The following is a 144,179-nucleotide window of genomic DNA, read 5'->3' as shown; positions in this document are numbered from 1 at the left end:
TTCCGTTGTGCATCTCGATGAGCCTTTGCACTTTCTTCTAAACGGATGTGGTGCATGCAAAGATCCAGACTTATTCCCACCAAATCTGAGAGAGTCCATCCTATTGCCTTCTTGTTCCTTTTGATGACCTCTAACAACTCCTTCTCTTGTTCCTTGGTCAAGTTACTGTTGACTATTACTGGAAATGTCTCGTCCTCCTCCAAGTAAGCGTACTTAAGGCCCGGTGGAAGTGTTTTCAGCTCTTTTTTCGTTCCATTCGTCTCCTGGGGCAAGGGATTTTTTTCTGAAATTTCCGGTAAAGTCTCTTTCCCCGACCCAGGAGATTTTTCCAAGCTGACCACATAAGCTGATCCCTTGGACCTAGCTGATTCCGGACTTCTGCAGAATTCCATAATGGCCTCTGTGAGCTCTTCATCTGTCAATTCTTCTGTGTTCACTGCTGCACACCATCCCACAACTTCCTTGTCAATCGAATGGCTCAACTCCGAGTTGTCGATTTGTTCCTGTATCAATTCTGTCTCAAGATATTCTTGGACTAAGGGGTTAATAACATCAATAGCGTAGAGATTCTCAACATCTAAAGGTCTTTTCATCCCCTCATCTATGCTAAAGGTATATTTTTCCCCATTATAGTCCAAGCAAATTGTTCCATCAAACACATCGATAATGGTCTTAGCCGTGCGCAAAAATGGACTCCCCAAAAGTACCCCACTAGACTCAGCAGACTCATTATCATTGATCTTGATCGCGTAAAAATCAGCAGGATATAGAAATTCATGCACTTTGACTATAATATTTTCCAACACTCCTTCAGGGCAAATGCAAGTTCTATCTGCTAGCTGGATCACTACCTTGGTAGCAACCATTCTTACCCTAGTCAACTTCTTATAGATCGAAAGTGGTAAAACATTTATTGACGCCCCTAGATCACACATGGCATGCTCAACTTTGATATCCCCTAAAGAGATGGGTAATGTGAACATACCTGGGTCGGTGCTTTTCGAGGGCATCCTTCTTTTCTGTATCACAACAGACACAGTTTCTCCAATCACAATCTTCCCATGTTGCTTGGTTTTCCCTGCAATAAACTCCTTGATGAACTTACTGAAGGTGGGCATTTTCAAGGCTTGCAAGAATGGCAAGTTGATTTCCAACTTGCTGAAAATGTCCATGAGATCCTCTGTATCATCCTTTTTCTTCTTCGCCTCCCCTCGATATAGAAATGGTTTTGCTCGCTTTACTGCATTTGTGGAAGTCCCAGCCTGGGTTTCATCAACTGCTTTGTTTCCTTTCCTACTTACTTCCTCAGGTTCGGGGTCTAGGAAGAACGGGTCCCTTGATCGAGGTAGAGATCCCCCTAAATATTCCTTCTGGAGGTCTCTCTGAACAATGATCTCCCTCGGTCCAGCGCCTTCCTCTTGCTGTTTCTGATTCTGTTTCCCTTCTTTAGATTGCATAGACACTTCCTCATCAGTTTCCAACGTCGGCCCTTCGTAACCCCGCCCAGATCTCAAGGTGATTTGACTAATGTTTGCTCGGTCTGGCGGTTTGACGGTAGCAGGAAGTTTGCCTTCATTCCCTCGCATCTCATTCAAGAAAACTGCGATCTGGGAAAGTTGTTTTGCCATCATGTCCATGGCAGCTTTTTGTTCCGACTGAGCATCTTGCAACTTGTGCACCATGTCATTGTTGGAATGTAGGTTACCTTGCATGAACTGCTGTGAATTTACCAGATCATGGACCATGTCATCCAAACTCCGTTGTGGTCTGAAATTGGATTGACCAAAATTTTGTCCTTGACCTTGGTTCTGTCAAAAATTTCCTTGATGATTATTGTATTGGTTATTCGACCCTTGATTATTGTACTGGCCACCAGACCCTTGATTTCCTTGGTGGTTCGGTTGGGAGTTCTGGTAGTTTCCTTGATTGTTTCTCTGATGAGGTGGCACATAGGAGCTTCCTGGGTTGTTCTGATTTTTGTTTCCCCAATTAGCTTGGTCCTGATTCCTATACCCCAGCTGTAATTGTCCTTCTTGACCTTTCCCTGACCAGTTGGACTGCCTCTCCGGAGGGTGTGTAAAATTCATGAGCTGCAAAGGAGGTGGCTGGCTTTGATCATGGTCAGTACATCTAAAGTTTGGGTGAGTCCTCCATGGAGCGTCCCTCTGTCTTCCTTGATTCCAACTTCCATCGGGATTCCAACTACCCATCGAATTTGCTTGAGCTTGGCACTCCCCTTCGCAGGGCTGACTGTAGTATGGTTGCAGTTGCCTTTCCTCTTGACCAGGGGATTTCTCAATTTCTACTGGAGCATGCGGATTGTATTTCTCGATTGCATTCAGCAAGGCCTTTTCCAGTTTATCGATCCTATCTTCCACCTTCTTGTCTTCTTGATCCATTACTGCATTAGCTGATCCTCTCCTCAATATGCTTCGCGGGTTATCATAGGCCTTCTTTGCCTCGATCAGTCTCCCTAAGGTTTCCCGAGCTTCACTTGCCTTATTTTTGGTAAAATATCCCCCGCTCGAGGAGTTCATCAAGTCCTTCGATTCAGGGTTTGCACCTTCGTAGAACAGATAGTACGTCTCCGCTTCTATCATCCTGTGGTTTGGACAAGCATCCAGCAATCCTTTGAAACGGGACCGATAAGAACTCAGAGACTCATCGTATTCTTGTTTGCACTCCTGAATCTCCTTCTTCAAGGCATTCGTCTTGTTGGATGGAAAAAAGTAATCCAGAAATTCCAGTTTAAAATCTTTCCACGTGTTGATCGAGTCCGGTGGAAGCCTCAGCAGCCAAGTGTTCACCTTCCCTGTGAGAGCAAACAGAATTGCTCGAAGACGGTAGTCCTCTTCTGTTGCCTCGTTGGGTCGCTTCTGAATGTTACATAGTTTACTGAACTCGTTCAAAAATTCATAGAGGCATTCGTTCTTACGCCCAGAGAAAGTAGGTAGAACTCCAAGTACATTCGTCTTGATGTCGAGCGACCTCCGTCGTGGGTTCGAGACTATAGCATGAGTGGGTTCACCATCAAGATGTGCGGTGAGTGACCCTATTTCCGGATCGGGGTCTAGTAGATGAGCCATATCTGGGTCCTTCTCCTCCTCGGTCTCGGAATGCTCTGGTTCGGTTGATGTCCCTGGGTTCTCCTCTGTCGATGAATTCCACTCCTTTTCACTCTCTGACTCGAACGGGAATGGATCTTCCGTTCTCAATCCTGATCTAGTGGTGATGGTAGATGTAGATTCCTTGACTCGCCACTTGTATTGGCCACTCCCTGATCCAGATAAGCTTGCCCAACTTCCAGATTGGAAGCCCGCTTTCATAAACTGTCAGGGAGAAAGAAAATAACAGAAATTAAAATATTTACACCAAATCCTTAAATGAAATAACAACAAACGCCATCCATCCCTGGCAACGGCGCCACTTGAAAGGCTTTGGCTTTGTGCTGTGTGTGTTCAAATAGGAAAATAGCAGGTTCCCTAGATCCAGCAAGTCCACCAGATCACTCGGTCTAGGAACTCGTGGGTCGCGAGGAATCCCGGTCGTCGGACACACAGAGCACTTTTTTTTTCTTTCAAAGAAAACCCTCAACCACTTTACTAAACCTAGTATAGGGAAGTAGGGATCGATCCCACAGAGAAGGATGCGTAATACTCATGTTCAAGGATTTAGGAGTGTTTTTGGTGTTGGCTGCTGCCACGCATTTTCTTGGGTTGAGGAAAATTAAAATTAACTTGACTTGGGAACCTTTAAAAATTCTTAAACTAACAGCTAGACCTAGGAAATAAATCTACGGTGGGGACCATGTCTAAAAAAGCAAGGTATGACTGAAAAGTTGGCAGAATAACTAACTCTCGTACTAACTGACAGTGACATCGTCTTTTACAACCAAATTTGCGTAAAACTTCTTAAGAAAAAGCATGAGCAAAACAAAAAAAACAGAGCTACTGACTTGAAATCAAAATTATGCATAATAAACGAAGAACTTAGCAGATCTGCATACCCTAGACGAAGTAAAATAGAAACCAAGAGGAAATGAAACAAATCTATCGAACTACTGTCTTTCCACACGCCAAATCCAACCTCAGACGCTAAATCCACTCTGGATCCAAGCGTCCGACATGAACTCCAAACATAAGAAACTCTCCATCACGTCAGATTTTAAAGGTAAGAACTCCGAATACTCAAACAACCACAGATCTGTCACCAAATTCCACATCAAACACCTCAACATCAAAATAAACAGAGATCGACATAGCAATTGAAGGAATAAACTAACAACAGAGAGATCTATGCAAAATGACTTGAAATTAAACAGCTAAACGCAAATCCACGAACGATAAACAATTAAACATCATCAACATCAAGGTCGACTCCCAAAAGTGAAGTTCGACGGTGAAAACTAGCAAAAACAACTGAAATTAAAGGTGATTGTATCTTCGCCCTCACTAGGACGGTGTTGCCAAGCACGAAATCTTCTAGAAAGTACCCTCCCGATCACGATTACCCCAGATCCATTCCCAAGTGTGTGTTTAAAGTGTGTGAGCTAAGAAGAGTGAAAAACTATGTATCCCCTTTTGCGTTGCATGCTCTTCTCTATATATAGGCGTTTGAGTGGGCCCAGCGAGGTATAGATAATGACTTTGTTGCCCTCAGCTGTAAACTCCTCTGTCACGCCAATTTTCCTTGGAAATCCTGCTCATTCCGTTCCTTTCTCTCGCTAGACCATCTCCTTCATTACTTCCTTGATCTAGCGATTTTCTTCACACACCTGGCTTAGGAAGCGTGTTAGACCCAGCAAATTATAACATTTTTCGCACATTACCGATGCATGAAATTAGCCTTATCAATTACCCCTTCAATTTGCGTGCGCAAGTATCCATCTCCCTTAGGGTTGATCAAGATTGTATCAACCAAAATCAGGAATATCTTCATGAACTTTTCCCCTCCATGGACATCACTTAACATCTTTTCTATAAGCATATCTGCACCCATTGTAGACCTCTTTCGACCTCCAGATTCTGCTATCTCTTTTATGAACTTGTTGGTCGTTTGACGTCCATTATGCTCTAACCTCAAACTACCATTTTGCAACCCCAAGGTAGCCCGCACATCATCATGCCCAATATATAGTATACCACGTTGGTATACTACATCGCATGTATCTTGATCAAAATGATCAAGAATCTCAAATGTGAGCTTCGCTGGGATATAGTTCAAGTTGAAGTGCAAAAGACTTCCAAACCCCATATCTTCTACAACATCTCTTTGATCATCATTAAGCGATTCAATCGCTTCAACAAATTTCCTAGGTCCTCTCTTAAGACATAGAACTCTCTGGACAGAAGGTCTACTTGCATCTTCTTTAGCATCATTACGAGCAAACTTTTTACCTTTTTCTTGTCCTTTTTTAGCATCATTCCCTTCTATATTTTCCGATTCTGCAACTTTGTTAACAATCTTCTTTCTTCGCTTCTCCTTATCCTTATCTGTCTGTATCCCACCAGGTAAAGCACCTTCTGTTTCCCGAATTCTCTTTGTGCCTAACATATGCAAGTAAAATTATTTAGTTCATCAGTTAACTTATTTAGGTCATTGCAACTTAAATTTATTTTAAAACGAACCTTGGTTCTCTGTATTTGGCAGCTTATCATGCTTATTTTTTGTCCTCCTTTCATCATTAAAGTCATTACCACCACATGCTTGCTTCAGATTCATCATTTTTGAAAAAAATGGACTATTTTAGTCAATGAATTAAATTACATGTTGTATTAAATCAAACCATAATGGAAGTTTTGGAATTTAACCTTGAAGCTCTCAATGGGCGTAATGGTTTGCTCTATAGCCTTCAATTTCTTGTCCCCTGCATCAGCATCATCATTAATAAATACAATTAATAGTACTAGTTAACTACACCATGTCAATTTATTATTTCAAAATAAAAATAACTTAGATTTCACTTTTTACCTTCCAGGGCAGAATTTTTGAGGCCTTTAGCTGCATCCAATTTCTTTACAGATGAACCTTTGGCTATATAAAAAGTACACAACACATTAAAGATTAGATAATGATCAAGATCTTACTTAATCATATGAATTCAATACTTCATTCATCTATATTTTAATTTCATTTTTTACTTTTGGTAGCAGGGATTTCAGAACTACTTGCATTCTTGCTAGTTGCAGAGGAATTTTTATCTATACATAACAAACACAGAATTAATATAGAACATATCACCCACAATTAGATAATTCACTTGGAATACTATATTACCTCATTTATTATGATTTTCACTTTATATTACTTCTTTTTTAGAGTCTGATACTTCATTATAATGTTATATTACTTCATTTTAGTAATAAACCCTATTGTGTAAACATAGCATTTATATTACTTCAATACAGTAAATAGGTAGTTCATAGTTAGAGTCTGTTACTTCATTATAATGTTCTATTACTTCATTAGAGTCTGTAACAGGGAACATGAATAAAGTAATAAAGTGTATGAATGAAGTACTTGCCTAAGTAATTTGAGAAAGAAATCCTCGAATTCATCTTCTTTCTAGAGGAATTTTCACCTATACATGAGAATACTGAATAAATTTACAACATATCATATACAATTATAGATAGTTCACTTAGAATAAAGTGTGTGAATACATAAGACACAACTAACTTCATTATATCAATTTACTACTTCATATATAATTATAGATAGTTCACTTGGAATACTCTGTTACCTCATTTAATATGATTATAGTTAGTTTAATATGATACTTCATTATCATAACTTATTACTTCATTATATGAATTCAATACTTCACAACAACTAGATTATAGTTAATAGGAAAACAGATCAGTTGCATTACCTCATCACATAAAATATGTAGTTCATTTGAATATGCAAACAATGCAGCAGTTAATTTTAATTCTAAATCCTAAACTCATTGATAAGGCTATGTTGATCTCTGTTTATTTCGTTGTTAAGATGTTTGATGTGGAATTTGGTGACAGATCTGTGGTTGTTTGAGTATTCGGAGTTCTTATTTGTAAAATCTGACGTGATGGAGAGTTTCTTCTGTTTGGAGTTCATGTCGGACGCTTGGATCCGGAGTGGATTTAGCGTCTGAGGTTGGATTTGGCGTGTGGAAAGACAGTAGTTCGTTAGATTTGTTTTATTTCTTCTTGGTTTCTATTTCACTTCGTCTAGGGTATGCAGATCTGCTAAGTTCTTCGTTTATTATGCATAAATTTGATTTCAAGTCAGTAGCTCTGTTTTGTTTTGCTCATGCTGTTTTCCTTAAAGAAGTTTTACGCAAATTTGGTTGTAGAAGACGATGTCACTGTCAGTTAGTACGAGAGTTAGTTATTCTGCCAACTTTTCAGTCGTACCTTGCTTTTTAGACATGGTCCCCACTGCGGATTTATTTCCTAGGTCTAGCTGTTAGCTTAAGTTTTTTTTTAGGTTCCCAAGTCAAGTTAATTATAATTTTCCTCAACCCATGAAAATGCGTGGCAGCAGCCAACACCAAAAACACTCCCAAATCCTTGATTATGAGTCTAATGCATCCTTCTCTGTGGGATCGATCCCTACTTCCCTATACTACGTTTAGTAAAGTGGTTGAGGGTTTTTGAAAGGAAAAGTGCTTTGTGTGTCCGACGACCGGGATTCCTCGCGACCCATGAGTTCCTAGACCGAGTGATCTAGTGGACTTGCTGGATCTAGGGAACCTGTTATTTTCTTATTTGAACAGCCTTAGCACAATTTAAAACCCTTTCAAGTGGCGCCGTTGCCGGGGATGGATGACGTTTGTTGTTATTAAGGATTTGGTGTAAATATTTTAATTTCTGTTATTTTCTTTCTCCCTGACAGTTTATGAAAGCGGGCTTCCAATCTGGAAGATGGGCAAGCTCATCTGGATCAGGGAGTGGCCAGTACGAGTGGCGAATCAAGGAATCTACATCTACCATCACTACTAGATCAGGATTGAGAACGGAAGATCCATTCCCGTTCGAGTCAGAAAGTGAAAAGGAGTGGAATTCATCGACAGAGGAGAACCCAGGGACATCAACCGAACCAGAGCATTCCGAGACCGAGGAGGAGAAGGACCCAGATATGGCTCATCTACTTGACCCCGATCCGGAAATAGGGTCGCTCACCGCACATCTTGATGGTGAACCCGCTCATGCTATAGTCTCGAACCCACGACGGAGGTCGATTGACATCAAGACAAATGTACTTGGAGTTCTACCTACCTTCTCTGGGCGTAGGAACGAATGCCCTTATGAATTTCTGAACGAGTTCAGTAAACTATGCAGCATTCAGAAGCGACCCAACGAGACAACAGAAGAGGACTACCGTCTTCGAGCTATTCCGTTTGCTCTCAAAGGGGAGGCGAACACTTGGCTGCTGAGGCTTCCACCGGACTCGATCAACACGTGGAAGGATTTTAAACTGGAATTTTTGGATTACTTTTTTCCATCTAACAAGACGAATGCCTTGAAGAAGGAGATTCAGGAGTGCAAACAAGAATACGATGAGTCTCTAAGTTCTTATTGGTCCCGCTTCAAGGGGCTGTTGGATGCTTGTCCTAATCATCGGATGATCGAGGCAGAAACTTATTATCTGTTCTATGAGGGTGCAAACCCTGAATCAAAAGACTTGATGAACTCCTCGAGCGGGGGAAATTTTACCAAGAATAAGGCAAGTGAAGCTCGGGAAACCTTAGGGAGACTAATTGAGGTAAAAAAGGCCTATGATAACCCGCGAAGCATATTGAGGAGAGGATCAGCTAATGCAGTGATGGATCAAGAAGACAAGAAGGTGGAAGATAGGATCGATAAACTGGAAAAGGCCTTGCTAAATGCGATCGAGAAATGCAATCCGCATGCTCCAGTGGAAAATGAGAAATCCCCTGGTCAAGAGGAAAGGCAACTGCAACCATACTACAGTCAGCCCTGCGAAGGGGAGTGCCAAGCTCAAGCAAATTCGATGGAAAGTTGGAATCCCGATGGAAGTTGGAATCAAGGAAGACTGAGGGACGCTCCATGGAGGACTCACCCAAACTTCAGATGGACTGACCATGATCAAAGCCAGCCAACTCCCTTGCAGCTCACGAATTTTGCACACCCTCCGGAGAGGCAGTCCAATTGGTCAGGGAAGGGCCAAGAAGGACAATTGCAGCTGGGATACAGGAATCGGGACCAAGCTAATTGGGGGAACAAAAATCAAAACAACCCAGGAAACTCCTATGTGCCACCTCACCAAAGGAATAACCAAGGCAATTTTCAGAATTCCCAACAGAACCACCAAAGGAATCAAGGGTCTGGTGGCCAGTACAACAATCAAGGGTCGAATAACCAATACAATAATCATCAAGGAAATTTTCGACGGAACCAAGGTCAAGGACAAAATTTTGGTCAATTCAACTTCAGACCACAACGGAGTTTGGATGACATGGTCCATGATTTGGTAAATTCACAGCAGTTCATGCAAGGTAACCTACATTCCAACAATGACATGGTGCACAAGTTACAAGATGCTCAGTCAGAGCACAAAGCCGCCATGGACATGATGGCAAAACAACTTTCCCAGATCGCAGTTTCCTTGAACGAGATGCGAGGGAATGAAGGCAAACTTCCTGCTACCGTCAAACTGCCAGACCGAGCAAACATTAGTCAAATCACTTTGAGATCTGGGCGGGGTTATGAAGGGCCGACATTGGGAACTGATGAGGAAGCGCCTATGCAAGCTAAAGAAGGGAAACAAAGTCAGAAACAGCAAGAGGGAGGCACTAAACCGAGGGAGATCATTGTTCAGAGAGACCTCCAGAAGGAGGATTTAGGGGGATCTCTATCTCGACCAAGGGACCCGTTTTTCCTAGACCCCGAACCTGAGGAAGGAAGTAGGGAAGGAAACAAAGCAGTTGATGAAACCCAGGCTGGTACTTCCACAAATGCAGTAAAGCGAGCAAAACCATTTCCATATCGAGGGGAGGCGAAGAAGAAAAAGGATGACACAGAGGATCTCATGGAGATTTTCAGCAAGTTGGAAATCAACTTGCCATTCTTGCAAGCCTTAAAAATGCCCACCTTCAGTAAGTTCATCAAGGAGTTTATTGCAGGGAAAACCAAGCTAGATGAGAAGGATGCCCTCAAAATGCACCGACCTAGGTATGTTTACATTACCCATTTCTTTAGGGGATATCACGGTTGAGCATGCCATGTGTGATCTAGGGGCGTCAATAAATGTTTTAACATTATCGTTGGTTATGGAAAGTCCATGATTCTCTCCCTCACAAAATCTTGCAGCGGTTTTTTTCATCGTCTCCCAGAATTGTTTCTTCTCTTTCATCGTTCTCCATTCTCTTTCATCTTGCAGCTATTAATCTTTTTTCGTTATTCATTCTTAAAAATTCTTGTTTTAACAAATCGTGCGATCGTGTGAAACGTGCGTTGGTTGTAATTATCGCCTGCAGAGTTTTTTTTGGGAGAGTTTCGGGAAGATTATCTTTACTACAATGGAAGAAGGTGGTTCTTCAACAATGGACGAAGCTTATGCTTCAAATATGGACAAAGGTAAATTTTTTCGAAAAGTAATAGATTATTGTATCCACGTTTCATTAATTCCCAAATCACACATATTAACGCAACCCTCTTCGATTTTCTGTATCTGTTAATTCAAACTAGTTCCATAACTGACGTTAATAAGGAGCATGGGTTTGCTTAAGGGGTCGGCTAGGGTTTAGAATTGAGTTTGCATGGGCTAGGGTTTAGAAACGTGGTGGCTGGCATGTTGTATTATTTGCTAATCTTAATGTTCATTCATTAATAGATAATGTACAGTTGTGAATAAATAATCCAAGTTTTATTTTATCTTGGTTATGGTTTAGACACGTGGTGGCTAGGGTGTTGTTTTATTAGATACAAATAATGTAGATTTAGTACTGAATAATGTAAATTATTTGATAGATAATGCACGTTTTATTGTTCATAATGTTTATGTTAGCTGAGATTTTGTTTTTGTGATTGTGTGCAGTGGTTGTTGTACCTGACTGTTCGAAAGATTTGAAGCCTGTGGTTGGGCAGAAGTTCAAATCACTAGATTTTGGATTCGCGTTCTACAATGTGTATGCCCGTGCTGTTGGTTTTGATACGCGCAAATCACAAATGAGGAAAACCGATGGTATAATTACTTGGTATAACGTGGTATGCAACAGGGAAGGAAGCAAGAAGTCGAGCGAGGATGACCAAGCAAATGCACAGTCTGGTTTTTGATAAAACGTCGACGTTTATCCATGCGGTGTGGTTGTAAAGCCAGTATCTCATTCAAGTTCTTCTCCGACGGAGGAGTTCAACGAGGTTCATAACCATTATATGGTTGGGACAGAGCACCAACAGTTTATGTCAATCAATCGAAAGTTGGACGACGTACATCACCAATTTATACTTGATTGTTCAAAGGCTAATATAGGCCCCACGCTCACGTTTAATGTGCTGAAGGAAATTCTCGGTGGTTTTCAGCTCGTTGGCTGCAATGTTGGGGATATAAGGAATGCTTCACGAGACATCAAAGCATACGCTCATGGTATTGACGTACAAATGGTTTTTGATGATATGGCTAGGAAGAAGGAGATGTCCGAGGCAGTCACATATGAGTACGAGGTTAATGCTAGCAACCAGGTAACATGAAAGTAGAGATAGAATATAATTGTAATGCAAAACGTAATAATGTTTAGGAACCGTATAATAATGCATAAATTAAACCTATCCACATAGTCCTGACATCATTATTCCAATGAAACACATGTCAATCTCAATAAAAAGAACAATGTTGATATCCAAACAAATAATGAAGAAAATGAATTGAATAATGTAAAAAAAAGGAAAACCACTTGTAGCAACATTAAAGCAGAGATAGAATATAGTTGTAATGCAAAAAAACAAGATCACAATTCACCAAAAATGTTAATTAATGTATAAAACTTCTCTGTAGCCGCACTTTAGAACAATAATGATGAAATCCAAACAAATAATTCAGAAAATGAACTGAATAATGTAACAAAAAGGTAAACCACTACTAGCAACATTTAAAAAGAGATGGAATATAGTTGTAATGCAAAAAAAAAGGAAAAAAAATGCACCAAAAATGTTAAATAATGTATAAAACTTGCTTACAGCCGCAATGTAGAACAATAATGATGAAATCCAAATAAATAATTCAAAAAATCATAATAACAATTGTTAAAGGTCACTAAGCAGCAATGTAGAATTCCAACCAAATAAGGACTACAACTATACACCTTCATCACTAATTCTGAAAACAAACACAAATAATGTAGAAAATGAACTGAATAATGTAACAAAAAGGTACACCACTTCTAGCAACGTTAAAGCAGAGATGTAATAGAATTTTAATGCAAAAAAATAGGAACAAAATGCACAAAAAATGTTAAATAATGTATAAAACTTCTCTCTAGCAGCACTGTACAACAATAATGTTGAAATCCAGGCAAATAATGCATAAAATGTAATGAATACTGTTTAAAAATGGAAACCACTTCAAGTAACAACTACACAACAATGTAAAAGAGATGTAATGAAAATAAATAAGCATAAAATGCACAACAAACGTTAAATAATTCATTAAACAATGGTAAAATACACTATCGATTTCGTAAAATGGCGCAGCTTTCTCACCTTCAGTCTGCGTGGGCTGGCTCTTGTAGGGGCGGCCTCTTTTCGACATCGCAAAACTAACAGATACAACAACAACAACAGAAACCGGTTTAGATAATACACCAGAACCACAAAAAACGAACATTTAAAGCAAAATCGACAATAATCGTCAAATTGAGGACGAATACAACCCAAAAACCTAACATAAAACCTAATTCAACTCTGAAACCAACAATAAAATTCCAAATTTTGATAACCCATCATATAATGCTCACAATTTCACATTTGTCAAAGAAATCTCACTAAAAATCGAGACTTAATACTCTTACCGTATATGAAGAACGGAGATGAAAAGTCGACCGACGGCTCGCCCGCTCTTAAATCTGAACTTTGCGAGTCGGAATCGTCGTCCCACGTCGCTTTATCACAGTGAGAATCGAAGTCACGGCCGGTTCCAAGCTTCTTCAGCGGCGGCGGCTAGGGTTGGAAGGGTTTTGAAAATTGAGAGAAATGGTTTTGATCGTGGGTTGATTTGATAGAATGAGAGAGAGAGAGAGAGTAAGAAGTTGGAAGGTGAATGAAAATCCCGCTTAATTATCGGAACTTCAGTTTTGAAACGTGTTCCAGACATGGTATTTTTACTTTTATAACCTTATAATGCAAAGAAAGCTACTCATAATGCAACACGGGATTAATTTCATAAATCTAATCTTAACCGTCCAATACTATAATCTAATGGATGTGATTAAGAAGGAAATAGTATCTTAAGGGGTAAAAGGAGTTTAATGCTCCCATATATATATATATATATATATATATATATATAGGTTTGTGTTAAAATGACAACCACCCTTAAAATGACAACGTGACAACGCTTATACAGCAATATTATAAACGCTACACAGCAATATCCAACACATTAGACAGCAATCTATAGATTGCTGTCTAATGTGTTGGATATTGCTGTTCAAGAAAAATTGCTGTTTAAAGACCACAAAATTGCTGCCCGTCTTTTTTGGTTTTTTTTTTTTTTTGCCACGTGGCAGCTTATTATTCGTCCACGTGTACAAATGATTGGCTAGAAATGGTGGTATGGTGTTATTTTAAGGGGTGGTGGCACCCTAACATGCCCCTATATATATATATATATATATATATATATATATATATATACTATATAGGGATGTATTCATATCCTATTTATAAATATTGTTCTTTTTTCTTCTAAATCCTAGCCCCACGATTTTGATGATCTAATGGATGAAAATTAAGCAGATTATGATTATTTAAATTATTAAAAATAATAGGAAAAGGTTAATTTCGGTATAGGAATAATTTTCAGTTATGGTATCTTCCATGATTTCCTCCCTCAATCTTTTTCCAAAATCCGTTGAAACTTTTCTGCATATTCTTCAAAGATTACACGTCAATGTTAATGTCTCTCTCCCACGATTTCACGCACGAAATTTTCTTCTCATGCCCCAATCTTTCTTCTCCCTTTCTTCTCTCCCTCAATTATTCTCGGTTTTTCTCCATTGAAGGCATCTGATGTTTAGGGTTTTCGTCACAAAACTAAATTATTGGAGTATTCATTCACGACGCCTGAAGAGAGGAGGATTGAGAGAGGGAGGAGAGTGGTGGAGAGAAGAAATCACGACGCCGATTTCCAATTCCTCCACAATTTCATTTCTGATCTCTTCGCGCAGCGGTTGAGATCAGATATGGAGATGTTGAAATTGAAGGAATTGAACAATCTTTCTTCTCTCCCTCATCGTTTTTTCTCCATTGAAATTCTCAATAAATTGTTGTCGTCTTTTTTCAATTGAAGACGTCTGTTTTTTTTATTATTATTACTGACAAATTTTGGTAGAAAGTTATTGTATTAGTTGTGTAATTGACATCTATGGTTTTATATATTTGTTTGTGATTAGTTCGTTCTTGTATTTAGTTTTATTTTGCATCAATTGTCATTTTTTTGCATGAAATCAGTCATTGCTTACAGATTTCCGCGTTTTCTTTTCGTAGGTTACAGCTTGTAAACATAATGTACATATATTACTGTGTAATGGTTTTTATCAACTCTATAATGGACGATATCTGATTTGTAATGTATATGTTCGCTGATTGATTGTTCGGCGCACGTTTCATTTATTCCCAAGGGTTTAGCAATCCTTGGGGCTAGGGTGTAGTACGTAGTAAGTACCATAACTGTTGCCAAAGTGAACGAGTTTTTGTCATTCCTCTAGGATTTAGATATCGTCTCGGCTAGGGAGTAGTTTTAATTGATAAACATAATGTACATATAGTACTGTGTAATGGTTATTATTGACTCATTAATGGACTATTATGTTGTATGCAATAGGGAAGGCAGCAAGAAATTGTATAATGGATGAAATTAGATGAATATGTAAAGAATGTGCTTATTAATGAACTGCCCCAGAAATGTAATGTACACCAAGTTAAGTCATTGCGTACAATAATGTACATCTTCATGAATAATAATGTACGTTAACAGTTTAATAATGCAATGATATTATGTGTAATGTACAAAATGTGTCTAATAATGAGCTCTAGTCCAATAATTACGTACAGAAAGTTAAGTGCTTGTAGACAATAATGTACAATTTCGTTACTAATAATGTACATTAACAGAATAAAAATGTAAAATTATTATGCATAAATTGTTGACAATGGTAGGATTAATAACACTCAGACAACGAAATGATAACTACGACTAAACCGAAAACCAAAACTAATAATGTTTTTAGGTACAAGATACATCAAGATTTCCTGTAACAGCCCGACATATCTAGGGTATAATAAATACGACAACTGTTAACTAGGCGAACTTAAGGCGACAAGAATGTAGACTAGGGTTTCACTTAAAGAGATTTGACCAAGTGTTTAATGAAGATCAATGCAATAAGTCAACGGCTTTAAATACGAAAAACAAGATGTAATAGTTAACATAGGCTAAACTCAAAAGTCAAGGGTTTATCGTAGCTCCAACAAAACGCAATATTTCCCAATATTCCCAATCAACGAAATAAGTTCAAAACAACCAAAGATAATAAGTTTCAAATATTCAGCAGAAGCATTCCAAGAGAAAGCGAAGCCATGTATGAAGACACGACTACACTCAAAATCCCAACCATCCATATTATTCGATTCAACCATCTCAACACCACCGACCGCCCATCGCCGCTCAACCTGCACATAGGGAAAACACATGCAGGCTGAGTATTTTAAACATACTCAGTGGACTCATGCCAAAACATTTTATAGTTATGCCACCCTTACCATAGTGAACTCGAGTTTTGCATTTATTTAAAAGATAAGCATCGAGTATCACAAAATATTTCATGGACTGGCCAGTCAAATAATACCTCCCATTTTCTCATCAATCAACATTTCATATGGTGCGACGAAGTGTGGCCACACTTTCGCCCACGAGACCGGCCGACTAGCAAGGACGGCTCCCGATCTCCCGTGTACACTAGCCTGATAGGGTTTGTGGCCCTACTCAGACCCGAATTCGTTTTTATAGCCCTATAGCCTAATGGAGCGCACTCACAATCTAGGCATCACACACACATAATATCCAAAATAATTATAGGCATGTCATAACAGTTTAATCCACCCTTATTGCTCCACTTTCATATATTTGCAACATAAGAGAGAGTTTAGAATAAAGCCCACCTCGATTTCCTTCGATTTCAAATACGAACTTCTTCTTGTTATCACACCGGGAACGCGAGCTATCACCTTTAGTTCATGTATTTCAAATAAGTCTCAATCATGGATCAAAATCATGCATGTTCTCACGTTTCCCTTTCCCATCGATTATTTTCAATATTCCCATTCAAAAATCAAAGTACGATTATCATATCGTTTTTATTCACGCCACAACTCTAGATTTAACATCAAATCGTGTCACGCATGAGTGTTTTCCACACACAACACACGCACACACACACCACACATGTGCACGCCTACCGAGGCGTGCAACACACACACACACACGGTCACACACCCACACACGCATCCAAATTCATCGATTAATTTCCCCATTCACTCGATCTAAATGCATGTGGACTCAAGAACACCGATTGATCGGTAGAAGAAGAGAAGATCAAAATAAAAGTACCTTTTCAATAGAACAATCGGTAGGAAACAAGTAGGATCTTGATTCTTCAACAAATCCTTGAATTGCAACTTCAATTCTTCTCCAAAAGATGAAGAATTAATGGAGAAAGTAGAAGAAAAATTTGGGAGAGAGTGGGAGAGAGAGAGAGAGTGACGTGAAGTAGAGGGGGCGCTATTTTTCTGTAGTGCTAGGGTTTAGGATTTCTCTCCTATTTATAGAGTGCAAGATATAATCCAATAATTAATTAAATAAAGATTTGGAGAAGATATGGTGGTTAAGTGGCGTGAATTAGGTTGAGAGAAAAGGGGATTTCGAATTTCTAGGCTATTTAATTAGCCTATGATTTAATTTGAATATTTCACGGAGTAGAATAAAATATCACGGAGCAAGAAAATAATAATAATCTCCCCAATTAAAATAGGAATAGGCGTGATTTTCAATTCCTACTCCAAGGAATTAATTAAAATCCTAATTTAAATAGGATATGGCAAGATCTTCTTAGATTTGACAAGATATGCTAGGATATTTGAATTTATTTATCGAAGAGAATAAACAAGGGATCAAATAATATAATAAAAATAATCCCTTCTCCCATAATAAGAGATTTTCGAAAATCTCCAAGAAATAATAAGGGTTTCGAATTTTTCATCACTCAAATAAGGAATAATCGGACTTTGGATTTAATTTGGATAATTATCCTAAACAATAATTAAATCCAAGAAAAATAGGATTTCTTTCCAATAAATAGGAGGGGTCAAAAATTCCACATAATTATATAATGCTCCTATTTAATTCTCACTCATCCCTTAGGAAAACAATTCACCACAATTATTCTTTCTCCCCATGTTAAAATATCCACATATTCGAATTTCACCTCCACTTCACATTTTCCAACGACTTTGACCATTCCACGGCCACGTCATATTTTCCACAATATTGACTATTCAATAGCCACGTCACATATTCAACGAGTTTGACTATTCAACTCAATCTCAACTCCATATCGCAATTAGGTCACAAAGAATATTGCAACAAATCACTCATCATTTAATTCCACATAATCATAGCATTAAAAGCATTTAATGCAAAAATTTTATATCTTGAAAATTAGGGTTCGAAAAAGCGGGATGTTACATCCTACCACCCTTAAAGAAATTTCGTCCCGAAATTTGGTACTTCATGGAAAAAGTTCCGGGTACAGTTCCATCATCTTATCCTCGAGATCCCACGTGGCTTCCTCATATTTGTAGTTTCTCCAAAGTACTTTTACACTGGCAATAGATTTGCTCCTCAAGATTTGAACTTTACGGTCCAAGATCATCTGAGGTCGCTCCTCATAACTCAAATCCGGGTTCAAAGCAACTTCTTCATAATGAATCACGTGTTTCGGGTCGAACACGTACTTCCGCAACTGTGACACATGGAAAACATTGTGTACGTTCCCAAGGTTTGGCGGTAGCGCTAATCGATAGGCTACGGGTCCTACTCCTTCGAGAATTTCATAAGGTCCGATAAAACGTGGTTTCAACTTTCCTTTGACACCAAAACGCATTATCCCTTTCAACGGTGATACCTTGAGAAAAACTTTATCACCGACTTGAAATTGTAAGTCGGTCCGTCGGACGTCAGCGTAAGACTTTTGTCTATCTTGGGCTTCCTTCATTCTCACACGGATTTGTCGAACAATTTCAATCATCTCCTCGACTGCGTCGGGTCCAAGTACCCTTCGTTCGCAAACTTCATCCTAGTAGAGCGGTGATCTACACCTTCTTCCATATAAGGCTTCATACGGCGCCATGTTAATCGTTGCTTGGAAACTGTTGTTGTAAGCGAATTCGATCAACGGTAGTGCGGTCTCCCAACTTCCGCCTCGGTCAAGCACCACGGCTCTCAACATATCCTCGAGAGTTTGTATCGTCCTCTTGGATTGTCCATCGGACTGCGGGTGAAATGCCGTGCTAAAGTTCAATCGTGTTCCAAGCTCGCGCTGTAGACTAATCCAAAATTTTGATGTGAACTTCGGGTCACGATCAGACGTAATCGTCACTGGGACTCCATGCAATCGCACGATTTCTCGTATGTAGATTCGAGCTAGTCCGTCCGATCCATGAGTTATAGGAATCGGTATGAGAGTCGGTCTACAACCACCCAAATGGCGGTGTTTCCTTTAAGAGTCTTTGTAACATCCCGGATTTTAGAACCCTAATTTTTAGAGCCCTAGAATTTATTTGTGGATGACGTGGAATCGAGAATGCATTTATTTCATGAGATGTTATGGTCGAATTGAGTTTAGGGTTTGTGTTGAAAGTTTGAAAAGTCAAACTATGTGATTTCATGATGTGGCATGTGATTTATTTATTTGGTGAGATTATGTGGCAATTATTTGTTTAAGGGTGAGTGAGAATATTAGAGAAAATTTTCATAAATACTTGTCACCCTAATTCTTGTAATTTTCGAACCCTAGACCCCTTGGAGAAAGAATTTCTATTTTTTCCAGAATTTATTTAATCCTTGGGATATTTAACCCTAGACCCCTTGTCTAATAGTGATTTTCGAAAATCACTATGTGGAAAGGAAATATTATTTTGCTTATTTAATTGATTCCTTACTTGATTTCCTTCCATACCTAGAATTTAAATATTCTACCAAATCTTTCCATACTTCAAGAGATCTTGCCTTACTTTATTTTAGTCAATATTCAAAAATCCATGCCTTATTTAAAAGGCATAGAAATCGCCCCTTACCTTGCTTCATGGAGGATTTTCCTTATTTTTATTTTGCTCCATGATATTTTATTCTATATGGAAAAATACCAAAACAAAATCTTGGCTTTGTGGAAGGCCATATTTTCGAAAATCTCATGCCTAGTACCCTAATCTATTTTTGTTAATTCTTCTTCCCTACTTCACTATATTTATTTATTTATTTAATTGTGGAGAATGAGATCTTACCAAATATTCTATTCTAATTACCTAAAGATCTTGTTGAACTCTATAAATAAGAACCAAAACCCCTAACCCTAGCCCCATATTTTCGCCCTCCCCCCCCCCCCATCCCATACACTCTCTCAATTTTCTTCTTCTACACTCCAATATTTTGCTATGTTTTGGAGAACAATTGAAGTTTAATCCAAGAACTTTGAAGAATCAAGGCTAATACTTGTTTCCTACCGATCGTTTTTCTCAAAAAGGTATTTTTGTTTAAGAGTTATGTTTGTTCTTCTTCTACTTCTTCTTTTTCTTCTTCTAACCGATTAATCGGTCTTCTTGAACCCTCATGCATCTTGGTTGAGTGAAAGAGGGATAAAAAGGGATGTGAGAACGTGTATGTGTGTGTGTGTCGTGTGTGTGTGTGTGGCGTGTGTATGTGTGTGTCGTGTGTGTGTGTTGTGTTGTGTAGTGTGTGTTTGATGGCTAAATAATCTTATGTGATAAACATGATCTTGGTTAATTAGTAATGATAAGATGAATCATTGGGAAGAGGGAAAAGTAATGAGACATGCATGAGTAAGAGTAGTATTGAACCTAATTTGTGATATGTGCCTATGTGATTAAAAGGTGAAACTTTGGTTGCGAAGCCGGATAACGGAAAAGCGAAACTACTTGAAAACTAAGCAATCGAGGTGGGCTTTACTCTAAAATCTCTCTTTTATTTTATCAAATGTTGTTCGGTGTTATAAGGGTGGTTTAACTGTTATGCCATGCTTATGCTTGTTTAAATCTGATTGTTGGATATGCTTATACGAATTCGGGTTTGAGTATGGGCCGCAAGCCCTACCAGGCTGTGTACACAATGGGATCGAGAGCCGTCCTTGCTAGTCGGCCGGTCTCGTGGGCAAAAAGTGTGGCCACACTTTCGTCGCACCATTGAATGTTTGTGATTGTTAATTTGATGAGAAAATGGGAGGTTATTTTGACTGGCCAGTCTATGAAAATATATTTTGTGATACTCGTGATATTCTTTTTAACTACTTAAAACTCGAGTTCACTTGGTAAGGGTGGCATAACTTATAAAATGTTTTGGCAACGAGCTCACTGAGTATTTCAAAATACTCAGCCCTGCATGTGTTTTCCTTATGTGCAGGTTGAATGATGACGAGCGGTGGCGGGTGTTGAGCAGCTTAATTAATTAATATGGATGTGTTGAACTCTAAGTCTAGTTGTGTCACCATACATAGCTATGCTTTTCTCTTGGCCGTTTTCCGCTGAATTTTTGATACTCTTTTGAACTTCTTTTTGGAATATTTGCATCTTACTTTCGGTTGTGGCCTTAGCCCTTTTCTCGTGATTTTGTCTCGGATACTATGTCGTACTCTTAAGGTTTTGACCATCGTTTATGATATCTATCTTCCTTTGAACTTCTAGGTTAAGTTGTTGCATTAAATACTCTGATATTTCTTCCAATTCTTTTGGTCAGTACTCCTTAAATGAAACCCTAGTCTGTGTTTACTTCTTTGGAGTCGGTTTCGGGTAGCAGCCGCCGCATTTATTGTACCCTAGGAGGGCGGGCTGTTACAGTTGGTATCAGAGCCTCAGTTCTTTCCGCTCTGGACCCAAGAGTCTTTTCAAAATTTAGGTTGTCCTCGTAATCTTTTGTTAATGAACTGAATATGGAAGGCTCAACACCGCAACTCGTCTCGTTCAACCGCAAAGAAAGAGGTACTAGATATTTTGTGACTTGTGCTTGAAACTTGATGCTTTTGGAAACATTGTGAATGAGAACGCTTTCTGAATGATGATTTTTTTGAATATGAGAACTTGTGAAAAGCATGCTTTATATGCTAGAAATATTATGAATGCGAAGCGATGCTTCTTGAATGATTTGTTGAATGTTGTATGAGAACTTGTGAAAATTGTGAGATGTGAAATGTGATTACTTGGCTGCTACGAAGCAACTCCTATGTGAAATATGAAGTAAATACTATGGCTTTTGGAAAAAAAAAAGAGTGGTGAAGTTATGAAACGGGAGACACTATGAAAATGTATGATTGCTTTTGTTTAATAATGAGGCATGATGTATCACATATTGAGGTATGATTGTGAACACGTGTTGCTTAATGTTGAGACTTGTCATTACATATTCAAACTGCAAATTTAACTTGAAGGACGTACATGTTGATTACTTGGAAGACGAAAATTTTAATGCATATTTGGTTGAAAATATATGATTTTGAAATTGTGAAGACGAAGTATGACACATGTGTAGTTGCAATTATGTGATTGTGAAATAGATGGACATGAACCGCATGAAGTTGGAAATGCGATTTTGTAGATGATGCATCGACTATGTGCTAATCTTTACATATATTAATATACGATGCTTGATATGCTATGGAACATCAAATGATTATGTGGTGAAATATGCTATTCAAATAAACTTGTTAATTGTGCAATATATGGATGAAGTTTGTGTGGTAATGGGGAACTTTGGAACTTTGTTGCGAATGTGATTACGTGAGATATATGTTGAAATGTTGAGGTGCTTAGATCTGGACTACTTGGAACCTAGCATGACTTAGTTATACGATCACAGCGCTTATATCAACAGTAGAAACACGGGATGACTAGTATAAGACTCCAAGCTATGCTTGAAATTATAGAGTGCCTAAGAAGTAGGCCAGACTGAACGTGCTAGAACTTAGTTGTAGGTTGACAACTGCTATATCACTTTCCTGAGTGATAGAACCAACAAAAAATAAGGATACTTCGAGCCTTGGTGTACCCTTACAATGGCGAGATCATATCCAAGATCTAACAAAACTATGCAGTCTTGCATACAATGCCAAAATGGCGACGCGACACAAATACGATGACGTTTACGACACATTAGGACCACGTGTATAATGGCAATCGAAAGGACTATGTGGCACGGCAAGAAGAAGACTTTGAAGATGCGACCATCAAATTTAGTTATTTACGACGATACGATGAATCTCGACTTGGAATCCACGGTTTCATAGAACGACGTTACCATGATTAGGCTCGGGAGAAATGTGCGAGGAAGTGCGACCATCGTAGTTAGAATGACCGATTTTAAAATCAACAGTACTTACTTGGTTCCTAAGTTCTTTCGGGAAGTTTTGAATAACCATGAGCCCTTATCTATTTAAACACCTCGTTTGACTCACAATTTGCAAGTGATAACCATTATTTCTTTTCCTATATCGAGTCATGACTCACTTGGCGTGAAATTTGTGTTTGCCCTTTTTAACTTTGGACCTCACGTTTGAGTAGTATTCTTCAAATTCATAAGAACGATATTTGGTTTTGTGAGCTTCCGTCATTGAACTTCATTCCTAAAGTTGTCTGTAGTTATGACCTTCAGTGTGATCAAATCTCCAAACCTGCTTTTCTTCGAAGGATGGAATATTCTTCCTGGAACTTTGGTTCACCCCTTTATCTTATAACCATGTTTGTTGCAAGCTCTCTTTGGTAGAAGTGAAATTCTTTTAGCTCGGTTTCACTACATATATTGTTTCACCCTCAATGACTTTTCTTTCTTCAGCACCAAGTTAAGGCTATCATGTTCTCTTCTTCCTTAACGGTTCTGAAAAGTTCCAATCACTTCGAGTTGCCCTCAACAAAACCGTTGAACCATTATCGGTGCTACTTCATGACATTTGTCTATATTTCTAAATTTTGACGCGACTAATCATTTTAGGCCTTGACATGTTTCGATCAAAAACCGCTGTCCGAAATTTTTGCAAATTTTATCGGGCAGTCTGGTATGGGATTTAAGATTTCTAAAACTTTTATTCACCTTACCATTTTACTTTCGCATTTGCATTACTCCTTTTCGTTCGTTGTACTGAGACCCCTTCGAGACCACATTTTGAGATTTCTATGGGGAATTCGCACCTTCTTAATATCTTATCTTGCAATGAGTTGTTTCTACTCTTTTCTACCTCGTTGCGCGAAATTGAAATTCGCACTTTTCTACTACCTTATCTTGCAATGAGTGGTTTCCACTCTTTACTACCTTATTTCGTGAATGTACTTGCCCATTTTGTTTTCTTCCAAGTATCTTTCATCTATAGGGAGAATGTCTTTTCTTGCGCAACTGCCTTCTTTCAATATTACTGCGTGATCATTCCTTGAACCCTACTTATAGGGAGAATCATAATTTTCCCAGTACATCAAAATAGGTTTCACCCTGTTTTTCGTGACCCATCCCATGTTCTTTCGAGCTCCCATCAGAACTAAATTCTCAAGCTCTATGGGTTTTCTTGATACCTCTAAACTTTTTAATTCTCAGAATGGACGAGTTATGTTCAATGGAACTTAGTCCTCGCTCAGTTTCAAACCAATTGTCAATGATGAGATTTGAAAGTGTCAAGCTAGAGATGTTATTCTTGTTTCCTTGATAAAGTTTGGAGCCTTTCCGATGAAAGATATTTTGTGGTGCTTCTTCGAATTGAAATCGGTACATATCCAAGTTAAAACTGTTTGATTAAAAGTTGAGTTCTTAATACATACTCTGAGTTCTTGATGCGACACGGCAAGGGAAGGCGAAAGCTTAAATCTTTTAAGATACACGTGGGAAATAAGTTCTACAGACAGACACGCGCTGAAATGATACACCAACAAGAGGTGCAGGCATGACCAATAGAACTAGACGAGAAATATTTTGCATTTACGAACTGCTTATATCGAGCCGCTAGGAAATCAAATGTCGTGTTATAGAATTTTCCCGAACTTGCTCGAACGTAGGAATCGTACTAGGAGAACCTAGGTTAGTTGCTCACGATCTGCGAGTTATGGTGATGAGAGATGTCGACGTAATCTTAGGAATGGACTGGTTGACCGCTAACTTTGCGACGAATTACTGTGACGAGAGGCGAATATCCCTACACGCCCCGAATATGGAACCCATCGTATACCACAGAATCTCGATGAACCGGCGAACCGCTATAATCTCTACGCTACAAGCCACCGCGATGATAAAGAAAGGACGCCCCGCCTACCTTGTCTATCTCAACGGAGAGGAGAAGGAGGAAAGAAGGATCGAAGACGTCGCTGCCGTACGAGATTCTTCCCGACATTTTCCCCGAAGCGTTACCAGGACCGCCACCAGATCGACAACTGGAGTTCACGACCGACCTCGAACCAGGAGCCGCACCTGTGTCCTTAGGCGCCATTGAACAAATCAACCTTTAAGAACAACTACCCACTGCCGAGGAAAGACGACCTGTTGATCAACTCCGAGGAGCCGTCGTGTTTTCAAAGATGGATTTAAAATCCGGATACCACCAGCTGAAGGTTCGCAATGAGGAGATACCAAAGACCGCTTTTCGCACGAGATATGGTCACTATGAGTTCGTCGTGATGCTGTTTGGACTGACCAACACCCCAGCCGTATTTATGGACCTGATGAACTGAGTTTTTGCACCCGTACCTAGGTACGTTCATCTTAGTGTTCATAGATGACATCTTAGTCTACTCGAAGGACGAGAAGGAGCACGCGGAGCACCTACGAATCGCACTGGAGACGCTAAGGAAGGAAAAGCTGACCACCGCCGCAGTGTTAGCCGTGCCAGAGCTTGGAGTGAACTATGTAGCTTACACCGACGCCTCGAAGGTCGGATTAGGATGCGTATTGATGCAGAACAACAAGGTGATCGCTTACGCGTCGTGACAGTTGAAGCCGCACGAGTCGAACTACCCTACCCACGATTTAGAGTTAGCCGCAGTAGTGCACGCCCTAAAGATTTGGAGGCACCATCTCTACGGAGTTAGGTGTGAAATCTTTACGGACCATAAGAGTTTGAAGTACTTCTTCGAGCAGAAGGACCTGAACATGCGACAACGGAGATGGCTCGAGCTAGTGAAGGATTACGATTGTGGTATCAACTACAACCCCGGCAAGGCAAACGTAGTAGCAGACGCTTTAAGCCGTAGAGACCATTCGCAACTCGCTGTTTTTGTAACAGAAGAGGAAAGTTTAGTGCGAGAGTTGAGTAGGTTGCGGATAGAGGTAGTTAGAACACCCGATACCGTGGAAGGTCGAATCGCCGCGTTAGTAGTAGAACCCAATCTAAGGACGAGGATCGTTGCAGCTCAATGGCTAGATGAGAAATTGGAGGAGATTCGAGTCGAAGTGAGGACCGGTGAGTCCGGACAGTTTAGCGAGGCTTCCGATAACGCTCTTACCTTTAAAGGGAGACTGTGTGTGCCGAACGACGAGGGTCTTAGGAACGAAATCTTGAGCGAAGCGCACGAAACCCCATACACTGCTCACCCCGGGAGCACAAAGATGTACCAAGATCTGAAAAAGTCCTTTTGGTGGAACGGCATGAAGAGAGATGTCGTAGCTTTCGTGGAGCGTTGCTTAGCCTGCCAACAGGTGGAAGCCTTACACCAACGACCGTATGGGAAGCTACAACCGCTTGAGATACCCGAGTGGAAGTGGGAGCACATCGCTATGGATTTCGTAACTGCGTTGCTGAAAACCCTCAAAGGGAACACCGCGATCTGGGTGATCATCGATTGACTTACCAAGAGTGCGCATTTCATACCAATCCCCATAACCCATGGATCAGATAGGTTAGCTCGGATCTACATTCAAGAGATCGTGCGACTACATGGAGTCCCAGTGACGATTACGTCTGATCGTGAACCGAAGTTTACCTTGAAATTTTGGATTAGTCTACAACGCGAGCTTGGAACACGCTTAAACTTCAGCACCGCTTTTCACCCACAATCCGATGGACAATCCGAGAGGACGATACTAACTCTCGAGGATATGTTAAGAGCCGTGGTGCTCGACCGAGGCGGAAGTTGGGAGACCGCACTCCCATTGATCGAGTTTGCCTACAACAACAGCTTTCAAGCAACGATCGGCATGGCGCCTTATGAAGCACTTTATGGGAGAAAGTGTAGATCTCCGCTCTACTGGGATGAAGTTGGCGAACGAAGAGCGCTTGGACTCGATGCAGTCGAAGAAATAGTCGAAATCGTTCGACAAATCCGCGCGCAAATGAACGAAGCTCAGGACAGACAGAAGTCGTACGCCGACGTTCGACGGACAGACCTACAGTTCCACGCTGGTGATAAAGTTTTCCTCAAAGTATCCCCGTCGAAAGGGATTGCGCGTTTTGGAGTCAAGGGCAAGCTGAAGCCACGTTTTATAGGGCCGTACGAGATTCTATAAGGAGTAGGACCCGTAGCTTATCGTTTAGCGCTGCCGCCCAGCCTTGGGAATGTGCACAACGTTTTTCATGTGTCGCAGTTGCGAAAATACGTGTTCGATCCGAAGCATGTGATTCGTTACGAGGATATTGCTGTAAGCCCGGATCTGAGCTACGAGGAGCAACCCCGGTTAAACTTAGATCGAAAGGTTCAAACCTTGAGAAATAAAACCACTACCTTCGTGAAAATTCAATAGAGAAACCACGGGCCCGAGGAAGCCACGTGGGAGCGTGAGGACAAGATGACAGAACTATACCCGGAACTCTTTCCATAAAGGTACCAAATATCGGGACAAAATTTTTTCTAAGTGTGGTAGGATGTAACATCCCGGATTTTAGAACCCTAATTTTTAGAGCCCTAGAATTTATTTGTGGATGACGTGGAATCGAGAATGCATTTATTTCATGAGATGTTATGGTCGAATTGAGTTTAGGGTTTGTGTTGAAAGTTTGAAAAGTCAAACTATGTGATTTAATGATGTGGCATGTGATTTATTTATTTGGTGAGATTATGTGGCAATTATTTGTTTAAGGGTGAGTGAGAATATTAGAGAAAATTTTCATAAATACTTGTCACCCTAATTCTTGTAATTTTCGAACCCTAGACCCCTTGGAGAAAGAATTTCTATTTTTTCCGGAATTTATTTAATCCTTGGGATATTTATCCAAATTAAATTCCAAGAACCAATTATTTCCTTATTTTGAAGATTGAAAAATCGAGCCCTTGTCTAATAGTGATTTTCGAAAATCACTATGTGGAAAGGAAATATTATTTTGCTTATTTAATTGATTCCTTACTTGATTTCCTTCCATACCTAGAATTTAAATATTCTACCAAATCTTTCTATACTTCAAGAGATCTTGCCTTACTTTATTTTAGTCAATATTCAAAAATCCATGCCTTATTTAAAAGGCATAGAAATCGCCCCTTACCTTGCTTCATGGAGGATTTTCCTTATTTTTATTTTGCTCCATGATATTTTATTCTATATGGAAAAATACCAAAACAAAATCTTGGCTTTTTGGAAGGCCATATTTTCGAAAATCTCATGCCTAGTACCCTAATCTATTTTTGTTAATTCTTCTTCCCTACTTCACTATATTTATTTATTTATTTAATTGTGGAGAATGAGATCTTACCAAATATTCTATTCTAATTACCTAAAGATCTTGTTGAACTCTATAAATAAGAACCAAAACCCCTAACCCTAGCCCCATATTTTCGCCCCCCCCCCCCCCCCCATCCCATACACTCTCTCAATTTTCTTCTTCTACACTCCAATATTTTGCTATCTTATGGAGAAGAATTGAAGTTTAATCCAAGAACTTTGAAGAATCAAGGCTAATACTTGTTTCCTACCGATCGTTTTTCTCAAAAAGGTATTTTTGTTTAAGAGTTATGTTTGTTCTTCTTCTACTTCTTCTTTTTCTTCTTCTAACCGATTAATCGGTCTTCTTGAACCCTCATGCATCTTGGTTGAGTGAAAGAGGGATAAAAAGGGATGTGAGAACGTGTATGTGTGTGTGTGCTGTGAGTGTGTGTGTGGCGTGTGTATGTGTGTGCCGTGTGTGTGTGTTGTGTTGTGTAGTGTGTGTTTGATGGCTAAATAATCTTGTGTGATAAACATGATCTTGGTTAATTAGTAATGATAAGATGAATCATTGGGAAGAGGGAAAAGTAATGAGACATGCATGAGTAAGAGTAGTATTGAACCTAATTTGTGATATGTGCCTATGTGATTAAAAGGTGAAACTTTGGTTGCGAAGCCGGATAACATAAAAGCGAAACTACTTGAAAACTAAGCAATCGAGGTGGGCTTTACTCTAAAATCTCTCTTTTATTTTATCAAATGTTGTTTGGTGTTATAAGGGTGGTTTAACTGTTATGCCATGCCTATGCTTGTTTAAATGTGATTGTTGGATATGCTTATACGAATTCGGGTCTGAGTATGGGCCGCAAGCCCTACCAAGCTGTGTACACAATGGGATCGAGAGCCGTCCTTGCTAGTCGGCCGGTCTCGTGGGCGAAAAGTGTGGCCACACTTTCGTCGCACCATGGAATGTTTGTGATTGTTAATTTGATGAGAAAATGGGAGGTTATTTTGACTGGCCAGTCTATGAAAATATATTTTGTGATACTCGTGATATTCTTTTTAACTGCTTAAAACTCGAGTTCACTTGGTAAGGGTGGCACAACTTATAAAATGTTTTGGCAACGAGCTCACTGAGTATTTCAAAATACTCAGCCCTGCATGTGTTTTCCTTATGTGCAGGTTGAATGATGACGAGCGGTGGCGGGTGTTGAGCAGCTTAATTAATTAATATGGATGTGTTGAACTCTAAGTGTAGTTGTGTCACCATACATAGCTATGCTTTTCTCTTGGTCGTTTTTCGCTGAATTTTTGATACTCTTTAGAATCCTTCTTGGAATATTTGCATCTTACTTTCGGTTGTGGCCTTAGCCCTTTTCTCGTGATTTTGTCTCGGATACTATGTCGTACTCTTAAGGTTTTGACCATCATTTATGATATCTATCTTCCTTTGAACTTCTAGGTTAAGTTGTTGCATTAAATACTCTGATATTTCTTCCAATTCTTTTGGTCAGTACTCCTTAAATGAAACCCTAGTCTGTGTTTACTTCTTTGGAGTCGGTTTCGGGTAGCAGCCGCCGTATTTATTGTACCCTAGGAGGGCGGGCTGTTACAGTCTTTGGCAAGGCCCTCACGAAATCCATGGTGATGTGCTCCCACTTCCACTCGGGTATCTCCAACGGTTGTAATTTTCCATATGGTTGTTGGTGTAAAACCTTCACCTGTTGGCAGGCTAAGCAACGCTCCACAAATGCTGCGATATCCCTCTTCATGCCATTCCACCAAAATGACTTCTTCAAGTCTTGGTACATCTTCGTACTTCCAGGGTGAGCAGTGTATGGAGTCTCATGAGCTTCACTCATGATCTCGTTCTTGAGTTCCTCGTTGTCGGGCACGCATTGTCTACCTTCAAAGATGAGAGCATTATCGGATTCCTCACTAAAATTTCCCGATTTGCCCGTTCTCACTTTCACTCGAATCTCTTCGAGTTTCGCATCCATTCGTTGCGCTGCAACGATTCTCATTTTCAAATCTGGTTCCACCACTAAGGTGGCGATTCGTCCTTCCACCATTTCAGGTGCCCTTATCACTTCCAATCGCAATTTACTAAACTCTCGTATCAAACTTTCTTCTTCCGTCAGGAAAGCTAGTTGCGAATGGTCCTTTCGGCTCAAAGCATCTGCCACCACATTTGCTTTGCCGGGGTGGTAATTGATACCATAATCGTATTCCTTCACTAGTTCGAGCCATCTTCGTTGTCTCATGTTTAAGTCCTTCTGCTCGAAGAAGTATTTCAAGCTCTTGTGGTCCGTAAAGATTTTGCATCGAACTCCGTAGAGATGATGCCTCCAAATCTTTAGGGCATGAACCGCTGCTGCTAACTCCAAATCGTGTGTTGGGTAATTCAACTCGTGTGGTCTCAACTGTCGTGACGCGTAGGCGTTCACCTTGTTGTTTTGCATCAACACGCATCCAAGTCCAACCTTCGAAGCATCGGTGTAGACTACGTAGTTCACTCCAGACTCTGGCACAGTTAAAACTGGCGCGGAGGTCAACTTCTCCTTTAGGAGCTGAAAGCTTGCTTCACACTCCGGGGTCCAATTCACCTTGACTCCCTTCTTAAGTTGTTGCGTCATTGGTCTCGCTATCTTGGAGAACCATTCTATAAACCTTCGGTAGTATCCTGCCAAGCCTAGGAAACTCCGAATCTCGTTTGGGGTTGATGGTGACTTCCATTGTTGCACGGCTTCAACTTCGGCGGGGTCCACTCTGATTCCTTCCGCTGATACAATGTGTCCAAGAAAGTTTACTTCTTTCAGCCAAAATTCACACTTGCTGAATTTGGCGTATAGCTTCTCGGTCCTCAATGTCTCCAAAGCGATTCGCAGATGCTCCTCGTGCTCCTTCTCGTTCCTCGAGTAGACTAGAACGTCATCGATAAATATTAGGACGAATTTATCCAAGTACGGGTGGAATATTCGATTCATCAAATCCATGAATGCCGCTGGGGCATTCGTTAGTCCGAACGACATCACAACAAATTCGTAGTGCCCATATCTTGTGCGAAATGCAGTCTTCGGTATGTCCTCCCTTCGAACTCTTAGCTGATGATATCCGGACCTCAAGTCCATTTTCGAAAACACTCCGGCTCCTCGAAGTTGATCGAACAAGTCATCTATTCTCGGCAGTGGATACTTGTTCTTAAGGGTCAACTTGTTTAGCTCCCTGTAGTCGATGCACATCCTCATCGATCCATCCTTCTTCTTTACGAATAGTACTGGTGCGCCCCACGGCGAGACACTAGGCCTAACAAAACCTAGGTCCATGAGCTCTTGGAGTTGTATCTTGAGTTCCTCCAATTCCTTAGGCGCCATTCGATATGGTACTTTAGATACGGGTGCAGCTCCTGGTTCGAGGTCGATTGTGAACTCCAATTGTCGATCTGGCGGCGGTCCAGGTAACACTTCAGAAAAAAAAACGTCTGGAAATTCTCGCACGACAGCGACGTCTTTCACTCTCCTTTCCTCCTTCTCCTCTTCGTGGAGATAGACGAGATATGCGGGACGTCCTTTCTTCATCATCGCGATAGCTTGCAGCGCAAAGATTATAGCGGTTCGTCGGCTCATCGAGATTCAATGGTATACGGTGAGTTCCAATGGTATACGGTGAGTTCCTTTCCTGGAGCTTATAGAGATATTTTTCTCTCCTTACAACGAATCGTCGCAAAATTTGTAGTCAACCATTCTATCCCTAAGATTATATCTATATCCTCCATCGTCATAACTTGCATATCGTGAGCGACTAACTTAAGTTCTCTCATAACAATTTCTACGTTCGAGCATGTTCGAGAGATTTCTATTATCTATGTACATAACACGACATTCAATTTCTCTGCAGCTCGTTATAAGCAGTTCGTAAATGCGAAATATTTCTTGTCTCGTTCTATTGGTCATGTCTACACCTCTTGTTGGTGTATCATTTCCACGCGTGATTGGCCATAGGAACTTATTCCTTGAGTGTATCCGAAAAGCACAACTCTAACATTTCCTTGAGTCTAGTATCAATAATTCGAAAATTGATCAAACAGTCTTACTTGGATAGAAACTGATTTCAACTTGAAGATGCATAACAAAAATGTCTTTCATCGGAAAGGCTCCAAACTTAATCAAGGAAACAAGAAGAACACTTCTAGCTCGACACTTTCAAATCTCATCATTGACAATTGGTTTGAAACAAAGCAAGGACTAAGTTCCATTGAACTTAACCTGTCCATTCTGATATTTTTTTTTTATTTTTTTTTTTAACACCTGTGCGGTGGAGGGTTCGTGGGTCCCTCATCCCTCCATATCATCAATGGTCTCCTTACAAAAGTCATGCCCAAAAGTGACATGTACAACCATTCAAAGAGTAAGTCAATGTCCAATCCACACACATGGGACGGACACTAATCTACTCTCTACCTATGCAAACAAACGGGGTCAGTCAAACAAACCAAGACTAGACAATCATTTCCATCATCCGAATTGAAAATTCGGCATTCCCATTTGATCCATCCGAACCATTGCTTTAGTCCTTGCCGACGCCGTGTTGTGGTTAAAATCAAACCTGTGACTTTCCTTGCTTCCTTGCTCAGCTAACCAAATTTCCACCTTGTTGCCTTCCTTTGGAATAAAGGAGATCCTAAGCGTCATGTACTTCAGTTTGTTGCGGATCTCTGTGACTCTATGGCGCGTGTTGGCTGACCCGTATTTCTCGGCTATGAGCATCGCCACAACTTCTTGATCTCCAAGCTCGATCCAGAGTCTCTGATCTCTTTGTCTAACCAATTCAAGCCCGAGAGACAAGGCCTGCAGTTCCGCGTCAAGATGTGAGGATGCAGATATTCTCGTTTTAAACCCTCGGATCAAGTTCCCTTCTTCGTCCCTAAGGAGACCTCCAGCCCCCATCCCCGCGTCATTCAGCTGTCCAACAGAGTGTATCCGAAAAGCACAACTCTAACATTTCCTTGAGTCTAGTATCAATAATTCGAAAATTGATCAAACAGTCTTACTTGGATAGAAACTGATTTCAACTTGAAGATGCATAACAAAAATGTCTTTCATCGGAAAGGCTCCAAACTTAATCAAGGAAACAAGAAGAACACTTCTAGCTCGACACTTTCAAATCTCATCATTGACAATTGGTTTGAAACAAAGCAAGGACTAAGTTCCATTGAACTTAACCTGTCCATTCTGATATTTTTTTTTTATTTTTTTTTTTAACACCTGTGCGGTGGAGGGTTCGTGGGTCCCTCATCCCTCCATATCATCAATGGTCTCCTTACAAAAGTCATGCCCAAAAGTGACATGTACAACCATTCAAAGAGTAAGTCAATGTCCAATCCACACACATGGGACGGACACTAATCTACCTATGCAAACAAACGGGGTCAGTCAAACAAACCAAGACTAGACAATCATTTCCATCATCCGAATTGAAAATTCGGCATTCCCATTTGATCCATCCGAACCATTGCTTTAGTCCTTGCCGACGCCGTGTTGTGGTTAAAATCAAACCTGTGACTTTCCTTGCTTCCTTGCTCAGCTAACCAAATTGCCACCTTGTTGCCTTCCTTTGGAATAAAGGAGATCCTAAGCGTCATGTACTTCAGTTTGTTGCGGATCTCTGTGACTCTATGGCGCGTCTTGGCTGACCCGTATTTCTCGGCTTTGAGCATCGCCACAACTTCTTGATCTCCAAGCTCGATCCAGAATCTCTGATCTCTTTGTCTAACCAATTCAAGCCCGAGAGACAAGGCCTGCAGTTCCGCGTCAAGATGTGAGGATGCAGATATTCTCGTTTTAAACCCTCGGATCAAGTTCCCTTCTTCGTCCCTAAGGAGACCTCCAGCCCCCATCCCCGCGTCATTCAGCTGTCCAACAGAGTGTATCCGAAAAGCACAACTCTAACATTTCCTTGAGTCTAGTATCAATAATTCGAAAATTGATCAAACAGTCTTACTTGGATAGAAACTGATTTCAACTTGAAGATGCATAACAAAAATGTCTTTCATCGGAAAGGCTCCAAACTTAATCAAGGAAACAAGAAGAACACTTCTAGCTCGACACTTTCAAATCTCATCATTGACAATTGGTTTGAAACAAAGCAAGGACTAAGTTCCATTGAACTTAACCTGTCCATTCTGATAATTAAATGGTTTAGAGGTATCAAATAGAACCCATAGAGCTTGAGAATTTACTTCTGACGAGAACTCGAAAGAACATAAGGTAGGTGATGAAAACAGGATGAAACTGCAATAAATCTCAAATTCCATAGTAGACTGCCCGATCAAAATTTACAAAAATTCCAGACAGCAATGAATGATATCGTTCAAACATGTCAAGGCCTAAAACAATCAGTCGCGGCAGAATTCAGAAACATAGACAAATGTCATGAATTAGCACTAATAATGGTTTAACGACATTATGTTATTGAAAAATGAAATCACATCAATGGATTCACGGGTTTGTTGAGGGCAACTCAAAGTGATTGGAACTTTTCAGAAAATTAACACGATCAAACCAGTTAACAAAGAAGAGAATATCATAGCCTCAACTTGGTGTTTCCGAAAGAAAAATCACTGTGCTAAAAAGAATTTCACTTCTGCAAGAAAGAACTGGCGAAATGAAGAGGTGAACAAAATTCCAAGAAGAATATTCTATCATTTGAATAAAACAGGTCTGGAGATGTGATCATACTAAAGGTCATAACTGTAAACAACTTTAGGATCAAAGTTCAATGACGGAGGCTCTTAAAATCAAATATCGTCCTTATGAATGACGAATTAAAGAAGACTACTCAATCAGGATGTCCAAAGTTACAAGGGAAAACACCAAATTTTCAAGCCAAGTGAGTCATGACTCGTTATAGGAAAAGAAATAATGGATATCACTTGCAAATTGTGAACCAACCAAGGCGTTTAAATAGACAAGGGCTCACGGTTATTCAAAACGTCCCGAAAAGAACTTAGGATCCAAGTAAGTACTGTTAATTTTAAAAAAAATCGGTCATTCCAGCTACAAAGGTCGCACTCTCTCGCGCACATTTTTCGCGAGCATGAACATGGTAACATCATTCTATGAAACCGTGGATTCCAAATTGAGATTCATCTTGTCGTCGAAATTAATAACTATGTTTGATGGTCGCATCTTCAAAGTTTCCTGGCCATGTCACATGGTCATTTTCGAAAAATATTGCCATTAGACACGTGGTCTTAATGTGTCATAAACGTCGTCGTATGTGTGTCGCATCGCCACTTTCGCATGGTATGCAAGATTGCATAGTTTTATAAGATCTTAGGTATGATCTCGTCATTGTAAGGATACACCAAAGTTCGAAACATAGATATTTTTGTTGGTTTTATCACTCAGGAAAGTGATATTGCAGTTGTCAACTTACAACTAAGTTCTAGCACGTTCAGTTTGGCCTACTTCTTAGGCACTCTATAATTTCAAGCATAGCTTGAAGTCTCGTACTTCAACAACTCAAGCTCCATATGGCTTCTACGTTCGCAACAAATTTGAAAAGTTCCACATTTCATTTTCTTAGTGGTCCTAACGATACCTCGTACTCCATCGGTCATGAATTTTCACCACATCAAACGTCATCCATATATTGCACAATCAAACATGTTTATCATATAACCCATTTGGAGTTTCATAGCAAGCATCGTAAATCGATATATGCGAATAGCAACACTCAGTCAATCAATCATTCATGGAATCGCATTTCATAAATCATGCAGTTCATGCGCATCTACATCACAATCACAACTCGCAACCACACGCCTATCATGCTTTGCCTTTCACAGTTTCATAGTCATGAAATTTCAACCACATAGGCACAAAGTTTTGTCGTTCATGGAAGCAACATGTATTTCCTTCAGGTTAAATTTGCAGTTTGAACATGTAATAACAAATCTCAACATCAAGCAACACGCGTTCACAATCATACCTCAATATGTGATACATCATGCCTCATTATTAAACAAAAGCAATTACACATTTGCATAGTGTCTCCCGTTTCATAACTTCACCACATTTTCCAAAAGCCATAGTATTTACTTCATATTTCCCATAGGAGTTGCTTCGTAGCAGCCAAGTAATCATAATCATATGGGATTTCATTCATCCGAGCACATAAAGTCTAACACATATTTGCCGATTTTCTTTATCGAGTAAAATACAAGTTCACTTGCACAACATCATTCATCATTCTTGGCATAGTCGCATTTAGCAATTTCATATCCATGCATATTCATCATTTAACACCTTAAGCAACAATTTCAAAGACGTCATATTAACTTCGATTCCCATTGACATATTTCCATTTTCACCAGAGTATAATATTCTCATCGCAATTTCCAACATTTCACAAACTCATATCAATATTCATCGAGATACTTGTTACCTCATTCTTCGTGGTTGAGCGGAGACGAGTCGTGGTGTTGAGCTTTCGACGATTATTATTTAATCAATTCCCACAAATTTCAGATTTTAAGACAACAAGACTCTTGGGTCCAGAGCGGAAAGAACTGAGGCTCTGATACCAATTATAACAGCCCGGCATTTCTAGGGTATAATAAATACGGTGACTGTTAACTAGGCGAACTTAAGGCGACAAGAATGTAGACTAGGGTTTCACTTAAAGAGATTTGACCAAGTGTTTAATGAAGATCAATGCAATAATTCAACGGCTTTAAATACGAAAAACAAGATGTAATAGCTAACATAGGCTAAGCTCAAAAGTCAAGGGTTTATCGTAGCTCCAACAAAATGCAATATTTCCCAATATTCCCAATCAACGAAATAAGTTCAAAACAACCAAAGATAATAAGTTTCAAATATTCAGCGGAAGCATTCCAAGAGAAAGCGAAGCCATGTATGAAGACATGACTACACTCAAAATCCCAACCATCCATATTATTCGATTCAACCATCTCAACACCACCGACCGCCCATCGCCGCACAACCTGCACATAGGGAAAACACATGCAGGGCTGAGTATTTTAAACATACTCAGTGGACTCATGCCAAAACATTTTATAGTTATGCCACCCTTACCATAGTGAACTCGAGTTTTGCATTTATTTAAAAGATAAGCATCGAGTATCACAAAATATTTCATGGACTGGCCAGTCAAATAATACCTCCCATTTTCTCATCAATCAACATTTCATATGGTGTGACGAAGTGTGGCCACACTTTCGCCCACGAGACCGGCCGACTAGCAAGGACTGCTCCCGATCTCCCGTGTACACTAGCCTGATAGGGTTTGCGGCCCTACTCAGACCCGAATTCATTTTTATAGCCCTATAGCCTAATTGAGCGCACTCACAATCTAGGCATCAGACACACACAATATCCAAAATAATTATAGGCATGTCATAACAGTTTAATCCACCCTTATTGCTCCACTTTCATATATTTGCAACATAAGAGAGAGTTTAGAATAAAGCTCACCTCGATTTCCTTCGATTTCAAATACGAACTTCTTCTTGTTATCACACCGGGAACGCGAGCTATCACCTTTAGTTCATGTATTTCAAATAAGTCTCAATCATGGATCAAAATCAAGCATGTTCTCACGTTTCCCTTTCCCATCGATTATTTTCAATATTCCCATTCAAAAATCAAAGTACGATTATCATATCGTTTTTATTCACACCACAACTCTAGATTTAACATCAAATCGTGTCACGCATGAGTGTTTTCCACACACAACACACGCACACACACACCACACATGTGCACGCCTACCGAGGCGTGCACACACACACACACACGGTCTCACTTCCACTCGAATCTCTTCGAGTTTCGCATCCATTCGTTGCGCTGCAACGATTCTCGTTTTCAAATCTGGTTCCACCACTAAGGTGGCGATTCGTCCTTCCACCGTTTTTAAATAATGCACGAATGAATATAAAGGCAAATGCAAGACAAACCAAAAATCAACTCGGATACGATTTTATCTACCAAATCGCCCAATACACAATTGGAAACCAGTCATTCACTACAAACAAAACCGTATCAAAATTGAACACGATTTTACGATTTACGAAAATCTTGACCAAAACAAGTGTGAAAAACGTGATGTCGTTTGGGAGAAAACATTGAATCGACGATTAGGTGGTGTGTCGGTGATAAGTCGTATTCTAAGCCTTGGTTACTGATCAACATGTCATGAAATGCATGTATTATCTGCAAAACGGTTGCTTAAGTGTGCAGGGTTAAAGGATCCAAGTCAGTAGGAGACGATTCAGGTGACCCAAGTGAAAAGAGCGCTAGAAAGGGTGCAATACTGACCAGGATGCATGCCAGAGAAAATGCTCGAGATGGAGAAGAATGATAGCTGGGATGATCACTTACAAGGGGCAGAAAAGTCAAATCGTGAAAGAAGTCTACCCTAAAAACAAGGGCAAGTCTCCCTATAAAAAGAGCCACTTGGAGAGAGAGAAGAGAGGTTCGGAGTTCACAAGCTCTCGGTTCTCATACACACTTAGTAGAATTCTCTCTAGAAGATCAATCCTTCAGCATTATCCAATCTCTCGTTCCTCGCCACAGCTATGGTCACTTGACGTCCAAGAGTCCGCCGGAGAAATCATCGTGTTACAGTTCCAGCCAGTTTATCGCAGTAGTATAGCAGTATCACCGCCCAGAGTGGCAAAACAATCGTTATTTGCTTTTTAGTTTAATCTTTACCTGATTTCTTCGTTGGATCTGTTGCAAACATTTATCTTTGTTGTCTTTTGAAGTACTTAGTGAAGATCCAAACGTTGAAGTTATGAAATTTCTATTCCGAATGTCTCTTTGGTTTGAGTTCGCTTCATTCTGCCTAGGAAAGTTAGATTTAGTTATCGCTTTTAATTTTTAAGTGCGTGCATGTATTTTATTTTGAGTAAGTTAGATCTGTGGTTGTTGATCGAATTTTATGGTTATGTTTCAGTCTGAGTTTTCGTCCATGAATCTTCTGTTCTGCGATGTGATCACCACCTTGCATGTTAGTCAGTAGGGGCAGTTTACAATTTCAGCTGTTCATCTTAAGTTAAACATTTTAATCGATGGATCTTGAGTTTGAAGTTATGAATCTGAGTTTAGTCATGGAGTTTGTGTTCATATGATTTCTGTTAATACTTGGTGAAGAAGAAAACGTCAAAATCAACTTTTTCCTTGGACCACTTTTACTTTTTAGGTTACTTTTGCTTTTGTCCCCTACTTTTTCAGTTGTACCTTCCAGACCTGTCAGAAAGCCAACCAGCCACCATATATGCTTGTTGTCTAAATTTCCTCTTTTAGTAACTGTCTACTTTTCGTATACCTTTGAGATACCTTGTCCCCTAATTTCACGAACACAACCACATGCCTGTTACTTTCACGCCTACTAGTCAGTAGAGTACCATCTTTATTTCTCGCCTAGGTAAAATCTCAACCCAAGCGTGGTAGCTAACCAAAAACACCCAGGAATGTCACCGCAGTTATCCGAACGTGTCCATCCTTGTGGGATTCGACCCTTACCTCCATTATACTAACCAGTAGAAGTAGGTTGAGGAAATATATTTGATACCAAGTTCCGATTGTCGTGCCAACGACTCAGCTAGGTCGGGAATCCCATCCCGATCAGTTGGATACACCCTTACAACCACACACTCGACCGAAAATCTGCACTTTCAAAATGGCGCCGCTGCAGGGGATGGATGGCGTTCATACCTGTTATTGTGTGTGATCTTTTTGGTGTACATACTGTTTATAATTTTCCTTTCCTTTTTATTTTCAGTTTATGAGAAGTAGCTCGGCTCCTGGCCAGTGGAGACCAAGGATACTTCCCCGAGGAACGATACTCGTTACCACTTGTTCTGGCCTATCGACAGCACTGTCCGACCTAGGCACGAGTAGCGACGAGGAGAAAGAAGAGCTAGAGTACCAACTCCCAGAGCTTCCACTCTAACCAGTAAGAGCACTAGTGAGAATGGCTGACCAAGGTGAGGACGACCCCGAGCTTGCAACACTTACTGCGCATGCTGACGGAGATCCCCCAGAAGCCATAGTGGTCACCCCAGGCCAGACCGCCTGTGATGTGAAACCCCATGTTATTGCAATCCTGCCAACGTACTGTGGGAAGAGTTACGAGGGACCCTACGAATTCTTAAATGAGTTCTGCAAAATCTGTAAGGCGCAGAGGCGGCCAGCAGGAGCAAGCGAAGATGATTACAGACTGAAAGCCCTACCTTTTGTCCTAAAGGGAGAGGCCAACATCTGGTTCATGCGCCTGCCAGCCGACTCCATCAATACATGGGCCGATTTCAAGTCAGCTTTCTTAGCTGAGTTCTTCCCGTCTTCAAAGACAAGTGCATTGAAGAGGAAGATATCATGTATAAGGCAAGAATACGATGAGACCCTGAGTGAGTACTGGGAGAAATACATGAGTCTTCTGGAGTCATGCCCCAACCATCGCATGAAGGAGATAGAGGTGCACCACACCTTTTATGAGGGGATGAACAAAGAAACGAAGGATTTGGCGAACTCATCATCCGGAGGCGATTTCACACAGTTGAGAGTCAGTGAAGCCAAGAAGGTCTTATGCAAGCTGTTGAATGCGAAAAAGAAGTACGACAATGCAAGGGATGGGTACAGCAGAGAAAGGGTAGCAAGTGCTTCGGCTACTGACCAGGAGGAAAGGATGGATTTGAAGATGGAGGAATTAAAGAAGGAATTGCTGACTGCAATCAAGCAGAATACTCCACCACCTTCTCCGACTGGAGGAAAAGAGGCCCCAGAACTACCATATGATCAGCCGGACAACTCACCAGATGTGGAGCAAGCAAGTGCCGCAGGATACTACAATTCTAATGGCAATTGGATTCCGGGAAAGCAGAGGGATGCACCATGGAGGGACCACCAAAACTTCTGATGGGGAGATGGAAATCAGAATCAGAACAAACCAGGGTCAGAATCAAACCAACCCCCACCCGAACCAAAACTTCAACCGTGGCCCAACGAACCCTGACCACCACTCTAGCTGGGCAGGAAGGAACCAGCAACCTTAGAACCAAAACCCTCAAAACCAGAACCCGAACCCTGCCTATGTGCCACCCCATCAGCGGAACTACCAGAACCAGAACCAGAGCCAGAACCAGAACCAATATAACCAAGGGCCTCAACATAACACCCACAACCAAAACCAAAATCAGTACCAGCACAACGACGACCAGTACAACCCTCCTGCCCAGTATAACCAGTACCCACAGAACCAAAACCAGCAAAATTTCTCAGGCTACCAGTCAAACCCACCACCCCAGTATAACCAGCACCAAAGCTCTGACCAATTCCATCACCCAAACAGGTCGAGGAGGTTTATGGAGGATATGATGGGAGAGATGCTTGCTTCGCAGCAGAGCATTAAAAGCGACCTGCAGTCCAGTAATGAAATAATGCAAGGAATGCAAAGTGCCCAGAAGGAGCATAGGGCAAATATGGATACGATGAACAGGCAGTTAGCCCAGCTCGCTAACTCGGTGGGCGAAATGAAAGGGAACTCAGGGAAACTCCCATCCACAATCCATGTACCTGAAAAGGAAAATGTGAGTAAGTTTACACTGCATTCCGGAACAGCCTATAATGGACCTCAACTCAAGAACCCTATTGGGGAATCTAGTGGAGCAAGGGTGTTGAGCGACACCGTCTCAGCGGAAGAGCTCAAGAGGCCTCTGCCTCAGATGGAGGATCCGTTTTTTCTGAACGATGAGCCTACTGGGGAAGGAAAGGAGGAAGAAACACAACCTAGAAAAGAACAACCTGAAGGAACAATACCTACATCGGGACCTCAAACCTAGGATGCACCAAAGGAATGTCCACAAGGGCTAACTGAAGAGGCTAAAGGGGAAAAACCGTTTCCATATCGGTTTGTTACGAAGAGGAAGAAAGAAAACCATGTGGATTTCATGTCGATCTTCCGAAAGCTGGATGTCACCATACTATTCCTCCAAGCCGTGAGACTGCCCCCTCTGGGGAAGTTTATAAAGGAGTTCATAGTCGGAAAAGCCCAGGAGGATGGAAAAATCATGGTGGAAGGGATAGCATCAGCTATTGTGCAGGAGAAACTACCACCCAAGAGAGCCGACCCAGGTATGTTTACTTTACCCATAACAATTGGAGATGTAAAAATCGAGCATGCAATGTGTGATTTAGGAGCATCTATCAATGTTATGCCGTTATCCATTTATAATCGGTTGAAGGGGGTAAAGTTGTCAAACACTAGGGTGTTGATCCAACTGGCTGATAGGTCATGTATAAATCCTGAGGGTGTGTTAGAAAATGTGTTGGTCAGGATACAAGACTTTACTTATCCCGCTGATTTTTATGTAATTAAAATGAGTGAACCAGAAGCTAGGGAATCTAGCGGGATATTGTTAGGAAGACCATTTTTAAGAACGGCTAAGACAATTGTAGATATGGCTGAGGGGACAATCTGCATTGACTTTAATGGTGAGAAATTTATTTTTGACATCAATAAAGCCATGAAAAAGCCAATAGATTCTGAAAATCTATGCTATGTTGATGTTATTGACCCCTTAGTCCAAGAATTTCTTGAGACTGAATTATTGCAGGAAAAACTCCAAGCCTTGGATGTGTATGCCCAAGCTGATGTGGAAGCAGCTGCATGGTGTGATCTGATCAGTAGCCGAGGGTTAACTGACGAGGAGATCGAAGGAGCAATTACGGAATTCTGTCAGAAGTCGGAACTAGCGGGATCCGCAGGGGCTTTACTACCGGCCAGTATGGAGGAGAAATCAGATGGTGAACATGAGCAAGAGGAGGATTCTAAAAAGAACCCTCTACCTACAGAAACACTACCCCCACAGGTGGAGTTGAAGAAGTTGCCAGCGAATCTTAAGTATGCCTACCTCGGGGAGGAAGACTCGTTCCCTATAATCATCAATAGCGGGCTGACTGAAGAGCAAGAGGCAAGGCTACTAACTGTGCTGAGCAAAAACAAGAAGGCTATTGGATGGAGCCTTACGGACCTGGTGGGGATAAGCCCGGATGTCTACATGCACCACATTAGGCTAGAGGAGGGAGCCAAGGCACATAGAGATTCGCAAAGGAAAGTGAACCCAAACATGCGGGAAGAGATACTGAAGGAAATCTTGAAGTTGCTATCGCTGGGCATTATATACTCGGTACCCGATAGTGAATGGGTCAGTCCAATCCATATGGTCCCCAAGAAATCAGGGATCCAGGTGGTTAAGAATGAGAGGAATGAGCTAGTGCCCACCAGACTAGTCACTGGATGACGAATGTGTATAGATTACCGAAAGCTGAACACTGCAACCAGGAAGGACCATTTCCCCCTGCCATTCATCAATCAAATGCTGGAGCGACTGGCTGGGAGGAAGTACTTCTGTTTTTTGGATGGTACAGTGGCTACTTCCAAATTTACGTGAACCCCGAGGACCAGGATAAGACCATGTTTACCTGTCCCTTTGGAACCTATGCGTATAGGCGTATGCCATTCGGCCTATGCAACGCCCAGGTACTTTCCAACGATGTATGATGAGCATATTCTCGGATCTGATTGAAGATTGCATAGAGTTCTTCATGGATGATTTCACTATCTACAGAGACTCTTTTGACTCCTGCTTGCAACATTTAGATGTGGTGCTGGAAAGGTGTCAAGCAAAGAGTCTGGTTTTGAATTTTGAGAAATGCCATTTTATGGTTACAGAAGGAATCGTCTTAGGACACGTGGTATCAGAAAAAGGAATCCAGGTGGATCAAGCCAAGATGGATGTCATATCCAAACTGCCTTTCCCTACTGATCAGAAGGGAATAAGAGGTTTTCTGGGCCATGCCGGATTTTACCGAATATTTATCAAGGATTTCGCCAAGATCGCCCAACCTCTTACCAGACTTCTCCAGAACGAGGTGGAGTTCGTTTTCGACGAGCATTGCAAGGCTGCTTTTAACCTTCTTAAGGAAAAATTGATCTCTGCACCGATCATTCAAGCTCCTAACTGGGATCATCCCTTCGAGGTGATGTGCGATGCTAGTGACTATGTCGTGGGTGCCGTACTGGGTCAGAAGATCGATGGGAAGAGGTATGTGATATTCTATGCATCTAAGACCTTGAATCAAGCCCAACAGAACTATGACACCAACGAGAATGAGATGTTGGTTGTTGTCTATTCGTTCGAAAAGTTCAGGCAGTACCTATTAGGATCCAGTGTCATCGTCTATACTGATCATGCGGCCATTAAGTATCTCATTGCGAGGAAGGAGTCAAAACCCCGACTGATCAGATGGGTGCTGCTTTTACAAGAATTTGATTGGGAAGTAGAAGACAAAAAGGGGGTTGAAAACAAAGTAGCGGACCACTTGAGCAGAATAGTACAAGAAGGAAACAGTGAGGATGTGAGAGATCGATTCCCGAAAGAGCATTTGTGTGAAGTGATTTTCTCCGCAAGGAAGATCTACTGGGAAGAAATAATGAGGCTTACTGGGCAGGACGCAACAACCAAGGGCAAGGAGAAAGTAGGACAGGAACCCTGGTATGCGGACTTGGCTAACTACCTAGTGACGGGAGAGCTACCAATGGTGCCAAACGTGACAAAGGCTCAGAGGATGAAGATCAAGAGTGAAGCAAAGTATTATTTCTGGGACAACCCATACTTGTGGAAGGCAGGAACCGACCAAGTTATAAGGAGATGTGTTCCTGACTGGGAGCAATGGGATGTACTAACACACTGTCACTCCTTGGCATGTGGAGGACATTTCGGGCCAAGGAAGACTGCAAGAAAGGTGCTGGATAGCGGATTCTACTGGCCGACTCTGAACAGAGATGCATACGAGTTCTGCAAGGGCTACGACCATTGCCAACTGACCGGTGGGATCTCCGCAAGGGATGAAATGCCGCAAGTTCCAGTGATTGTTTGTGAAGTGTTCGACATCTGGGGCATGGACTTCATGGGTCCTTTTCCCTCATCTTATGGGAATTCCTACATCCTGGTGGCGGTTGACTATTTATCAAAGTGGATAGAAGCCAAAGCCACGAGCACTTGTGAATCTAAAGAAGTCACCAAGTTCCTCAAGAGTCATATATTTAGCCGATTTGGGATACCAAGGGCAATCATCTCCGATCAAGGGACTCACTTCTGCAACCGAACGGTCGAAGCATTGATGAAGAAGTACGGGGTTCATCACCGCCTATCTAGTCCTTACCACCCTCAAGCTAACGGGCAAGCGGAGATCTCAAATAGAGAAATAAAGAGCATCTTGGAGAAGACAGAGCACAAGGATGGAAGATGCTCTGTGGGCATATCGAACAGCCTACAAAACGCCTATAGGGATGTCCCCATATCGCATCGTCTTTGGGAAGATGTGCCACTTGCCAGTGGGAATTGAGCATCGAGCGTACTGGGCAGTTCAGCAAGTTAACATGGATGCTAAGGCCTGTGAAGAAGAAAGGAAGCTGCAGCTACAAGAGCTGGAAGAACTCAGATTGGAGTCATTTGACTCAGCCATGTGGTACAAGGAGAAAACAAAGATGTGGCACGACAAAAATCTGAGAACCAAGAATCTCCAAGTTGGTCAGAAAGTACTACTCTTCCAGTCGAGACTGAAGCTAATGCCTGGGAAACTCAAGTCAAGATGGGCAGGACCTTACATTATCACCGCACTACGCGCTAATGGAGCGGTCAAGATTTCAGGGAGTACCCCTAACTCTGAACCTTTTGTCGTAAATGGGCATAGGTTGAAAATATATAGGGAAAATGAAGAGGTGTGTGTAGTGGAAGAAATTTCACTACACTTTAATAACGTCTAAATGGCCAGTAGAAAGGGGGTTTGGAGTTCCACCTGGTCAACTTCATATAATTTGTGCTTATTGACCAGATAGAATTTCAAACACTTGTGAATATTTAGTAATTTAACTTAAATGAAAATATTAAAAATACCAAAAAGATTTTCGGATCTTAAATATAAATTTGGAGTCTGTACTGACCACGAGGATACAACTTTTGTGAAACTCTGAATTGTATTTAAGAGTCCTTTTATTGCTTTATTCTATTTTTAGCTAATTGAGAGGGAAGTATAGAGTGAAATTTGAATTTTGGTGTGTGGTGCAGCTTTGCAGGCGAGTGTAGTGGCTGGGAGGGCGCGTGGAGCAGAGACGTGACAGGAGACGTCCAATCAGCTGCGAGAAGGCTCAACCGCCTCCCACCCGAAGCGTCACGACCTGGTAACCGCCTGCAACCGGTCAAAACCCTCAACTGCCCACCCCACTATAAGATACCCCATCGCCTGCTCCCCTTCACTTTACAAACCCTTACCTGCATTCTCTCACACACACACACCACCCCACTCCGAAAACCACCGTGAACCACTAACGAAAACAGAGAACCACACCTGATATAACCCATGGCAAAGAAAAAAGCAACCAGTAACCCGGCATCTACCACCGGCGACAACCCCACAGAAGTTCGAGCGACAGCCGAATCGCGGCCGCCGAGTCCACAACGATCACAGCCAACGTCGACGGCACAAATTCCGGCGATAGTTCCTTTAGACGCACTGGCGGCGTATCTAAGGAAACAGGACCACCCGAACAAAGATTGGACAGCGACCCTAGTCGGATTTAGCCTGACCGGAGGAATGCCGACGATACCTAGCCCTACCCCAGCTGCGACCACCGTGAACCCACCCATCACCACCCCAAATACCTCAAACCCCACATCCGCAAAGACCTCTCCAACAACAACTACACAAACAGAACCGCTCGACATCAGCCCACTCTCCGCCTATCAAGACCCCAACTGGGGAGAAACACAGGAAAAAGAGAGCGAAGGGAGGGTGAGCGAGGGCGAGAAGGATGAATCAGAGGAGACAACAGCTACTGAAAACAGAGCCGAAGAAGCAGAGAGGGAGGAGATAAATCTGAACGAAATAGCCGAGAAGCAAGGGTTAATGACTGATGACGAATTCCAGTCGGTTTTGGGCGGTGGAGATAGGATAGTGGTAAACCCTGAGGGGGTGGCTGAGGTACTGGACCTCGCATCCCAGGCAGTAGGAAGAGGGGAAACAACCATGGGAGCAGATGAGTTAGAGGGGGTAGTCCACCAATCCGTGGAGGAGATGACAGAAGAACAAACCGAGAAAGCTAAAAAACATGAAGATGAGAGGCAGGAACCAGAAACGCAACCAGAGGAAGCCTCAATAGTGACTAAACCGAAGCCAGTAAAGAGGAGGCTAGTGTTGAAGAACGACCCCAAGGCAGAAAGGCAGAAACCCCAATGAGTGTCACAAAGATACTTAGGAAAATGGAAGTCCAACAAGGTAGGAGCAAACACAGCAACAGATGCAGTGGAGGTCTTTAGCGAAGACGAGAAGACTACTCCTACAAAACCTGGGGAGAAGCCCTAGAAAACTAGCCAGGAGGACACCCAAATGGCAACAGGGACAGTTTCATCAACGCCGACTAACCAGAAGGAAGAAGCTGACAAGGTGGCCGAGGGTCTGGACCTCGCATCAGAGTCAGTAGGTCGGGAGAAGGCGATAGGAAGTGATACTAGTACCCGCATGGTTACCGAGCCTACTACCCAGGAGGACGCTTCAACACAAGCCGACGAAGAGGCGAAGGCAATGGAAATCGAAGACAAGTACATCCAGGAAAGAAAGAGAAAGGGGAAGGCCCCTGCCAAGAAAAAGCAAGCCGTAAAGAAACAGCGTATAGCCAATGCCAGCATAGTGATCAGAGAGACGGAAGAAAGAAGGAGGTTGAGTGACAGCGACTACACTTCCAGCGAGGAGTCAGAATCAGAGAGCGATATCTCTCTAGGAAGGGGAGGAGTACCATGAGCAGCAGCTCCCCGACAACCACCAAGAACTAGTCCACTCTCCGATGGAGAGGATTGTGTACCGACGGTGGAGGGTGGAGCTCACTGATGAGCTTATGGAGGACATGAAGCACTACAACGCCAAAAAGCTTCAAGACGCATTTGACGACAAGGAAGATAGCAGCAAGCAAGTCAAATGTGGAAAGGTACTCCACATACCCTCTTTGGATGAGTTATTTGTTCGTGATTCCTTCCTGGCCAGTATGGAAGCATTGGGTTTTGAGTGGCTGTTAGAAAATAGGGACCCGGAGATATCAGTGAGATTAGCGAAGGAGTTTTTCACTACGTTTAGGTTCCAAGTCACAACGGAGCTAGACGAGGTGTCAATTTCCTTCAGGATATTCGGTGGAGAGTTGTCCATGAGTCTGATCGAGTGGACAGTGCGACTGGGACTGTATAGCCTGGAGGAGGCTATAGGACCAGAATGGAGAAGCCGAGAGAGGGGGGTACCGAGGAGGCACATAGACTTTGAGCCCCAGGAAGCCTGGGAGGAGCTAACCCACCCCGATGTTGGTCAGTTCGCCTCCACTACATCCAGATCCATCCACTTCAACAATTTCATGCTCAGACTGGTGCAACTCTACTTAGGCTACAATTTACTGTGACAGAGAAATTCAGCTTCCAGAACGTCTATGACTAAATTATACATGGTGTGGTGCGCTAATCGTGGGAGGAGGCTACATTTGGGATTTTGGACAGCCTACCAATGCCACCTGATAGCTACCCACCTAGCTAGGAACTCGTCCCTCTGCAACATACTAGGAGTCTTCGTGCGCAACAACATCATCATAACAGAGGCAGACGTCCTATCTCCGATGTACATGGTCGACACTCCTGGCCTGTTCGATATACCCTTCTTCGTCCGCACAAACGTGGTATGCTACCGAGAAGGAGTACCCCAGTTCTACCCGATGGGAGAAGCCCCAGGTGGAAGGGCACAACAGGGCCAAGAGGGGCAAGCTGGGAAAATTGAACAAGCACAAAGGCTGAGGCAAGAAAGTCTGGAGTGGGCAGTAACTTAGCTAATGGAGGAGAATAGACAATCACGGGCAGAGATGGCAAAACTGACAACCCTGATGGAGAGCATACTGAAGGAATTAGCGAGAGGAAAGGAAAGCGCAGGAGCGGGAACAAGTGGCCATGGAGGCCAGAACGATGAACCAACCGGACCTGAGGGAGAAGAAAGTGATGAAGAAGAGGCGGCAGAAGACAACCAACCGGGATCCACAGAAGAGGAACCCAAGGAACCACCTGTACAGACCCCTGCGCCAAGGAGGAGCAAGAGAAACATCTGATCGACCCCCCATCAAACTGACCAGTTAGTTTTCTTTTTAAATTTTTAGTTTCATTTATTTCTGTTTTTTTTTTCTTACCTTTGTTAAATAGGTAGAATAATGTGTATTTAATGTGAGCAAACCCCATTCATAACACTTACCCAATTTAATAGTCTAAGTGTGAGAAGTAAAGGGTTTGCTACTTCAGTGCATGTGTTTTGTTTGTGTTTTTTGTGTTCTGTCATAAGCATGTTAACTCACACTTAGTCTACTGCGTAGTCTAAGTGTGAGGAGTTTATATGTGTATATAGCATGTTTTGTAAATATTCTGTTCTGTTTTGTTAATTCTATGTATATATCTGACACTCTCCCACTTAGCCTATTGCATAGTCTAAGTGTGAGAAGTTTTTAGATATAGTATGCGTTTGTTATAAATGTGTGTCTGCCATACTAGCCATTCCCATTTTTCACTTCACAGCCCGTATTTGGGGTAGACACTTGTGAAGAGATGGGGGGAGCAAATGGCCAGTATGACATGTATATATGTGTTATTTGAGTCAGTGCATGTTAGTGTTTTTAGGATTTGTTTAGGTCTAGGAATTATGTGTTTTTTTTTTTATGAATGGGCTTAAAACTCAACTGCCTCGAACTGACGGTGAGGGGAATTGAGGGAGATAAGGCATGCTGGAAAACAAAAACCACCCTCTCTAGTAAGCCTAGTCAGTATAGATGATGCAAGTATGAAGGAAAAAACCATCCCTTAGGTCAGACATGAAAGCCCTCTTAAAAAGGTGAATTAGAAGCCCAAAGTGGAACTTCTTTCCACTAAATACTGAAAAAAAGAAGAGTGGCTACCACATGATGTCTAGGGCAAGGTGACCGCGTGTAGCAAACCCTGAAGGCAGTAGGAAAACCCACACACAAAAAAAAACCTACCCTTAGAACCCCAATTTCTAACCTGATCTATACCCTGAAATAACCCATCAGCCACTGGAACTGTGTGTGTGCAAGGCATAAGGCAAGGAGGCAACTGCCCAGGAGGACATACAAAAGAAACCAGCTGAAAAAAAGGAAAGCAAAGAAAGAAGGAGAAAATCGATCTGGAAAAAAATACAGATCCAAAAATATAAGAAGGTATAAGGGTGGCAAAGCCACAGAAAAGAAAATCGAAGAAAATGGTCGCAGATACTTGACCGCAAAAAGAGAAAGGAGGAAGAAGGAATAAGGGTGGCAATGCCACAAGGAAGCTACTGACCAGTTGGAAGCCAATGTCAGAAATTGTCCAGACGAAGAAGAAGCCCTAGCCAGAAGCCCAATTGCACATAGTTCTCCCACATCGAAATAAGTAGTTAGTTTTTTAACCTTAGAGCCTTAGGAACAACCACCCCAAACATTACAAACCAATAGCCCCGTTACAAGCCTTAAAGACCTTCAGGAGCTGCACATGAGATCTGAGTCCGAAGCATTGAGAGAAAACAGTCCTAACATCCCCTGTGAGGAATGAGTGACTAAGTGAACCCAGTGTTTGGCCTAGGATTGGGTAATCCTGACAAGCGGATATACTGACTGGGGAGGAAAAGGGGGGCAGCGGAAGTTCAAGGCTGCCTAAGGCCGGATTGCACCTGATCTCAAGGGGAGGGATGGTTGAAAATATAGCATGTTCTATGTGTTCAAGTTGTTTATATGTGTTATGTGTTTGTGTCGTTGTTTGTTTTTTCTTTGCGTCAGAGTCTTGAGTCTAGTTAGGTAGAGTCGGTCAGGGGGAGTAACCAGGCTCGAATTCGACTTATTTCTTTTTGTTTGTCTTCACGCTTGAGGACAAGCATGTGGTAAGTGTGAGCAGTTTGATAAGTCGTATTCTAAGCCTTGGTTACTGATCAACATGTCATGAAATGCATGTATTATCTGCAAAACGGTTGCTTAAGTGTGCAGGGTTAAAGGATCCAAGTCAGTAGGAGACGATTCAGGTGACGCAAGTGAAAAGAGCGCTAGAAAGGGTGCAATACTGACCAGGATGCACGCCAGAGAAAAGGCTCGAGATGGAGAAGAATGATAGCTGGGATGATCACTTACAAGGGGCAGAAAAGTCAAATCGTGAAGGAAGTCTACCCTAAAAACAAGGGCAAACCTCCCTATAAAAAGAGCCACTTGGAGAGAGAGAAGAGAGGTTCGGAGTTCACAAGCTCTCGGTTCTCATACACACTTAGTAGAATTCTCTCTAGAAGATCAATCCTTCAGCATTATCCAATCTCTCGTTCCTCGCCACAGCTATGGTCACTTGACGTCCAAGAGTCCGCCGGAGAAATCATCGTGTTACCGTTCCAGCCAGTTTATCGCAGTAGTATAGCAGTATCACCGCCCGGAGTGGCAAAACAATCGTTATTTGCTTTTTAGTTTAATCTTTACCTGCTTTCTTCGTTGGATCTGTTGCAAACATTTATCTTTGTTGTCTTTTGAAGTACTTAGTGAAGATCCAAACGTTGAAGTTATGAAATTTCTATTCCGAATGTCTCTTTGGTTTGAGTTCGCTTCATTCTGCCTAGAAAAGTTAGATTTAGTTATCGCTTTTAATTTTTAAGTGCGTGCGTGTATTTTCTTTTGAGTAAGTTAGATCTGTGGTTGTTGATCGAATTTTATGGTTATGTTTCAGTCTGAGTTTTCGTCCATGAATCTTCTGTTCTGCGATGTGATCACCACCTTGCATGTTAGTCAGTAGGGGCAGTTTACAATTTCAGCTGTTCATCTTAAGTTAAACATTTTAATCGATGAATCTTGAGTTTGAAGTTATGAATCTGAGTTTAGTCATGGAGTTTGTGTTCATATGATTTCTGTTAATACTTGGTGAAGAAGAAAACGTCAAAATCAACTTTTTCCTTGGACCACTTTTACTTTTTAGGTTACTTTTGCTTTTGTCCCCTACTTTTTCAGTTGTACCTTCCAGACCTGTCAGAAAGCCAACCAGCCACCAGATATGCATGTTGTCTAAATTTCCTCTTTTAGTAACTGTCTACTTTTCGTATACCTTTGAGATACCTTGTCCCCTAATTTCACGAACACAACCACATCCCTATTACTTTCACGCCTACTAGTCAGTAGAGTACCATCTTTATTTCTCGCCTAGGTAAAATCTCAACCCAAGCGTGGTAGCTAACCAAAAACACCCAGGAATGTCGCCGCAGTTATCCGAACGTGTCCATCCTTGTGGGATTCGACCCTTACCTCCATTATACTATCCAGTAGAAGTGGGTTGAGGAAATATATTTGATACCAGGTTCCGGTTGTCGTGCCAACGACTCAGCTAGGTCGAGAATCTCATCCCGATCAGTTGGATACACCCTTATAACCACACACTCAACCGAAAACTTGCACTTCAGTCGGCGGTGAAAATAGGCGATTACCAGTGGGTATTCCGAAAAGTTGAATCATTTTTAAAAACCCTACCTTGTTTTCGACTATGAAACGGCAGTAGAAGCTTGATTTAACGGCAAAAATCGACGGTAGTGTTGATTTCTGGTGGCTTGGAGTAGCGGCGAGGGTTTGGAAATGGGGGGAATTAGGGGAGACAAAATTCAATCGTGGGTTTGAGGAGTGAGGCGGTTGGAGTGAGAGAGAGAATGAGTAGATGGAAAATGCCACTTAATTCTCGCTTTTTCCGTTTTTATTCATTGTTGTTTTACAATTATACCCATATAATGCACAGAATGAACCTAATAATGCAACACGGGATCAGTTTTCCCCTTTTATTCTAGTCCATCCATTTTATCAATCTAATGGATGATATTAAGAAGGAAATAGATACTAAGAGGGCAATAGGACCTTAATGCTCCCCTATATATATATATATATATATATATGTATATATATAACTCATATTCCACTAACTTTTTTCCACCCACTTTTCTTAATATTTCTTAAAACCCGTGTCGTTAAGAAATGAGACTTCTATTGGCGAACGAATGGAGTATGCATTAATTCCCGTGGTGTTCCAATTGTCTTTATTTTTTTGGGACGGATGAAGTATTAGAAAATACATTAAAATACTCTATTTAATTTTTAAACACTAATAATAAATTGATGGAATTCCCCTTGAAGGTATTGAGGATATTTTGAACTGAAAAAAACTTGAAATAGTAAAAAGGTACTTCGATTGATATTAACACGTAGTTGACGGACCTCAAATAATATTTTCAAAGTTAACGATGTAACACACCGAGTTTTCGTGCACTAATTTTGGAGTATAAAAAAATTGACAAAGAGACGTTTGGAATTAAAGTGCGAGAAAATAAGTTTGTAAACTAAAATTATTGGAAGAAGAAAAAGAGAATAAATTAGCACAATACTTTATGAAGAGGATTTACATATGTTGAAGAGATTAATGGTAAAGGGCTACACAATGGAAAAGGACTACACAATCTTATTGAGAGGTGTGAGATTTTGCTACATAATAGTTACATGTGGAAAATACAAAAGTGGAAGCTACAACTTAGCATTTCAAAGATGCCAAACTACAATATTTGGATACTAGCCAAATAGAGCAACTAAATCTAAGTGTTTCCCTCATTCCCATCCTTCTCGATTTTCGGCCTCCACAAGCCCCAAGGATGACAACGCATATACCTACAAATTAGCACCGAAAAGGATATTAGAAATATGCTTCACAAAGACTCAAGATTTGAGACTTCTTCAATTAGTAAGTATGACAATCTATACAATGCATCATCAATCTTCCAAGAAAGGAAAAAGACAAGAATGAGCAAGGAGTGAGCTCATCCCTAAGGCCTTTTAGAGGCAACATCAGATTCTCTTTCCTCATCAACCGAGGCTGAAATAGCAGCCTAGAAAGGCAGCCCCAGCTTACACCAAAATAGCATACCAAGCATAAACATCATGTTTGAAAGGGAGCAAGCTGGCAGCCAAAAATGAGAGTCTTTGTCCCCAAGTTTCAGCACAAACAGCCAAAATAGAGAACTATATAAGCAGCCCCATCTCCCTTCCCCTCCCCACTTCTTTAGACACCAAAAATTCACTCAAAATCAAGGAGTGCAGCAAGGAAATGGGAGGAGCAAGAAGGCGAGGAGAGGCAGCGGCGAAGCGGAGGGACAGCCGTATAAACCAAGGATAAACCGAGCGAGGTAAATACCTCAACACCCCAACACCTTATCTTGCATCATGTGTAGAACAACCACAAGTAGTAGCCAAGGACTTAGAATTTTCGATAGGAATCTCATCTAGTAGCAACAACAAGAACGCCTCAGTGATCAAGAATCAAGCTTTTTACATGGCAATATAGATTACCGGAACTAAGTAGTGCGATTCCCAAACTTTGATCACCCAAGTAATGAAAGCAATAATCGATCGAGAACTCCGAAAAGTTATGTAATAATTAAAGGGAAAAGGGGAAAGGGACTTAGCTTTTAGGCCTTCGGCGACGGGGGACTCGACGCATAGAGCTGATGCCGGGCGCTGGCAGCACCGACGGAGGCCGACTGCGGAGGAAGCGCTACCGGAGCAGCAGCTCGAGACAGAGACAGCGTTGACACCGTCAAAGGGAGGTCGAGAGTGGGCCAGAGTCGCTGCTCTTCGGAGAACTCAACAGAAAGAACAAGGCGGTGTGACAGCCACGTGCACCCCTACACGGCGGCTCCGCCTCGAGGACCGGTTGACCGATCGACGCAGCGGGACGGAGGCAGACGGTGGCGCCGTGAAACCGCCAGTGTCGCTACCTCCCGGAGAGCTCGACGGAGGACGCGAGACGGAGGGAGCTGACGCAAGTTGCCGGCGCGAGACGGAGGAATCATGTGTGAGCCTCCGGTGAGCGCCGTGGCTGCCTGGCGAAGGAGGCGTGGTGGAGCTCCGGCGGGTCTGCTCGTCGATCGGCTGGAGACGAGGACGGAGGAGGCATGCCTCCCGGTTCTCCGATCTAGGGGTTACAAATCTGGAAATTTTGAGAATAAGAAACGGTGGAGGTAGGCCGAGGAAGAAAGCTCGAAAATGAGAAACCGATTTTGGAGGACTCGCCGGAGAGAGTGAGGAACGGCGGCGGCGAATTGGGGAAGAAGCCGCTGCATGCATTTCCTTAATTTCTAATTTAGGAATTTCAAATTGGAGTTTAAGAGCTAAATTGAAGGAAAAGAGAAATGGAGAAGGAGGCCGGCGACATGGAGTGGCGCCGTTTTCGCCGGAGGAGGCGTGAGATTGAGGGAGAAATGCGTCGCTGCCCTCTTTTTCTTCAAGTTAGGGATTTCACAAATTTTGGGGAAATTATTAAGAAAGTCACGATGCAGAAGGTGGATGAAGGAGTATAAATTGGGTCATTGTTTTTGGGACTACTTAATTGTTAGATTGGGCCTCAGTAAAGTAAAGTAAAAATTAAATGAACCCAAGTGGATTAATAAAGAAGTGAAGGACCTTAAATTGGGCCAAGTAATTTAATGAGAATTGGGCCTGTAAGCTAAATTAAGGATTTGAGCCAAGAATTAATTTAGTTGCTGGGCCTTAGTGAATTAATGGATTGGACTCAAAGAAATCTGGTGAAAGATGGACCAATTAACTCTAGTCAAGAAATGGGCTACGGAGCTGGGCTGAGAATTGACATTTGTTGGGCTCGGAAATTTATTAAGTTGGGATGGAATTAAATTCGGAATTTGAGCTTAGAGCTTAATTAATTAATTTCCGAATAATTTACTAAGTTTCTGAAGATGGAAAATATTGAAGCTGGAAAAGCGAGGGCCGACCGGCGTCACCCACGACGCCTTGGGCGGCCACTAAGGAAATAGAAGGAAAGAGAGACGACGTTCTCGAGCCACGAAAATAATTAAGTTTAATAAAGAAGTGCTATTAATTAAATTTCCCGATTTAATTAATATGCGAGTTTCTAAAAATTTCCTAGAAGTGAACGAAGGATAAGAGAATTAATTAGGGGCATGCATTCCTATAAGTATGAGAACTTCTTGAGTCTTATTAGTACGTTGTTTGCTTTCAAAAGGCTATATCTGCGAGTAAAGACGGAGTGAGAAAAAATCAATTTAAGGAGTTTTAAGCGGACGAGGTGGGCTTTCTATTTAAGATACGCTTGTTGCCTTTATGTTTAAAATATGGTTTTTATGAAGAGTGCCAAGGTGATATGAAAAGTACAGTTTACATTTACAGTTTCATGAACAATATTTTATGATGAGTGCTATTTACATCAAGTGAAAGTGATGTTATTTAGTTATGTGACATTATGTGTTGCTTTACGGGTGCTTGTGGACTGTCAGCCTTCATTGATATTTTGTTCGGCTTTGACCGATAGAAATGAGTTTAGTCGAAAATGTTTATGAGAAAAGGAAGTTTTTGAAAGTTATGTCAAGCCATGTTTTGTTTTGAACTTTGTCTATCTGATTGTCTAGCAAGGGCGATGTCCCTACTAGACCAGGAGTTTGTGAATTAGTTTCACCAGGAGTTGTGAATTCGTTTCACCAGGAGTTTGTGAATTCGTTTCAGCAGGAGTTTGTGAATTTATTTCACCAGGAGTTGTGACTTCGTTTCACCAGGAGTTAGTTCAGATATGGCATAAGTTCCAGGAAAATAGAACAGCAGCTCGCTTTTGATAATGACAAGGAAAATGATTTAGTGTTCTCGGATCTTTTACTTAAAATCCCGAGTTTACTTAGGAGTGACTTGACAAAATCAATTCTTAGAAAAATATAGTTCGGCACGTGTCCACTGAGTACACCAAGTACTCAGCCCTGCATATGTTTTTAAAATGTGCAGGTTGAGCAGTGATGACGGCGGGCGAGGTTGAGCATAGACGATGAAGATCCTTCGATAGAATAGTACTTGGATGCATCGTGTCTCCGCACACGATGTCATCTGCTCTTGACTCTTCCGCTGCAATGTAAAAGTCGAGATTTCATTCTCTTGTACCATGCACTCTGATTTTTATATATTCCAAGTTATTTCAGTTCAAGATCAGTTGTGCCACAGTTTTCCCCTTTCTTCCCCGCTTCTTTCATCCTCCCCTAGTCGCGATCAACCGGGCTTTCTATCCTTAAAATATGCGGTCGTGACAAACGAACTTAAAATGCTAATTTGACAAAGTTTGCAATCAAAAGAATATTCTCTCTAATAAGAATTGTCTCCAAAATGTTATCACGCTGGAATGTCAAATTTATGTGTATTGGTATATAATAACATGTCATAATATTAAACTAGATTAAAATAATGTCGTAATACTGAAAAATATAGTAGTAAAAATTTAATTACATATAAAAACTTCATCCAATTAATATTAAAACAATATCATTTGATGTGTTGACCTACCATTTTAATGTTAATTTTGATATGTCATATTCACGTCATTTAAAATTGTCATTGGACACTGGACACACGAAACATAAAATTTAATTTTGTCTAGACAATTGATAGTGGAAATTTGATTACACACTAAAAGCTAATACTTCATCCTTCCATCAATAATCATGTTCATTAGTAAATGTCTTTTTTTTTTTTTTACTATTTTTGGTAATGGACTTTATATTTCATTAATCTAATCTCGCTCACATTTTATTATAAAATTAATACTACATCTGTCTCAGTCTCTCAGACTAAGTGAGACTTTTTTATTTAGTCACGTGTAATTAGGTAGTGGTGTTTATTGAACTAAATTGAACATAGGCAAGTAACAGAGATAAATACTGTAGGGTTTATGGTTATAAGAGGATAATATACAGTATGACAGAGAAAGAAAGAAAAAAATAATAATAAAATAAGAAGAAAAAAAAGAGAGCATAAAATATGAGATATAAAAGGAAAAATTAGGAGAGAAAAATGAGTTTATTGTTGTCAATAAAGAAAACGGCTCATTTAGATTTAACACATCTAAAAAATGAACATGTCTCACTTAGGCTGGAACGGAAGAATCATATAACAGTAGGACTCACCTTCCATTATATTTTTCCATTCACTTTCCATTAAATTTCTTAAAAATCATGTCAAGTCAAACTAAACCTCCTATTCGTAGACGGAGGGGGTATATTTTTCAATCGCAATCACAATTGGTAATAAAGACATAAATTGTCTTATAGTTGTGTATTTTCTGGCTATTAGCCTAAAGTTTAAATGATGAATTTTATCTTCATGGAAAAAAAATATGCTTGATGAACATCCCTTTTAATGGCCTTAATTTCTCATGTCATACATGCACATATTCTTTGTGCATAGTCATCATATTCTTTGTCTTTAGTCATCTAATCATTTTGCTTCATTGGTTCTAGAGAGTAGACTATTATGGTCATAGACTCGTGAACCTGTCAAGTTCTCTAGAAGCCCCCTACATTCGTAGGTACACAAGTTGATCTAGTTGTTGTGATGAATTATATTAATTATTTAGAAAAATGGTGCTTTTTTGTTCCTTTAGAGTTATCATATTATTGAACTTATATTTTTTTTAACATAATCTTCTTCCAAAAAATGACCATTCGTGCTTACAAATACCTTATTGTCATGAAGACTATAAACTTCATATTATATCGTTCCCTTGGGGTATACTGTAAACAAACACGTCTTAGTATGTAACTATAATTTACTAGGTCTTTCTTCAACGCATATGTTAAACAACTCCACACTTTTAGATGTGCTAAACCAGATTTGTATGCAGTCCATACTTCATATGGTGTTGCAGGTATTGACTTTGATCATAAGTTGTTTAAAGTGTATCTTTACTTCATATGGTGTTGCAGGTATTGACTTTGATCATAAGTTGTTTAAAGTGTATCTTATTGTTTCTAATGCATATTTCCAAAATGATATAGGTAACTAATTCATAGCTCATCATCTATAAAAGAGTTTGAGTCCAATTTTCAGCTACACCATTATGCAGAGGAATGTAAGGCACAATCAATTAAATTGCATACCCACTTTTGATAAGTGGTCCAAAAACTCATGGCTAAGATGATCGCATCCACGATCAGACCGTAGATACTTATAGTCCTAGGACCTATTCAGATTCCTTGACATGGCGGGAAATTCCTTCAATTTGGGGCTTAATTTTGTAGCCTCCACAAAGATTGTGTCCGAGCTCGCAACGGTAAATTCGTTGATCACCCGCTTATTTCCGTCGACAAATTCAGGCTTCCCTAATAGGTGTACCCCTTTTGGTCTGCAGTAGTAAATCGACAGTGGTGTACGAGGTTTGTTCAAAAATTGGGTTGTTGTACCTGCAAGTGATATCTTTTACAAATTCGTGACCAAAACGCCACTTCTTTGTTCACACTTTGAAGCGGTTGGCTCTATTTCATCAGGCGAACATAGCTACGATCCGTCTCATTTCTTTGTGCATTTGCATCACTGATGAACTATTTATTAGCACTAAAGATACCTGCAAGTATACATGGTAGATCTAGTATAGCTAAAGATCAGTATTGGTTTGTCAAACACGGGGAATAAGATCACCAATTGGCTACCTTCTACTAAGTTTCTTTTACTATTTGGATAACCAGAGAATTTTTTAAAACAATTAAACTGAAAGCAATAAATGGACGAATGCAACACAAACTAGAGGTCGAACAAATGAGATAAGAGCATTCCAGGGATGTGCATTCATAACTATGGTTATACAAATTCCTACTACAATACCCTAGCACAGTTTATACTCCGATAGAATGAGTCACGCTAGTTATACCCATGCGGTACAAGCGTAGATTACTAACACTAGGGTTGTCAATCCTAGATTCGTAACTTCTGAAAGCTCCTAAGACCCTTGAAAAGTCCTCACTCTCAATTAACAGTGTCATTTTAAGGGAAGCTAATTGTAGTGTCTATTAAGTGGATCTACCTCGCCAACCTCCTCTCACGATTATGTAATAGCAGATCAGAATCGAATGTGTCACTCAAACATGCAGTATTACGGAACAACTTAAGGAAAAAATGAAGTATAAACAAAACGGATATTAATTAGAAAACGGAATTTGTATAAACCAAAAAGAGTTACTAGCACATCCCTAGAATCCTATAAATTTAGTTACACATGATAGAATAATCTAAAAACATAGTTTGAAGGGAAAACAATGTAAACATTAGAACTAAATTGATAAAACCCAAAGGTAGAATCATGTAGCTTTGATCTTCACTTGACTTCTTCTTCAACCTCTTGCACAATGATGAACTCTCAAATATTTTACTCTAGAATTGTGAGGCAAAGAGTGTAAAAAAGTCTGTATGAATGAAGAGGTTTAAGGGGGTATATATAGGGAGTACGTCGAATCGTATGGATGGAAGGAAAAGATTGGCTAATCTTGGTAAAATCTGGAGAAAATCTAATTAAATTCATGCACCGCCTTTTCGCAGCGGACCACTGCGCCTTGGCCAGCGGTCGTTGTGCGTTGTCCGAAGCCTCTGCGGATTTGGGTAGCGGTCGCTGCAAATTAGTCAAGTGGCTACGGGATTCCCTCGAGCGGTCGCTGCACACGTCCCAGCGGTCGCTGGGCGTCATCAGACTTTTCAGCACAACTTTTTCGGAGCAGGCCGCTTAAAGCATAGCGGTCGCTGTGGGCCAGTGATCGCTGCGACACATGCAGTGGGCCGCTGGGCGTCTTGAACGCGCCAGAATTCCATCTTCGACTTTTTCCTATCTTTTTGGCTCAAATATGCACAGTTCTCACAAAACATGTCAAAATACCAAAATAAATAAAATATGTGAAATATGGACATGAATTGCGATTTAGACACTAAAAATAGACCAAATAAGGGCCCTAAAATAGTGTAAAATCCGAGCGTATCAACTCCCCAAACTTAAATATTTGTTTGTCCTCAAACAAAACAATAAAGACACAAGCATAGACGCAGGGATTGCATAAGGACTAGACGTCATAATTGCCTCAAAATATGAAAGAGCAGATTAAGCATGTATTAACGCAATCAAATCAAGCCAGGCTTATTAGTGCACTTTCATTACTAACTCATGGAACACCTTGAATTCAAGCACTCAAATGTGGCAAACTTCCAAAGATGGGAAGTGTTCTTTTTCTCACTCTCAAACTGTATAAGGGTTAAGTGTATAAGCACTCAAATCATGCATCATGCAAAGTTTACCATAGGCTTGCTCAAAATCTAATCCCTCTTCTACTAGATGTGATTAAGCATCAAAAGTCCGAAAGGTCTTTCTTTTTGGTTGTAATGTAGGCTTTTTGGTAGGTGAAGAACATTTGGCTAAAAAGTGACTAAACATAAAAATATCCCAAGTAGAGTAAAAATGACTCCACTTTTCTAAATGCCAAGACACTTTAACACATATTTATCTCATTTCAACTCACTTTCCAATCCCTTGATTTTTTTTTCATTTTTTTTTTACACAACCTTTCTTTCTTTTTCTTTTTCCTTTCTTTTCCTCTTTTTTTTCCATAGGCATCCTTTCTAAGATCAATCATATTTTTGAATTTTTCACTATTTTACTACTTGTACCTTTTCTACATTTAAGCACACTACTTTTTGTACTTTCTTCCTTATCCCTCCAATTCCTTTATAAAAGATAACAAGAGCTAAATAACCCAAGGAATTGTCCCCATTATTTTGGCTTCCAAAGAAAAGGCTTAAAGGCTCAAAATTGGCTCCAAAGGAAAAAATTACATCAAATTTTGAGAGGGTCCAAAATTTTGGATATAAAGTAGGCTAGAAAAGATGGCCTAACATCCTCCTAAATCAACTTAAACACTATGTAAACTTAGGCAAGACTAGGAGCAAGTTCTAGAAACATATACACGAAAGCAAATAAATCACACAAGAAAGAATATTAAGCTCAAATATCACAAGGTATAAAGCATGATTCAAGACGAACAAGCAATTCACTAATTATGCACCTTTTCACCAAACCATCAAATCAAAACGTTAACCCATACTTAAACATAGATGGAATATAATATCATTGGCAACTCGGTCTAATGTGTGTCCCTAGGCATGCGTGTTTCTAAGTTCTTCATGTAATGCTCACGACATGTTTCAAGGTTTTCACAAGGATTCATCTTCGGGTTTTATTTCAAAACAAAGCAAAAACAAAAACAAAAACAAAAATAGAAGCCCTAAACTCACGGTCCACCACTTCATCCCCCTAAACTTATTTACAACAAAGTTTAAAATAAGTTTGTAGAGTCGGTAGGGACGTGCGTAAACTAGAAAGCAATAAAAATACCTTGAAATTTCCTCGTTGAGTCCGGATGGGGCGAAAATTTGAAAAAGATCGAAAAATCGCGCTGGAACTGTAATTTGGGCAGCGGTCGCTGCGGACGAGTCAGACCTTTCCAGTGCATGGCCAGCGGGCCGCTGCAACACATGCAGCGGTCGCTGGCGGGAGTCCAGAACCTGCGAAAAAATTTCAAGGATTTAAAACGAAAATTCAAAACAAAAATAACCAAAAACTTAATCAAAAATTGTCTAAGCATCAAAAACAAATTGTCTAAAAACAAAGTAATGATACAAATGCTCATTTAAAGTCATGAGTTTGACTTCATCATTAAGGTCCTCGAAGGCGCCGATGAGATAGGAGATGTCCTCCCTCATGGTTTGACGCTCCTCTTGAGCCTCCATGGCCATTTGGCGAAGCTCGGCAAGTTGTTGTCGTTGATGAACGTCTTCAAGCCTTTGAGCCTCCCAAAAGTTCGTCTCGGCCGCCCGCCAATCGCCTCGAGCATTCCAACCTTGTTGGTTGAAAGCATTGACTTGTTGTTGATAAAACTAGGAATTGTATTGCATTGAGATATTTGAGATACATTGGATCATCCTATTTATAGTGCTAGAAAAATAAATACTCCTAGAAACTATACACTTGGAACTATAACATAATTAATGTTATATTCCTTGAACTTGGAAGATGTCTTTTTCCAATAGTCTTGAGACTCCAACTTATTATTTCCAACACTTCTTGAGACCTCAACTCATTATTTCCAACACTCCCCCTCAAGTTAAGTAACGGGGTTTCCGATACTTAACTTGCTAAGAGCTTCTGAAAAAACCTTTGCTCCAACTTCTTTTGTCAGGATATCCGCAAGTTGTTCTTTAGACCGAACGAAAGGGAACTCAACGATTCCTTCTTCAATATTTTCCTTGATGAAGTGTCTATCTACCTCAATGTGTTTTGTTCGGTCATGTTGAACTGGATTTTCTGCGATACTGATTGCAGCTTTATTATCACAAAAAAGCTGACAGGTCTTCTGTGATAAAAGACCTAGCTCATCCATTAATCTTCTGAGCCATAAGATTTCAGTTAGTCCATTCCTGATTCCTCTAAATTCAGCTTCTGCACTTGACAATGCAACAACCTTTTGCTTCTTACTTTTCCAGGTTACTAGATTTCCCCCAACAAATGTGAAGTACCCTGAAGTTGATTTTCTGTCAATCGGATTTCCAGCCCAGTCAGCGTCTGTATAACCGTGGATTTCAAGATGGTTTCCACGTCTGAACATTATCCCATGATCAAAGGTCCCTTTGAGATATCTGACAACCCTTAATGCTGCTTCGAGATGATCATCTTGAGGTCTGTGCATGAATTGACTTATCACACTAACAGCATAAGCTATATCAGGTCTAGTATGTGAAAGATAAATCAGTTTTCCAACCAGTCTTTGATACCTTTCTTTATCTGCCAAATTAGCTCCTTCCGTGATTTGAAGTCCATGGTTGACAACGATTGGTGTGTCTACTGGCTTACATTCCATCATGCCAGTTTCTGCCAGGAGATCTAACGTATACTTCTTCTGATTTATGAAGATCCCCTCCTTTGATCTTAGGACTTCGACTCCCAAAAAATACTTGAGTGCTCCCAAATCCTTCATTTCAAACTCTCTTGCCAAATTCTTCTTAAGTTGTTCTATCTCTTCAAAATCGTCCCCTGTGATGATCATATCATCGACATAGATTATCAGGCACGTGATTTTATCTCCCCTCTTTTTCATGAATAGAGTGTGATCTGCATTACTCTGTAGGTAATCGTACTTCTTCATGGCTTCTGTAAATCTCCCGAACCAAGCTCTTGGAGACTGTTTCAACCCATATAAGGTTTTCTTCAATTGACAGACTTCCCCATCTTCAAATTCATCTTCGAAACCTGGCGGAGCTTCCATGTAGACTTCCTTTTTTAATTCTCCATGCAAAAATGCATTAGTAACATCGAACTGGTGCAGGGGCCAATCCTTATTTGCCGCTATCGAAAGCAGAACTCGAACCGTATTCATCTTTGCCACTGGCGAGAAAGTTTCGGAGTAATCAACTCCATAAGTTTGAGTGTAGCCTTTAGCCACGAGACGAGCCTTGTATCTCTCGATGGTTCCATCGGGTCTTCGTTTGATGGTGAAGACCCATCTGCACCCCACAATTCGCTTCCCTTTTGGTAGTCGACACTTTTTCCATGTCTTATTTCTTTCTAGAGCTCTTAACTCTACCATCATTGCTTCTCTCCAGTGTTTGATCTTCAGGGCTTCTTTCACAGTTTGTGGGATTTCTTCTTCACCATATAGGGCTGCCTCAAAAGCCCTTGCCAGTCTTGTCATATTTGCTTTTGCCACACTTCCTACTGAGTATTTTGACCATTTACTTGGTCTCTCCGGTGAGTATCGCTTGGGAGGAACACCACGGTTACTTCGGAGTGGTAAGATATACTGCCCCGTATCTTGGTCTATGACTTCCTCAATTTTTTCTTCTGTAATGACAGGGTTAGCAGTAGCAGTAACAAGGTTCTCAATAGTATTGTTTACCTCAGATATCGGAGGGGGCGGTATTGGTGCGTCACCGTGAACCACAGGTTGAGATGTGTTTGAGACAGGTTCGGCGGCAGTATTATCTGGCTCTGGTGGACCTTCAGTGGGATTATGGTTATTTGGCATAAGTAGCCAACTTATCGAGTCAACACTAGTTACTTCCCTCTCCCCCTGACTGGTAAGTTGGGTGTTGTAGAAAAACTCAGATTCTAAGAAAGTGCAGTTCATTGTGGTAATCACTTGACGAGTTTTTGGATCATAGCACCTATACCCTTTTTGATTGACACCATACCCAATAAAAACACCTTTGGTTGCACACGGGGATAGTTTTGTTCGCTCATGTTTTGGAATATGAACAAATACCGAACACCCAAAAATATGAGGTTTGAGGGATAAGGCAGGAGGAATTGTAGTCATGTTGGATAACATCTGGATAGGATTTTTTAGGCCAAGTGCTTTGGTGGGGAGACGATTGAGGGTGTAGACTGATGTAGCCACGGCTTCAGGCCAGAAGAAATTTGGTACTTTTGAATCAAGGATTATGGCTCGGGTCATTTCAAGGATTATATGATTTCTCCTTTCGGCAACTCCATTCTGTTCCGGGGTATAGGCACATGAGGTTTGATGGATGAGGCCGTTTTTGGTGCAAAATTCTTTCATCTGGGTATTGACATACTCCCCTCCATTGTCAAACCTAAGGATCCTAATTTTTGTTTGAAATTGGGTAAGGATCATGGTGTAAAAGTCTGAGAATTTGGAAAAAACATCTGATTTATTTTTGAGAAAATACACCCATGTCATGCGAGTGCAATCATCAATAAATAAAACAAAATATCGAAAACCATTTCCCCCCACAACTGGAGATGGGCCCCACACATCAGAATGAATTAAGGAAAAAACATCATCAACTTTAGTATTTTTGGGTTTGAAAGTATTTCGGTGGCTTTTAGCCAAAACACAAGTCTGACAATGCAAAACAGAATTCAAATCTAGATGCAGAAATAAAATTCTTAAATAACTAGAAGACGGATGCCCTAACCGCCTATGCCACAACCAAGCTTCCCGTTCTGAATTTCCGTGAGCCAGCATTCCTTTGCCAGTTTGAACCGTCTCGTCCACATAATATAACCCATGATGCTCAGTGCCACGCCCAATAGTCATCCCCGTCCGGATATCCTGCAGGCAACAAAATTTTGGATTTATTAAGAGAGTGCAATTGAGTTCTCGTGTAACATGACTGACAGATAACAATTTTTGGGACAAGGCCGACACAAAGAGGCAATTAGGGATTCTCAACGATGGTGATATTTGAATGGTTCCCGACCCCTCAACGGGTGTAAATTCCCCACTGGCTATTTCAATATAGGTCCTTTTCGATTTAGTCAACTCTCCAAAGTCGGACCTATCGTAGGACATCGTGTCAGTTGCCTCACAATAAAAAATCCACCCTTTTTCATTTTTTCCATCTATTTTTGTGACTTGACAAGCAGTGGAAATTTCTAGGTTATCTCTCAATACAGAAAATCAATTTTGGATTGAGATAGGGGTACTATGGCATTTAATTTTAGTGTTGGGGTCATCATGAGATTTTTGATAAATATGGGAGCTATCATGAAAAAAAGTGGGGGCAGGTTTATAAAAAGGAAAAGTGGAAGGGTTCGAGGGCAAACCCTCAAACCCTTTACCTTCAATAGCTTTTGTAAATGAGGCAGAGCCTCCCGCCGCTTCCCTCTCGGTGTTGATTCCTCCTCCGTTCACGCCCCACCATCCGCCACCGGTCGAGATCTCCATTGATTCGCCGCCGTTGTTTCCAGAGAGGGTAGCCCCTTGGCTGCCCGTCGGAGCGACAGAGCCGACGCCTTCTTCTCTCCCCACCGCCATTCTTCCCTTGCCGGTTGAATTTCGATTCAGTTTGTGTCCATCCTCCCACCATTCCGGAAATCCCACCAATTTGAAGCATGTTTCTTTGGTATGCTTTGTCATCCCACAATGGGTACAATACAATTTTGATTTGTCAATTCCTCTCCGATTTGAGGAATTGTAGCGTGATTGTGGTGGTGGTGGTGGTCCTCGATGGGGCGGCGGTGGCTGTGGTGCTCTGTTCTAGCCGCCGAACTGGAGTGGTGGTGCTCCCTGACGAGCGCCGAAGCCGGCGCCTATGTCGGCGTTGACGTTGGTGGTACTATCTGTTGGTTTCCAGACTCCGGCCCGAGCTTCTTCTTGTTTGATGAGGTCGAAGGCAGTTTCGGCGGTTGGTTCGTCCTTCAATATTTCTCTTCTAAGGTTGTCATACTTATCATCCAATCCGGCAAGAAATTGATAAAGCCGTTTAATTCTTTGTTCTTTTCTGTAAGTGCTGATACCTTTGTCGCAACAATCATACGGGCAAGGTTTTCGAGCATCTGTGTTCACCCACAGATTTTGTAACTTGCTCCAGTAGCTTTCGAGGGATTCATTTCCTTGAACTAATTTGTTCGTCTGGATTTCGAGGTCGTACACCTGTACCGGGTCAGCCCTGATTCTAAATGTAGTGTTGAGGCTCTTCCACATCTCCTTCGCTGTCTGGTGTTGAGCGAATTGAATCACCAATTTTTGATCCATATTCTGGATCAACCATGAGAACACCGTGAAATCTGCCTCCTGCCATGTTTTGAACTTTGGGTCGTCGTCATTTGGAGGATCCTCATCTCCTTCGAGATGATGGAGTTTCCCTCGACTGCCAACATTGATTCGCATGATTCTTGCCCAAACAGGGAAGTTTTTCCCATCGAACTTGAATCCAGTTGAGACGTTTTCAAATGTGTTTGACATGTTGATTGATACTCACTTGGTTTTGGCTGTTTTTTTTTTTGGGTGTAGGTTTGAGAGATTTCTGCTGGATCTGTAGCCAAGGTTTTGGGATTGGTTGTGTTTGGATTTCTGCCGGAACTTAGTCGAAAGGATTGGGAAAGGTTTGAACAATGATGAATCTTAATTCTGAGTTCCATTGAACCACAGAACCATTTCTGCTCTTGATACCATGATAAAACTAGGAATTGTATTGCATTGAGATATTTGAGATACATTGGATCATCCTATTTATAGTGCTAGAAAAATAAATACTCCTAGAAACTATACACTTGGAACTATAACATAATTAATGTTATATTCCTTGAACTTGGAAGATGTCTTTTTCCAATAGTCTTGAGACTCCAACTTATCATTTCCAACACTTCTTGAGACCTCAACTCATTATTTCCAACAGTTGTTGCTCCACCCAACGGTTGTTCCTAGTGTTGAACATGTTTTGCAAGTACGAGAACATCTCTCCTAGTTGGGCGGAGTTTCCGATTTGTAATTCCTCTTGAGGATCCGGTCGACCTCGGCGGCAGTTCCTCCTGTTGCGGCGCGGTGGCCTTCTACTTCTTCCTCCTCTTTCTCTTTATGTCGAGGCGGCGACGACAGTGGCGGTGCCCCACTTCCTTGAGCATATGAATGCTCTCCACCCTCCACATATTCATCAATGGCGGCGTAGATGGAATCAACTTCCAGTTCGAAGTTGGGGACGCGCAGCGGCATGTTCTGCCTCCTAAAGTCCCCATCAATGGGGTTAGCATCGATTGCACTCTGGTGGGCGGTGGTGTCGAGCCTCCAATTTACCTTATTGTCCCAAGTATCAGCCTTGGACAATTATGGGAGCGGAACGGGAAAGTGATTCCGCACCGACTGTAGGAAGAAGGCTTGGCCGCTCGCGTCGGTCTTCAAAAGACCTACTGTAAAAAGGACCTCATAGGTGATGAACATCTCACCCATATCCGGAGTGAAGTCCACCGTTGCGATTCCAACATATTCGGCAATCGCCGTGATCAACCCACCGCAACAAATAGGACTCTCGTCCTTCTTGGAGATGCGGTCGACGTAGATGGTGAAGAGGATTCCAAAGTTGATCCCCTTCTTGTTGAGCAAGCTCCAAATCACGTCCATCTCAGTTTGGGAGACACTCCCACCGTCTATCCGGGCAAACATAAGCTGTGTCATCGCCCGGTGGAGGTATCGAAGGACGGGGTTGCGGATGGAAGAAAACTTGGCGTAGGCCTGAAGGAAATGGCAGCGGAAGTGAGCGGTTTTTTACATGCATTGATTATCATAATTTAACAATTATTAATCGAGCAAATAAATCACATAATAATCAGATCTATTTAGCATATTATTTAGACAAAATATATTCGCGTAATTCTCACATGTATCATGCTCATAACTTGAACAAATCATGCTTTAAGAATATTGAAACCTAAAACATGTTTTTCTACGGAGCAGGAAAAATACCTAGTTAATTCTCCAAAGAATTGATGATGGCTAGCAGCTTCTCCACGTGACGCTTTGAATACTAGACCACGGATCTGCTCTCTGCTTCCCAAACTGTACTCCAATATCAGTGTGGGCTGATCTCACCGAAATACTAGGACTTAAATAAAGAAGACAGAAATTCTACTCCTAAGAGGAGAGGAAAAATTCGAACCTTACTCTATAAGGGGGGGACAAAAATTTTGGTGAAAAAAAAATTAAATTTTCGGTCTCCTTTATTCTCCTATTTATATTAAGTTTCTTTTGGGCCCAGACAGGGATCTATGGAAGGTTTTGGATATGGGTGTTGGTGCACGCAGCGGAAGAGCATGTAAATAAATCACATAATAATCAGATCTATTTAGCAGATTATTTAGACAAAATCTATTCGCGTAATTATCACATGTATCATGCTCATAACTTGAATTAATCATGCTTTAAGAATATTGAAAACCTAAAACATGCTTTTCTACGGAGTAGAATAATACCTAATTAATTCTCCAAAGAATTGAAGATGGCTAGCGACTTCTCCACGTGTAGCTTTAAGTACTAGACCACAAATCTTCTCTCTGGTTCCCGAACTGTACTCTAATATCAGTGTGGGCTGATCTTACTAGAATACTAGGACTTAAATAAAGAAGACAGAAGAAATCCTTTTTGGAATAGGACTCAAATTCGAAATCTCCTACAGCTGGGAGAGATCGAAATTTTCGAAAATTGCAATATGAGATATTGTGTATTTTCTGTCTCCTTTATTCTCCTATTTATATTAAGTTCCTTTTTGGGCCCAGACAGGGATCTATGGAAGGCTTTGGATATGGGCTCATCCAATTTACTTTTTACTAATTAAATTGAACCCACAATTTAATATAAGTTATAATTGGAATATTACGAGCAGCCACTACAGAAGTAATATTGAACTCTCCCCATCCAAATCCGAAATTATAAGTAATCCGGGTTTCCGTTTATCTTTCATTTCCCGTGCTTAAGATTAATATGTCCATTAATTAATTAATGTCTGCTATTGACTTAATTAATTAACTTCTTATTAATTCCAAGAGTGGACTTAGCATGAAACACTCATTTATTATTCATAGAGTAATCATACTCCAACTAGCTAGGTTCCGAATAATAAAACTTAGTTTCGCGCTCCTCTTGAGGACATTATCAAACGAGACTCACCTCGTGCACGATTCAATATAATAGCAATCCTAGCACCGCTAGATATCGATCACCACTGCCCAATATATCAGGATAATTGGGCTACGAAAAACCCGCACCATTTGATAAGTCAAAGCAATGCATAATCAATACCGTATGCTCAATGCTAACCTACATTGATTAAGAAATAAATATTTATCAAGACCTCGCCTTTCAGTAGATAGCCCAAGGCAAGTCTTGCTGTTAGATCCGTTCAATGCTATACCACACCAATGTCATCTTATTTCAGTAAGGCTTAGAAATATACGGACTGACATTGCAACCTTTCTCGATGGGTAGTCTAATTCCATCTAGGTTGTGAAATTCATATTTTTCTTTGTTTAGAACTGACCGTATTACCTTAAAGTGGACGACGCCCACAACCGGTCTACTAAAACAAAGACTTAGACTTTGTTAAGTTAACTTATACATTTAAACATGCATTAACATCCATTAAATGTAAAACATAACAACATTATGACAAAAATAATCTGTTTTATTCATTGGAAAATAAAATAAGAGTTTTACAGTATTCAATCACTCGAAACGTGATTTCTAGTATACAAACTCTAACAATCTCCCACTTATACTCAAAACACTTTCGAGTATACAAAATGTGCTAACGTCTAAATCTCCCACTTATACTGAAAGCGGATTGAGGTCTTGAATTAGTCGAACTCCCATTCCTTCAACATGGCTTTCATACGGCTTTACCGCTAACGCCTTCGTGAAAGGATCTGCCAGGTTGTTTTCTGACTCAATCTTGACCACTTGTATGTCTCCTCTCTGCACTATATCTCGAATGATATGATACTTCCTCTCTATGTGCTTGCTCGCCTTATGAGCCCGTGGTTCCCTCGAATTTGCCACAGCACCAGAGTTATCACAATAAACGGTGATGCGCTTGGGCATATTCGTAACCACACCTAAGTCCAGAAGGAAGTTCTTAAGCCATACAGCCTCCTTTGCAGCCTCCGAAGCGGCTACATACTCGGCTTCCATGGTAGAGTCTGCAATGCATTTCTGCTTTACACTCTTCCAAACTATAGCTCCACCTCCTAAGGTAAACACATATCCGGAAGTTGATTTTCTCGAATCCAGATCAGCCTGAAAGTCTGAATCTGTATATCCTAAAGGACAGAGCTCGGCTGCATTGTAAACTAGAACATAGTCCTTAGTCCGATTAAGGTACTTGAGTATGTTCTTTACGGCAGTCCAATGTCCTTGGCCGGGATTTGATTGATATCTTGCTACCATGCCAACAGCAAAGCAGATATCGGGTCTAGTACAAAGCATAGCATACATGAGACTACCAACTGCCGAGGCATATGGTATTCTTCTCATCTCTGCTATCTCAGATGCTGTCTTAGGACACATCTCTTGAGACAACTGGATGCCATGTCTAAAAGGTAGGAAACCTTTCTTGGCATCTTGCATGCTAAAGCGTCTAAGTACCGTTTCGATGTAAGATTCTTGGGATAAGCACAACATTTTCTTACCTCGGTTCCTAAGAACCTTGATACCGAGAATGTGTCCCGCATCACCCATATCTTTCATCTCGAACTGGCTGGACAACCAAGTTCGCACTGATGACAACATCTTTTTATTGTTTCCAATTAGAAGAATGTCATCTACATACAAAACTAAGAACACAACATTTCCTTTTTCAACCTTCTTATACACGCAGCTTTCATTAGGGCATTTTTCGAATCCAAACTTTTGAACAGTTTGATCGAAACACTGGTTCCATGATCTAGATGCTTGCTTGAGACCATAAATGGCCTTCTTAAGCTTCCAAACCATGTGTTCCTTGCCCTTCACTACATAGCCTTCGGGTTGTTCCATGTAGATGGTCTCCTCAAGACTCCCGTTTAGAAACGCAGTCTTAACGTCCATCTGCCATACTTCCCAATCCATGTAAGCTGCTATAGACAAAAGTATACGGATCGATTTGAGCATGGCCACTGGGGAGAAGGTCTCATCGTAATCGATACCTTCCTTTTGGGTATACCCCTTAGCCACTAGTCTTGCCTTGAAGACTTTAACTCGTCCATCGGGTCCACGTTTACGTTTGTATATCCACTTGCTCCCAATGGCAGTACAGCCTTCGGGTAGGACAGACAAATCGTAGACGTCTTTGTCTAACATAGATTGTAGTTCCGAATCCATTGCTTTCACCCATTCGCAATGATCGACATCAGCCTGCGCCTCTGCAAAATTCCAGGGATCCAGTACATTGCTGTCCGAGGAGTGATCCATACACTCACCCAAACCAATGTATCTATCGGGCTCATGAGAGACCCTCCCACTGCGGCGCGGCACTACAATATCTGGAGTATTAGTTGAAGTTTCTGGAATTGTTGTTACACTTGGTAATTGTTCTTGGTTAATGGAAGTTGAAACTTGAGTTAGCTCTTCTAGAGCAATCTCACTGCTGGACTTATGATTCATTACATAGTCTTCCTCTAAGAATGTGGCATGAGTGCTCACAATCACTTTCTGATCTCTGAGACTATAGAATTCATAAGCTTTCGTTCCTCTAGGGTATCCTATAAACACGCAAACCTCAGTCCTAGATTCCAGCTTAGTTGGATCCTTTTCCAATACATGAGCCGGACACCCCCATACTCTGAGATGTTCTAGATTGGGCTTACGCCCATTCCACAACTCATATGGGGTAGTAGGAACAGATTTAGAAGGTAAGACGTCTAAGAGATAGTTTGCAGAAAGCAAAGCATGACCCCAAAACGAAACAGGTAACCGTGCATAACTCATCATCGATCTGACCATATTTAATAAGGTCCTATTCCTTCTTTCAGCCACGCCATTCTGCTGGGGTGTGCCCGGCGCAGTCGTTTGGGATTCAATCCCAGCTACCGATAAATAGTCCAAAAACTCGGCACTTAGGTATTCGCCTCCGCGATCAGATCGCAGGCATTTGATACTCTTACCATGTTGCGTCTCTACTTTAGCCTTAAACTCCTTGAACTTGTCAAAAGTTTCAGACTTGTAGCGCATCAAATAGATGTATCCGATTTTCGAGTAGTCATCTGTAAAGGTGACGAAATATCGAAAACCGCCCCTTGCCTCGGTTGACATTGGTCCACACACATCAGTATGAATGAGCTCAAGTACTTCTTTGGCCCTATTCCCCTTTGATCTAAAAGATCTCTTAGTCATCTTGCCTTCGAGACAGGACTCACACTTCGAAAACGGTTCCTTCTCAAGACCTTTAATAAGATCTTGATCAACCATCGCATGAATCCTTCTTTCGTTGGCATGACCAAGTCTAAGGTGCCATAAGTACGTTTCATTCATTGAAGTTGAAGGTTCTTTTCTTTTCTTAGAAATTTTCGATGTAGCATTGAGTTCTGATTTACGTTGATTAAATTGTGTAGAAGTGATCGTGTACAGATTGTTTTCCATGATACCGCGACAGATATAAGAACCATCTTTCTTAATAACGCAATTGTCATTAAAAGAAATCGAATATCCATCATAAGACAATTTAGAAACTGAAATTAAATTTCTTCTAAAAGAGGGTATCAACAAAACATTCTTCAAAATCAAAAATCTATCACTAGAAAAACGTAAATAAACGTCTCCCACTGCAACGGCCGCCACTTTCGTAGCGTCGCCCAGCTGGACCTCTATCTCACGATCATGTAGCCGTCTTGTCACCTGCATCAAGTCAGGATCAAAACATATATGATCAGTTGCTCCAGTATCAATAACCCAAGTATGAGTAGATGTCAAAGCCAAACATGACTCGACTACTAGAGCATGGTGCATACCTGTAGCCTTGCCCTTTTTAGGACAATCTGGCTTCCAATGACCTTTCTCTCCACACTTGAAGCATTTTCCAGTTTGCTTCTTGTCACCCCGCTGTTTCTTCTTTCCCTTAGCATTGTTGACTGCTACTTGGTTCGGTGCCTTTTTCTTTCCTCTTCTAGCCTTAGAGCCAGAGGAATTAGGCGCGATACTCATCATAGCTACTTTAGCTTGAACCATAAGGTCCTCCGCCGACTGAAGTTCAGTCAGCAACTCTGCTAAAGTATAATTCCGTTTGTTCATCTCAAAGTTGAGCTTGAACTGCTGGAAGCTAGGGGGAAGACTCTGAAGGATTATAGTAACCTGGGACTCGGGATCGATCGTCCCTCCCAATACCTCAATCTGGTTGAGGTGACTCATCATCTCGAGGACGTGTTGCCTCACAGACGAGCCTTCCTTCATAGACTTCGTCATGATACTCCGAAAGGCTTGAGACTTAGCCGTTCGATTCTGAGTACCAAAAAGATTTGCGAGATTTGTCATGATCTCGGCGGCAGTTTCCATGGCAGAATGCTGATGCTTGAGTACTGATGACATAGAAGCCAACATGTAGCACTTAGCCATCTCATTCGCCTTATGCCACCGTCTATGCGCATCTCGCAATGCTTGGCTGGCACTAGCAGCCGGGACAGCTGGGCGTGGAGTAGTGAGTACGAACTTGTACTCTTCTGCTGTGAGAACGATATCCAAGTTTTGTTTCCATTCGATGTAATTTTGGCCTTCGAGTTTGTTTTCTTTGAGAATGGCAGAAAGAGGATTAAAAGACATCTTGACGAATTTTATTGCACTGCAAACAGAAGATTTTACTATTTGTCATAAACTTATGTAAGGAAATTGAGTAGATTAACCATAAAACTTTTCAAAATCTTACAACAGCCAAATTAATAAATTGTATCCTCCTCTGGAGGTTAATACGCATTAAAATTTTGACAATTTACTGGTCACAACACCGACATATCAATAGCTTCCTCCTCTGGAGGTCGACATATCTAATGCTGCCTAAGCACGACCATCAGGTTTAGCATTACAGAATTTTATTTCTACAACACACTCCCATAACAATGTTCATGTGTTGATAACAAAACCAAGCTATCTCATAAATTCTGATTGAACCCTGAAACTCGCAGTTCCTTAGGATTATTGTCCCTACTCTGTAGGTGGCGATAATATTAGGAACCACTTTCTAGTTCATTCTATTTATTATTTGAGAAGTCCGCCCTTATGAACTTACTGTTTTCGTAGGATTATTGTCCCTACTCTGTAGGTGGCGATAATATTAGAAAATCAGCTTCACAAAATGTGGCAGTCCAACCGATGGAGACCATATATAAACTATAAGTTCATAATTATCGCTTAGACATTTGGGTTATGGTTTTAATTAATTATCCTTTAGCCTTAAGGCAGATTAAGACTAATTAAATTCTGTTGGTATTTAATTTACTGGATAATTAAATCTTTTATTATCTTTAATATCTTAGTTTAGGAATTATTGTTCTAGAATTTAATTCTTATTCACGTCATTCTATAAGATATATCTAAAATAAAGTACATTATTTATAATCTTAATTAGACATGAAAAATTAAATTCATATAATTTCCAAGTTCAAGATTAGGAAGAAAATTAAAATATATTATTTAATGTAATCTTATATATATCTTATCTTATTATAGATTCTAGATATATTATATTTAGGAAACTATTAAATTATTCTTATCTATATCATCTAGGATATAAAATATTCATAGATATAGAAAATAATCCAAATATTCCTAAAATCTAGGGAAATCTTCCCAAAATATTTTATTTCATTAAATAATATTATTTTTAATGATTTCTATTAATTTAGGAATTAAATAATCATTAAAATAATCTTTCGTCATTATCTTGCGATTCGAGGTTTGCACGAATCAACACGACGAAGATTTGAAGACTCCTCCCGGAGATGCTCGCCGGAGCGGCGTGTTCGCCGCCCGACCACCGCCGACAGTTCGCACCGATGGCGCGCTGCTTCCTTCTCCCTTCCGCGGCATCGCCGCATCTCCCTCCGTCAACGTCAAGCCAGAAAGCACAGCCGGAGCCGCGACTTTCCGGCGATCTCCCACTGCCCAACGAGCTCGCGCGCTCCAGCAGACGCCGCCTGCCGGCGTTGCTGCTCTCGGTTGCGCCTCGTTAGGGCTGGGTCGACTAGGATTCTAGGGTTAGGGTTAGGGTTTCGTCGGATTCTTGGCGCCTCGGCAGCTCTCGGACGAGCCACCACGCCGTTTGATCGGGGCCGGCTAGGGTTTGGCGGGCTTGGCCGGTGGCGCGCGCGAGCCCTTGCTCGCCGGCGCGTCGCCCCATGCCCGTCGCCCTCGGCTCCCACTCGATTGGCAACCCTCTTCGATCGATCATAGCGCAATTCGTCCCGGCGCAAGCGCCGACGAATCGCACATCTAGTTCGTTCGAATAATTCAAGTTCTATGATTCGAATGTTCTTGAGTTCAACATGCATAAACATAAAAAAAAAATAAAAACACAAGAACATGCTTCGTAATCAATCAAGACATGCATACATGAATTTCGCGAAATTTAAATCCAAATAATCAGAGCCAAAACCTGGCTCTGATACCAATTGTTGGTGCACGCAGCGGAAGAGCATGTAAATAAATCACATAATAATCAGATCTATTTAGCAGATTATTTAGACAAAATCTATTCGCGTAATTATCACATGTATCATGCTCATAACTTGAATTAATCATGCTTTAAGAATATTGAAAACCTAAAACATGCTTTTCTACGGAGTAGAATAATACCTAATTAATTCTCCAAAGAATTGAAGATGGCTAGCGACTTCTCCACGTGTAGCTTTAAGTACTAGACCACAAATCTTCTCTCTGGTTCCCGAACTGTACTCTAATATCAGTGTGGGCTGATCTTACTAGAATACTAGGACTTAAATAAAGAAGACAGAAGAAATCCTTTTTGGAATAGGACTCAAATTCGAAATCTCCTACAGCTGGGAGAGATCGAAATTTTCGAAAATTGCAATATGAGATATTGTGTATTTTCTGTCTCCTTTATTCTCCTATTTATATTAAGTTCCTTTTTGGGCCCAGACAGGGATCTATGGAAGGCTTTGGATATGGGCTCATCCAATTTACTTTTTACTAATTAAATTGAACCCACAATTTAATATAAGTTATAATTGGAATATTACGAGCAGCCACTACAGAAGTAATATTGAACTCTCCCCATCCAAATCCGAAATTATAAGTAATCCGGGTTTCCGTTTATCTTTCATTTCCCGTGCTTAAGATTAATATGTCCATTAATTAATTAATGTCTGCTATTGACTTAATTAATTAACTTCTTATTAATTCCAAGAGTGGACTTAGCATGAAACACTCATTTATTATTCATAGAGTAATCATACTCCAACTAGCTAGGTTCCGAATAATAAAACTTAGTTTCGCGCTCCTCTTGAGGACATTATCAAACGAGACTCACCTCGTGCACGATTCAATATAATAGCAATCCTAGCACCGCTAGATATCGATCACCACTGCCCAATATATCAGGATAATTGGGCTACGAAAAACCCGCACCATTTGATAAGTCAAAGCAATGCATAATCAATACCGTATGCTCAATGCTAACCTACATTGATTAAGAAATAAATATTTATCAAGACCTCGCCTTTCAGTAGATAGCCCAAGGCAAGTCTTGCTGTTAGATCCGTTCAATGCTATACCACACCAATGTCATCTTATTTCAGTAAGGCTTAGAAATATACGGACTGACATTGCAACCTTTCTCGATGGGTAGTCTAATTCCATCTAGGTTGTGAAATTCATATTTTTCTTTGTTTAGAACTGACCGTATTACCTTAAAGTGGACGACGCCCACAACCGGTCTACTAAAACAAAGACTTAGACTTTGTTAAGTTAACTTATACATTTAAACATGCATTAACATCCATTAAATGTAAAACATAACAACATTATGACAAAAATAATCTGTTTTATTCATTGGAAAATAAAATAAGAGTTTTACAGTATTCAATCACTCGAAACGTGATTTCTAGTATACAAACTCTAACAATGGGCTCATCCAATTTACTTTTTACTAATTAAATTGAACCCACAGTTTAATATAAGCTTTAATTGCGATATTACGAGCAGCCACTACATAAGTAATATTGAACCCAAATCCGAAATTATAAGTAATCCGGGTTTCCGATTTAACTTTCATTTCCCGCGCTTAAGATAAAAATATCCATTAATTAATTAATGTCTGCTATTGACTTAATTAATTAATTTCTTATTAATTCTAAGAGTGGACTTAGCATGAAACGCTTATTTATTATTCATAGAGTGATCAAACTCTAACTAGCTAGGTTCCGAATAATAAAGCCTTGTTTCGCGCTCCTCTTGAGGACATTATCAAACGAGACTCACCTCGCGCACGATTCAATATAATAGCAATCCTAGCACCGCTAGATATTAGTCACCACTACCCAATATATCAGGATTATTGGGTTACGGAAAACCCGCACCATTTGATAAGTCAAAGTAATGCATAATCAATACCGTATTCTCAATGCTAACCTACATTGATTAAGAAACAAATATTTAACAAGACCTCGCCTTTCAGTAGATAGCCCAAGGACAAGTCTTGCTGTTAGATCCGTTCAGTGCTATAGCACACCAATGTCATCTTATTTCAGTAAGGCTTAGAAATATGCGGACTGACATTGCAACCTTTCGCGATGGATAGTCTAATTCCATCTAGGTTGTAAAGTTGTTCTTTTTCTTTGTTTAGGACTGACCGTGTTACCTTAAAGTGGACGCCGCCCAAAACTAGTCTACTAAAACAAAGACTTAGACTTTGTTAAGTTAACTTATACATTTAAACATGCAATTAACATCTATTAAATGTAAAACAAAACAACATTATAAAAAAAAATCTGTTTTATTCCTTGGAAAATAAAATAAGAGTTTTACAGTATTCAATCACTCAAAACGTGATTTCTAGTATACAAACTCTAACAAGGCCGTCATAAAGTCCTCCCCTTCGATGGTCATAGCTCTCCACATGTCGGAGTAGTCATACTCCACTTCCTCACTGGGGTTGGGGTTGTGGCACTGGAACATTCGCATAAATCCGCCATGGTGAATGTGTGGTTGTGGTTGCCGAGGCGGAAGTCAATGGACTCGGGGATGCGGGTGCGGCGGTCCTTGTTGACTTTAAGAGTACTTAGAAACTCAAGAGTGAGTTTTCTTTACGATGGCCACCTCCCACGAAACATATGGCCGAGGCCATTTCCCTCACTGACGTCGCACAACTCCCAAAAGTCCTCTATAATCCCCAAAGTGGCGAGGGGAGGATCATGTGGGTATCTCGAAGGCATGGTGTGTCTTGCCGAGACTTTCTTCCACATTGCCTTGTGTGCTTCCAACGGAAGGCTAATGCCATAGCTCTTCGAGTTTTCGGGCTTCCCTCTTGTTGTCAAGGTCCTGCAAAGAAACACCAAACTCATAAAAGAGCACCAACAAGTGACAAACAAGGGTTTTCCCCCAAACTTGCAATCAACCAAGCAATGATCAATAAAAAATAGACCATGTTGTGCAAGCTTGTACCTAGCATGTGTTCTAGAGTTTTTCATGAAGACATATAAAACAATATCAACACAAAAGAACACCCATAATCCATCCCCCAACGTGAATTAATCCCACATGCAGAGACGTATCATCATAAACAACGAAATTAAGAATCTCTATTATCTATCATGTATTGCAATTCATAGGAATAATAATAGCCTCACAATGCTATGAACATGATTGCGATGTATAACAACAAAGATCAAGGAGGGATTTCACTATCAAGACTCACAATTCAACACCCAATTCACAAATATAACCAATCAAATCATGAAATAACAACATCAAACTCATCTCCCATGTTAAAACAAACTTCTCAACTGAACAATTCATCAAATAAAGCAAAATCCATGGAAGAATTCAAGCAAAAGCTCAGACATTGAAGTTAGGATTCATACCTTAATTTGGAGTGATTTGAACGATGAAAGCTTGAAAGATGAGATGCAATGGATGAATTTGAGTGAGGGTTGATACGCTAGGATTTTGCAATATTTTAGGACCCTTATTTGGTCTGTTCTTAGTGTCTAAACCATGATTCATGTCTATATTTCTTATATTTTATCTATTTAGGTATTTTGACATGTTTTGTGAGAATTGTGCATATTTGAGCCAAAAAGATAGGAAAAAGTCGAAGATGGAATTTTGGAGCGTTCAAGACGCCCAGCGGCCCAGTGCGTGTGTCACAGCGACCGCTGGCCCACAGCGGCCACTATGCTTGAAGCGGTCCGCCCCAGAAGAGTTGTACTAAAAAGTCTGAAGACGCCCAGTGACCGCTGGGGCATGTGCAGCGACCGCTGCAGGATGTGCAGCGACCACTACCCAAATCCACAGAGGCTTCGGACAATCCACAGCGACCTCCGGCTAAGGCGGAGCAGTCCGCTGCGAGAAGGCGGTGCACGAATTTAATCAGATTTTCTCCTGATTTTACCAAGAGTAGCCAATCTTTTCCTATCCTCCATAGGATTCGACTTACTCCCTATATATACTCCCTTAAACCTCTTCATTCAACAACAACTACTTACACTCTTTGCTTCACAATTCTAGAGCGAAAATATTTGAGAATTCATCACTGTGCAAGAGGTTGAAGACGAAGTCAAGTGAAGATCAAGGCTACAGGATTCTACCTTTGGGTTTTATCACTTTAGTTCTTATGTTTACATTGTTTTCCCTTCAAACTATGTTTTTAGATTATTATGTCATGTGTAACTAAATTCATAGGATTCTAGGGATGTGTTAGTAACATACTCTTGGTTTATACAATTCCGTTTTCTATTTAATATCCGTTTTGTTTATACTTCGTTTCTTCCTTAAGTTGTTCCGTAATACTGCATGTTTGAGTGACACATTCGATGTTGATCCGCTATAACTTGCTACATAATCATGAGAGGAGGTTGGCGAGTTAGATCCACTTAATAGACACTACAATTAGCTTCCCTTAAAACGGCACTGTTAATTGAGAGTAAGGACTTTTCAAGGGTCTTAGGAGCTTCTCGGAGTTTAGAATCTAGGATTGAAAACCCTAATGTTAGTAATCTATGCTTGTACCGCATGAGCATAACTTATGTGACTCGTCCTATCAAAGTATAGACTGTGCTAGGGTATTGTAGAAGAAATATGTATAATCATAGTTGTGAACGCACATCCCTGGAATTCTCTTATCTCATCTATTCGATCTCTAGTTTGTGCTGCATCCATCCGCTTTCTGTTTTTAGTTTAATTGATTTCGCAAAATTCTCTGGTTCTCCAAATAGTAAAAGAAGCTTAGTAGAAGATAGCCAATTTGTGATCTTATTTCCCGTGTTCGACAACCTGGTACTGACCTTTAGCTATACTAGATCTACTCTGTATACTTGCAGGTATTTTTAGTACAAATAAAAAGTGCATCAAGTTTTTGGCGCCGTTGCCGGGGAATAATATCACTATGTGATTGATATCTTCCAAAGGATGATTTTACTACTTTGGATTTTCTTGCTTTCAAATTTTGATTTTTACTTTTAATTTTATTTTCTTTTATTTTCTCTCTTTCAGGTTGTTTTTGCGAACGCGCTATGGGAAGGACATCTTAGAGCCGATCGATCACGAACTTGAAAGAACATGTAGGTTAATAAGAAGGGAACGGCTAGCAATGGCAGAGAAAGACAACATGACCGAGTTGGAGAGGTTGCAAATCCAAGTCAAACTTCTGTTGGACGAAAAGCTCGCTCGAGAGGCACAGGAGGAGAAAAACAAGGAGATACTCCTTGTTATGCACATGTTCAACCATGGGAACGTCCTTACGTTTTCCAAGGGTCCTCGGGTCGATGCTAACAACTTTGAGCGGCGCATACCCCTCATTCAAAGGGTTGAGCAGCATCCTTTTTCACGAAGGGCCACGAAAGATGCAAACCGCCACCTATCGAGATTCGTGGACATTGCCAATACGCTCAAATTAAATGGTGTCGACGACGATGCCATTAGGGTACGCCTCTTTCCTTTTTCCCTTATAGATTCTGCTAAGGAATGATTTGAGTGTCTACCTACAGAGCAAGTATCCACGTGGAAAGACATAGTGGCGACTTTCCTCGACAAGTACTACCCATCGAGCACCATATTAAAGCTGAAGAGCGAGATCTTCCAGTTCATTCAGCGCCCAGACGAGCCTCTTTTTGAGGCTGTAGCTCATTTCAAGGGGCTCCTCCGCAAATGCCCTAATCATGGTTTTACCGTGGATCACCAGGTAGGCATATTATATAATGGCTTTAACGAGCAAATTTGTGCCATGTTAGATTCAGGGGCCAACGGAGGATTCCAAAGGAAAAGCGGGGCAGATGCTGTGGCAGTAATAGAGGAATTTGCCACCAACAACCACGGGTGGTCGAAGGAGAGGCATTAGTCAAGGAGAGTTGCAGCAGTAGAGACAGACGAGGAAAACTCCCTTGCGAAAGAAGTGGCAGAGCTGAGGGTGAGGGTAAATCAAATGTATACATTGAGGAAGAAGATCCGGTTCCACCGACTTCCATAATCGCAATCACTAAACCCAACGCTGAAGCTGCTCCCGTTGAGGATGTCAACTACGTGCAGCAAGGAGGCGGTTGTCCCAACCGTTCATTCAATAACAACAAGTATCGCCCTAACCAGGGGGCGGTAATTACAACAATTATAATGGGAATCGTCCTCATCCCAACCTTTCGTACTCTAACAATAATTTCTTGCAGCCCCCTGCAGGATTTAATGTGGGAAAAGGTGGAGTTGCCGAGCCCACGAAGAAGGAGGAAAAGTATGAGGCAGGGATCATGAAAATTCTTGAAGTGCTAGTGCAAGATAAAAAGACCAACGACGCCAAGATCGGAGTTGTGGAGGCAAGGTTGACCAACCTCGAGGCTGGCATTACCACGCTTACAACTGCCGTCACCTCTATCAAGACGCAGATGGATCAAGTCCAACAAAAGATTGAGGAGGATGGGAAGGCAGCAGCGCGGGTAGCAGACATCAACAAAAAGTGGGTCACAAAGCAGAAAACAGGGGCAGAAAGCGGCTCTGAGGCACAAACCGGAGTCTGCCCGACGCCCAGCGGGCTGCTGCGGAGCCGGCAGAGGCACGTACGCCCAAGGATGCTCTCGTGCGTCATAATGGAATTGTGCTTCCGTTTCAGCCAAAGAGGAAGTTTAAGCTTGAGGAGCAATTTAAGCACTTCCTAAACATGTTCTGCAAAGTTTACATTAACATACCTCTCATTGAATCATTGCAGGAGATACCTAGGTATACAAAACTACTTAGGGAGGCCGTGATGCGAAAGAAGAAGCCTACGAAGGCCAATCTCAAGTTACCTCTTCATTGCAGTGAAATAATTCGACGGGAGAAAGCGGTGAAACAGAGGGATCCCGACCAGTTCATCATCAGGTGTTCGATTGGCCAAGAAAAAGTGGACAAGGCACTCTGTGATCTTGGAGCTAGTATCAACATCATGCCACTAAAGTACTACGAGAAGCTCAACATCGGGCCACTTATGATGGCAGACTGCACAATTAGGTTGGCCGATAACTCCGCAATTAAGGTAGTGGGCATGATTGAGGACGTATTGGTAAAAGTAGATGATTTCATTTTTCCCGCTGATTACATTGTACTTGATATGAAGGTTGATAAACATGTGCCACTAATCCTCGAACGAGATTTTCTCGCCACGAGCAAAGCACTTATTGATGTAGGTAGGGGGAAATCACGCTTAGCGACAATGCTAGCAAGTCTACCTACAAAATCGAGAGTGAGATGTTCAAGTACGAGGAGGCACAAAGGGCCAAGATGGAGTACGAGTGCAGGGTCGTGATGATGACAGATACCACTATGCCTAAAGGGCCAAAAGAAGGGGAGGATTGCTCTAACCCTTCTATCTTTGTCATTAATATAGTACCTCCAGCCCCGAAAAAGGGCAAGCCTAACCCCCCTAAAGTTACACCACAGGAAAAACCGAAGTGGAAGAAGAAGAAGAAGAAGAAGAAGAAGAAGAAGAAGAAGAAGAAGAAGAAGAAGGGTCCGTCACATGATGACCCCGAATTCTACGTGATCAAAACCGCGGAAAATACAAATGGTGGACAAAGATGGGAACGAAATTGATCCAATTCGCGGTTTTTAGCACAAAGGTCGTTGATCCGCCAAGCTAGTTGGGTAACTTCAAGTCGAGCCAACGACTCTAAAACAAAGGCGCGTGTTGGGAGGAAACCCAACGTATTTTCTCTTTATTTCCTTTAATTTTCCTTTATTTTCGAAAAAAAAATTGGTGATTGTTGCGTAATCCACAGCGGTCGCTGCCAGTTTGACACATGTGCAGGAACAGGGCCGGGCCCTAGGGCGGGCCGCAGCGTCTCGAAGGAGACCGCCGTCAAGCGAGAATCTGCAGCGGTCGCTGCGCGTTATGCAGCAGTCGCTGAGCGAGAGGCAGTGACGCGAAACTGCCATAAGAGTTGGTCTTTCTTTCTCTTTTCTTTATCTTTTCTCTCCATTCTCTCTTGCACACAACCCCCACTAGAAATTCTTTAACAATTCCACACATCCACACTCAAATTCATCCATTGCATCTCAATCTTCAAGTTTTCATCGTTCAAACCGCTCCAAACCAAGGTATGAATCCTAACTTAAATTTCTGAGTTTTTGCTTGAATTCTTCCAAGGATTTTGCATTATTTGATGATTTGTTCGGTTGGAAAGTTTGTTTTAGCATGAGGGATGAGTTTGATGTTGTTATTTCATGATTTCATTGGTTATATTTGTAAATTGGGTGATGAATTGTGTTTTTTTTTTTATAGTGAAATCCCTCCTTGATCTTTGTTGTTATACTTTGCAATCATGTTCATAACATTGTGAGGCTATTATTATTTCCATGATTTGCATTACATGAGTAGATAATAGGGATTGTTGGTTTCGTTGTTTATAATGATGCGTCTCTGCATGAGGGATTAATTCACGTCGGGGGATGGATTATAAGTGTTCTTTTGTGTTGATTTTGTTATACAAGTCTTCATGAATCACTCTAGAACACATGCTAGGTAGAAGCTTGCACAACATGATTTCTTTTTGGATTATTATTTGGTTGATAGCAAGTTTGGGGGGAAACCCGTGATTGTCACTTGTTTGGTGCTCTTTTTATTGAGCTTGGTTTTTTTTTATATAGGAAGATGACAACAAGAGGCAAGCCCGAGAACGCGAAGAGCTATGGGATTAGCCTTCCGTTGGAAGCACATAAGACGATGTGGAAGAAAGTCTTGGCTAGAGAGACTACGCCTTCGAGGTACCCACATTATCTTCCCCTCGCAACTTTGGGGATTATTGAAGACTTTTGGGCATTGTGCGACGTCAGTGAGGGGAATGGCTTCGGCCATATGTTTCGTGGGAGGTGTCCATCATACCGGAGACTCACTCTTGAGTTTTTAAGTACGCTTAAGGTCAACAAGGACCGCCACACCCGCATCCCCGATTCCATTGACTTCCGCCTCGGCAAACACAACCCACACATTCACGATGGCGGATTTGTGCGAGGTGTTCCAGTGCTACAACCCAACCCCGGCGAGGAGGTGGAGTATGACTACTCCGACATGTGGAGAGCGATGACCATCGAAGGGGAGAACTTCGTGACGGCCTATGCAAAGTCTTCCTCCATCCGCAACCCCATCCTTAGATACCTCCACCGGGTGATGACGCAGTTAATGTTTGCCCGGATTGACGGTGGGAGTGTCTCCCAAACCGAGATGGACGTGATTTGGAGCTTGCTCAACAAGAAGGGGATCAACTTTGGGATCCTCTTCACCATCTACGTCGACCGCATCTCCAAGAAGGACGAGAACCCTATTTGTTGCGGTGGGTTGATCACGGCAATTGCCGAGTATGTTGGCATCCCGACGGTGGACTTCAATCCGGATATGGGTGAGATGTTCATCACCTATGAGGTTTTGTTCGCGGTGGGACTTTTGAAGACCGACTCGAGTGGCCAAGCATTCTTCCTACAGTCGGCACATGATCATTTTCCTGTTCCATTCCACAATTGACTAAGGTTGATACGTGGGACAACAAGTCCAATTGGAGGCTTGACACCGCGGCCCACCGGAGTGCAATAGAAGCTAACCCCATCGAAAGGGAGTTTAGGAGGCGGAACATTCCGCTGCGCGTCCCCAACTTCGAGCCGGAAGTTGATTCCACCTACGCCGCCATTGATGAATATATGGAGGGTGGAGAGCATTCGTATGATTAAGGAAGTGGGGTACCACCACCGCCGCCGCCTCAACATGAGGACAAGGAGGACGAAGTAGAAGGCCACCGCCGCCGCAATAGGAGGAACCGCCGTCGAGGCCGACCAGATCCACAAGAGGAGTTTCAAGCCAGTACTTCCGCCCAAATAGGAGAGGTGTTATCCTATCTGAAAAACATGTCCAACACTTGGGACAATCGTTGGGCAGAGCAGCAGCAGGTGAACAACTTCAACCAACAAGGTTGGTAGGCCCAAGGCGATTGGCGGGCGGCCGAGATGAACTTTTGGGAGGCTCAAAGGCTCGAGGATGTTCATCAACGACAACAACTTGCCGAGCTTCGCCAAATAGCCACGGAGGCTCAAGAGGAGCGTCAAACCATGAGGGGGGACATCACCTACCTCATCGGCGCCTTCGAGGACCTTAGTGCTCGTTTCCCTCCTCCCCAAGAATGATGAAGTCAAGCTCATGATTTTAAATGAGCACTTGTATCATTACTTTTTCTTTTAAGACAATTTGTTTTGAATGTTTTTGACAATGTTTGACTAAAATTTTGGTTATTTTATCTTGAATTTTCGTTTTTACGCCTTGAATATTTTTCGCAGGTTTCTGGACTCCCGCCAGCGACCGCTGCGTAGCCTGCAGTGGCCCGCTGGCCATTCGCTGGACCAATCTGACTCATCCACAGCGACCGCTGGAGGGCCCCAGTGACCGCTGCCCATTTCCATTTTCCAGCGCGTTTTTTGATCTTTTCGAATTTTCGCCACGTCCGGATCCCACGGGAGAATTTCAAGGAATCTTTATTGCTTTCTAGTTTACTCACGTCCCTACCGACTCTACAAACTTATTTTACACCTTTGTTGTAAATAATTTTGGGGGGATGAAGTGGTGGACCGTGAGTTTTAGGGTTTTTGTTTTGCTTTTGCTTAGGTTTTTGTTTTGTTTTTGCTTTATTTTGAAAGAAAACCCAAAGATGAATCCTTGTGAAAACCTTGAAAATGTCGTGAACTTAACATGAAGAACTTAGGAGCACGCATGCTTAGGGGACACACTTTAGATCGAGTTGCCAATGATATTACATTCCATCTATGTTTAAGTGTGGCTTAACGTTTTGATTTGATGGTTTGGTGAAAAGGTGCATAATTAGTGAATTGCTTGTTCACCTTGAATCATGCTTTTAACCTTGTGAGATTTGAGCTTTATATTCTTTCTTGTGTGATTTATCTGCATTCATGTATATGTTTCTAGAACTTGCTCCTAGTCTTGCCTAAGTTTACATAGTGTTTAAGTTGATTTAGGAGGATGTGTGGCCGTTTTTTCTAGCCTACTTTTTACCCAAAAATTTCGACCCTCTCAAAATTTTCACAATTTTTCCCTTTGGAGCCAATTTTGAGCCTTTAAGCCTATTCTTTGGAAGCCAAATTAAATGGGGACAATTCCTTGGGTTAGTATAGTTTCTATATCTTTTGTAAAGGAATTGGAGAAATAAGGAGAAAAGTTGAGAAAAGTAATGTGCTTAAATGTAGAAAAAAGTACAAGTTGTGAAATAGTGAAAAAATTCAAATAAATATGTGCTTCATCTAGAAAGGATGAGTACGAAAAAAAAAAAGGAAAAAAAAGTTGTGAAAGGTTGTGAAAAGAAAAGAAAAATAAATCAAAAGTTTGGAAAGTGAGTGAAGGAGAAAAATAATGAGATAAAAGTGTCTTAGGTTTTAGAAAAGTGGAGTCAATTTAACTCTACTTGTGATATTTTTATGTTTAGTCACTTTTTAGCCAAATATTCCTCACCTACCAAAGAGCCTACATTACAACAAAAAAGAAAGACCTTTCGGACTTTTGATGCTTAATCACATCTAGTAGAAGAGGGATTAGACTTTGAGCAAGCCTATGGTAAACTCTGTGTGATGCATGATGTGAGTGATATACACTTGACCTATATACACTTTGAGAGTGAGAGAAAGAACACTTCCCATCTTTGGAAGTTTGCCACATGTGAGTGCTTTGGGGGAGTTGATATGCTCGGATTTTGCACTATTTTAGGACCCTTATTTGGTATGTTCTTAGTGTCTAAACCATGATTCATGTCTATATTTCGTATATTTTATCTATTATGGTATTTTGACATGTTTTGTGAGAATTGTGCATATTTGAGTCAAAAAGATAGGAAAAAGTCGAAGATGGAATTCTGGAGCGTTCAAGACGCCCAGCGGCCCAGTGCGTGTGTCACAGCGACCGCTGGCCCACAGCGGCCGCTATGCCTGAAGCGGTCCGCTCCAGAAGAGTTGTACTAAAAAGTCTGAAGACGCCCAGCGACCGCTGGGGCATGTGCAGCGACCGCTGCAGGATGTGCAGCGACCACTACCCAAATCCACAGAGGCTTCGGACAATCCACAGCGACCTCCGGCTAAGGCGGAGCAGTCCACTGCGAGAAGGCGGTGCACGAATTTAATCAGATTTTCTCCTGATTTTACCAAGAGTAGCCAATCTTTTCCTATCCTCCATAGGATTCGACTTACTCCCTATATATACTCCCTTAAACCTCTTCATTCAACAACAACTACTTACACTCTTTGCTTCACAATTCTAGAGCGAAAATATTTGAGAATTCATCACTGTGCAAGAGGTTGAAGACGAAGTCAAGTGAAGATCAAGGCTACAGGATTCTACCTTTGGGTTTTATCACTTTAGTTCTTATGTTTACATTGTTTTCCCTTCAAACTATGTTTTTAGATTATTATGTCATGTGTAACTAAATTCATAGGATTCTAGGGATGTGTTAGTAACATACTCTTGGTTTATACAATTCCGTTTTCTATTTAATATCCGTTTTGTTTATACTTCGTTTCTTCCTTATTTGTTCTGTAATACTGTATGTTTGAGTGACACATTCGATGTTGATCCGCTATAACTTGCTACATAATCATGAGAGGAGGTTGGCGAGTTAGATCCACTTAATAGACACTACAATTAGCTTCCTTTAAAACGGCACTGTTAATTGAGAGTGAGGACTTTTCAAGGGTCTTAGGAGCTTCTAGGAGTTTAGAATCTAGGATTGAAAACCCTAATGTTAGTAATCTACGCTTGTACCGCATGAGCATAACTTATGTGACTCGTCCTATCGAAGTATAGACTGTGCTAGGGTAATGTAGAAGAAATATGTATAATCATAGTTGTGAACGCACATCCCTGGAATTCTCTTATCTCATCTATTCGATCTCTAGTTTGTGCTGCATCCATCCGCTTTCTGTTTTTAGTTTAATTGATTTCGCAAAATTCTCTGGTTCTCCAAATAGTAAAAGAAGCTTAGTAGAAGATAGCCAATTGGTGATCTTATTCCCCGTGTTCGACAACCCGGTACTGACCTTTAGCTATACTAGATCTACCATGTATACTTGCAGGTATTTTTAGTGCTAATAAAAAGTGCATCAAGGGTGTGTGAATTTGTTGAATATTTTGAGTGGGGGTCGTGTGCAAGAGAGATTGGAGAGAAAAGATGAAGAAAAGAGAAAGAAAAACTAACTCTTATAGCAGTCTTCGCGTCACTGCCCCTCGCGCAGCGACTGCTGCAGGCCCACGCAGCGACCGCTATGGCCCTCCCTAGGGCCTGGCCCTATTCCTGCACACGTGTCAAACTGGCAGCGACCGCTGTGGATTATGCAGCGTTTGCCGTTTAGAATTTTATTTTATTTTTAAAAAAAAGGAATTACGAAAATCAAGAGAAAATAAAAGAAAGTAAAATATTGGGTTGCCTCCCAACAAGCGCCTTTGTTTTGAAGTCGTTGGCTCAACTTGAAATTACCCAACTAGCTAGGTGGGTCGATGACCCTTGTACTAAAAACCGCGAATTGGATCAATTTCGTGCCCATCTTTCTCCACCATTTGTACTTTCCCGTCACGGTTTTGATCACGTAGACTTCAGGGTCATCTTGTGACGGACCCTTCTTCTTTTTCCCCTTCGGCTTTCCCTGGGGTGCAAAGAGTGTAAAAAATTATGTATAAATGAAGAGGTTTAAGGGGGTATATATAGGGAGTAAGTCGAATCGTATTGATGGAAGGAAAAGATTGGCTAATCTTGGTAAAATTTGGAGAAAATCTAATTAAATCCGTGCACCGCCTTTTCGCAGCGGACTGTTGCGCCTTGGCCAGCGGTCGCTGTGCGTTGTCCTAAGCCTCTGCGGATTTGGGTAGCGGTCGTCTGCAAATTAGTCCAATGGCTACGGGATTCTCTCGAGCGGTCGCTGCACACGTCCCAGCGGTCGCTGGGCGTCTTCAGACTTTTCAGCACAACTTTTCCGGAGTGGGCCGCTTCAAGCATAGCGGTCGCTGCGACACACACAGCGGGCTGCTGGGCGTCTTAAACGCGCCAGAATTCCATCTTCGACTTTTTCCTATCTTTTTGGCTCAAATATGCACAGTTCTCACAAAACATGTCAAAATACCAAAATAGATAAAAATATGTGAAAGATGGACATGAATTGCGATTTAGACACTAAAAACAGACCAAATAAGGGCCCTAAAATAGTGCAAAATCCGAGTGTATCAATCACCGACCGCCTAACGCTAGCTTTGAGTGACTTAATCCCAGTTATAAATCATTACCTGACTTCTTTCTATGCCATGTGCAAAGTTGTAGGGGGGGTTACATTGTGTGTCTACTTGCAACTATTTTCTGTGAAGGTTAATTTTTCGGCATGGATGCTAAGTCGTGTTACAACTATTGCTTTGTAGATATAGGTTATACATTGTTAAGCACTTTGGCTATAGTATCTGTACTACCGATTATCCTTGCGCCATTAACTAGCAATCCACAACCACAACCCAAATTAATGATGAAGTAATAGTTCCAAACAGTATGAGTTAAGGTTGCTACCTTGCTTGTGTGGTTGTCTATTTGTACCTCTCCTTACCTTGCTTGTGTGGTTGTCTATTTGTACCTCTCCTTGCGTTGCTCACTTGTTTGTAAATTCTCAGGCTTGTTAAATTGTGTGTTGAAGTGATTATACCCTGCTCGGTAGAGTTGTTACTTAACCAAAGATAAATTAATGATACCAACGCGTTCCACGAATTATGCTGCTATTATACATGATGTTTGAGGATATTTTGTTGCTATATCGAGTAAGACGATGACTCTTATACATCAATATAAGTGTGTGCATTCTACACGGAAAAATGGAGGATTATCGAGCATGCATTGGTTCAGCATCCCGCACAAGATCCCAATATAGTTCTAGTGCTTGAATCGCCTACCAAATGTGTCGAATGCTGATTGAGTCTCCAATCTGCATATGGACCTTAACTCGTTCAGTAGATTATGTCATATATTCAGTGAGCTAGGGGGACTGACAATGGGAAAATGCATAGGGATGGAAGAACAAGTGGCTATATTTATGTCCATCCTAGCGCACCATAAACAAAACCACATTTCGCGGTTTTATTTCTGGTGTCGGGTGGAACAGTTCCTTATTATGTGCATAAGGTTTTATGTGTTGTACTTAGTTTACACTCTCTCCTCCCATCGAAGCCCATACCGATCCCCGATGATTGCACGGACCACCGCTGGAAATGGTTTAAGGTAAAATAGTTACCTCTCTTCATAGTTTTTGGCATCTGTTCTATTTTTTAAATTGAATGCATTCGTCACTTTATGTTTTGCAATAACACTTCCTAAGCTGTATTATTTTTTTGATACGGATATCTAGGTGCTCTTGACGATACCCACATCAATGTATTAGTAAGCAACAAAGACAAACCTAGGTGTAGAACCCGTAAAGGACAGAAGTTCATTTACTAGCTCTCTGCCCGGGAAGGGTCTGCCGGCGACTCCCATGTTCTCAGAGATGCATTAGCGTGGAGCAATGGGTTGAAATTACCCCTGGGTACACCATATGTGCACCATACTTAATCTACACAGTTTATTCCCATGCTTTGAAAACTGCACATGTTTTTTAAGTGCCACTGACTATATTTTCACATTTTCTATCTAGGTTGTTATTATCTATGTTATAATGCATATGCTAATAGCAACGAGTTTCTAGTTCCCTACAAGGAGTTCGATATCATCTGAAAGAGTTCGGTCCAGGTACAGAGACACCACCACAAAATCTAAAGGAAATATTCAACATGCGCCATACAAAGGTAAGGAGTATCATAAAACGGGCTTTGCAGTCTTGAAAATGTGGTGGGGAATACTCCGAAGCACCTAGTTTTATCCAATTCAGACTCAAATTCGGTTGATCATGGCCTGCTTCCTACTACACAATTTCATCCGCCGCAAGATAGAGATCGCTCCGATGGAACTTGAACTAGACGGCACTGCATCGAGCACGAACCAAGAAGAGGAGAACAATAGCGGAGTGGATGCAGTTACACAATAGCATTGTAATAAACATGTGTAATAACTTTTATCTAAATGTCATGTTTTATTTCCAAGCTTGTGTTTTTTGTTATGTCCTCAAACAAAAGTGTGAACTATTTCAAGTAATTGGGCAAGCCACGTGATGTCATGGATGATTTATTGTACAATTTCTAAATTCCAGGTTGTTTATATATCTTCATTTTAGCTTTTATGTGTTTCGGCAAAATGAACCCCATCAATAACACGCTGGAATGTTGTCGCGGCTGCGGGAAAATAAAGTTTAGGTACGCAGGAAGGTCAGCCATGAATGTCGGGCGCTACTACTTGAAGGTGCCCTGACAATGGTAAATACCTTAGGGCTCCATTTGTTTGGCATGCATTATGGCTTGGGAAAGTAATCTAATTCCCCATTATTAAAAATCTATGTTTGGTTCAATAAAAAAAATAGGGAAAGTAATATAATTCCTAAATTTGGGGAAAGTAGGGCCAAAATATTAGATTCTGATTCCTCAGCAAAACCTTGTTATTCTTTTTCCTAAACTTGGGGATTTTAAAAGATACGGAAAACAAAAGAACGAAAAATCTCTTCTCTTCTTCTGCTCTATTTATTAGCGTCTTCTCTATGATCATTCTGCTCATTTTTCGATCTGCAACTCTTCAGAATTTCGTTCCAATCCTTCATCAACAAGTAAGATTTCTGTTTTCCGACAAATTTGGTTCATATTTTTATAATTTCACATTATCTTGTGTGTTTTTCGTTCTCTCTGATTTTGTAATTGGATTGATTTTCTCTCTTTGATGTGTTGCAAAGTAATAGTGAGTGAATAATGATCAATGATTTTGTATATGTAGGTGGGTGCATCTAACAATTTTGGAATCCTCGCTCCACGTCCTTCCGTGCAGACTCTTGTCGCTGTGCAAAAAGGCCTCTCCTTGCAACCGTTGGGCAGGAGATTGTCTTAAAGAAAACTAGTCATCTCGGGTATATGCCATCAACTAAGTAGTACCCCATATGATGCTGCCGTCTGTTGGCAGTGAACTTGACAACCGGACAATTGTCATTGCATTGTTCGGTGAAGAGACTCGACGTGTTCAGCACGTTGATGTTGTTATTTGACCCCGTCGCGCCAAAGTGAGCATGTCAAATCAAAAGACGGTGGTCAACGATGCTTCAAGGACCATCGTCGGGTGGGTAGCCTTATTATACCCACTGGTGAATTGGCTTCTCCACGCTGCCGGACAATTCTTCCACTCCCAGTGCATACAATCAATGATCCCTAACATTCCAGGAATGTCGTGCACCCTATCGTGCATCCTCATCAGGAACTGACAATCTTCGGCATTCGGCTTGCGCAAATATGTGGCGCCGAAGGCGTCAATCATGCTCTCACAAAATTTTACCAGACACTCCCGGCCAGTTGTATCCCCTACGTGAAGATACTCGTCGAACATGTCCGTTGTGGTACCCTAAGCCAACTGACGAAGCACAATCGTGCACCTCGTGAGCGGGGATAGACCGCTTCTATGGGCCGCATCTTGCCGCAGCTGGAAGTACTTGTCGCGCGCCTCCAACGCGTGAACAATCTGGATAAATAGTTTTCGCCGCATCCTAAACCGTCGGTCCCCACCAGGGCTCATCGGCGAAGTAGTCCTCGAACATATGTTGCTGAGCTAGGTCATGCTCTCGACGGATGGATGGGCCTCGAGACCTGCTGTTCAGCCTGCTCTTGCTCTTGTATTGCACGAATACCTGCGAGAATCTGGTTCCCGAAAGCAAACATCGCGTGTTCCATAGCCCGACTCATATCTTCCTCGGGAAACAATTTGGAAAAGTGAGTGAAAGAGAGATATTGGAATGGAGAGATGTTGTGTGAGGGTTGAGAGATGTATGAGAGTTGTGTGAAAAATGAGTGAAAATAAATTATGTTTATAGAAAGAAAATTTTAAAAAAAAGGAAAACTCATTGATCGGGCTCGACGCTGCAATGGATACCCGATCAGGCGCCGGATGAATCGGGTGCGAGATTGGGACGACCGATATTTCGGTCGCACGGCCCGCTTGCAGTGAATGCCCGAGGACGCCCCAGCCCGATCTCGGGCGATCAGGCATTCAATCAGACATCGATGCTCTAATAGAAAAAAATGAATTAAAGAGGGGAAAAAATAATACGACAAAATACGAAATATCGTAGTTTCCATCACACATTCACAAAACTGCAACTCGATAAATACTCCCGTTTCGTTTCCCCTTTTATCCAAAACCCATCCCATAAACCCTAACTCAGAGTTCTTCTCCACCCACATTCATGGCCGCCACTATCGCCCGATCGATCCTCACCAGCCGGTCAGCCGCCGCCTTTCTCCCCAAACGCCTGCATTTTTCCACCGTCTCCGGTCTCCCGCCCCTCCCCGGCTTTGGCCGCGTCCGAATTTCCGCTCTTCGCGCAGCTGCACCCGCCATATCCCATTCGATTCGCGTGCTTTCTCCCGCCAGAGCCAACACGGTCCGATGCCGAGTCAACCGATCTGGCTCCTCATACTCGCCTTTGAACTCCGGTTCGAACTTCAACGACCGCCCGCCCACGGAGATGGCGCCGCTCTTCCCTGGCTGTGACTATGAGCACTGGCTTATTGTGATGGATAAGCCCGGCGGTGAAGGCGCTACCAAACAGCAGATGATTGATTGCTACATTCAAACCCTAGCTAAAGTACTTGGAAGGTTAATTTTATGATATTCCCTGATTCCCTAATAATTGAATTTAATTTTTTGTTTCATTTTCCGCCTTGCGTTGTTACGAAGCTGTAGTTATTACTTGATTTCTGGTTTGCGTATGCTACTTTATAATCAATATAGGAGTACTATGTTAAAACTGGGCTCTTGTCTCTTTTATGAATGTTGAATTTTAAATTTTTTCCTTTGATTTTTCTTATTAATCTTTGTTCGTGTGATGTGTACTTTAATGATAATGCTCGATGTTTAACAATTGTGCTTCTTGCAGTGAGGAGGAGGCTAAGAAAAAGATTTATAACGTGTCATGTGAGAGGTACTTTGGGTTTGGATGTGAAATTGATGAGGAAACCTCCAACAAGCTCGAAGGTTGGTGCTTAATTTTCTTGACTTGAAGTTGGTTTATCCATTGCGCTTTTAATTATCTTCTTTTGCTTTGATTATATTTTGTTGATCCCTTTGTCTATGCAGGTTTGCCTGGTGTTCTATTCGTTCTCCCCGACTCTTATGTTGATGCTGAAAACAAGGACTATGGAGGTAAATCTTCTAAATGTTTATAATATTATACTAGTACTATTCTTTCGAATTTTGGAGTATAGATATTTGTTTGCATGCACTGTTGGAGAGGTTGCATAGTTGCTGCTTACATAGAAAAGTTGTCTTCTGAAGTCTACCTTTAACTTTAAATCAGAAATCTCTAGCATATACTACTATTCACCAATATTGGAGGCATTACATTGATACATGGTATCTGAAGTTTAGGGAAAACCTCTTCGTTTAGGCTTGAGTATGTTTCTATGCTGATTCATTCATGCTGTTTTTACTTATTTTCTTCTATTCTAAATGGTTGAGCGTCGACTCTCATATTATAGTATCATCCATGTAAATTTTAATTTAATAGATTCAGTTTTAGTCCAGAACTATGAAAATTTATTTTTGTCTTCCTAATTATGAAGTGTCACTTTTTTTTCCTCTTTAAACCTTTATCTGAACCAAAAGGTTGCAGATCTTATGATAAAAATTAACAATGTTCTAAGATGTATTTTGAGCTTGAGAATTATGCAAGTCCTAAATTCTTAGTCGCATCTAAAATTTAAGTATCATTTGCTAAGTACCCCTTTATCCAAAATGTAAAATATGTTTTTGAATTTTTTTTCATGAAGTTATTTACTCACTCCAAAAAGATATGTTTAGAAGGTGAACTTCACTAATGTCCTGGATCATTCTTCATTAGCTAATCAATTAAGGACTGATGTTTGGTCCAGATTTAAATATGCTATCTCACATCTTTGATCTTTCGTTAATTGATTTTCTTTGCTGTGTCCAATACAACATCCAATCTTAATATTGGGACTTGTATGTGTGGAGCAGTTTCATTTCAAGTTAAACATATTTGCTTTTATAGAATCTCTTACTAATTTAGTCTGAGAAATGGCATTGAGTAGTGATATTGTGTACAGTTTATCATCAATTAAAATCATGTGATAATCTTAATTTGGGGGTAATGGGGGGTCATTCATCTATGTCAATAGTGAAGTGTTTACTATACTTTAATGGGGGGTCATTCATCTATGTCAATAGTGAAGTGTTTACTATACTTTTATCTTATAGTTATATTCTAATGTATGGGCATCCATATTTTTTTTTAAAATTTAATTATAAATAATCCAAGTCCAAAACACTGAAAGATTATAAGGTACTCCACTACTTATTTTGAATATGTGATTAGTTGTTTCTACTTGACAACTCGAGCAAAATCAAAAGTTGTTGTTAATTGACATTGTCCTAAGATTTGGTATGTAAATATACTTAATTTACATACAATGAAATAAATCTTGAGAATCAGTTGTCTAATACTCCATCTTAAAAAGGCAAGAGATATTTATCCAAATTAGAATATAGTACTTATAATCTGAAGCTTTTTGATTTTCTGTCTTGGTTAAAAGATGTCAATCCCCCTAGTTATTTCTTAAGCACTTGTGTGTAGATAAGTTTTGTTTCAAGTTCAATCCTAGTTATGTGTTAAGCACTCATGTGTGTATTGTATGTAAGTTTCGTTTCAAGTTCAATGCAATAGGCTAATAGGAGTATTATAGAACTTGAAATTGTGTAATTAACATTAGTAGGCCAAACCATCATACAAAATCCAACCTTGACTTGAATATATTTGTGTATTTGGTTTGACAGCTGAGCTATTTGTTAACGGAGAGATAGTTCAACGGTCTCCAGAGAGGCAGAGGAGAGTGGAGCCTGTGCCTCAGAGAGCTCAAGACAGACCAAGATACAATGACAGAACACGTTACGTCAGGCGCCGTGACAATATGAGGTGAAGAATGAGTGTCTCTTTGACAGGAGATCCGACCATGTGAGATTTGGATGAAGGCTCTACTATGCTAATAACTTGTATAAAGTTGGATCTGTCATTATTCCAATGGATTTGGTGCTTGGTTTCTGATAATTTGGATTTTATCCTCATATGTAGTTTGAAAAAGTAGTCTAAAAATGTGTGAAGTTATCTGCTGCTTATCAAATTTCGGTGTTTGTTTGAATGGCATTTTCAATCACTGATTCATGCGAGGATCCTTCTTCGTCTGCTGCATCCTCATTTTCAAGAAGTTGTTGCAGCTTCTGAAGGGCTGCGGTAGCCATGTTTGCAGGCCACTCATCGTCATTCGAATCTCTGTCAAATTCCGACTATATATAAACACGATGACTAACAATGAGTAATTCTACAAATTTATGGGCATATTGTTCACCTTAGAGGGCTCAGACCAGCCGAAAGGAAGGATGTTTCGACATGAAATATCATGTTGTCTGAGATGGTCTTCGCCTTTTCTGATAAGTAATCACCATGTCTTGCCATTTCCACCAGAAATTGAGTGTCCAAAATGAACTGTTTTTTATGAAACACAAAATTGGTTTATATGCAAAACTAGGAGTAATTATAACCAAGAAAAGGTAAGCATATATACCTGCACAAATTTTGTGCGATTGAGAAGCAAGTTCTCTGTTATTGTCCAAATTTCAGATTTAGTGGAGATCCACTCGAATGTTGCGTCCATCACCTCCGAGAAGAGGCTCATCAGCCATCCCACGTCGATGCATTCGAGCTTCTCTAGTTTCTTTATCTCCAAATACAATTCCTGGTGATGTAGATCATGCACCACAATGTTCAATATTGTTTGCTTAATTGAAGACCAAAACATAAGCATACCAGGTATGGAACAGATGGAGTCAGATCAAGATATCTACAGCTATCGTCGGGAATCTCTGGACTGGATTCATGGCCAGCATTTGGTGAGAAGATGTTCGATATGAAATGATCAAGAAAGTAGGATTTGAGCCGACTGTAAATGTCCTGTACGAGTGTTGCGTAGCTGTCCATCTCGAATTCCAGCTGGTGGACGCCATCAAAGAGGTTTCGGATGATGCTCGAGGAAAATTGCACCAATGTAGACAGATTGGCTAGAATGATAACTCCTTGAGTGGGAGTTTCTGGCAAGTTGATCTTGAACCCTTCTTTCTCCACAGCGTCTGTGTCACCAGTGATGGCACTTTCGAGTATGACAACGTAAGCTGTCAATAAGTCCATGATTCCTTTCAGAACCGAGCTCTCCATTTCAAACGCGATCAGAGGTGAAATCTCCTCCGCGACAGACTGGAACAATGTCACGAACTTCCTGCCACTGTTGGTGAGATAGAAGCATTCAGGGTGTTGATCAATGATGGCGCTACTCGTTCCTGTCATGATTCCCGATACGTAGTATCTGTCTAAAACCCATGTGTCAGTAGAGGCAACCACACTCATGACTCTACTCAAATGGTCTATGTGGAGCTGCATGACTCCCTCTATATAGGGGCGAACGAGCTCCAAGAACGAATGCTTCACGAGGATTCTCTGAGTCTCCAGCAGCGAGCAATATGAGATCCCTATCCTCAAAGCATCAACAGCTGCGGACAACCTACCACTTATGTCGGAGATGGACTCAATGTACCTGACGAAGCAAGCAGCAAACAGTCCCATCTCTTCTGCTGCCCACCGAGTTAGCTCCAAAGAGTAAGGGTGCGTTTCTCCATTCAACGAGACATAACTCCTCACAGCTTGAGAGATCATTGAACACACACATTTTGCCACTTGTTGAATATACAACACATTTGGAAATAATCCCTTTGAAGTTTGCAGATTGTATACACCAGAAGCAATCCTTGAGTGATAGTACTGAAGCAGCAGCTCGTTTGCAAGATGATTTTCTCCGAGTTGGCACAATCCGAGCAGTGCCTTCTGCAGCTCCGGTGCAGGCACCCGCGGATGTCTAGCTACCAGCGTGAGCTGGTCAGCAAGGGCAGACCGTTTTCCAGATATAGTCGACTTATAAGACATTATTTGTTCCGAAGAATATTCATCTGGCCGTAGATACTGGACATACTCGCTCTCCACTTCGAGCAGAGCCAGGGCATCATCTAGCCTTCGCTCAGAGACGAGAGAATCCAAGATATCGGACACATTCTGTGCATGCACGTCCAATACAGTCATTTCAACAGGCAGAGTTTCTCGAAGCATGGTAGTATCATCAGACACAAGAGTTGAGTAGATTTTATCACTAAAATCTTGAACAAGCCTCTTTTGCAATGAAGCCTGGCTTTTCAATCCCAGCAATTCAGTTTGCAAGACTTGTATGTCTTTCATTATCCTGCATTACTCAATTTTAGTTCATAACTATGACCAAGTATCGAATGGTGGGACTTACATGAGGAAGGCAGAGTAGTTTGAAAAGATATTCTTCTGAAAATCGTGATCCGATTCTTGCTTGATCTCGAGAAGTTCAGAACAAAGATGTTGGACACCCTGTGATACAAAGAAGAAAAAGGCAGTCAGTTGAAATGATTAATGGAGAAATGTTTTTGAGAGAGTGACCTTTGCAGTCATGGAGTGGAGGTGAGGCTGGTCGTCGTCGTCGGTGTGAAGGGAAGAGGAATCGGCAGTGGTGTGACCCTCGGACGAGGAATCGTCGGCCATTTCTTGCCTGTGATCTCTGAAGCGAAATCTAGGCCTGGAGGTGGAGTCCATTGGTATGATGAATTATAATTTGTTGAGGAAATTTTGGAGAATAAATTGATTTGTAGATAGGACATAGATGTCGCTTTCTCGTTGTCAATGTTAGGGAAATGCTTTGGTTTGTTCGTTGAAAGAACAATTGCAGGCCAAAGAGAGCCGGCTTTGCCTTGTTCTTAAACTTGACCGTGTTGTACAAAGAAATCCCGCGCCATTTCCACTTTTAAAATATTTTACAGAAAATTTGGATAAAATATACTCTCTCTGTGTAAAATGAATTGGTTTCATTTTTTCATTTCCATTTGTCCACCGGAATTAGTTTTATAGTAGTTACTAAAAATATAAATTACTCTCTCTGTTCCTGATTAGGAGTCACACTTTGATCGGACACGAGTTTTAAGAAATATGAAGAAAAGTTAGTTGAAAAAGTTAGTGGAATGTGGGGCTCATTTTTTTTATATTGGTTTTATTATAAAATGTGAGTGAATTGAGTTAGTGGAATGTGGGACTTAATTACTATTTACGGCAAAAATGAAGTGTGACTCTTAATTAGGGACGGACCGGAATAAAAAAGTGCGACTCTTAATCAAGGACGGAGGGAGTAATTCCTAATTTATTAATTAATTTTCTTTTGTTATTTTCTCACCTTCGTTGTCCACATTTTTTATTTTCCTCTCACACTATCAATTTCACATTAACATTCATGCTGTCATCAATATGAATATTTTTTTTGTTCACACATTTCTATGTATTAAAATGTTATAAGTATATTCTATCAATGAGTTGTATTGCCAGAGTGGAGCTATAGTAACCTTGAACTCACGAGTTCAAATCTCTCCGCCGGATCATGCAAACTCATGCCTTTGCCGACTTGGCCTCGATTTTTAGTATTGTCTCCGCCTCAAGCATTACCTCTTCTACCTTGAGCACCTTTCTTGAACCCCAACGATCCATGGACCTAGGAAGTTGGAATCGGCGTGTAGCTTGACGTCGCCAACTGCATTCGCGTCACTTAGGCATTCCAAAAAATTTATATTTGTAAATACTGACTTGCACTTGGGATTACTTACAACTTTTCCTATATCATCCTCTACTCCACCCCTCACAAACATAAAATATGATGGTGGGCCCATTATTTATGTTTGTGAAGGGTGGAGTAGGGGATGTTGTAGGAAAAGTCGCAGATGATCCCTACTAACCTGTGTGAAGCATAGGTGGAAAGAGAAAAAATAAAAAATTATTTGTGTTGGAAAATGTATTGATAAAATGTTTTACGCCATTCACAAAGCTATAGGGATAAATTTAAGTAAATCTGAAATTTGAATATTTCAATTTAAGGATCCCAACTTTTTCAGAGACTGAATTAATGGAGTAGTAGATTAATGGCGGGCGGTCCGCGGGAGTTGAAAATTTCCAAAGGCAAGACCGCCAAGAAGCTGCTTTTCCCGCTTATTTTTGAATCCTCATCCCCTTCCCTTCCCCCATAAAGTCCAACACCAATTTCCACTTCACCACTGCTGCTAAACCCTAAACAACCCTCCCCTCCACAAAAAACAAGGAATCGCAATGTCTGAGATTCAGAACGTCGCCAGGTCGCTTAATCCCTGCATCTTTCATCTCCACAAGCTTCGATTCGAGCTCAATTGCGCTTTATGGTACATTATTCTTATCTCAAAATTCACATTTCTCTCCATTTTCACCAATTTCATTCCTTTTTTTGCTAGATTCTATGTATTATTGTGCGTTTGAAAAATGAATCCTCACATTCCTCTTCTCTTCCTATAGTTTGAACATGCTTAACAAGCCGATCTTGCTTCCATGCAATCACGTTTTCTGCAAGTGAGTTGACTAATCCTGTTAAATTTAGCCTCCTCTCGTTTTTTGGATCCCTGATTTTACCCAATTATTCTTGCAGTTCATGTGTTGAATTTAGCAGCCATTGCCCCGCATGTCAGCAGCGTTTTACCAATCAAGGTGCTGTTTTTACTTTTTAATTTCAGTCAAGCAATGTCAAGTTCAGTCTCTAGCTGGTATTTCTGGTTTCATAACTGTAAATTCAACTGGTGGGTGATAAAAAACTTGTCTTGCAGAAATCAGACCAGCCTTTCACATGGAGAGCATTGTGGCTATTTACAAAAATCTGGATGCTACTTTCAACTCTTCGATCTTGCCGCTTATATCTACTGGTAAGTAATAACAAAGGAAAGAAGAAAACTACTACTGAAGATTATAATGTTGAAATACTTACTTTATGTCGATTTGCGGTTCTATAGATTCTAATATCCCAGTTTCGAGATCTATTGTAACTGACCAAGTGACAAATAACCTTGGCGTGATGGCGTCTAAAACGAATGATAACTGCCCTGACCCCGCTCCAAGTAGTATTAAGTCAGCTAAGTGTTCTGTATCAGAAGAATTAGATGTGAATCATGCTCTAGAAGTTTGGCCTGGCAGCTCCCCTTCCTCTGTTGATACCAAACATGTAGATCAACATAGCAGTCCAGGTTGTAGAAATGAGGTGAGCTTCAAGGCTTCATTTTCATCTTGACATGCTTTGTAAAGTCTGTTGCAGCTGTAAATAACTCCAATCATTTGCTGGATTGATGTGATGACACATCATGCACTTGTTTTCTCTAATGCTCCATAGCTCAATCTACAGGATGTATGTAAAATTAGAGTTAAGAGCTCTGCTGGAGATCAATTAGGCATAGTTTCTGGTCAGGTGGATACACAAGGCACTTATCATGCAAGGGAACCTAAGAGACAAAAGAAGCTAAATTATGGACCGTCTGGTGCAGCTTTGCAAAGCCACACGTTCAGCCAGAAAATAGTTTCTCATTCTGATGCTGCTGCTGCTTCTAAGCTTGAGGACTGCAAATCTACAGATGATGCTTCCATCATTTCTTCAACTGCACCACGGGATGCATCAAATGTGGATGGATATATTTGTGCACTTTGCCATTCTTCTAAGATAACAGAAGTAATTTTTACAAAGATTATGTTTTTAGTTCCCTTGATATGAAGTTGATCTATACTCTTCGTTATTGTTATTTTCATATTTCTGAAGGTTGCCAGATTGTCACTGGGATTTACTCTAGGTTTGACATGTCTAATGTCTTGAATTGTTGTGGCAGGGAACTGGCCATATGCTGCACTATGCTGGTGGAAAGGAGGTAGCGAGAGAAGAAGCAGCTTACTCCAAGACAATTCCTGTCCATATTAAATGCATAGAATGGTATGAAATTTTCTTATACTAACCTTTAATTTGCTTACATTTTGGTATTGGATCCTTATGTATGCAGGAGGAGTAACAACTGTGTGAACTTTACTCTTTTGAGCTAGTAATATAATGTGTGATAGTACAGTATAAATATACAACTTCATAAAAAAATTTCATATTTTTTGGATGATCTGTAAAAATATGTCTTACATTTTGGAAACTATAAAGAAAATGTAGGAATATGGAAAATTGACAATATAAATATTTCACTTGCTAGAAGTTTCAGTATATCTCGGCCAATTGTAAAAGTATGTCTAACATAATCATTTTGGATTGCTATGGCTTCTGGCTTTTGTTTAAAGTTTCTTCATTTTTATTGCATATTTCAAAGGTTTGGGACATGCATTTCCTTTAGATGCTGGTCCATTTCATCAATATATGCCTGATAAAAAGTGCAATTATGCTCAAGCAGCCAACCTTGACTTAATTTATGTAGTTAATTTTTTTTTTATTACAGGGCCCCTCAGGTCTATTTTGTGAATGACACTATTGTGAATTTGGAGTCTGAATTAGCGCGAGCTTCTAAGCTCAAGTGCAGTGGTTGTGGACTGAAGGGTGCAGCTTTGGGCTGCTTTGCAAAGTCCTGCCGCAGAAGCTATCATGTTCCTTGTGCTCTGGAGGTGCTAGGCTGCAGATGGGACTGTGTAAGTTGGCTATATTTTCCTAGTAATACTTATATTTTGTTTGTCCTCTCAGTTAGTTTGATCCCCTCGGTCTGATCCCTTATAAACATGCATGTGATGCACAGGGTGAATTTTTAATGCTTTGTCCAGCTCATAAATCAATTAAATTTCCAAGTGAAAAGTCCAACTCCAGAAAGCGTCCCATTGAAGAAAAGTGTTCTGTGCCCATTGAAATGTAAGGAAGTTTCTTCATATTACTTATTCAGTATTGTAATTCATCATTTTATGGGAATATTAAACTCTTAGCTAGAATAACAACTCACTGTTGGTTAATCTCTCTTGGTCCATAGCATCTAACATATCATTAACTTAATGTGTTCCCACTATTTGGTAAACATGTTTACTCTTTCCAGCAAATAGGAGATACTAAAGAAGGATGTGTGTTAACTTGAATTATTTAAATAGTCCTCCTAAATACCATGTGTAGGTTTTCTATGAATGTTGTTTAACATTCTACTGAATAGCTGTTGCACAAGTGTAAGTGACCTTTGCTTAATCTAATGAGATTAGAAAGAATGCTAGGAGTCTAACAAATTTAAGTTGATTTTCATAAATTTCTTGATAGCACTGCACTGACTGGGCTGGGAACGGTTGAAGAGGTAATGACCTGTTTATAATCTTCTATTGTTGTGCACGTGCAGTACACCTGAACAGTTGAATATGTTCTCAACCTCCCTAAGTAAGCCTGAACAGTTGGTTCTGTGTGGATCTGCTCTATCTTCGGAGGATAAGGTTGGTTTCTGTTTTATGTTAATTTAGTAAAAACACGTCATCCATCACGTTTCACAGAGATTATTTCTTTTGCTTCACCTTTTATGAATATGCACATTTAAGTATGATTTTGTTTCAGATGCTAATTTCCTGTTTTTTCTTCTTACATTTCAGTGTTTGGTGGCTAACTTAGCTAAAACTACTGGTGCTACTATGTACAAGTTCTGGAACCCAAATGTCACCCATGTGATTGCAGCTACAGATTCAAACGGTGCATGTAGCAGAACTCTGAAAGTTCTCATGGCTATCTTAAATGGAAAATGGGTCCTCTCCATGGATTGTAAGCCTGGGAAACCTTGAAGTATAGCTTATCATATCATTAAGACTGTAAGCTTGGGGATTTACTTACTGGTTTTTCCCCATATTTCCCGCAGGGGTTAAAGCTTGTGCTGAAGCAAATCATCCTGTTGATGAAGAACCTTATGAAGTTAACCTGGACAATCACGGGTTTCGTGATGGCCCAAGAACTGGCAGGTTGAGAGCATCAGAGAATGTAAGTTCACTTACTAAACCAGTGATGAATTCTTAATTGTTGAACAATTTTCATTAAATATCTACACTTGATGGATATGGCATATTGATTGCTTGATATAATTTTCTTGACATTATCAGTGTGATATATTTTGTTGGACAGGGTCCAAAGCTTTTCCATGGATTGAGCTTTTACTTCAATGGCGAGTTTGTTCCGTCTTACAAGAACGATCTCTTAGGTTTAATCAGAGCTGGTGGAGGCAACACTATTGAGAGCATGGAGGATGCAGTTGCAGAAAGGCAAAGTCTTGAAGATTTTTCGACAACGTTAGTAGTTTACAATCACGATAACCCTCAAGGGTGTTCAGCAACGGAAGCAAGTTTTGTTTTGTCGAAGAGAGCTGCAGAAGCAGGGGATGTGGCGAAAAACATAGATGCTCGGCTCATTCCACATACATGGATTTTGGAATCCATTGCTGCATGCCAAATCTTGCCATTTTCATCCTGATTAATTTTCCTTGTCCACATTCTATTATCACCAAAAATACACCAACTTTGGAAACCTACTACATTTGGCATATGAATATAACAAAATTATAGAAAAGCCGAATCTACATTTTACATTATGATTGTATACATATCTGATGTTTTCACCTTGTATGCAAAGGATTGTAGTATTAGTATATATCAATTGCTTTGAAAATTAGTGAATTTTCTGAACTCCATTTCAATAGTTTCCATTTGAATAATTAAGGCATGCTACTTCTAGCACTATATGACTATAATCATGCAAACTAATGGTTATGCTACAAAGTAAATTGAGTAATAAACATAAGATACTGTTAATATGCCTAAAATTCAAAATAAAGATAAAACAAAATTATTTTATGTTTAAGTGGGATCCCACTATTATTGGTTTGCCGCGCCTCTATATTTAATTTATTTTTCGAGCATCTCCCGTTTATTCATCCAATCCTCTCTGTTCTTTTTTTTTTTAATATAAATAAGAATAAACAGACTTTATTTTATTTAATGAATTGAGAATAAAAATAAAATATTCCATGTCTTTTCTTTGTGCTCATCACTATGTTGAATATCGTCAAATACCCGTGGACCAAATGTATTGCACTGATTTATAACAACTGCCTATTTCACCTTAGAAAATGATGAAATTGAATTGAATGATAAACCCCAGTAAATGATTGAGAGTCCTTTGTTACTACTTCGGTATTTTTAACGAATTAAATAATTGAAAGGAATCATAGAATGGAATAAAAATGAATACAGGCTGTGAGTGGTCAATCTCCAACGGTCACTTAAAAAATGATTCATATTAAATGATTAAATCCAAAATCGACCGTTTCCACAATCCCCCACCTTTTCCCCTCTCTTCAGCTCTCTCTCTCTCTTTTGTAAGAGATGGAGACGCTCCTCTTCTCCTATCTCTGATCATTTCTACGCTTTTCCTCACTTTTTCTCTCCGAGAATGGGTTGTTTTCTTCGATGCTTCGGTGGTGACAAGCCTCAGAAACGCCGCAAACATCGGGCCAGCCCTCACCGCCATGTAACCACTCTTTCCTTCTCTCTCATTCACTTTCCGTGAAAATGTGATTGATCAGGTTTTAGATTGCTTCGCTAGGTTTTATGATTGCTTCCCTTTTCATACTCCGTTGATTTCGAGTATGCGATTACAGTTAATCGAGATCGAGCTTCAGTAATTCTCCCCTAATTTCATCAGATTATCTATTTGCCTTTTTCTGGAATTCAACTTGTTATTCATGCTTCTCTCTCTGTTAGTTTAATTTAATAGTATGGCAGCATTAAGGAGTAGGATCCCACTGCTACTTCAATTCAGTTCAAGTTAGTGAATGAAGAAAAGTGTTTTCAGTTTTCAGCGTTATACAGTTGTCTTCGTGTTGTTTTCTACGCTGAAAATTTCAATTTTGTGATGTGCAGAGAAACAGAACACAAAATGATCAGCTGGAGAACAAAATCACTGCACAACGGTCTGTGGCAGAAACTAACCCTGCTAACTTGCTCTTGGAGGTTTTGGAGTTGGGGTGAGCCTTCTTTGACCGAATTGGATATTATGCTCGCTACTAATTACAGAATCATAATTCATCTTCTAGTATGGAGTATTTGATTTTCAAGAAAGAAAATGTGATATTTATGTTTTTCATTTTGCTTTAACCTTTTCCTAACTACTGAAATTTGGAGTATAGGAATAAACCTGAGGTGGTGGAGCGAGGGAGCCCGATCCCAAGCCCCAAGAAGAGTCCGAGCGCGAGTCCAAGGAAAAGAGTTACATTTAACTCAAATGTCAAGACATACGAGCATGTTCGAGTCCATGACAGCATCGAGTCCTTGCCAGGGGGTGTGGCTGAGGGAGAGAAGCAGGAAGACTTGAAATCACCAAGTCATTCACAGGCACTATCTAAAGAGGATGATTCTGTCACATCAAGTGTTGCATCTTATCCTCCAAATCATAGGTATCATAATGCCAGAGAAAGTGATGATGAAGCTGAAGAGTATGGTGATAGCGATTTGGAGGATTTGGATGATGAAGATGACAATGGAGATGATTACTACTCCGATGAAGATACGAATACTAGAGTTCCTGGCCATCAAGTGTGGTCTGAACCTGTTGTAACTGCATCAATGGAGTCGAGGACAGGAAGCTCTTCACCTCCAGCCACGGTGCAAGTAGAGAGTGTGATGGTGAATACTCAGCTGCCTGACGACGAGGAAGCCAAAGAATTAGGATCAAGAACCAATGCCAGAGATAGAAGCGATTATATCAATTCAGTGCTCAACCCTGTTGAGAATATTACTCAATGGAAGGCTGCAAAGTCAAAAGGGACAGTTGTAGTGAAGCCACAGAAGGAGAACTTTGAGGCTCCTCGCATGTCGTTTAGCTCAGAGCCCATATTCGGGCAGGCGCCCTCTAGTTTCAAGGCAAAGTCTCATCAATCAAAAAATGCAAATCAAGACACATTGGTTGATGCAAGTCTTTCAAATTGGATAGGTACTCCTGAAGTTGCAACCTCCAAGAAGACCAGTTTTAGTGGCTTCGAGACAATCACTAAATCCCCACAGACGACCACATCAGAAGGCTGCTGCACTTCTCCGATGAGCTTTGAAGATAGGCCAATATTAGGCGCATTGACAGTTGAAGAGCTGAGGCAAATCTCAGCATCACCGTCCCCAAGGAAGTCTCCTAATCGAAGCCCTGATGAGATGCCCATTATAGGGAGTGTTGGTACCCACTGGAATAGCTCGGGTTCAGCACAGCATTCTGGTGCAGCACCATCTTTTAAAGGCATACCAAACACAACCAGCAAGTACAGAGAGGTGCACTTTTAATCTTTGAAAATATAGTACCCTTTTAATCTTTGAAAATACAAGATATTTGCATTCATGACGACTTCTGTTACTAAAACGTTGTGTTATATGCACAGGATAAGAAAGTTAATTGGCACTCCACTCCTTTCGAAACGAGATTGGATAGAGCTCTCAACAGAGGTGCTGCATGACGGCATGAGCTTAATTTTTATGGAAGCGAATCAAGTGTTTAGACCTTTTTCGGTTTGTTTCTCACGTCTGAGAAGTTAGTTTTCTGCTTGTGAATGAATTCCTGTAGTGTTGTGAATGCATACTTAGTTGATTTTTTCTTCCATGAATTCGAGGTTGTAATATTGCATATGTGAAATGGATTGATTGGTTTGTTTTCGGAGGCACATAATAACTTCATTTCATTCCCATCACTTCTACATTTAATTTATTGTTTCCAACATTTGTACATTGCTTCAACTAAAAATTAAGTTGGAGGGAGGCACCCAAAAAGTTTAACACTCTAAATCGTCGAGATTGGGAAACAAAAACCGTTGCCTCTGATCTGAGTTTCATTTAACAGACAAACTGAAAATCTCACATCTTCTTGTGAGCTCTGCCTAGCCCCTACCAAGGACTGGGCTGCGTTGCTACTATCACTTCCTCGTCAACTTTTTTACGTTTTGTAGGTGGTGAGCTGGGCACACCTTCAGGTGCTTTTTGCTTCTTGCCTGCCATCTGAGAAGTTTCTCCTGATCTTTTAGCTGGCTCACCTTCTGAAACCTTGTTTTCAGCTTCTACTGCTGAACTATCTTTCAACTCTTTCAAAGCATTCTCGCTGCTTGATGAAGCCCCCTTGAGCAAGTCTGTGCCTGACTTGCACTGCTTCTCAAACATCATCTGAAGATATTTTCCCTGTTCTTCTATCCGAAGCTGTAAATTTCTTTGAATCTGTACAATAGAGGTGAAGAATCAGATTATGTCAAAAGCCTGGTAATATTGCCTAACGTCTCCTCCCAAACAGAGTTTGAATTGAAAACTTACTTCTAAGAGATGCAGTAATATGAAGGGCTACAGGAAGCTATAATTAAGTAAAACAACAAATCGCATCTTGTGAATTTATGGTTTACTTATGCTACAGGAAAGACGTGATTTAAAGAAAATATAGAAGAAAAAAGTCCAATCCAGCAAGGAAAAGCACAGTAGTTAACTGGACACATGTTAAGAAATGATAGTTAATGTGGTGAAGAAGATATGGTTAACATATTTTGTCTCCCTAAGCCTAAGGCAACATTGTCTAATTTTAGTGGAGAATAATGCAATGTAGGCAAATTGTCGAATATGCTGTCATTTCTAGACCAGAATAAGAGTTGGTGTCTTATACTAATTTCCTCAAATCAATATTGCAAAATTTATGAAAACATAATGTAATTCGGTGATTTTTAAGGCTTTAACCCTATAACATGTATAGTTTTTGTCACCTACTCCCTCCGTTTTTTAAAAATAGGGAGGTTTGAAACGACACGGGTTTTAATGCACAATTTGGTAAAGTCAGAGAGAGGAGGAGAAAATTTGATAAAGTAAGAGAGGAGGAGAAAAAAGTAATGGAATTAATGTTAGTGGATCATGGGGTCCACTTTAAATTGTTAATTGTAGTGGTATAAGTGGTAAATAAATTGATGTATAGGGGTGTAAAGATTTCCTAAAATAGAAAGTTTGAAAGTTTATATTTTTAAAGAACGGACTAAAATGGAAAGAGTTGCTATTTTTTAAAAACGGAGGGAGTATTATTTTCCACGTACTCATTATGCCGTCAATTGGCTGATGTGAATTAATATCAACATACAATAATAGGGGGCACTTGTAGAAATAGAAGATTAATAATACTAGTATATGGTTTATCTCTGTTAGATGAACAATAATAGTATTCACTATCCTATATTCATGTAATAGCAAGATTATGTTCCCAGGGCATGCACATTTTTGTTTTCACATGCATCAGAACAGTAAACCACCAGATTAATCAGTGACTGACTTCAATGGAATCAGTATCCATGCATCTCAACTCTCCATGGCATGCATGACTGGCAAAGAGTACCAAGTTTAGTAGATCTCTGATGTTGAGAAGACCTACTCAAAGAATGAAATTCGTACCTCAAGTTGTTCATGGAGTCGCTTTTGGACTTCCATCTGTAGTCGCAGTGCTTCAGTGATCTCAATACCCCTGTATTTAATAACAAAGAAGCATTCCTATTAGCAACACAAACATATGGCACAGAAAGCTGCTAAAAGGCAGACAAAACATCAACTTCTGTATTTCTTTTTCAAGTTTATGCATTTTAAAGATGCATTACTAGTTCAAGCATTCATTCTTTAACAATTTGTATACTGCATAATATGAACAGTCTAACAGTCAAGTAATAAAACAGTGGGTGGAAGACCTGGGTATGGTTTTACAAGAAAGGAGCACAGAAAATGAGATCGAAAGCTATTGGAAAGCTTTTATGTTGTTCATCTTATGATCAGCAGCCATACTTCGTCATATTTATGTATTAATTCAATTCTGTCAGTGCCAACTCCACTTAAACTAGGGCATCCAGACAGGATGGAGTTACAGACTTAACCACACCCACTACAATCAACTCCAGCAAAGTACATTTATAAAACCATGATTTCACCAACTCACGTTTTTAAGTCCAGGGATGAAAAATCTTCAATGGAGGCAGGTTTCCTCTCCGAAGACTCTGAAAAAGAAAACCACAGTATTTTCTTAGGCCCATGAGAAACTTATAGAACAGCTCAGAAGACAATAACATATAGAGAAAAGAGTAGAATCTAATTTTGGAGGTTGTTAATAGGTAAAACAAGATTAATACAAGTAAGGTAAACTTTACAGCCTTAGGCAATTTCATTTTTCATTAAGGAATGCAACCATGACCGAGACTGAAAATTTTGATGATGGCAGTAGGAATAAATAGTTACCAGGGAGAAACATAAGCTGGAGTACAGAAAAGCAAAGTGCATTTATGATAATAAACAGAAATGGTTTCAATTGCAAATGGCATCTAGGATATACAATGACATCAGACAAAAAAGACTGGCAGAGGATCTAATAGGAGAAAGAAAATTGGATATCTCCAATACATTGAAACAATAGAAAACATGCAGTTAGTTTCTACTATGCGGATGGAAATATTCTAATTACCCCCTCCATCCCAAAATAAGTGATGTGTATTCTGTATAGGGACGCCCCAATCTAAGTGACACATTTCATCTTTTGGCAAAAGTTAACCCTTATTCTCTCTTCTCTCTCCCTACTTTCTCATACTTTATTATCTCTCTATTTAACTCACTAAACACCACTTTCTTAATTCCCGTGCCAAAATGAAATGCATCACTTAAGTCGGGACGGAGAAGTAATAGATAAGCTAAAGAACGATTAATAGAAGAACCTAAGCATTTGAATACCAAGAGCAACGGATATGCTCCCACAACAATGTAACAACTGAAAAGAATGATGAATGGAAGGAAAGATAGAAAAAACAAGGAAGTCACAGTATACATAAAAAATAGGGGAAATCTCATGTGCACCTTCTGTTGTCTCTGGTTTGTATCTAGCTGTTCGGTACTTCTGCAATTCATGAACCAGATTAAAGAAGAGTGAGAAGCCATAATTGTATGTAGCTTCTGAGAAAGGCCATTACTACAGAAGAATACGTACCTGTAGATGGCTTTTGACATGATAGATGGTCAAGCCTTCAACTTTCATTAGTTTGAGAACACCCTTGGGGGTAGCTCCTGTAGCAATGATAAAATGATTCTGTAAGTGGCAAGAAATTGATTTTATATCAGATTAATTTGAAGCATTGAAACAAGAAGATGAAAGTACTTTCACTGCCACCAAGCTTGTTGACTGCTTCAACAAAGGTCTCATGAAGTTCTGGGGTCCAGCGCATGCGTTGTTTCCCTGGAGCAGCATTAGAGGATGATTGAGCGCCACCATTGCAAATTTCTCCAGGTGTACTGGGAACTTGTTGTGGTATATGAGGCTGCTGGGGTCCAGCGCATGCGTTGTTTCCCTGGAGCAGCATAAGATTTATTTTTTATCAATTATACTCAAAGAGGATTGATGATAACCATTGCAGAAACAAGCCAAAAAAGTAAACTCCACCTTTGGTTCTGGCTCTGCAACACTTGCATCAGCAAGAAGCCCACTCCAATCAGCAGTTAAAGCATCATTATCAGTAATAAGCTGATCAGCCCAGTCTTGCCAATCATTGGGTTTACCTAGATCTTCATGAGGAATGGTGATGCCACTACTGTTACTTCCATACAACTGACTACTCTGGATTGTCGTACTCATTGGGAAATCAAGAAAATCAGGCAATGTATCCGTGCACCAAGACTCATTGCTTTCTCTGTTAAAATGACTAGATGCAGTGGATTGAAGAAGTTGAGAATCAACAGAATGTGGTAATTTATCTGATTTTCCACTACTTGTTGATTGAGAAATGAAAGGGGATTGTGTAGGATGCTTTTCTTGTTGCTGTTGGACCGATGAGAAATGGAGATCAGTAGAAAACCCTGATGAAGAAGAAAATATATGTCCAACAGCCCCACTGTTGGAAGACAATGATGAAACAACAGCTGGAGGACGCTGCATCAGTTCCCTCTCTAAAGAACCCTGCTGCGGTTCAGAAAACCTTGGATAAGTCTCTTCCAGAACAGTTGAAGGAATAGGAAATGAAGCAGATAGAGATGCTGAGGCCCCAACGCTACTAATTTGTCTTGGGCCTGATCTTTGAATAGGTAAAGCATGCTTTGTTTCCATTGATGACTTGAGTGTAAACAACAGATACTTCTATGTAAGTTGTGACTTGTGAGCAAACAGCGCTTTCCTTAGGACGCCTATTTATCGCATACCACAAGAACACCTATCAGGATCATATACACACACAAGTAGACATGCATATATGAAATGCTATAATTATAAGAACATAGAAAAGTGTGAGTCAGGGACAATTTCAGCAATCCTAATTAACTCTGAACATGAAATGTGTGCATAGATCAGAGAAGTAGAGAAACAGGATACAAATTATAAAGCTTGGAGTACTTCTAATTCTAAACAATTACCCGATATTGATCAACCAATTTTGTAGGAAGCATACTAAAAGTTTGTAATTCAAGTATAAACCTATCATCTAATTCTAGTTCTTCTAAGATCAATTTTTTGTGGAATATTCCAACAAGAGAAAAGCATCAATTTTTAGCTAATCGATTATAGCACACGAAACCTGAATATATTTTTAATACCTTAACAGTGAATAAAAGCTCATTGAAGGAAATCCATCTAATAATAATGCATGAAGTCGAGCGAGAAGAGCTCAAAGATAAGGCTACTTTTTCAACTGGAAGGACTGGTTATCAATAAATCAATATTTGTGTTGTTATGACAAAAAAGGGCAATTGTGAATCGAGAAACAAAAGAACGTAAATAGACACGGAATTTACGTGGTTCACCAACGTTATGTTGGCTACGTCCACGGGCAAGAACGGAGAACAAATTGTATTATGACTGCGGTTTTCAGATCACAGAATTATGTGCTCTACTCCCATATATATAGGCACACATTAGACAGACTGGGCCTAGGAAACATAATCCTATCCCAAATAGGAAACCTAATGCTATACAAATTCAAGGCATACTACAAGTCCATAGACATATCCCACTTGTCCAAATTCCAAAAAATATGTAATCTCTCCCCTTGATAGAAGACAATAAATTGCAGAATCAAACCATGCACCACCTATTACAGTAACGTAACAACTTACGCATTTCTAAAACTAAGACAGATTCCAAAGTTTGGTGGCATAGTTTGTCTAATGTAGGTGCAAAATATACCCACTAGAAGATAACATGTTAGTATTTGATAAGCTAGCAAATCCCGTACCCTCTCCATTCGCTAAATATCTTACCCTGCACCATGAGCATCAGCATCTTTCACAGCAAAAAAGGAATGCCCCTACCCTAGTTCAGCTAAAATCAAATCCTATAAACTAAGCTCAGGAGTAATAAACTAGAGGTCCTAAAAATACCAGATGATAGAAATTAATCCCAATTTATTTTTATTTTTTTGAAAAGAAATCAGTAACTACTCATGATCAAACCATGAAAAAGAGGCAACAAGAGAAATTTACAGAACGCGAAGCGCGTGTGTGGATAAGATTCAAATATTCACTCGGTCATATAGTCGAAACTTGATAGAAATTGAAGCAAATCCAGCTAGAATCGAATCGATCAGGAGCAAAAGCACGAAGCTCTTACCTAGAATTAGAAAAAGAATCGAAATTGAGAATGTTACAGCAGCTCCATCAGGAATTATTGAGATGAGAAATGAAAAATTGAAGCCACAATCCGGTGATATAAAGTAATAGGATGGACGCTGCCGTGCTTCAACTTGAAGAGAGAGAGGTTCGGTCGCCGGCGACGGCGAGTGGCGGAAAAGAATTTTTATAATTAGAGTTTGGATTTGGATTCGGATTCTCTTACGATTATATTTTTATACTCATCTCCCAAACAAGCCTACTTGTTTACTTGTCGTTTTCAATCTCTCTTCTTTTCTTTTTGTTCTTTTTAATGCTTAATTGTATCATCAAATTTAGTTTTTAATTCAAATTACGTTTGCCAAAAGATTAAATTGTAAAGTGTATCTATTTTTTGTGTACAATTTATAAGTAATTGATTTTTTTTTTTGGGTTTTTTAATAAATGATCAATTTTCATTTTTAACAGAAAAAAAAAACACATTTATTTGTTCTTACTGTATTTTAATTTTTTTTTGTTACTTACTCTTTTATTTATTTGTTTATTTTTTTTATCCTTACTTTATTCACTTTTTATTTATCTTAATAAATATTCTTTTCGTATATCTCGTACATGAAAAAAAATAAAATCAATCCCTCGTAGTGAGACGAGAGAGCTCAATTATTGTGGCTCTTCCTTCTTATGTGATAATATTGATGATATACGAAATTGTCCAAAAATCAAGATTTGATATTTTGAACTACGCGCTTTATGCTATAATCTTATTATTTCTATTAATTTTCACATTACAAATTTCGTACACCATTATCACTATCATAAGTCATAACATACAAAAAATGATCTGCACTATATAATGACGTTTTTTTTGCATTAACCAGTTTATCAACTTGCAGTTTGGATTCTTACAAATGAACAAAATCTCACTTATATTCTCTCTTCAAACCAAGTTGCAGAAATACACTCCTTATTGTTCAATCCCAAAACGTAGAATATTCCTCACAAAATGCATGAACACACACATATAGTTCCACATCATGACATCCATAACAAAAATATCTATACATGGAAGAATAATCACTCCAATAATTAGCCTACAAATATACGGAATTTTCACAAATTTAAATTTGGGTCATATCCAAGAAGAAACATACTCCCTCCGTTCCACTTTAGGAGTCCCGATTGAGTTCAGCACGAGTTTTAAAAAATACAAAGAAAAGTTGGTGAAAAAAGATAGTGGAATGTGAGTCCTACTTTTATATATTAGTTTTATAATAAAATGTGAGTATGAAAAGGTAAGTGGAATGTGGGGCCTATCACCAATTATGGAATATTCCAACCGGGACTCCTAAAGTGGGACACCCAAAAGTAGTAAAACGGGACTCCTAAAGTGGGACGGAGGGAGTACTTACTATTTATTTAACTCACTAAGCATAAGCATAACATTCTTAAAATCCAGTGTGCCGTAAAAAAACACCTTAAGTAATGTGGGATCGGGGGAGTATTTTATAACCAATTCCTCTTAGTTAACAAGAGATGGAACACAACAACATTATTTGTGTGAGTGTATAGGGCCAAAGTTCACGGATTCAAGTCAACTATGACACGTCCTTTAAATTTCGGTTTATTTTCCAATTATAAAAGAGATAGAACAACATCGTGTGTGAGTTAGCATAGTGATAGATTGGTTAATATCCGCAGCCAAAGGTTTTGGGTTTGAGTTTGCCGGAATGCGGCAATAATAAATAAAGCGATAGAACAACACTTTAAGAATCATCAACTCATGCATAAATGCATACGACATAAGATTAGGCAACATTGTTCATGTCAAATATAACTGGAATTCTCAATACCTGCTGTATATTTACACACAACTACATTAATCGACTAGGAAAAGTTCATCCTCTCAATTGAATGAGCAGCATAATCATGCAATATTGGATCTTCCTGTTCCAGAACAGACATGAAATGTATAAAGGCACCAAATTCTCTCACCCACCTCACCTACAAGTATTATCAACAATAAATATCAGCATTTTTAGACTCCAACACACATTTCTTAACAGATACAGTACAAAGAATTATGGAAGTTTACTATATATATCAACATTTTCAATATGCAAAGCAAGATGAAATGAAGCTATTCATTGTCATATTCATCCAGCCACCTAAAATGTACAAAATGCAATTTCATCTCAGAAATCTAGGCCAGGCTAGTGGCAGAATTTTATTTCATCAGTAAATCAAGTGACATGCAATGCAACTTAATTATATTCCAAGTGTGCTCTAACTAGGTTCAATCACAGACGTGAGTCAGGGCCTACCTATTAGTGTTTATAAAATACACAAGTCTTATTATCAATATTCTGGAAAACTTGCTACCTAATTCTTGGATGTTCTTGATATTATATGTTTTCAACTTTTGATGAAATTTGTTTTCTCTGATAATCATTCATACTGTTAACAATAGCACTTGATAATTCAGTTTGGCAGGTAAAAAGCATCAGATAGAAAAGAGTAGCACAATGTAAGTTTTTAAGCACAAAAAGCATACAGAATTTTCAGTATAGTAAATAGGAGCAGAATTGCCAGATAGAGATTCCTGTTTACTTAAAGATTTAAATAATAAATAAATAAAGAGTGCACCGATAATTATGAAGATAGAATTAAGCAAACCCACATTCTCTATGCTCCAGTGTGCCAGCTAGACAACTGCAGCGCCTGTCCAAAATGAACCAATTTACAGGAAGAAATTATCTGCAATCCGTAAAGGCTGTGATAGCAACTGACCTGGTTGCCAAAGAATTTCCTATCAGCTGACCCTCTAGCTCATGGAGATAAGATCTGAACAACTTTGACCTACAATTTTACAAGAATATATTTTTCCCTTTAGAAGTGGAAAACCTTCCCAATCTAGAGCTTCATAAGGTTCTAAAAACAGTAATTTGGTGAGGCAAAACACGGCCATCAAAAAATGTTTCAAAATGAAAATGTACCATGAAGGAATTGCAATTGCTGCAAGGACTGGGGGTAGTTGCCACAATTGATTGACTTTACTGCTTATTAAAACTTCTAAGTAGTCCACAACACTTTTTTCCTGATATGGTCAGATACACAAGAATCAGAAAATACTGGAAGGCTTTCTAGTAGCACGGTCAACTAATTTTTTCTATTTCTTTGGAAATGGTAGAAGCACTGTCCAGCTTAATGTTAAGTCAACTGACATGCACTAGCTAGAAAGTGGATCCTACTGGAATTTAACTATTTTATGGAGCTTAAGGGACATATAAACACAATATAGGAGACATCCATTCTTCCCTGGAACACATTAAGTGTTTGCTGCCGACAGTGACACAGTCAAAGGAAGATCTACAGGAAACAACACTTAAGCGCTGGGTTAGCACACCTAGCGAGAAGGTATACAACATTGCACAATTTTGCTTCTAGTGAGCTCAAAAAACATATTGGGCGTCTAAGATAAGCCATTCACTTTGAATAACTCTATGATCTCAATGTGCATAGTGCAGCCATCTGAGAATATGAAACTGTCACATTTTTTCAGTTTACAATCAGTGGTACAGAAAGCAAACAAGTGAATGTTTGAGGTCAAGTGATAAGAGTCAACCCAGTTTCACTTTTCAATCACAATGCACAATGATCCGCATGTATAGAATATTAGAATCGGTATCTTTTCATTGTTCAAAGGGGTTCTAACTAAAAAAATTCAGGCTCAAGCAGAAGGCACTCCTCTAAGTCAAAAATTCCATCCATAAACATCATATTCAGTATTAGTTGGATAGAATTCCAGGAATAATCACCTTAGAATTCATCAGGCCCTCATTCAGAAAAAAGTTCTGAGACTTTCCTGGTGGTAAGCTGATCACTTCGTGATAGAGCTTTGATATGGCAGGGAACTCATATGAAACAGACATAAGATGCTCAAGTAGAGCGCTCCATTTATTCACTACACATCCTAGCAACAAGAGCTCCTACAATTTGGGGGGGGGGGGGAGAGAGAGAGAGAGAGAGAGAATTAACAGAGAGGAGAAAATTCATAAAGTTACCTTTTTTGGGTCGCAACACACTTATAACAAGAAAATGAGAAGTTAAATGATAACGGTTCCATTAGCTTACTATCATTTCACTGATATCATCATTCTGAGCTGGGAGATTTAATCGTTCTAACACTTGAGTCCATTGGCCTTCTGGTGCAGAAAAAATCACACTGGCACCAGAAATCATCCTTATGGTCCGCTTATCAAGCATATATGACAGGCTTCTTGCCCTCCAGCAATTCCAGTAATCTGATTCAAGTGGCAGCTCTTCGCCTCTTTACAGCAACATTGACCAAAAAATTAAATACTTAATTTTAGGCAAAACTCGGATCCAGTCCACACTAGCAATAACTACAGATGCCTAACTAAAGTATTTGAAAATACTTACTCCGAATAAAGCAAGTAGAAACAGCTAAATAGTCTGAAAAGTAGTTTTCAGCTCTAATGCATAGAAGTGATAGTTCAACCTGATTGTGAATCCATAATCTGAAAAGGCTCCTCTTGTAAATTTTTCTATACCTTAAATACACTCTCAACTGAAGTGATCCATATTTACAATATCCAAATAGAGAACAAGAACTTGAGACACAACCTACAGGTGCTCAGATATAAGCCTTTTAATACTATAAGGGGCATTTACTTTTGAGGATTAGCCTAGAAAGATAAGAATGGTATAGGCTAATCTACTATTTGATTGGCTTGAATGGAATTTTGGGATATCCAAAGGCTCTTGAGAGTTTTTAGCATTTCAAACATTTAGTTGATTCATATCCCATTGAAAGAAAGGATTGAGATATCCTTGTAATGAGAATAAACATTCTCAATCATGTACCTAACCAATCCTGAAAAGTAAACACCCCCTAAAGAAAGCTTGTGAAACATTGGAGCCTTTACAAGAAGCAGGACATTGTTTCAGTCTATATACCTCTATATCAAACCAGAGAAAACTAAGGTCCTTGCTAGATGATCTGGACTATGCAATCTGAAATTTTTAAAGTACAATTGCTAGGGGAATACGTTCTAGAAGCTCGGAATTGGATGATTGGTTACCATGGGCATAATTGGCTTATATTGTCAAACTAAGTAAATTTTACAAATCAATCTTCTTAAACCAAAATAATCCGTTTACCATTACAGAAGTTTGCAGACAAATGCAACCTAGAAAACAGAAAAATTGTTCCATTTTAACCATTTCCTCATTTCCTCAAAACCAGCCACAGAATATTTTATAAGGTCCAGAAAGTCAGGAAATTACATTGTGGATTGCTTCAGCGGCTCTGAGTTTGACGTACTCGCAAGCTCATCATGCATTTTTGTTCTTAGAGTTTTCCAGATATTTTCTAACCCAGCCTCGGCTACAGTTGAGCATGATACTGCAGATTGCCTTATCCCAAGTTTCTGGATAGCGGCCACACTAAAATCACCATCCCCCCAACTGTCATGATCTTCAAAATTTATTCTCTCATCTAAGTTGGGTCCATTTGAGGGAAGCAGCATTAATTTTTCAAGATAAACATCAAGGCCATTGCTTTCTCTGCTCTTGAGATTGCTAATGTCCATCTCAACAGATGCTGTAGTTATAGCTTTTAAATGAGACTCCCTCAGGGGAAAGGTATGAATTAGATGGTCTAACATAAGATCCTTGGCTCTAACCAGTATTGCACATGACAAATGAGCGAGACCCTGCTCAAAACAAATAAAGATATACTAATGAATAACCAAAATTGATCAATTCCAACTCATATGGGATTCAGAAACTCTTAACCTGAGGAAAATTAGGATCCAACGTTAACTCATGTAAAAGAGCATCAAGCTCTTCAACAGATTCTTCATAATCAGCTGAACTGAGTAGAGCCTTCATCACCTAAACGTATTTACAAAAGTATAACTGAAATTTCAATATGCTGAGTAGAAAACCTAGGGTTGCAGGCGCACAATTTGGCCGAAACACTTTGTAGTAAATTATTCATGAATGGTCAGAGCTGTTACAAATTAAAGAAGAATGCATTACTAACATTCTCCAGAAAGAGCGCCCATTGGAATGATCTGTTGATGTTGTTGGAGTCCCAATTCGCGAGACGGCCGGTGGATTGATACCCAGACGCCAGAATCAACATATCAATGTAGTTTTTGATCAACTTCATTAAATCTTCAATTGCTATTTCAGGGTACGACCATCCCATTTTCTGATTCTGCGAGTTCTAAAACTCTAAACTGGGCACCACCGCTTCGATTCAATTGATGAACTTAGGCCATTGAGAACTGAGAAGATCAGAAGAGGGAGAAGGATCCTCTGCTGTGCACCGGCGGCGTTTCCAATTCTTGTTCAATTTCATTTTTATAGATATTGCCAAGTGTTCTCATTTTTTTTTTTATTAAATAAATTGCCTTTCAATTGGCAATTCTTCTTCAATTTCATTTTTTATTGCATTATAGAGTTCAAATAGATATTGATAAGTGTTCACCCTTTTTATCATTTAGATTCATTTTTTATTTTTATGGAGTTACTGCTAGTCAACTGTTCACCGTCTTTTCTCATTTAGTTTTATTATTTTTTTTCATTATTTGTTTCTTTAGAGCATCCATAAGGGGTTTAGACTAGCCATAGGTCAGGCTAGCCACAAACTCCTCCTGCCATATTATCAGCTTTAAAATTCCCCCTACCACATTATCAGGACAAACAACTGGACAAGCAATAGGCTAGCCACAACAATCAAAATTAAAAACAACTAAATTTACGGAATTAAACACAAAATACGTAATTAAATTTACGACACATATACAGGAGAATTCATTAATTTCATTGAAATAAAAAAGTACATTAATTAAAAAAATTACATGATAAAAAAAATACATAAAACAAAAAAAATTATCGCCGTGCAGTTCTCCGCGCCCACAACTCTTCAATTAAATCCTTTTGGAGTTGAATATGAGCATCCACTTGGCGCATGTCGGCATGTGTCTGGAGGCGACCGATTTCATCGTGAGGTACCCCCCCTTCGTACGTTGGGGGTGGCCACGCCGTGGCTTGGACCGGCTTCATCGTCATTGGCCCAACTAGTCAGTTGTACACCTTCATCTTCGACTATCATGTTGTGAATTATAATACAGGCGTACATTATAGAAGCAATGCAGTCGACATGCCACAAACGCGTTGGACCCTTTACTGCCGCCCATCGAGCCTGGAGCACACCAAATGCGCGCTCCACGTCCTTGCGCGCCGACTCTTGTCGTTCCGCAAAGTAGGCCTTCCTGTCCTCATTTGCGCATCTGATCGTCTTCACAAAGACGGGCCACCTAGGGTATATCCCATCTGCCGAGTAGTAGCTCATATCATGCCGGTTGCCGTTGGCGACAAAACTGATGGCCGGACCGACGCCCTGGCACTGCTCGTTGAAAAGGGACGACAAGTTGAGGACATTGAGGTTGTTGTTCGACCCGGCTACCCCAAAATACGCATGCCAAATCCACAGCCGATAATCAGCTACGGCCTCGAGGATCATCGTGGGATTCTTTTCCTTGTAGCCGGTGGTGTAGAACCCCTTCCAGGCAGCGGGACAGTTCTTCCACTCCCAATGCATACAATCTATGCTGCCTAACATCCCCGGGAACCCATACTTCTCCCCGTGCTTCTGCATCAGATCCTGACAGTTTGCCGGGGTAGGGCTTCGAAGATACTGGTCCTTGAATATTTCAACGACGCCCTCACAGAAATACTCCAGACACTTCAGGGCAGTCGTCTCACCGATGTGGAGGTACTCGTCTCACATGTCTGCCGCGCCTCCGTAGGCCAACTGCCTGATTGCCGCAGTGCACTTTTGAATAGGGGTGTGGCCGGGTCTGCCAGCCGCATCGTGCCTGAAGCGGAAGCATATATACCTACACTCCAAAGCGTCAACGATACGCATAAACAGCTCCATGCACATCCTAAAATGCCGCCTGAACATGTTGCCGTTAAACCGCGGATGCTCTGCAAAGTAGTCGTCATATAGCCGCTGATGTGAAGCTACGTGATCCCGATCAATCACTGCTCGGCGGTGGACAACGGGTCGAAGTCGAGGTACTGTCAGCTGCAAGGCCCTTTGTATCAGCCGGTTCATCTCACCGTACGTATAGTCCTCCAATGCTTCGTTCATTTGTCGTTCCTACTCCTCAGGATCCCCACCACTACCACATTGCTACCACCCGCGTTACTCATTTCGAGTTGATGCTCTTGTACATGAATTAAAGAGAGGGAGAAAACTCGTTAAAACAAGTGGTGCGAATGAAAATGACGTGAAAATCGCGTATATATAGTGTTTCGAATTTATTTATTTTTAAAAAAAGGGCTGGCCGATTGATCGCCTGCAATGGCGGCCAGCCGATCGGCCAGCGCTCGGAAACCGACGTGCGCTTGCCGAAAATCTCGCCAAAATGGCGCTCGCCGGTCTCAATGGTTCGGCGAGCGGACCGGCCAGCGCCGGAAATCGGCTAACCGGTCACTCGCCGACCATTGTGGATGCTCTTACTTATTCTTTCCCTGCAAGGTATTATGCCTTGGGAATAAAATTACTGTCATTCCAAAAATTAATTAAAATTCAAACTTTTATTTTACCTTTATTTACTTCTAAAATAAAATATAGTAATAGGGAATTATTGTTGGGAAAATATATAATGAATAATAAATGGTTTAGTTTCTTAATTAAATCGTGCATAATCAAATTTATAAAAGCATTTTATACATTATTATGTATGATTTTGATATTTTCTGTATCCCGATTCTACTTCTCAATGTGTTGTTGATTGTTAATCAATTATTACTTATACAAATATGATACCAATTATTAAATTATTGGAAGAATACTTGCATCAATGTATTATATGTATTATATAGATTATTGATGCCTGTCCAATAAAATGAAACTAATGGAAAAAAGGTGATAAGAAAAATAAGAAAAAGAAATAAAAGAAGTTGCAACTTAATATTTGTAAGAACTTTATTATTTACTAGAAGAATATTTGAGAAGCAGATTTTATACAATAAAGTAAAGTATATTATCATAATGGGGAAAAGGCGATGAAAGGCAATTTATTTAATAAAAATAAAAAAATGAATCAAATGATAAAAGGCGGTGAACACTTGCAATATCTATAAAAATGAAATTGAACAAGAATTGGAAACGATGCCGTTTTGATGCACAGCTGTGGTAGAGACAAACCAGAGGATCCTTTCCCAGAGAAGAGTCTCTGATTTTCCCACGCTTTTGGAATGACATCTTTTCTTTTGCATTGATTTCCAGTTTCTAGTTTCCACAATTGATATTTTCAAATATTCCACTGTCCCAAAAAAAATAGGAACATCTTTTTATTCCATATCCCATAAAAATAGATAATTTCTACTTCCTCCGTCGCGCTTAAGATGACACGTTTTCCTTTTTAGTTTGTCCCAACTAAGATGACACATTTCCTTTTTTTGGTAACTTTCTCTCTCCAATTAATACACTCAACCACTTTTTCTTAATCCTATTAAAATATTCCACTTTCTTTATCTCTCTACTTGAATACTTACACCCACCTTCTCTCTCTCCAATTAAACACTTTAACCAATAACTCTTAAAATCCCGTGCCGACTAAGCAATGTGTCATCTTAGTCGGGACAGAGGGAGTATTTAAGATTTTAGTCCCTAAGACTGTTAACCTTCTAAAAATTTTGTCATTTCACATGAACTATAAAAGTGGTACATAGAAACCTAAATTGAGATCTGGTTTAATTCAAATCCAACAAAGTATTGTAGTCAACTACTCTCTATAGTAGAATAATATTAACTGTTCGCTCAATGCCAAATTACGAATAGATTTAATTCGAATCCAACAAAATATTGTATTCAACTACTCCCTATAGTAGAATAATATTAATTGTTCACTCATTGCCAAAATACGAGTTATTCGGGATTACTATTTAATTTAATTATTATTATTTATTTAATATGAAAATATTTGTTAATTAATGTAAGTATACTTTCTAAATTTAGTTAATTAATATATTTTATCTAAGACTGGTGCAGTTCAAAAATATTATTTATTTAAGAGCCTGATTTAAGAAGATTGTTTTGGAAAATAAGAGAATAAAGTATGGAAAAAACAAATTTGCCAAAAGAAACTGCCTCAGTATGAATACAGTTTCGAAAAAGAAACAATACTCGTGCACATTCACAAAAAGGGTATATTAAAAATACTACTAATGTTGTAAAGCAGCATTCATACTGAAATTTTGAGTTTTTACAATGTAATTATCCATAACAGGAAACTTTTGAATTATTTTTTTATAATAGGATGAATAATTAGTTACAAGAGCATCTTCAATGGGACGGACTTCCCATCGCCTTTTCCGTTTCCTTCCCAAAAACACCTCCTGCCTCGCCATAATGACTTCTCACCCTCCTGCCACGTCATAAGGACTTCCCCACTGCACAATCCGCTCCATGCGGACTTCCCGCAATAAAAAAATTTCACAAATATTCAATTTACGTTATGGAATTAAAATTTCGATATGGAATCGGACAGGAAAAATGCAATAATTTTATTTTAAAAAAAAGCATACATATTTAAACTAAAAAAAGTACTCCATGTTATGCCTTGAATCTCTATAGTTTGCCGCTAGCCCGACAGTATGATATGTTTTTGTTTTATGTCTTAATTTCCGACGATGATACATGCGTCAAAGTTTTTAAAAATTCGTATACGTAGAGTTAAAAAAATTAAATTAAATTAAAAATGGCGGATGTCCGCATGTCGCCACAATGACAGACGTCCGCCCACCCTTCCGCACGCCCTTCCACTGACAGGCGCGCCCTTCCCGCGTCCTCAGCGGACGTCCACGTCCATCTCTCCATTCCTCAACGGCAGACGTCCCAACGCCCTTCCCAGAAGGCCTCTCCGAAGGACGACGGTAAGGGCGCTGCTGGAGGTGCTCTAAGGAAAATAGCAAATTTATGCTTTAAGTTTAAAAATGGCATGCATACTAAAATTACAATATGCTTATTTTATCAACTTAAATACCACAAATCAAAATCGACTTAGAACATTTTCAAAAATACAAGGCGATAACAATTCATAATAATCTGGAGATAAATAAAGGGGCAATTAATGAAAACAATGAAACTTCGCTACGTCAAAGCCATAATAAAGTGAATCACAATAAACCCATTCAAGAATCTCTAAGACATCAAAAGATTTCATTTCTATCCTCCAAACTATATTGTCAATCAACAAGACTCCACCAGGGAAAAAAGGAAACGGAACAAGGATATAACTGAAGACACTAGACGATGGCATTAGCAGCACTGGCAATTCTGGGCCACAGATCAGCACACTCCTTCCCGATTGGGCCGGTGATGGCAGAACCTGCAAGCAACAATCACACATGGTAAATTCATCATTTGATAAAATAAAGCAAAAAGGAAGACACAGCAACATAATGTTTAGGCCAAAAACTTGAATCAATATACCTTTCATTTCACCCTTAGGATTCACAATAACCCCAGCATTGTCTGCAAGTAGACAAAACAAGTCATTAGTAAAGATTAATTTGTTAACAAAACAACATAAACGGTAGACAAGCAAGTCAACACTCGTAAAAGTAAATAAGAACATGCTAAACCATGCTCTAGCTCAGAAGAAAAGGGGATGGCACAATTAATATTACACGAGAAACACTAACGTTGTGACTAAGGTGGGGTTCTTTTTCCTAGATAAAAATAGTACAAAGATATAATCTAGGATTGAGATGTGAGATTATTTTAGTCACATGAGGTTAACTATGATTAATTATCCCACGATTATCCATCTAGAGTTGTGGGATTGAATCTCATGAAACAAACACACTACATATTTAATCTCGAGATACAACCTTGCAAACGAAAAAGTGTTAATAATCAATCACTAAATTGAATTTGTCAAACCACTAAGATAATAAATTTCCCATTGGTTGTCTATATGAACAAGATGGACATCATCAGCACACTATTTGCTATAGAACAACTCAAAACGTTAGTCATGTCTAAATTTTAGACCAATCCCCTAACTTAGTAGAGAAAATAAGTCACTAGCAAAGAATTTGTTAACAAGACACCGTAATTCATTAAAGCAAATAAGAACATGCTAATCATGCTTGATCCAAAAAGAAATGGGGGTGACACAGAGAAACACTAACCTTATACATATCAAATCGACCACTATTGAAAAAAAAACTAAAAAGCTTATCACTTCATAATTACACTCACTAAATTGAATGAACTTCACAGAATGCCTGGATACATATTACTACTATTTCATTAAGGCAAGATCACGCCAAACCCTAACTTAGTAGGAATGAACTTAATCTACAAGCACAGTAAGTTAACAAGGAATGAAAGTATTAAATAATCATTAATACTGAAACTTGCGAACACAAATAAAGAGAAAAATCAGGAAATCTGAAATTACCTTCGAAGTACATGAAAACTCCGTCCTTTCGGCGCCAGGGCTTGCGCTGGCGGACGATGACGGCGGGCATGACCTTCTTACGAAGATCGGGCTTCCCCTTCTTGACGGTAGCCATAACCATGTCGCCGACGCAGGCGGATGGCAGCCTGTTGAGGCGACCCTTGATCCCCTTCACCGAAATGATGTAGAGGTTCTTAGCACCGGTGTTGTCGGCGCAATTAACCGTCGCCGCCACCGGCAGACCCAGCGACATCCGGAACTTGTTTCCGGCCGATCCTCCGCGCCCTGCGACCACAGAATCGATATATTAGCACTATAGATTCGGTCAATTAGGTATGCAATTTGAATAAGGGCGGTAAGTGATCATACCTCGCTTCGACATTTTTGCAGGACTCTTCCTCTCCTCTCTCTACTCAAGGAACTGGAAAATGGAGAGGCGCTAGGGTTTTGTATGTGCGCGTTGGATATGGGCTAGGGTTTGGGCCCAATTTCATTTTATTTTTATTTTTCCATTGAAATTAATTGGCTATGCTTCAACATCTTAATTATTGACTAACTTGATGACTACAGAATTTATTCATTTCATACGGAGTATTTTGAAATTTATCCGTAATTGTCGGCACGTGAAAAATACGAATTTTCTAATTTTGAAATATTTAAACAACATATTATTCTTGGACATCATTTTATTTATAACTTATATTATTACACTACACTACTAATAATGTAAAGCTCACTTTTCATTAACACTATTTACACTACATTTTATCTCCCCCTCTCTTACTTTACCAATTTTATACATTAAAATTTGTGTCGAACCAATGTTCATACTTTTCGGGGACGGATAAAGTATTATTATCTGAATTTTATTCTAAGTACGGAGGATGACCTATTATTCTATTTTTATTTTTATTTTATTGTTTAGAAACAACTATCTAAAAATGATTGATCAAAATTGAGACAAAATTAGTAAGTTGAAAAACCTAAGATATAATCGATACAATTTACTTAATCTTAAACATAACTAGTTTTTCGTATCAGGGATTTCTACAATTTACTAATGGGGATTATAATTTGTTGATAAAATGGCTATTGGAAAATCAACTTAATAGAATATAAGAAAAGATAGCATGCCAATTGAAAAAACGTTTGTTAAAGAATGTACACAAAATTTTTATAGAAAAGCAACATGAAATATTTGCTATATAATGCAATATTAGGCTTAATGCTTCTTTAGTTTTAAATTTTAACTAGTACCTGCTATCCACAGATTAAGATAATTTTTAAAATATTAATTTTAAATTTTAATTAAGATAATTTTTAAAATATTAATTTTAAATTTTAATTAATTAAATAAAATTCAATATTAACAATGAATAATATGAGTAACAATTTTAGTTATATGAGAATAAAATATATATACAAATAACATTGAAGCATAATAAATTTGAAATAAATCACATAGTAATATAATGTTTAAATATTAAATCGTCGAGTAGTAAGATAAAAATCTATCACAATAAAGAATTAAACACAATGGACAATTACTCATCATTTTTTAAACTTTTGTATACACTATATTAACTTTAAAATTAAAATCAATTTAAATTAGCCAGTTATAATTTCAACATAAATTTTTTTTTAACATGGATCAACTATAAAGTAACATAGATGGCTAAAAATCTTATCATTACTATTGCAAAAAAATTATAATTATTAAAAACAAAAAGAAAAAAAATTGTGGTAACATCAATCTAAAAAAGAAAACATAGTAATGGATAAAAATGGATGGAAAGAAACGAAAATTATAACTAAAATGAAAAAAAAATGCCAAAACATAATTTATAATTAAAGATAATGTTAAAAAAAGAAAAATGTAATTCATAAAATGAAAAGGAACCAAAGCATAATTAAAAAGAACAAACTTAGCAAAAATATTGAACGCCATTGATGTGTAGCAAAATGTTGCTCTTATTTTTTGAATAGTCGCAGTCAATTTCTTCTTCGGAACGTCGCAAAATAATATTTTTGGCTCCTTACTCGTGTTTTCATCATTGCTTAGAAAGAACCGGCTAAAGAAAAGTGAGAAGACTACCGTACATGAGAGAGATATTTGTAACTGTATATTTTGGATGCACGGCGTATTGGTATACCCTCTGATTGGTTGATAGTATGAAAGTATGCCTGCTCCATATTATTTGATTAGCAGAATCTATGTGTAATATTGCAAAAGGTTGAAATCAAATACTCACTCCAGCACACGCTTTTGGAAGGACCAGGCGACCAATTCGTCCAGCTAGCATCACTGGCACTAAGAGTCTTCTTGAACAATGGTGATTAAGTATGGGATGAAAGTGGGAGCAAGATAGTGGTTTAGTGGTGAAAAGCAGTCTTGCTAACCTCCCACTCACTCATGCATATATGAAATATGAGAAACTAATCTCTACTAATAAGAAGAAACGTGGGAACCATAGGATTATATATTTATTAGAATTAATTTTTGAATTTTATATTAATTGCATTTATATCCTCGGCATAAAATGGTTATTCAAAACCTCCCAAAACTCCTCTTTTATATATTGTATAGATTAGTTGTATTGATAAACAATAACAACAAATGTTGATCAGTAACCAATCGATCAATAGTGAATGGTCACTTAGTAGTCCTAATGTTGCCGGTCTTGGATAATACTCCCTCCGTATTAAAAAAAATAAAAACATTTGAAACGACACGGATTTTAATATACAATTGGTAAAATAAGCGAGCATAGTTGGTAAAGTAAGAGAGGGAAAAGAAAAATGAGTAAAGTAAGAGAGAGGAAGAGAAAAAGTAGTGAAAGTAGAGTTAGTGGATTGTGGATTTTATGTCCTAAAATAAAAAAATTTAAGTTTCTATTTTTAAGGAACGACCCAAAATGTAAATAGTTGTTATTTTTAAAAAACGAGGGAGTAGAAGGTATAGATTATTGATAGAATAGTACTATTACTGCTTTTTGAAGATGGCTAGTAATGTAGGATGAACAATGAACATTGCTGGATTAACGTTGCCGAATACGGGACTACTGAAGTTTTAGCTCGCATGTACGGTTTTTGTTACTTACGGAATTCTTTAATCATGACGATTATGTTCTATAAATAGCTAGCCAAAGTCATTCTTTACGCAACTCAGTACTATATTTTCATTTGTCAATTTCATAGTAATTCCATGTATGATCTAGTGGTATATCAGTTTTGATGAATATGTGAAGGAAATAGATTATTCTAAGTTTATGCATGAAGAACACTGAGAAATATGATGTTTCTCATCTCCTTATACATGGTGATGACATATTGATTACCAACAAGAGTTGCTGTGAGATAAATGCTACAGAAAATCCATGACATTAACTAATGGTAATGAATGAAAAACATACAGTACAACACAATTTATTACAAACACTAGCTACGGACACTGCTCTGACCATTTTTTCTGGGATCAATGCCAAATCAGTTCGGCTACAAACACATTTACTCACACAAAATTATAATTTCCGCAACATCTAAATTCCTCATACATGCACTACACAGCATAAAAAAATAATGAAAAACAACTCAAATTACCCAGTCCAAGTAAAGCTGGGTCAATGCCTATTTTAAGGATGTAGAACCCTAGCTATGTCAATCAATCAATGTTTGTAAGGGCTAAATTTGGAAGTAGAGTACCACAGCCACTCTGGTATCTCCTACCTGCTCTAGATCCTAAAATAGAAAAGTCAGTGATTAGGCACATCACGGTATTTAACTAAAATGCTTGCTCGTGCTTATACTTACTAGAACGTTAGATGTCACGGCAGAACTCGCTACCACATTGACAACGGAACGCCTTAATAGGGTGGTCGTGGTCATCAAAATCAATTCCATAATCCTGCAAGCAATATTACTTATAAGCAAAATGTATTCTTAAATTGTATATCATCCAGAGCATGACAATAGTAGTGTTCCAGATTACTATCTAGGTGCAATTTCAACAAATTTATAACATCGGAGCATTAAGCACACATAAAAACTTACCACATAAGAACAATTACAAAAACTGTTTAGGAAGAATTATGAGAAGGATTGCCTCCCTCTAAGGAAATAGATTAGGATAGCCATCAGGGTCCTTTATCACCTTATGATGAGCCAAGAATGGCTCCGGTTTTTTTAACAATTGGCATCCACTTCAGCTTTTTATAGAGCCTATTCATCAACATAAAGCCTTCTCAGCCTACTAGGTTGCCTATGTAATGTCATTTTCTTCAAGATTAATGCATAATGTAATAGTGCGTTATTTTTTTCAAAATGAAACTTTATGAACTTAAAATAGCTTGAGCCAACTTAATACTATGTCTTTACAAAGAAATGCACACCCAGGCTCAACCTATTTTTATCCATAGTTTTCCCAATACCCACCACTCTTCAATAGAGGTGATGCAAACCCCCAAGTCTTCGGTGTTGATAACCACACCAACTCCAAGGGTCATGGATAGATTGGGGCCCAAGAGCGAAGGACGGGAGTACATCACATCTCCTTGACGTTATTGGTGAGCAATTCACCTCATTTACGATTTTACGTTCAGAATTTTTTACTTGTGTGTTATAAGCTTTGTAGGTATCTATGGACGTGATTTGAGGACAAATCATTCAAAAGAAGGAGAGGATGATGCGAACCTGGGTACTCTATGTCGTGTGCAACGACGCCCTCGATGTCCTTGGATTGTTGGGGGCCAAAGACAAAGGGGAGATGCGGGGGAGAGTAGAGGTGTCCAGGAGGAGCCACCACCTAGCAGGGTAGCTCGAGGGAGGCCTAACCACCCGACAAGGTGAAGCGCCCTAGGGTCGGACAAGAGACAAACTGGGCTACCCTGCCGGGTAGCAAAAGGTGCAAACTCACCCGGCTGGGGAGGTCCGCGGGTACTCTAGGAGCAGGCACCCAACCGGATGAACTTGGCCATCCACCCGAATAGGCCATGCTGGGTTTGAATTTTAGCTTGTTTTAGCCCAATTTTGGGGTGTTTTATGTTATTTCTCCATCCAAGTATACTAGCTTTTATGCCTTCATTCGTTGGGAGCTAAGTTTTTGGTGAATGTTAACCCTCGTTGAGATTTATCTCCTTTCTGAGAATCTATCAAATTCCTTCATCGAAGATTGTTTGCTTAATTTAGGATTAGTCAAGTAAATGTATGCATCTTTAGCTAAGCGTCACTAAATTCCTAGTATTGCTACTTTTATTTAAATGGAGGTTCTAAGGTCCTAAGGAAGATTCCCACCTCTCACACCTTCTTCCTCCCATTTCCCTTCAATGGTCTCCCCTTTTTGGTTAAAATTTTGTGGTTAGATCAACTATCCTTCGTTTATTTGTTGTATTTACAAGGGGCAAGTCTGGGTAAAAGCTTTAGATAAGTCCTCATGAAGAATCATATCAAAGATGGACACAAAACTTAACTTTATATAACTACAGATGAATAAATAAAAAGTACAATTTTTATCCTAAACTTATGGTCATGTATGATTTTGGTACAGAACAATATGTTCGCTATAAATGAGTCCTAAACAATATGAAACAGTCCATTTTTTTGACAAAATTGAAGAGAGTCAAAATGTAATGGCCAAAGCATTTTTTTACCAAATTAATAACTTAAAAACTATTTAATCAATTAATCAGCACACTCAAGGAATGTCGATTATTGTGGGTAACACAACCTCATTGTAATACATTTAACACAAGCTACACAAACTATCTATACACTTAAATAACAGACCACAGATTTATTACCTTCATATTATGTCATTTCATGATAACAAATTTCATTCCTCTTGATCAATCAACATAACAATTGTTGCCACTATTACATGGCATTTTCAAAGTATGAATCTTAAGAATCAATGCAAGCAAATTCAAAGATAAGTTTAAACCAACTTACCCAAGTGAGTTCTTCCATGGCTTTTACTTTTCTACTAGTGAAGAAAGCAAGCTGAAGAACATGATCCAATTAGCTAGAGAAAAAATTTGAACCCAAGATAGCTATCAGAAGAAGTGCATGTGATTTCATACATGATAGTAGTGATGATCGGGAGTCTCCACTTCAACAGGTATTTCCACTAAGGTCGAGTCATAACACCTATAGTGTACATGAAAATCAGATAAAGAATGATAAGTATATCTATAGCTCTTGTCATTGCATAATAACTTATGAACCTGTGAAAGAAAAATGATCTCCTTGGATGGATCAATACACCATTCTAAGAAGGGAACACACTAAGTAACTAAATGAAATTTATTAAAGGAATGCATCATACACCAGCATAACCAAACAATGGGAAACTAAGGATGTGCTGTAGACACTATGTTGTTTCGACCAAGTGTTGTACCCTTCAGAAAAGGTAGAAAACTACTTTTTCTTGAGATTCTTGACAATGTATGACACAGAAAACATCATGACAGATTCTAGTAAGCATATTATGACATCAGATACAACCATAGCGACAACTATCAATTTTCAGAAAAACAATAGTCATGCACCAAATGCATAGTTTGTTATAAATGAACTTACTTGTGATTAATAAACCGTGCTACATTTCCATAATAAGTAGCATCTAAGCAAAGCGCTTCTTCATCTTTCAGCACTCCTTCTGCACACCAATCAGCATCAAGAAGAACTGGATATGAATGTTTCTCCCCTTCAGGGCTACTCAAAACACGTTCGAATAGTTCCGCATTTGTTAAAACTTCTCCAACATATTCGCAGACAAAGGCACCCTTTGGCAGGTCCTCCAGTGTGCGTAAACCCCAGCCTTTTCCTTCAGGCGTCATAAACACCTAGTACATATATTAAGGACATTAAGAGATTGTATATTACTAACTTTAGGAAATTAAAGTACAAGAGATTGCAGATATCAACTATGATATACTCCCTCCGTCTATAAAAAATAGAGCAATTTGTGTATGGCACGGGTTTTAATGTAGGTAAAGTAAGAGAGAAGGGAAAAAAGTAAGAGAGAGGGAGAAAAAGTAAGTGAGAAGTAGTGTTAGTGGAATAATGTGTAGGGTTATTATTTGTTGAAAACTTTCCATAAATGAATGTGCTCTATTTTTTTTGGACGGCCAAAAATGGTAATTGTGCTCTATTTTCTGTGGACGGAGGGAGTAATTACCTGTAATTTGCGACTAATTCCTCTCTGCACTACTCGATTTCCACACTGTATATTACAGCCACATTTGATCCAACATTCTTTAATAAAGCTCCTTACTAAATGCCCCTTGCAAGGTTCAATACTATCCTCGCGTTTTGATCTTTCTAGTGGACATTGCTGACAGAAAAATTGACAATGTTGCTTTGGATCAAGATTCATGGAAATACACTCATTAAGAAGTTCTTCCTTGACAAGGCCATCCGCAGTGTAAGCAAACTCGCCTCCACTTTCATATGAGCATGCACAAGGTAAGGATAAGGATAGACAATCACCAGAACAGGTAGAACAACAACTATTGTCTCCAATACGAGCCAAACAAAAATTTGCATACGCATTTTGGTATATTGCATTTTGGCGAATGTAGCAGAAAGAAGGAGGACGCTCATCATTGACTTCATTCACTAATGCAATAGGAAACTTTTCTTGTCCCTTGGAAATATCAACAAAATCATGGATTGGCTTGATAGTCTGACCATTCAGCTGGGGTTGTTGAACAGCTTCCCATCTCAGACCATTTATATCTTCAGGACAATTGCCTTGGTTTTCTCTGTTTACCACAATATTATCTTCGGTGTTCAATTTGTTCAGTTGTGGCCTACCACTCCTGCCATTTAAAGGTGGAGAAAGTACCTTAGATTTTGGCTTAGGGACATCGGCACCAGATCTAGAACCAACCATTCCATTCAAAGAACTGATGACCAAGGCCTCGGCACCTCTAACACCTGCAGCTGATGATTTAGTTGTGTCACCAATTACTGATTGCCTATTTAAATCTGTTCCCAACTTGCCACTGTTTCTTGATTCACACAAAACCATAGTGACATCAGCTGTACTTCTTCTTTCCCTGACATATTGTAGTGATGTTGGTTTTGTAATAGAATCTCCTCCATGTGATATATCTGCAATTTATGTACTAGAATATAAGAATCATAAAAAAATTGAGAAATAGAGAAGCTCTAGTAGAGATAATAGTATGAATCATCTACCTAGTACTTTTAAAAAAAATTTCTTTTTAAATGAAGAGGATCAGCAATGGTTCCTCATCTACCCATGTGATGACTCTAACACCCGACCTATTGGCTACCTAGTAGTACTATTTAGTGAGCCAATGCTCCCTTTGAGTTAGTAATTCTAATGTTTGGGCTCATGTATCACTACACATCAAAACCTAAATTCTATGTTTTGTTACTTTGATTGATTAATAATCACGTATAAAAAGGTAATATATATGATGAATAATTGTTACTCCCTCCGTCCCACCGAAGATGACCACTTTCCATTTTGGTTTGTCCCAACCAAGATGACCCACTACTAAAAATGGAAACACCTATTCCATCTCTATTACTTTATTCTCTCCACTAACACACAAAATAAACTTGCATAAAATCCAGCGCCTAAGGAAGGGGTCCTTGGGACGGAGGAAAGAAAAGTTAATTGCATTCCTGCCTTTTGAGCCAAGGTTCAGAGCAAGTTTAGTGTTTAGAGGTGATAATGTTAGAGATATCAAATGTTGTTAATGGCATATAGCGATTGACAAAAAAATCACCACAAGGGTTCTGGTGGCTAGCACGGAGCGATATGATGGTTGATTAATAATAATATAAAAAAAAATACTGATATAAAAAAGAATAAGAAATATAATATGCAAAAATCTAGAAAATAATAGAAACATAATATCTCAAATCTTAGCACAATAATTAAAACATAAAGTCATAAACCATTACATAATATGTCTAAAAAAACTTAAAGTCATGAGCCCAATATATATTATGTCTAAATTTGAATCCTCCATGGACCTCAATCCACATCAACCTCAAAAAAAATCTTCTCCAACAGACATAATTGCAATTGCTCTATGTAACTCTATATATCCTATAACATCAAAGAATGAAGACAAATATTTAATAAAAAACAAAAAATTTCGTTGGAGTAGTGGATCGCTAGTGCAGTAATGGGTCAACAAAGATGTGGAATGAAGAGAATGGAGGTGCGCACTACAGTTTGCTCAGCGGGAATCGCAATTGCTAACCTGAACCCTAACTCAATTGGGTAAATGTGTGGGTTATTAGGTGAATGGGTCGGCTTGGTAGATTAATGGGTTGGGCAAGCCCTACTTAGGTGCCATGGTGTCACACCTATGAAGGCCGCCATAACTGCCACGACAAACAGTCATGCATGTCACAACGCGGCGATGGTGTTTAGCCAAAAAACCGCCACCACCATGGCTGATATTTGACAACATTGAAGATATTCAGCTCAAATATTTCAAATTTTATGATGAAGGATGGAATTCTTCATCAAACATAACATATTTGAGACACCGAATCAAAACAATGCTGCTATATTAAAAAAGAGACATCATGAAATTGCCTGAGCTTTCGCTTTGTTCAAAATGCTTGGCTACAAGTTACAAAACTTTATCCCAAATGTGTGAGTTGGATAGTTTGGTCTACTAGAGTGCATATAGGGTATAGCCATATAGGTCATAATACCCTGGTTAATGGGTGCCTTACATTAGTTGATTCTATTACTAAGGTGCGGATAGGGACTAGGTATTATAAACCTAGTTAATTGGTACCTTACAACCGTTGATGTCAACTTTTGGAACAGTTTTCTTCTATGTAGCTTCTTGTCCACTATTCATGAGTTTCTTATACATGCCATTTTTTCCACAAATGGCTCATTTCGCACATTCCCCAAACTTTTGTTAAACCTTGTATTCTGCAAACCTACTCTTGGTGCCCAATCTTTAGTTCATGCGATTGCATGGCTGTTCCTATCCTAAACACCACTACTCATGTCCTAGATGAGCCAATTTAGTTGTCATCATATTCAAACTCGAGTAACGATCTTCCAGTTTCTCAACCCATTGAAACTCTGAAAGCAATCATAAAAAATAGATGGACTTCCGAGGGTGCAAAAGAACGTGAGATTTCATGAAACATACTCTAAAGGAAATATTATAGAGAAAGACTTGAAGCAATATTCCGCTCTATACATAATTAGAACCAAATGCCCGACACATTTTAACAAGATCCCATATTATACATCCTAAACTATCACAACACTCACAAAAAATGTCCAAAAATTTAATTTTCGGTAACGAAAAGCTTACGTGGCTCGTCATCAGTGGTTGGCGCATCTTTAGTCTTAAATATAGCATCATTTCCGATTTTGTCCTTTTCAAGTGACCACACGGTGTCTGGCACTTTAGGCTCTGATTGTTGTATAGCATGTGATGAACTCTTAGAGACTGTCCTTGATGGAGTTTGAAGAGATGCAGCTCCTGCACCTCTATCTCTCAGTCTCATTGGATGAGAAGGTATTCTTGGTGCATTTGTTTGTCTGACACTTTTTTGACTCCCATTGATGCTACTGGGGTGGTTGGGATCACCATTCTCATTAACCAAAGAGTTAGAAGAACTAGGCTGCTTTCCTTTACTTTGACCAAATGACTGGGACGTGACAACTAATGGCGTAACCATTTTTCTTTTAGCATTGTTTTGGGGTGACTCCTCCATGCCTCGTGTACCATTCAGTTTGATGCAGTGCATTTCAGATAGTTTATCTGGTTCTTTAGGACGAAAAGGAGACATGCTTGTATTAGAAGTACTTGAGGAGGAAGTTTGATGATTTAGATGTCCATGTTTCAATATTTTCATTGGCCGTTCAGGTTCTTCAGCTTCCCGAGCTTCTTTCTCCAAATGGTCTTGTGCCTATCAGGAGAATTGAGCCATTGCATAATGTCAGTTATAAGATTTATAAACTATTAGCACTCAAATAATATCTGGGGAATTTGGTTTGGTGACGGAATAGATAAGATTTGATAGGGTTGGAGGATGATTAATCATCTACTCAACTTTGAGGCCACAAATAATCATCCAATTGGATTATTAGAGGGCAGGCCGAGTTATCCAACACGGGTCAAATCATGAAAATTACACATTCGATTCAGCTGGATTATTTCATCAATCATGCCTTATCACTCAAATAAAAACGCCTCCTATTCTATAATTGGATAAGTATAGAGGAAAAGGAAAACGATTAAAACTGAAACTCGCATTAGTAGATTTGCTGACTAATCATGGAATATAACATACTCCATTATCCACATTCTTCCTTGGCTGCTCTTCCACCTGAAAGATAAAACTCTATGAATTAGTAATTTTCAGTTTGATACCAATCAATGGAGTATGAGCTGGAAATCCATGCAAAATAAGAGAGTGCTTCCATGTTTTCAGCCCACAGTACTTACATCTCTCTCATCTTTAACAAGTATAGCATCTGCAAGGGCTCTATAATTTCCCTCTTCAATAAGTGCCCAATTATCGTCACACAGTTTCACCAGTGTTTTCAGTACTGGCAAGACCTTCTCTTCCTTGATCCCAATAATATTCATAGCCTCAATGGCATTGGCAAACTTGATTTCTCGTTCCTTCTTCATTTTTGCTCCCTTCCCCATTTCAATGGATTCTTTATCACAGAAATTTCTACCTTGCAATAGGCATAAACAATTTCATTTTATCACCAATCACAACAATTCAAGCAAATTAGCAATTGCATATCCCAAAGCATTGCCCATTATCCTAATACCATGTAGTAGTACATTATAACTAAGCAACAGAATCACAGCATACCATACCAAACAATCACGACTTACCACAAGTAGGACAGGATTCTATCTTGCCACACACAACAGTTTGAGCCTGTAATAAAGCTATATAAACACCACATTAAGCCTGAGGTTGCACCTTATACTGTATAAGCATTCCACTGATTTATTAATCAAGGGTGCAACCTAGACGTGTACATTGTCACACTTAAAGAGAGAACAGAGTTTTAAAGCGAAATGCCATTGTTCCTAGTATAATTCCATGGTTTTATTCATGAACTGGAGTTAGTATGAAACAGTTCAGTGTAGAACAGTGTTGTTGTGAGTTAAGTGAGGGGCTGGATATTGCATTTTATGACGGGAGGGTTGATTTGAGGGAGGAGGCAGCGGCGTGGAGATTGTGTGACGGTGGAGGAGCGATGGCAGGTGGTGGTGGAACGGCGAAGAGGTGGCCCGGAAAAGAAGTAGGAGAAGCCGGCGGGTGGTGGTTGTAGCAGAGCGTTGAAGGGGAAAAGGAGGCGGTGGCGATGTTGTTGTCGCCGGAATTTGCGAGGGAGAAGGGAATTAGGGATTTGAGGGAGCGGAGATTTGGGGGGGAGAAATGGGAGAGGAGAGAAGGAAATAATTTTTGTTGCCCAAACTATATGTTAATTGACTAAATGCAATTTTAATAACGGTAACTATTATTTTTTTTGGAAAAGATAAATTGACAAAAATTGTGTATACAAAATGCCCTCAAAATTTAAATCGATTTTTATTTAAATCGGTTATCTCATTAACTATTATTTCAATACTAAATTACCCTTTTTATTATATTTGTAATTGTAAAGTCAAATGTATCTATCTATCTATACATATATATAGGGATGTTAATCGGGCCGGCCAGTCGGGTTTCGGGCCAACCCTACTCGGGTTGCGGGTCAATCGGGTGCGGGCTAATCGGGTTGTGATTTCTTTCGGGTTATAAAAGTTCAACCCTAACCCTAAAAGCCCGGGCTTCGGGCTAGCCCAACGTGTTAATCGGGTTGCTACCGATAATATTAACATGCGATCAATCCAATAATTAATGATTAAAATTACTAATATTCATACAATGTAGAACATTTAATTATGATATATTTGAGATATATACTTAAACTCAATCATAAACATGATCAAATACTAATATTTGAGATATTTCGTGGAATTTTAATGCATGTTTTAGAAATTTAAATATTTTTGTAGTTAATTTGAAGTTTTTAATTTATTTATCAATTATTATTTAATAAAAATTCAATATATAATTTGTGTATTTAATTATAAAATTCAAAGTTATTTTTTTAGTTAAAATTAATTAATGAAGTGTCGAATTAGGAGTAAAAAAATAGAATAAGTAATTTTATCGGGTTTTCGGGTCTGGCCCTAACGGGTTGCGGGTTAATCGGGTGCAGGCTAATCGGGTTTTGATTTTATCGGGCTAGAAATTTCCGGCTCTAACCCTATAAATTTGGCGGGCTATTCGGGCCAGCCCACAGGTTACGGGCTACATTGACATCCATACATATATAAAAGGCGAGTTTGGGCCACTTTTTGAAATATTTATAAATTTTGGGTGCTATTGTAATTAATATAAATTTACATATTCATATGTACTACTCATACATACGTTACTTTTAATAGTCCACAATGTAAAAAATTAATATCCTAATCATGGTTTCATTCATTATTAGTTCTCATATATGCGTTTCTTTATACAATTAATATTGATTATTTATCATATAAACGTTCCTTCATAACTATTATTGACTGATTAGATAGAAAGAAGGATTTAGGATTTAGCTATTTTGGTGGCACAATAAATTTTAATATGAAGAATCTTATTTATAGGTGATTAAACGTGCTGAATAAAATATACTCCTTATAATTAACAAATATTTGGCTATAGTTATGTCATAAAAATAAAATCTTTATCGAGAACAACTATAATCATGCATAAAAAATAGGCTAGACTATTCATATTCCAATAAGTTACACTTAAAATGTAATAAAAATGATTAATGCACCAATATTCAAAGGAACGGTAATTAAAGTAATAATGTTAACACATTTATACGGATCTCTCTATAAATACTTATTCACCCAACAAATTTCTTCAATCAAAATTTCAACTGTGTTTCAATGGGTGACGGTGCTAAGAGTGAGATGTGCTCAGTCGAGTATAGCGGCATCAAAGATGGAAGATTTGACAAGAGCCGAGATAAAGAATAAGGAACGGAAGATTCAAGAAGAGTGGAGACTAGACTCTCAGGCATCCCTTGATTCCCTTTTATTGTTTGCAAATAATTCTAGAATTATCGTAGATTCTTGAGTTATATTATGATTGTTAGTTATGATATACAACAATATTTGTTTGTTCAAGTTTCATTTTTCATTATTCTAATATGAATCATTTCTTCATCGTCTAGAATTAGTATGAATAAATGTCTAAAATTATATACGTTTAACGTTATTATAATGCAATAAAGTTCTACCATTTTATGTTCCATTTTTAGTGCAATGATGGTAATATTATTTTTATGGTAAAAGTGTTAAAGAAGTCCATAATCTCATTTTCATTAGATGTTATTTTAGCTTTTGTAGTGAAATCCAATAATTTTCTATTTTGTACTATACGACTTGAGTGCATTAAAGCGTTCCTAATTGAAATTGAAAATAAATAAGTTAATAGTAATGGTGATTATTATTAATCAATTATAGTTGTGTCAAAATATTTTTTTTTTATAATAATTTTGATATTTTGAATATTATAAGTCGTGGATTAACTATTTGTTAGAAAAATTTGTGTTTTCGTATAGTATAGAAATATAAAGGTTTGTCAAATGTATTTTTCACAAGTGCCTAGACTTGATGTACTCTTATTAAATTGTTAATTGACAATATTAAATATACAAATATAGAAATAAGTTAATCCGTGCATCGCACAAGGGTTAATATTAGTACATATATAAAAGGTGAGTTTTAGCCTTATTTTGATATATTTATAAGTTATGGAATGAATTAGAATATTTATAAAATATGTCATTATAGTTATAATGTGGAATTTGTATTGACATGACCGTTATAATTTGTCCCTTTACATAATATTGTATAATAGTTATAAATGTTTATGAATTTGTATTAATGTGGCTGTTACAATTGTGATTGACCCTTCTTATTAGATGACTCCATAGAATCTTACCAGAATGGGTTGAAAGCAAATAATTCAACGCTGCTCGCTAATCAGGCAATCAACCACTATTTAAGATTAGCGCATTATACAATATAGAATTAAGGCATCCATTTAAAGTATTAGAAGACGTTTCAATGTAAATTTATGGTTGGTAATTGGTGGATTTATCACACACTAATACGTTATGCTTATAAATATGTTCATTTGCTAACTTACAATCCGCTTTTAAGTTCCCTTCTCTCCCTTTGAATCAAAGATTTTTTCGTAAAAAAGAAATTTGTTTAGGTATGGTTCTTATTCTTTACAAACAGTAGTATATTTGTATTAATCTATTTTACATTTATTATTATTTTTTATGTTGCTAATATTGTGATCTTATCAGAAGAAGAAAATTAAATTTTGGAATTTACCTTCCTCAAGGATCTACGTACAATCTACCATAACATTACCAGTCGCAGAGTTAGGTGTTTGTGTTTTCGAAATGACCAAACATGGACGACAAATCAAATATTGTCAGCATGGAATGTGTTTTCCATGACTCTATGGTATGCGTTTTATCTTTTTAATCTTATTATGTATTTTAATTATTTATCTAAAACTATTAACTGTTAATTTTTTAATCATGCATAGTAGAGCAGAGCTTTTAGGTTCAAGGAACATTTCCCAAAATCGTACTAAATTAGTTTCGTTATTCTGTCACAAAGTTAGGTGTTTGTATTTTCGAAATGACCAAACATGGACGACAAATCAAATGTTGTCAGCATGGAATGTGTTTTCCATGACTCTATGGTATGTGTTTTATCTTTTTAATCTTATTATATTTTTTAATTATTTATCTAAAATTATTAACTATTAATTTTTTAATCATGCAGAGTAGAGCAGCGCCTTAGGATTCAAGAAACAT

At 39.6% G+C, this 144,179-nt stretch overlaps 9 protein-coding genes and 1 long non-coding RNA gene across 13 annotated transcripts; 4 read left to right on the top strand and 6 right to left on the bottom strand.

Moving 5' to 3' along the window:
• The first annotated feature begins 54,318 nt into the window (after window positions 1-54,318).
• LOC125207248 (uncharacterized) lies at window positions 54,319-57,250 on the top strand. The gene is made up of 2 exons (XR_007173935.2): window positions 54,319-54,434; window positions 57,055-57,250. It is a non-coding gene; the product is annotated as an uncharacterized LOC125207248 (long non-coding RNA).
• A 9,877-nt stretch (window positions 57,251-67,127) lies between these two features.
• LOC148932629 (uncharacterized) lies at window positions 67,128-67,835 on the bottom strand. The gene has a single exon (XM_089065185.1). The coding sequence runs from the start codon at window positions 67,833-67,835 to the stop codon at window positions 67,128-67,130; it is 708 nt and encodes a 235-aa protein (XP_088921311.1).
• Window positions 67,836-95,308: 27,473 nt separating this feature from the next.
• Window positions 95,309-98,364, top strand: LOC125201444 (multiple organellar RNA editing factor 2, chloroplastic-like). Its single transcript, XM_048099556.2, has 4 exons — window positions 95,309-95,806; window positions 96,087-96,184; window positions 96,287-96,352; window positions 98,003-98,364. The coding sequence occupies exons 1-4, from the start codon at window positions 95,394-95,396 to the stop codon at window positions 98,143-98,145; spliced, it is 720 nt and encodes a 239-aa protein (XP_047955513.1). The 5' UTR covers window positions 95,309-95,393; the 3' UTR covers window positions 98,146-98,364.
• LOC125201445 (exocyst complex component EXO84A-like) lies at window positions 98,342-100,883 on the bottom strand. Its single transcript, XM_089066157.1, has 6 exons — window positions 100,731-100,883; window positions 100,564-100,661; window positions 99,030-100,506; window positions 98,788-98,958; window positions 98,572-98,708; window positions 98,342-98,495 (listed from the first exon to the last, which is right to left on the bottom strand). Exons 1-6 carry the CDS (start codon window positions 100,881-100,883, stop codon window positions 98,342-98,344), a joined length of 2,190 nt encoding a protein of 729 aa, XP_088922283.1.
• Window positions 100,884-102,203: 1,320 nt separating this feature from the next.
• On the top strand, window positions 102,204-106,807 carry BARD1 (breast cancer associated RING 1). Its single transcript, XM_048114283.2, has 13 exons — window positions 102,204-102,523; window positions 102,654-102,707; window positions 102,784-102,842; window positions 102,959-103,054; window positions 103,142-103,386; window positions 103,528-103,848; window positions 104,003-104,103; window positions 104,606-104,792; window positions 104,897-105,006; window positions 105,473-105,563; window positions 105,717-105,882; window positions 105,977-106,095; window positions 106,237-106,807. Exons 1-13 carry the CDS (start codon window positions 102,435-102,437, stop codon window positions 106,579-106,581), a joined length of 1,983 nt encoding a protein of 660 aa, XP_047970240.1. The 5' UTR covers window positions 102,204-102,434; the 3' UTR covers window positions 106,582-106,807.
• A 628-nt stretch (window positions 106,808-107,435) lies between these two features.
• LOC125218224 (uncharacterized) lies at window positions 107,436-109,806 on the top strand. The gene is made up of 4 exons (XM_048119860.2): window positions 107,436-107,637; window positions 108,030-108,133; window positions 108,296-109,424; window positions 109,532-109,806. The coding sequence occupies exons 1-4, from the start codon at window positions 107,560-107,562 to the stop codon at window positions 109,604-109,606; spliced, it is 1,386 nt and encodes a 461-aa protein (XP_047975817.1). The 5' UTR covers window positions 107,436-107,559; the 3' UTR covers window positions 109,607-109,806.
• A 13-nt stretch (window positions 109,807-109,819) lies between these two features.
• LOC125218210 (protein PHOSPHATE STARVATION RESPONSE 1-like) lies at window positions 109,820-115,950 on the bottom strand. The gene is made up of 8 exons (XM_048119840.2): window positions 115,729-115,950; window positions 113,575-114,311; window positions 113,293-113,482; window positions 113,125-113,201; window positions 112,995-113,034; window positions 112,090-112,147; window positions 111,558-111,627; window positions 109,820-110,354 (listed from the first exon to the last, which is right to left on the bottom strand). Exons 2-8 carry the CDS (start codon window positions 114,232-114,234, stop codon window positions 110,031-110,033), a joined length of 1,419 nt encoding a protein of 472 aa, XP_047975797.1. The 5' UTR covers window positions 114,235-114,311; window positions 115,729-115,950; the 3' UTR covers window positions 109,820-110,030.
• Window positions 115,951-117,489: 1,539 nt separating this feature from the next.
• Window positions 117,490-122,123, bottom strand: LOC125201340 (fanconi anemia group F protein (FANCF)). Of its 4 annotated transcripts, none has more exons than XM_048099406.2 (9): window positions 121,795-122,123; window positions 121,545-121,643; window positions 121,035-121,462; window positions 119,859-120,054; window positions 119,543-119,713; window positions 118,721-118,821; window positions 118,515-118,583; window positions 118,405-118,436; window positions 117,490-117,728 (listed from the first exon to the last, which is right to left on the bottom strand). In XM_048099406.2, exons 1-9 carry the CDS (start codon window positions 121,960-121,962, stop codon window positions 117,652-117,654), a joined length of 1,341 nt encoding a protein of 446 aa, XP_047955363.1. In that variant the 5' UTR covers window positions 121,963-122,123; the 3' UTR covers window positions 117,490-117,651. The 4 variants fall into 4 exon arrangements, 2 of the variants coding, with proteins under 2 accessions (XP_047955363.1, XP_047955362.1); XM_048099405.2 differs by having other exon boundaries at window positions 118,405-118,445; window positions 121,795-122,122; XR_007172877.2 differs by lacking the exon at window positions 118,721-118,821 and having other exon boundaries at window positions 118,405-118,445; window positions 121,795-122,122.
• Window positions 122,124-126,905: 4,782 nt separating this feature from the next.
• LOC125201430 (large ribosomal subunit protein uL14) lies at window positions 126,906-128,730 on the bottom strand. The gene is made up of 4 exons (XM_048099532.1): window positions 128,612-128,730; window positions 128,243-128,527; window positions 127,267-127,308; window positions 126,906-127,162 (listed from the first exon to the last, which is right to left on the bottom strand). Exons 1-4 carry the CDS (start codon window positions 128,622-128,624, stop codon window positions 127,080-127,082), a joined length of 423 nt encoding a protein of 140 aa, XP_047955489.1. The 5' UTR covers window positions 128,625-128,730; the 3' UTR covers window positions 126,906-127,079.
• A 2,877-nt stretch (window positions 128,731-131,607) lies between these two features.
• LOC125201276 (uncharacterized) lies at window positions 131,608-140,691 on the bottom strand. The gene is made up of 10 exons (XM_048099319.2): window positions 140,116-140,691; window positions 139,711-139,949; window positions 139,556-139,591; window positions 138,571-139,171; window positions 135,417-136,354; window positions 134,816-135,081; window positions 134,317-134,383; window positions 134,186-134,236; window positions 132,053-132,146; window positions 131,608-131,980 (listed from the first exon to the last, which is right to left on the bottom strand). The coding sequence occupies exons 2-9, from the start codon at window positions 139,915-139,917 to the stop codon at window positions 132,060-132,062; spliced, it is 2,253 nt and encodes a 750-aa protein (XP_047955276.1). The 5' UTR covers window positions 139,918-139,949; window positions 140,116-140,691; the 3' UTR covers window positions 131,608-131,980; window positions 132,053-132,059.
• Window positions 140,692-144,179: the final 3,488 nt, after the last annotated feature.

Source organism: Salvia hispanica, chromosome 2 (assembly GCF_029641045.1).
Source record: "Salvia hispanica isolate PSC_SH4W2 chromosome 2, Shi_PSC_v1, whole genome shotgun sequence".
NCBI lineage: Eukaryota > Viridiplantae > Streptophyta > Magnoliopsida > Lamiales > Lamiaceae > Salvia > Salvia hispanica.
The sequence above is the reverse complement of the archived record's forward strand: the minus strand, read 5'-3'. Positions and strand labels throughout refer to the sequence as shown.

Bases quoted from the DNA above. Each gene is read 5' to 3' on its own strand.
- LOC125201276 (XM_048099319.2), bottom strand. From the start codon at position 139,917: ATGGGGAAGGGAGCAAAAATGAAGAAGGAACGAGAAATCAAGTTTGCC. The intron at 134,237-134,316 runs GTATGAAATCAC...CATGTTCTTCAG, and splicing joins CCGATCATCACTACTATCAT to CTTGCTTTCTTCACTAGTAG. The intron at 132,147-134,185 runs GTAAGTTGGTTT...TATTGCTTGCAG, and splicing joins CCATGGAAGAACTCACTTGG to GATTATGGAATTGATTTTGA.
- LOC125218210 (XM_048119840.2), bottom strand. From the start codon at position 114,234: ATGGAAACAAAGCATGCTTTACCTATTCAAAGATCAGGCCCAAGACAA. The intron at 112,148-112,994 runs GTGCACATGAGA...TTTCTTTTTCAG, and splicing joins CAAACCAGAGACAACAGAAG to AGTCTTCGGAGAGGAAACCT. The intron at 110,355-111,557 runs GTACGAATTTCA...TCTATTGTACAG, and splicing joins GACTCCATGAACAACTTGAG to ATTCAAAGAAATTTACAGCT.
- LOC125201445 (XM_089066157.1), bottom strand. From the start codon at position 100,883: ATGGACTCCACCTCCAGGCCTAGATTTCGCTTCAGAGATCACAGGCAA. The intron at 100,507-100,563 runs GTAAGTCCCACC...TGAGTAATGCAG, and splicing joins AACTACTCTGCCTTCCTCAT to GATAATGAAAGACATACAAG. The intron at 98,709-98,787 runs GTATATATGCTT...CATAAAAAACAG, and splicing joins ATCGCACAAAATTTGTGCAG to TTCATTTTGGACACTCAATT.
- LOC125201444 (XM_048099556.2), top strand. From the start codon at position 95,394: ATGGCCGCCACTATCGCCCGATCGATCCTCACCAGCCGGTCAGCCGCC. The intron at 95,807-96,086 runs GTTAATTTTATG...TGCTTCTTGCAG, and splicing joins CTAGCTAAAGTACTTGGAAG to TGAGGAGGAGGCTAAGAAAA. The intron at 96,353-98,002 runs GTAAATCTTCTA...TTGGTTTGACAG, and splicing joins TGAAAACAAGGACTATGGAG to CTGAGCTATTTGTTAACGGA.
- LOC125218224 (XM_048119860.2), top strand. From the start codon at position 107,560: ATGGGTTGTTTTCTTCGATGCTTCGGTGGTGACAAGCCTCAGAAACGC. The intron at 107,638-108,029 runs GTAACCACTCTT...TGTGATGTGCAG, and splicing joins GGGCCAGCCCTCACCGCCAT to AGAAACAGAACACAAAATGA. The intron at 109,425-109,531 runs GTGCACTTTTAA...TTATATGCACAG, and splicing joins CAACCAGCAAGTACAGAGAG to GATAAGAAAGTTAATTGGCA.
- BARD1 (XM_048114283.2), top strand. From the start codon at position 102,435: ATGTCTGAGATTCAGAACGTCGCCAGGTCGCTTAATCCCTGCATCTTT. The intron at 103,055-103,141 runs GTAAGTAATAAC...GCGGTTCTATAG, and splicing joins CTTGCCGCTTATATCTACTG to ATTCTAATATCCCAGTTTCG. The intron at 105,564-105,716 runs GTTGGTTTCTGT...CTTACATTTCAG, and splicing joins CTCTATCTTCGGAGGATAAG to TGTTTGGTGGCTAACTTAGC.
- LOC125201340 (XM_048099405.2), bottom strand. From the start codon at position 121,962: ATGGGATGGTCGTACCCTGAAATAGCAATTGAAGATTTAATGAAGTTG. The intron at 121,644-121,794 runs GTTAGTAATGCA...AAATACGTTTAG, and splicing joins GGGCGCTCTTTCTGGAGAAT to GTGATGAAGGCTCTACTCAG. The intron at 118,584-118,720 runs GTACATTTTCAT...GTAAAATTGTAG, and splicing joins GCAATTGCAATTCCTTCATG to GTCAAAGTTGTTCAGATCTT.
- LOC148932629 (XM_089065185.1), bottom strand. From the start codon at position 67,835: ATGTCAAACACATTTGAAAACGTCTCAACTGGATTCAAGTTCGATGGG.
- LOC125201430 (XM_048099532.1), bottom strand. The intron at 127,309-128,242 runs GTAATTTCAGAT...GTCTACTTGCAG, and splicing joins AGTTTTCATGTACTTCGAAG to ACAATGCTGGGGTTATTGTG. The intron at 127,163-127,266 runs GTATATTGATTC...TGTTGCTTGCAG, and splicing joins TCCTAAGGGTGAAATGAAAG to GTTCTGCCATCACCGGCCCA.